This window comes from Eschscholzia californica, unplaced genomic scaffold (genome assembly GCF_041429995.1).
Source record: "Eschscholzia californica isolate CP2 unplaced genomic scaffold, dmEscCali1.0.p SCAF_1, whole genome shotgun sequence".
Lineage (NCBI taxonomy): Eukaryota > Viridiplantae > Streptophyta > Magnoliopsida > Ranunculales > Papaveraceae > Eschscholzia > Eschscholzia californica.
In genome coordinates, this window is record NW_028238198.1 from 38,818,753 (window position 1) to 38,961,943 (window position 143,191).

The 143,191-nt window shown below is 37.4% G+C and overlaps 10 protein-coding genes and 2 long non-coding RNA genes across 15 annotated transcripts; 6 read left to right on the forward strand and 6 right to left on the reverse strand.

Moving 5' to 3' along the window:
• The first annotated feature begins 814 nt into the window (after positions 1-814).
• On the forward strand, positions 815-11,946 carry LOC147566680 (protein INVOLVED IN DE NOVO 2-like). Its single transcript, XM_086655283.1, has 11 exons — positions 815-1,081; positions 1,805-2,728; positions 3,291-3,472; positions 3,660-3,749; positions 3,850-4,146; positions 4,239-4,448; positions 5,494-5,718; positions 9,036-9,731; positions 9,824-10,051; positions 10,160-10,394; positions 11,622-11,946. Exons 2-11 carry the CDS (start codon positions 1,816-1,818, stop codon positions 11,666-11,668), a joined length of 3,123 nt encoding a protein of 1,040 aa, XP_086511409.1. The 5' UTR covers positions 815-1,081; positions 1,805-1,815; the 3' UTR covers positions 11,669-11,946.
• A 2,866-nt stretch (positions 11,947-14,812) lies between these two features.
• Positions 14,813-17,345, forward strand: LOC147566681 (factor of DNA methylation 1-like). 2 transcript variants are annotated; one of them, XM_086668564.1, is made up of 7 exons: positions 14,813-14,929; positions 15,014-15,252; positions 15,357-15,425; positions 15,580-15,867; positions 15,948-16,161; positions 16,241-16,464; positions 17,066-17,345. In XM_086668564.1, the coding sequence occupies exons 2-6, from the start codon at positions 15,199-15,201 to the stop codon at positions 16,294-16,296; spliced, it is 681 nt and encodes a 226-aa protein (XP_086524690.1). In that variant the 5' UTR covers positions 14,813-14,929; positions 15,014-15,198; the 3' UTR covers positions 16,297-16,464; positions 17,066-17,345. The 2 variants fall into 2 exon arrangements, with proteins under 2 accessions (XP_086524690.1, XP_086524695.1); XM_086668569.1 differs by having other exon boundaries at positions 16,283-16,464.
• Positions 17,346-19,516: 2,171 nt separating this feature from the next.
• Positions 19,517-21,414, reverse strand: LOC147566682 (expansin-A6). The gene is made up of 3 exons (XM_086653189.1): positions 20,973-21,414; positions 20,491-20,809; positions 19,517-20,203 (listed from the first exon to the last, which is right to left on the reverse strand). The coding sequence occupies exons 1-3, from the start codon at positions 21,115-21,117 to the stop codon at positions 19,894-19,896; spliced, it is 774 nt and encodes a 257-aa protein (XP_086509315.1). The 5' UTR covers positions 21,118-21,414; the 3' UTR covers positions 19,517-19,893.
• A 5,357-nt stretch (positions 21,415-26,771) lies between these two features.
• On the reverse strand, positions 26,772-30,897 carry LOC147566683 (RHOMBOID-like protein 1). The gene is made up of 6 exons (XM_086653188.1): positions 30,238-30,897; positions 29,203-29,366; positions 28,327-28,490; positions 27,965-28,224; positions 27,478-27,604; positions 26,772-27,088 (listed from the first exon to the last, which is right to left on the reverse strand). Exons 1-6 carry the CDS (start codon positions 30,555-30,557, stop codon positions 26,966-26,968), a joined length of 1,158 nt encoding a protein of 385 aa, XP_086509314.1. The 5' UTR covers positions 30,558-30,897; the 3' UTR covers positions 26,772-26,965.
• A 15,590-nt stretch (positions 30,898-46,487) lies between these two features.
• On the reverse strand, positions 46,488-48,632 carry LOC147566684 (uncharacterized). Its single transcript, XR_015230528.1, has 3 exons — positions 48,563-48,632; positions 48,421-48,479; positions 46,488-47,579 (listed from the first exon to the last, which is right to left on the reverse strand). It is a non-coding gene; the product is annotated as an uncharacterized LOC147566684 (long non-coding RNA).
• A 4,457-nt stretch (positions 48,633-53,089) lies between these two features.
• On the forward strand, positions 53,090-58,799 carry LOC147566685 (uncharacterized). 2 transcript variants are annotated; one of them, XR_015237463.1, is made up of 4 exons: positions 53,090-53,175; positions 53,284-53,359; positions 54,368-54,454; positions 58,577-58,799. It is a non-coding gene; the product is annotated as an uncharacterized LOC147566685 (long non-coding RNA). The 2 variants fall into 2 exon arrangements; XR_015237464.1 differs by lacking the exon at positions 58,577-58,799 and adding an exon at positions 55,521-55,824.
• A 3,982-nt stretch (positions 58,800-62,781) lies between these two features.
• Positions 62,782-65,072, forward strand: LOC147566686 (xyloglucan galactosyltransferase MUR3-like). The gene has a single exon (XM_086653190.1). The coding sequence runs from the start codon at positions 63,243-63,245 to the stop codon at positions 64,917-64,919; it is 1,677 nt and encodes a 558-aa protein (XP_086509316.1). The 5' UTR covers positions 62,782-63,242; the 3' UTR covers positions 64,920-65,072.
• A 295-nt stretch (positions 65,073-65,367) lies between these two features.
• On the reverse strand, positions 65,368-68,181 carry LOC147566687 (uncharacterized). The gene is made up of 4 exons (XM_086653191.1): positions 67,484-68,181; positions 67,104-67,207; positions 65,777-65,906; positions 65,368-65,650 (listed from the first exon to the last, which is right to left on the reverse strand). Exons 1-4 carry the CDS (start codon positions 67,592-67,594, stop codon positions 65,612-65,614), a joined length of 384 nt encoding a protein of 127 aa, XP_086509317.1. The 5' UTR covers positions 67,595-68,181; the 3' UTR covers positions 65,368-65,611.
• Positions 68,182-78,186: 10,005 nt separating this feature from the next.
• Positions 78,187-83,295, forward strand: LOC147566688 (telomere repeat-binding protein 5-like). 2 transcript variants are annotated; one of them, XM_086653192.1, is made up of 10 exons: positions 78,187-78,703; positions 79,506-79,732; positions 79,824-80,586; positions 80,741-80,926; positions 81,022-81,093; positions 81,177-81,256; positions 81,380-81,621; positions 81,721-82,035; positions 82,167-82,230; positions 82,743-83,295. In XM_086653192.1, the coding sequence occupies exons 2-10, from the start codon at positions 79,652-79,654 to the stop codon at positions 82,905-82,907; spliced, it is 1,968 nt and encodes a 655-aa protein (XP_086509318.1). In that variant the 5' UTR covers positions 78,187-78,703; positions 79,506-79,651; the 3' UTR covers positions 82,908-83,295. The 2 variants fall into 2 exon arrangements, with proteins under 2 accessions (XP_086509318.1, XP_086509319.1); XM_086653193.1 differs by having other exon boundaries at positions 78,379-78,703; positions 81,022-81,084.
• On the reverse strand, positions 83,272-86,405 carry LOC147566689 (uncharacterized protein At5g02240-like). Its single transcript, XM_086653194.1, has 7 exons — positions 86,014-86,405; positions 84,816-85,087; positions 84,697-84,733; positions 84,512-84,609; positions 84,185-84,246; positions 83,657-83,780; positions 83,272-83,581 (listed from the first exon to the last, which is right to left on the reverse strand). Exons 1-7 carry the CDS (start codon positions 86,225-86,227, stop codon positions 83,462-83,464), a joined length of 927 nt encoding a protein of 308 aa, XP_086509320.1. The 5' UTR covers positions 86,228-86,405; the 3' UTR covers positions 83,272-83,461.
• Positions 86,406-87,191: 786 nt separating this feature from the next.
• On the forward strand, positions 87,192-90,203 carry LOC147566690 (FtsJ-like methyltransferase family protein). The gene is made up of 6 exons (XM_086653197.1): positions 87,192-87,378; positions 87,483-87,569; positions 87,680-87,742; positions 87,858-87,959; positions 89,570-89,825; positions 89,916-90,203. Exons 1-6 carry the CDS (start codon positions 87,301-87,303, stop codon positions 90,026-90,028), a joined length of 699 nt encoding a protein of 232 aa, XP_086509323.1. The 5' UTR covers positions 87,192-87,300; the 3' UTR covers positions 90,029-90,203.
• An 854-nt stretch (positions 90,204-91,057) lies between these two features.
• Positions 91,058-97,589, reverse strand: ARP5 (actin-related protein 5). The gene is made up of 12 exons (XM_086653195.1): positions 97,157-97,589; positions 96,999-97,069; positions 96,423-96,547; positions 95,686-95,730; positions 94,851-94,953; positions 94,466-94,575; positions 94,124-94,233; positions 93,835-93,925; positions 93,330-93,761; positions 92,850-92,977; positions 91,859-92,189; positions 91,058-91,741 (listed from the first exon to the last, which is right to left on the reverse strand). The coding sequence occupies exons 1-12, from the start codon at positions 97,255-97,257 to the stop codon at positions 91,235-91,237; spliced, it is 2,154 nt and encodes a 717-aa protein (XP_086509321.1). The 5' UTR covers positions 97,258-97,589; the 3' UTR covers positions 91,058-91,234.
• Between the last annotated feature and the right edge of the window lie 45,602 nt (positions 97,590-143,191).

Here is a 143,191-nt window from a genome sequence, read left to right on the forward strand (position 1 = left end):
TTCCAAAATAACATTCTATAGAACAAAAATCATTTACAAATAGGAGAAACTTTACAAGGAAAAAAAATGTCAAGGCAATCGTTTGGCCACATTATACATATAACTTTCGATTCATTCACGATTTAATGTCTTACTTTTACTTAAATTATTTCAATTTTAGTTTATTATTTTATTTTGAAAATTTGTTTAGCTCATACATTTTTTTGTAAAAAAGACAGTGCTTCTAAATTGTCAACCACGACCCTACCTAGCTATAGAAGACTGAAACCAAATTCTTCTTAGCTTTTCGAAGGATACGTGTTATTGGTCTATTTCTAAATACTAAACGTTACTAATACAAATATCTTAGATCAAACATTCTCATTATTGAAATATGCAAAGGAAAAGGAAAAATGTTAAATGCTTAAAAGTTTTTGTAAAGGCCAATGTCAAACCAATTATTATTTAAATTTTCGAAAGAGAAACACTCCAATCATAGCACTCAAGTAGACGAATCGAATATTTATTTGTCAAGAATAGAAACACAATCTAATATCAATGACAAACTATGACACTCTGTCTAAGATCCGCTAATATTTAACATAGATGATCAGATTTCATCAACTAGACAGAAATTTTGAGTAATCCGTCTAGGTACATTGAAATTCGTCGAGCCAGATGTTTTCTTATTTTATTTGGTCGAGTAACAATTCCTTAATGGTTTTCTAGAATAACAGTGGGACATTGATAAGACGCAAATTAGGGTAAAATAGTTGTTAAACTAGGGCAGAATAGAACTCAAATAGAATTGTAGGAGTATCCACTTTCTCTTGGCGGGAGGTTTCCTGGAAACACAAAAGACTCCTTTAAGACATGCAAAAAATAGATAAAAACGTGGCGATAGGAAGACCGTTGGATCTCAAGGATCTGTACGATCATAAGATCAACGGTATCAAGTACATAAGAATGAAATCATATATCACTTTTTCATGCTAGTCTTTCCATTACCTTCATTCTGTTACTATCTCTGCAAAAACCCTCCTCTCTCTTTGTTTCTCTCTCTAAAACCATTTCGATTTCTAGGGTTTTTCTTGCGATTGAAGTAAGTCATTTCTACACCGTTTCATCTTCTTCAAACTTCAAAATAAGAAATCTCAGATGTTCTTTTTACCATTTCTAGTTTGTATTTCTTAATCTACATGCAAATCTTCATCTCATGTTCTTAGTTTTTGACGTTAGATTGCATTTCTATGTCATTGATAATGTAGAACTTCGATTTCTTCTAATGGTGTTGTATTTGAGCATTTGAATTTGTTTTCCCCTGTTATTTTGAATATTTTTAACCCTGTTTGGTTGTTTATCAGAAGGATTTTTTAGTACCTGGAAGTGTTTATCTTTTAAGTAGTTCATAATGAAGGGTAGTAGCTTTTTAGGGTTTTAAACTAGGGTTTGTGTATTTGTATTGATAAATGATAATGAACAACTGTTAGTTCTCTTGTACATTCCTTCATTTAATAAAATCATTCTTCTCTTGTTCAAACAAAGAAAAAGGAAACAACAGATGTTAGTTTTTGAGTTTTGACACAACTTTAGACTTGATTCCATGGGCTGAAAAGAATGGATGTTTCCTTGCTAATTTTTTTTTCTGTAGATTTATTATTGAGTTTGATTCCTAGAAAAAAGGGTTGTTTAATTTCTGTGATGAACATAACATCATATATGTATAAATCAGAGGAAAATGTCGGTTTTCATTCGATCTATTTTACAATTGTATTCTGCTTTTTCAACTTCCTGTGTATTTGACATTCTCATTTTAATTTTGTAGGTTGTTGAAAAATGAATTACAGTTCAGAAGATGAATCAGATGTTAGTGAATCTGAGATAGAAGAGTATGGACAAAAATATTACCAACAACTAAAGAATGGAAAATACAAAGTGAAAATCTCCGAAACGAGCTTTAGATGCCCATTTTGCCAGGGTAAAAAGAAACAAGAATACCAGTACAAGGAGATTACACAACATGCTGCAGGGGTGGCAAAGGGTTCACAAAGTAGAAGTGCTAAGAACAAGGCTAATCACCGAGCTTTGGCGCTATATTTGGAGAGAGACCTGGCTCCCATTGTGATTTTGTCACAACCTCCAGCTGAGATTGAGCCTCCGAGTGACTGCAATCAGACAGAGAAGTTTGTATTTCCATGGATGGGAGTTGTAGTTAATCTTCCCAAGGAGTGGAAGGATGGAAAATATGTTGGGGAAAGTGGGTCCGAGTTAAGAGACCGATTGGCAAGGGAAGGGTTTAACCCTGTAAAGGACCTAAAGGTTCATCACCTTTGGAATGAACATGGCTATTCAGGGAGTGCTGTTGTGCTTTTCAACAAAGACTGGCCTGGATTCCATGATGCCATGTCTTTTGAGAAATCTCTTGAATTTGGTCGCTGTGGAAAACGGGATTGGTATGCTAAGGAGCACCGTTCTTCACGTATATATGGATGGGTAGCTCGGGAAGACGATTTCAACTCAAATGGAATCATAGGTGAACATTTGAGAAAAAATGGAGAGCTGAAAACAACAGCAGATGTTGTAGCCGAAGAAGAGAGGAAAACTAGCAAGCTAGTGAAGACCTTGGCTAATGAGATCGATATGAAGGAGAGAAACCTGAAAGAAATTGAATGTAAATACAATGAGACCTACTTATCTCTCGAAAACATGATGGACCAAAATGATAAGTTACATCAAAAATATAATGAAGGTAAGCATTTGGGCAAATTTTGAACTAAGATACTGCTTAGAGTCTAAGGTTAGTCAAATCATAAGAGTGACCTGCGGGCTCCTGTTGTAGGATCTTCTTATACTCCCTTCCCCCTCATTCAACTAAAAAAATATAATAAAAGCTAATACACTGTCTGAAATTCGTATGTTATCTTATAGCTTGTTGTTCTTGTAGACTAATAGGAATAATTGGTTTCACGTGTACGTGCCTGATAAGCAATCCTACTTGTAGTTTTCTTTGTCAAATCCACATGGAACGTATTTCTTCATCTCTTACAAACATGTCAGCTCGACTGAATACTAGATCCTTTACATAGTAACCGCTCCAAATAGAAGTCTTAGTAGGACGTGTTTCCAATCAAAATGAAATGTACCGAGTTGTCTCTTGTGTGATTTTTTGTTTTCATTTTTGTTCCCTGGACTTATAGCAACGCAAAACTTACTTCATGCTGGGTTGTAACGTGTAGTTTATCATTTTTCATTTTAGTTCCATTCTTTTGTAGCTACCAAAAATTAGTTGACACTTGCTTTGTATGTATCAGAGATAAGAAAAATGCAGCAAAGCGCCAAAGATCATTTCCAAAGGATATGTGATGAGCATGAGAAACTGAAGACAGAATTGGAGTGTCAAGGCAAAGAGTTAGAGCTGCGAGGGAAGGAGCTAGAGAAACGTGAGGCGCAAAATGAAAGTGAAAGAAACAAACTTAATGAGGAAAAAAGAAAGGTAAATCTCTAATGATTGTTTTAGGACGTATCAACGACTTGTTTACAAATATGTGCAACGTGCTCATTCTACAAATCTCATGACACTACTGTTATTGTGACAACAACCCTGCAGTTTCAAGATTCTGACAAAACATTGAATTTTACCGTCAAAATTGTTTGATAATATTCTCTTTTTGTATGTTCAGAATGCCATGAAAAATAGTTCCTTCCAAATGGCTACATTGGAACAAAAGAAGGCTGATAAAAGTGTGTTGAAGCTGGTTGAAGATCAAAAGGTATACTACTTAGCTGACAGTTAATCTTGATTGTTCATCTTAAGTATGTAATACAACACTTAAAGATTTTATGACCTACTTTTGATTGTTTGCTTCTCAGAGGCAAAAGGAGGACCTTCACAAGAGAATACTACAATTAGAAAAACAATTGGGTGCGAAACAAACCCTAGAGCTAGAAATAGAGCGGTTGAAAGGAAATCTGAATGTTCTGAAGCACATGGGAAGTGAATCAGGTGATGAAGATACGGTGTTTAAGAATAAGATAAAAGAAATGAGCCAAACTTTGGAAGAGAAGGAAGGAGAGCTCGAAAACCTTGAGGATTTGAATCAGGCACTTATAGTCAAGGAGCGTAAAACCAACGATGAAGTGCAGGATGCTCGTAAAGCATTAATCAACGTGAGTTTATTAATTCCTTGTTTTTATTTAATTTGATTATTTCACTATTTCTTGTGGTTGCCAGGTCACACTATTATTTCCTTGGGTTGTAGGGATTGAGAGAAATGGGCGCTCGTGCATCAATTGGAATTAAAAGAATGGGAGAGCTTGATACCAAGTCATTCCAAGTTGCATGTAGGAGGAAATATAATGCCGAGGATGCTGATGCGAAAGCTGCACAACTCTGCTCGTTATGGGACGGATATCTTAGGGATCCCGATTGGCATCCCTTTAAAATTGTCGAAGTTGGAAATTCTTATAAGGTTATTCTTCTATTCTCTGTGACTGTCGTATAAGTACTTTTTTTTTGTTGTTTAGTTGATAATAAAGCATATTTTGGTAAGAAAAGAAACTATCACTAGATGATGAGGTGTCATTCCTTGCTATGTGGAGGTAAAGGTTCAGTTAGAATGTTGGACTGATACCATTGACAAAAGTTACATAACTCGATAAAAACAGAGACCACTAAAATAGAGGATTGTTACACACTGGAATATGGCCCAATTAAATACTAGTGCTTTTATCTCGATTACAAGTTCTTTTCTCTCGATTACAAGTTCTTTTCTCCCGGACTCCCAATTAGAAAATAATCAAGACTTGTACAATATGTACTTCTACATGATCACACAAACTGCTCCTTGAGGCCTCACATGAAGATCATCATAGGGATTTCATGAATGTGTTATGTTAATTATTTAATTTATTACTCCATCATACACTCATTGTAACTTAATGGTACGATCAACATTTATTGAACTATTAACTTAGTAACGAAGGACAAGATTAATTCTTTTACAATAGGATGCTTTTAGCAAGGATGCCCTTCTTACAATGAAGAACATTCTTCAAATTTCAGACCCTAGATAGCATTGTAGAAAGTCAAGTGCTGTGAAACGAGATGTCTAAACCTTTCCTCATCATACAAAATCTCCCATCTTCATCTCTCAAATCTTTTCCAGAAAATCTGCAAAGTTTGATATGTCTTAGTAATTCTTTTCACGATTACCTGCTACGCATACTTTCTTTTGTTAATTACTGTTGTGTATAGAAGCGGATAAAGAGTTATATGTTTAATGATTTTATTGTAGAAACATTTAATCTCTCGACCTTGTTTTCCTTCACAAAATCTCATTGCCTAATTCTATGAGTCGATCTATCATTTGAAAAACGTAGGAACTTTACGGGCTATATCTTTGGATGATTTAAATATCTTGAATTCGATGTATTACGTAACTCATTTGCCTACTTTTTAAATTTTTTGTACTTGTAGAATGTTATTAATTACTTTATGGGAATTTGGTGACGCAGGAGATTATAGACGAAGAGGATGAGAAGCTAAAAGGTCTTAGAAGTGAATTAGGCGAGGATGTTTACAACTCCGTGACGAAGGCCCTGATGGAGATTAACGAATACAACCCAAGTGGAAGGTACATAATATCAGAACTATGGAACAACAAGGACGGAAGAAGGGCAACATTGAGGGACGGAGTCTCGTTTATACTCCAGAAATGGAAAACAAACAAGAGAAAGAGGAACTAAGGTTTGAATTAAGATATCTAATTAAGACTTTCTAGAGATATCATCCATGATACTGGAGTATTATTCTAGACTTAATACTTTTGGTATGCTAGCTACTTAAAACTTGAAGAAAATAGTCATGATAGATTGAAAGTAACTCTGTTAGAGAAGAAATAGGATATTTTGGCGAATATGATCTGGTAGTATAGAGTTCATGTGGAAGTCTAATCTCATGTTAGTATTCTGTTTAGTGGTTGTTAATGGTCTGCAAGTTTTGTTATATCTGAGAATTATTCAGGAACCTGAAGATGAAACCTAAGCATTTGTTTTGAACTTGAACAACGATATCTCAAATTGCAGATTACTGATTTGTCTCCATTAATTTCGAAAGCCTTGTATTGTCTTATTTGCTTCCGATCCTTCACAAATATATAGCTAAATCAAACTTATGAGATTTCATCTACTCTTTTTCCTTCAATATATCTTCTCTCTATCCTAGAATTTCAACGATCTTGGAATCGGAATGGTGAGTTGTTTATGAATCCACCTATACTGTATTTGCCAAACATTTGGTCTAAAAATATACTTTTTCGGTAGCTAAGTTCAGCTGAAAAACTTACTGTCAATTACACAATAAGTCAATAACTAGACATTATCTGCTTAGTTATACTTATAGTATAACTTAGAACTTTCTATGGCTCAACATGGTTCAAGGTTCTCATAATGTCATATATACCTGTGATGGTAGAGATTGTCGATTTTTTCAAGAATTTCAGAAGGGTGACTTATTTATGGGTCCACTTTGATTGATTGTGTGCGAAATAACTGGCACTAAATCATATCAAATTGTTTTTTTTTTTTTTGTTGAAAGCAAATACATAAACTTAAGCGTCTGTTACAATATCCAAAATAAAAACAAACATAAAGGTACACAAAGTACAACAACATAAATCATATCAAATTGTTCAATTGCAAATTCATATCACAAACTTATGGTCAATTTATTCGGAATAATAACTTGGAGACGTTGAGCACTAACAAATATAATTTGTCGAATGTAATTAGATAGGCAGTCAATACTATATTTAATCTTGAGTGCAAATTTTACAACACCTAAATTTTGTTGCTACTTGAATATCACATATCTACAATTTACCTAGTTCCAGTACTAATTACCGAGTTCCAAATCTAATTAAGACTGTCCCGATACTAAGTAAGACCGTTCTAATACTAGTTAACACGGTAATCTAGTTTTTGGATTGTATTTTGAGCTTGCTTGACTTTACTCAAGGGCATGTGTTATTTCTAGCTTAGAAAACGCTTAGAAAACACTATAATGGGCCGTACAACCAATGAAATTAAATTTTAAAAATAAAACGAACTTAATGGGAGAAGAGTGGGCCCAAGTGCTCACCCCAAATTTTCTCTTAGGGTATCGGCCTGTAGGCGCAACATCCTGTACGGCCCAAGAGGTGACCCCAAACACCCCCTTTCTTCTTCGTTCTTTTATCTCTCTTCAAAGATCTTGCAAGAAAAATTAGGAGATTTAACCTAGAAGCTTGATCCGAAGAAGAAGAAGGGGGATTTAACTGTTGGGGTCCCTCCTTATATAAAAAGGAATCCTATTTCTAGTAGAATACCTCCTTATTTATCATTATAAATAGGGAATGAAAGGGAAGAAATTATTCATACTTTGTCAGAAAGTATCCTCCCAGTTGGGAGCTCCCAGTTGGGAGCTCCCAGTTGGGAGAGTTACAAGAAAATCCTCCCAGATATATCTTCTCAGGTTAGAGAGAGATAAGAGAGACAACAACTTCCAGAACAAAGAGAAGTCAGAGAAAGAGAGATTCCTGAAGTGGTTCTTTCAAGAGAGATTGAAAGAGCAGAATATTGGTTTGAAGAAAAGAAGATTATTAATCTTGTGAAGCAATTTAGTTTGTGGTTATCTTCTTCAACCTTTAGTAATCTAGGATTTGTCCAAATCCTAAGGAGTAAGAGATTTTTATTTCTTTGTTTCTTTGTTCAGTTTATCCAGCATAATTTTGGTGAAGAGTTGTTATTCAAGAGTGTTTCTACACATCTTGAAGAATTGGTTAATCCTCTATTTGTTTAGGGAAGAATTGTTATCCAAGAGTGTTTCCACACATCTTTAACAATTCGTTTATCCTCTATTAGTTTAGGGAAGAATTGTTATCCAAGAGTGTTTCTACACATCTTGAACAATTAGTTTATCCACCATAGGTTTGGTGAAGAATTGTGTAACCCATTATTTAATTATAGTGGAAGATTTCTGGACTAGGTCCCGTGGTTTTTTACCTTCTAGTTTGGAGGGGTTTTTTGCCACGTTAAATAATCTTGGTGTCTCTACTTTTACTTTCGCATCGTTTATCTTCATATTCCTGAACAAGTTAATTAGGTTATTTTTCCTAACATTAACATCGTACAAGCGTTGTTTCGTTTCTTCTTATTTGTTTGTTGACCTACAAAGTTTGAAGAGAAGAAGAAGAAGAGAGATTTAACCTAGAGGGATTTAACTTAGAGAGTTTGATCCGAAATTGAAAAGGAATTTGACCTAGAGAGCTTGAAGCATCAAAGACCCTCGGACTGACCAGTCTAAGACCTCAAGCAAGGTCTCACATTGACCAGTCCGAAGCCAAAACACATTCTCAGAGTGAGTCTGTCCCAGACCTGTCGGACTGAACAATCTGACTCCTCTCGGACTAGCCCAATCTGATACTGAGCCACAAATTGGTCCGTTTGAGTGGGTGGGGGGGGGGGGGGGGGAACAGGGACACTTGTAGGTGTCGGAAATTGACTACGTCAAACCCTCTTCGAGGCCAATTCTATAATGCGCCTCTTCTTTCATTACAAGATGAAAATTGGCATATAAAATGGAGGGGTGGCTTTGGTCAAACTTATTTTCTTCTTCCCGACTTTTAGCTATGCTTAGTAATTTTACAGATGAACAAAAGCGTTTGGTACACATAGGCAAAGGAGTTGACGTGGACCTTTCTAGTAAAAAGACGAGATCCAGCCCAGCCAGACACATAGGCAAAGCAAACTTCAGAGCGTCAGCCACGTATACTCGTGCTCGATTGAACATACTCACCATTTTCCGCTTCTTCTCAACGGAAAGAAATATCAATGTCATCAATACCCGTCTGTTTTCAGTAGAGAGAGAAAGGAAGAGTAATAGAGTTCCACTACTATTTTCAGTGACGTACAACAGAGATTCCTTCCACTCAAATTAGGGTTTCCTTTCCATATCAAATCCCCCTCATCTCCTTTCTTTCTCTCTCACTCTCTCTAAACAAAAAAGAAAACCCTCATAGCTTCCTCTCCTGGTTCTTGTAATGGCTTATTCCCGGAAGAGATCTCGAAGTGAGATGGTGAGTAGTTCTTCTGCTAATGGTAATGATCAAGATATCATCTCTCTTATGAAAAGGTCTGAAGAGTTGGAGACAATGAGTGAAACATTCATTTCCAAACATCAAGAAGCTAGAAATGATCAAAACTTAACTCTGAAAAAACTAACTGAAACTTTGAGGAACAAGGTTGATGATTTGAACTACATCATGGAAGAGAAAGTTGTGGAACTTGAGGAACAGAAAAGTAAGAATCTGAAATTAGAGAAAAAGATGGATGATTTGAGGGTTGTTCTAAAAGAAAAAGAAGAAAGGGTTAATCAACTTGATGATTTCTATTCTGTTGATAGAAGAGAAATTCATAGTCTAAGACGAGCTCTCAAAGAGAAGGAAACAGAGTTGAAGGTACTTGGGCTTGAGATTTCTTTATCAAAGAAAGAAAATGATGAATTAAAAGGGAAATTGAAAGAGAAAGAAGATGAATTTGAGAAAAGGGTAAGTGAGTTTTCAGCTGCCATTAAAGAAATGGAAGAGTTGAAAGAAAAATTACTGAAAGAGAAAGAAACAGAAATTGAAGAAAATGAAATTCTTATCCAAACTTCTTTTCTTACTGAACGAAAGTACAAAGAAGAACTGGAGGATGCTCGTAGAGCAGTGATGGCTGTAAGTAAAATTTGTTCTTTTAAGCTTTATGAATTACTACTTGCTAATATATTAGAACTATATATATATTGATGATTTGGTTTCATGTTTAGGGATTGAGCGGAACAAGTAAAAGAAACAAATGTGTTGGTCTGAAAAGAATGGGAGATCTTGATCGAAAACCTTTTGCACAAGCTGTTCAAGTAAGTAACAGTAAGGGTAGTAGTAGTAGTGTTGGTAAGAGGAAGATGGTTTCAGAGCTTTATTCTTTCTGGGAGAACCAGATTGAAGATCAAAACTGGCATCCGTTTAAGGTCGTCAAGGTTGGGGATAGAAATCAGGTGATTCAGATACACTACTTGCTCCTATTTTAGAATAACTGATTGATTGAAATACGCGTTTAGAAACGATCTAGAGTGATTATTTGATCAAAAATTTTGGTAATGCAGGATGTAATAGATGAGGAGGATACCAAACTGAAGAATCTAAAGTTGGATCTCGGAGAGGAGGCGTACAAAGCAGTAACTACTGCACTGTTGGAGTTGAACCAGTATAATCCCAGTGGCAGACAACCGGTTGAAGAACTATGGAACTTCAAAGAAGGAAGGAGAGCCACTCTCAAAGAAGCCATTAGTGCTCTCTTTAACGGGTCAAAGGCAAATACCCGTACATTGGCTTGTTATGGTACGCTCTCCGAACCTTCTTGGCCGCGATTGGTCTAATGTTTTTATATCTTAGTAGTTAGTGGAGTATCTTAATATCGGGTATTTAGCTGGAAATTTAATCTAATTTGATATCGATCTAAGTTCTCTCTTAATATCGGGTATTTGGCTGCAATCGGTCTAAGTTCTCTCTTTAAAGAAAGAGAGAACTTAGACAAGTAAGAAAGAGAACTTTCTTTAAAGATCCCTCTCCATTGAATGAAAATTCAAAACATCTAAGAAAACAAGTAAAATGCACATGAATCACATTAAGTTTGCCAAGGGAATAAAAGAGTTCCGCTTTGGTCATCCTAATGAAGCAAAAAATAGATATGGTATATGTTTGGTTTATGGGTTCGAGTTGGCATCTATACAGAGTTACTATAAGTTAAGAAACCTGAGCAAGTTCACTGAAAATGATTTGTCATTTAGTAGGGTTCCTAGTACGTCTAATTATGCTCGAATTGTTTGATATGTTGCCTTTTTAGTTTCTGCTGAGTTTGTAGTGTTTGAGCTAGTAGTTTTTTTTATGCTTGTTCATCTCTGTAAGAATTTCTTATCAATATATATAGACTATAACTCATCATATCTTGAAAAGCAACTCATTCCATACTCCTCTTTCTACTTAAGTTTTAAAATTCAGATGGCAATTCCTTTTAAAAAGAAAAAAGAAACGCAATTATAATTTCTTAAGGTGTAGTTTGAGGAGATAAAGAAATTTAGGACGACTTGATGTGTTGATGCTTTAGTCTATAAGGTGAGCAGATCATAGTCAATTAACACTCAGTACTAGATCATTTCTGTATTTGTGAGACAGATGACTACAAGATCCTCTGGGTCATGGCGACAAGAATTATGTAACTTCATAATAGAAAAGAATAAGAGAATTTGAACTTTACAGAGACAATTTCGCCTTTGAGTTATGAGGAGGAAGAACAATGTCACATCTTTCTTTCCTAGTTGCATATTTCATTAGATCAGTGTGTTCTTCTTGTCCCCTTAACCCACCACCCAAATTGAAACCAATGAAATGGATTGTTTCTCCTTTTAGGTGATGACTGCTGAATGTGCATCTATTTCGCATATATTTGGAAATACGGCATGCCTAAACTTTTGTTTTTTGAGTTTCTACTCATGTATCGAAACTCACCTCTTTGTGATCTGATCTGTATGTTAATTTCGCAACTAATGAATCTTATTCTGGCCTTAGATGTTAATGCAGGGGAGATGGATCCAGCATCTTCCGAAACCGTGTAGAAGCTGAAGTTGTGCGGATCAAAGTGATAGAGAAGGCATATGAGATAGATACTTGGTGGGAGGAATACAGTACTATCCTGGATGAACTGATGAAATGAACAATATTAGCTAACTATAACTTAACTTTTGAATATAGAAACTACTAATCTAGTAAACCAGATATGTAAGGTTTAGATGTCTAGTTCCTGAAATTACATTCTATATGTATGTATGTGTGATGTACTAAGGTTGTAAGGAGAACAGCAAGAGTTGGTACCATCTCTCAGCTGACTTGGAAATTAAGTCTCAGTTTAGGTTTTATTGGTCCCTTGAAAGTCTTTTGCTTTGATTAAACAGAATCTGCCTGAGCCAAGAAGACAAGTAGTAGTAGTAGTTTCATTGGCTAAGCAGGGGAATTTGAGGAAAGAGGCGTCATTACCACAATGAAATCCACCCGTTAGTGAATTAGTAGTTGATTTCTTTTGGCTGGTCTAAGGATCCCTCCTTAGCACTCATGTCTAATCGGGGGATGTTCCTTTTTTATTGTCTAATGAGGGATGATCTTTTTTTATTTTTAATACATGTGTGAACCATAAACCCGAAAATAGACTTAAACACATTTCTTCAGTAAAATTTTCTTTATCCCCCCACATTGTTGTTTCTCCTTGGTGGAAATTCGAGGGTGCGGAAACTGATAGATTCTTTTGCCCTCCAAGTCGCATAATGCTTTTAAGGAAGAAATATAAAAATAATTCTTGGATTCCTAGTCTAAAAATCTATATCTAAACACACATGTAGTCCACCCTAATATTAATATAGGATTTTAAGCCAAAATAATAATTATAATGGATATTGAGTCCAAATTGACCCATTTCTATAGAAAAACAGGTCTCTATCATTTCTATTTAATCATAATACCCATTATAACCTTTTATATGAGAAAAAAAACCTACTTTTGAAAACTAATCTCCAAAGTTCTCTTTCTTTTTTTTCTCAGATTTTTTCGATTGATTTCAAACTTACTATCTGTTTCGCAATATACACGTTATTTAGTATCAATTACGTATATTTCTACAACAAAACACATTTAGTATAGTTAAAGCATGTCTAGATGTCAAAGTTTCAGTGTTTTTCTATTTATTGATTCTTGTTTTGTTTTATAAATAACTTGTTATTTATTGTTAAAGTTTCATACTTTATTTCATTTTTTTATATGTGTCATACATAACACATTATATATCAACAATGTTTCTTCTAAAAGAGAAAAAGACTAAAATCCTATTTTCTAAGAAAATTGGACCTTAATCTCTTTTTGAATTTTATTTTGGGTCTAAAACCCGTGGACCCACGGGAGATTAGAGAGAAAGAGATTAGAGAAAGAATATAGAGAAAGATAAAAAAACTGAAGGTCATCGGACAATTTGGCCGCCCGACGACCTTCATCGGAGAAGATGATGAGGTGGCGAGATACATGATGTGGAGGAGAGAGAAGAGAGGCGATGAGATGGAGGAGAGAGAGAGAAGGAGAGATGGGTTTACATGTATTCTAATTTGGTCACCTAGTTTCTTCTAAAGTAGTTATAACTTTTTGGAATCTGACCTAAATTTAAAAAGGAGCTAATTTTGAATTTAGAAATCATTTTTATAAGAAGGGTAAATATAGAGACAAAAAGATTAAGCATAAAATTTGGCTAACGGTGTTAAGAAAAAAGTATCATAATTGAATTTACGAAAAATAGGGAACTACAAAGGAAGCTGGTCACAAAGTAAGGAGTCAAATAGGAAATAACTCTTTTCTATTTCTAGCGAGATAGAGGGTAAAAGTGCAGGAAATTAAATGTTTAGCTGCCAAGTTGTGTGCAGCATCTCAACAAAAAAAAAAAAAAAGTTGTGTGCTGCTGTATTGCAACGACGGGGAGGAGGATAGAGGTAGCCGTAATGATTCCTACAAAAACTCACAAAGGAAGGTGAGGGGATAGATAGTACATTTCTAGACAATAATGCCCAAATTGAGTAGGCAACACATACTCATTCATTTTGGAATTTTCTTCTTTTTATTTCACCTCTTGATTACATTTTGAATTATTATTTCATTACTGGAAATGTTTTATTCCTAACCTTCACTTTTGATTTTTTTTCCACTCATTTTGGAAAAAAAAAACAAACACAAGTGAGTCATACAATTTCTCTGTAATCTATACCTCTCTTTTACTTTGATCTCTAATTCAAAACTCTAATTTTTCCAAATCGACATCTAATCTGCTTTTGTCTTCGGTTCTTTAAACGAAAATAATCAAACAACAGTTATTTTCATTTCATTCAAATACGTTAAAATTATAATGTTTGTCGAACTCCCGTAGAGCTACAACACAAATGTAAATTAGGTTCACCATTTTGTTTTATACTTGGGAAGCAAAAGATAGTACTGATTATTATTTTTATTTCCGACATTCTAAAATTAAAAGCAACATGTAAGTGATGATCTATTGTGTGTAATTGGTGTCAGAATTTAATTAGTTCGCAATTGTTTACCCTTTCAACAGAAAAAAAAAAAAAAAGAATCGTCCCATTACCTGCACCATTGTATGATACCCTAAAACGAGAAGACTCACATTTATGGTATTGGGTGTATGGGTGGTCCATATTTTCAGATAATTGTTATCAAGTAGTTGGACAATCAGACACTCCTCTCGGTCACCAAACCAGCCTACAGTCGGGTATTTTCATCGAGCCATTATAACTTGAGTTAAATGGGTTACTCGTCTGAGGTCTCTTGACAACTTCTGGAGCTCTTTGCTAACTAACCAAGCATACCCATTGTCTGGACAATGGACTCAACTCGGGTACTGGACTTCGGTCTTGGTCATTTTCCTACCCAAGATCAATTGGTTCATACCTATTTTTCCACCCAAAGAAAACGTTATTATTGCAATGGGGATCTTCCGAACCGTTTTGTCGTCACTGTTTAGAACCGTAGGAAGTAGAAGGGTCCGGACGTCCAGTGATAAATTGTGGCGATGGAATTCTATAAGCGCCCATCAAAATGATAGTAAGCCCCCCTTTACAGGCAAATTACGAAGAATAATATTGGGCGCCTTTAGAACCTCCCATCAAAATTATCACGGTGACGCTAGATCAACCCTTCCACTTCCTCTTCCACTTTCATTTTCTTCCTACCCACCATTTTCAAAAAAACCCTCGCCTTTCATCAACTTTAGAATCCTCTCTCTCTCTCTCTCTCTCTCTAGAATGGCGTCTACCCAACAAACAGGCAGCAAAGAGGTAGGTAGTGAGTTCTTTTGTAAAATTTGTTTTCAGAAAACATTTGTATCCTCACAAATTATTACTACTTGTGTTTGGGTGCAGACGATTATGGGCGAAAAAGAAGATAAGAAGAAGCTTCGTTTATTGGAGAAGCAAGAAAATCTGTTATCTTTTATTTTCAAGGGAACAGAAACCTTAAAAAATTTCAACTCTATGGGAGAAACGACTATGAATGAAGTTCACCGAGCTATTACTCAACTCAATAAAACATCAGTATATCAGATGACATGAAGCAAATTCTTCTACCAAAACCTTCTTCTGATGGCGCCTGGGGTCATAATGTAATAATAATAAAACCCTTTTTTTCCCTCTTTTCCATCTTTTGTTAAAAAATTTGTTTTCTACCTGCTAGCTAACACTTTCTGCATGTTGATTATTGATGAAGATTCTCGGTTCCTCTTCCACCATTAATGAAACAACAACTTCTGATAGACATTATGAGAAGGAGTTGAAGGTAAATTGTCATCTTTACCTATTAATCTGAACAATTTTCAAACTTACCATAGTCCCACATTGGGGAAGGCTGATCCTTTAGAATAGGTTTTGAATTGAATGACCAGTAATTTAATAATTAGTTAATTACATCTCTATTTCTGAATGACTTTCAGGCGGAAATACAAGTTCTAAGAGAAAGAGTGAATCAATTAGAAAAAGAAGTTGATGATAAGAAATCAATTGAACATGAACTGGAGAAGTTGAAACAGACTTTGGAAAAGAAAAGTGGTGAAAACGGTGACGACAACTCTGAACTGAGTAAAAAGATAGATGAATTGAACAAAACTCTTGAACAAGAGATGGAAGAGCAAGAAAGACTAGAGGACTTGAGCCAGACTCTGATTATCAAGGAAATCAAGATGAACAATGAGTTTCAAGAAGCTCGTAAAGAACTAATCCGTGTAAGAAATATTACTAGTATTTTAGTTTTAACCCATGGATCTGCAATCAGAGTCATAAAAAAGCTTCCTTTTTTTTGCAGGGATTAGGAGACGAGTGTGGGCGCTCGAAACTAATTGGGGTGAAGAGAATGGGAGAGATTGACCCGAGACCATTCAGAAATGCAATTAAAAAGAGGAGTAAATCTTCAGATGAAGAGACTCGATCGGTACAACTTTGCTGTGTATGGGAAGATATCTTGAAAGACCCCCCTAGGGCACCCGTTCAAAATTGTCGAGATCGAAGGAAAAATGGTGGTATAACTCTTCTATTTCTATCTCTAATTGAGTAAATGTGTTATTATTATTATTGGCATGTGATAAGGAATGAGTGCAGCAAATTATAAACGAGGAAGACGAAATGCTGAAATCTCTAAAGGCGGATATAGGTGAGGAGGTGTACAAGGCTGTGACAACAGCAGCGATGGAAATTAACGAGTACAATCCAAGTGGGAGAGAGCCCGTACAAGAAATGTGGAACTTTAAGGAGGGTAGAAGAGCTACTCTCAAGGAAGGAATTAGTTTTGTCTTAAAGAAGTTGAGGGCCAGAAAAAAATCAAGGTGATTTGCTATACCAGCATGTTGGCTTCTTTATATATGATCGAACCATCTTAGTTTTCTGTTCCTATGTACTTTAACCTCATCGAACGACCACAGAGATGACTTTCGTGGACTGAAACTCATACTATCCAGACAGTAGCGGATTTCAAAGTCCTATTTCTATCAAATGTTCAAAATAGAAATGACTAGTTTTAGCAAACATAATAAGAGAATCGCGAAGTTTGTAAAGCTAGTTTGAGGTAAGAAACTTCATAATGAGTTGATTTCGAGATGTTGTAATCTTACAAGGCGAGAAGAACATCATGAAAAATTAACTTCTAGATCTCCATATTAGGGGGGACGGAGGACTACAAGATTCTCCGTGTATAGATCACAAGGAAGATCTTCACTTAATAGGAAAAAAAAATAGAATGTTGATCTCAGGAAAGTTTAGCTTTCGTCTAGATTGTTGAGTTGTGTCCTGCGTGTGTCTCCATGCTTAAATTTTGTCCCTTTAAAAAGTCGGCTCCTTATGATCTGATTTGTATGTTTATTTCACGTCTAATGAATCTTATTATAGCTTGTTACTCATCTTATCCAACTTCTTTACATGTGAATGCAGGAGAAGTAGAGTCAGAAGCTGAAGCCCTTCGAAGGTTCCGATTCACTCCGGAGAAGATGGAGATGATAAAGAAATACGAACAAATAGTTTCTGGAACTAACTATACCTTCACTTTTGTGTATAGATAAGCAAATTTAGTAATCAGATAGACTTGGTTTAGCTCTCCAGTTGTTTGTATATATATTGGTAAGTTTGTATGAACATCTCTCAGCAGATGTCTATAATTCAGGTTCTATTTGAGCTTTAAATAGTTTACATAAGGTCTTTTGTCATGATCAAATAGTATTTTAATTTTGTTTTTCTCTGATCACTGACTAACTAAGACAGATTTGATATTAACACTAACTAGTTATTGCTCTGAAAACAAAACAATGTTTGGGTTGGGGCTTAACTGGTAAGTTGATTATTTGCATTGGATTATAAGTAGTAATGTTGATACCAGGAGATAAGAGAAAGAGTAAATGAGTTAATAAAGGAAGTCTGAATGTCTGATAGCAAGAGAGCAATTGAACTTGAATTGGAGCAATTTAAAAAGATTTTGGTGACAGAGACAACGGTGAGCTGAAGAAATAGGTCAATGAATTGAAAATATCACAGAGAAGAGGATAAAGGAACATATGAACTGGTACAACAGCTGAAGCCATACTCTAGGGTTTAGAAAAGTAGAGTCTCATGGTATCAGGGTTGGGGAAAGTGGAGTCTCGGCTTCGCAGTTAACAACTGTGCCATCACCATTAATGATGGTGCTAAAACCAAGCCTTGGAACGGCCCAATGTTAGATAACAATCCCTTCAGCTTGACTTTTCCGGCGTTGTGTCCCATGGCGTTGTGGCCCATGGCTCGTCTTAGAAATAGCATTTGTGGCAAGTATGGTGGAAAATAGTGGTGGAGCTCGCAGCTGGAAATTGGGCGTTGTGGCCCATGGCTCGTCTTAGAAATAGCATTTGTGGCAAGTATGGTGGAAAATAGTGGTGGAGCTCGCAGCTGGAAATTGGGCGTTGTGGCCCATGGCTCGTCTTAGAAATAGCATTTGTGGCAAGTATGGTGGAAAATAGTGGTGGAGCTCGCAGCTGGAAATTGAGCTTATTTTCTCCGCTATTAATTCTCATTGAATTCCTTCCTAAAATTGGCGAACCCGACTTTTTCTATGTGGTACTCAGTGTTGTTAAGGGGATATAAACAAGGGGTTTGCAGTTAGCTCGTCGTAGGATTTACTACAAGCAAATGACGAATCTACCAAAACATGGAGCATAAAAGAACTTTGGAAAAGTTTATCCCGACCAAAGTTTCTTTGTATAATAATTGGCATGGGATAATGGGTATTGTTAACAGGAAAATTATATTTGAAAATGATGAGATGTTAAAATCTCTCAAGGAGGAGGAGGAATGGGGTAAAGATGTGCATGTATCTGGCTTTTGCCACAGCAGCTATTGAAATGAACAAGTACAACCCAACAAAATGAAATTGAACCTGCAAAAGCTATTAACTACATTTTTTGCCAGAAATAGAGCTAAATCATAGCTTTTGAAAATGTTAATCCTTAAAGAGTTTCATGAACAACATTCCACTTGTTATCATTGACCCTCTTTGGCAATTCCAACCTTTGCCCCAGAGTTTGTAATAGAGTGTGTCCTGAAAATGAAACTCCACTAATATTTCATCGGGTATTATCTCTTATATGGCTTCAGACTATTACAAATTTAAGGTTTGACCTTTTTACTTAGAGTGGTACCATAACTCATATTCCCCTTGCCAACTGATGTTACCTACACTTTTGCAAATGATTTGTTCATCAATTGGTCTTTAAGAGAATCTGATTCAAAATTATACATCTATACACTATATTATGTATGTCTAGATAGATTGTGTAAAGAAGACGCAAGGAAGAAATTAATGGAGCTTTCAGGGCCTCTGGATGAGAATATATCAGAGGTTATAGTAGGAAAGATACCAGATAAGATTAGCCGATAAGGCATATATTAAAGAAACAAAGTATTACATATTATACTCCATTATCCATCAATGTCTCATAAACCAATGAAATAATGATCTTCTCTTGGATGTCTCTATGCTTTGACAAGGATAAAAAATTTTCCAACACTATCACCTCATCAATACCCAAGTCTTATTCAAGAATCTTATCATCATTTTTGAATTTCCATATTTGATTTCTCAAGTTACATAGCTTAATACAATTACAACACATACGAGTTAAAATTACCTATAGTACTCGATCCCACGATATGAAAATACTAGCACATACAATATTTAGGCTATTGGTCGTAATGTCATAGAATTATGATGGAAATTTCCAAAAACCCTTGGTTTGAGACTTTGAGTGGTAAGAGATTTAATCTTTTCACTTCCACAGATCAAAAGTCCAAAACACAACACACATACCAACCATTAAAAAAGAAGAATGATTATGGGGCCAAATTGAAGTACTTGAATAAGAAAATTAGACATTTCATTAACTAAACGTAATAATATAGTCAAACAAAATACACACATTAATCACAAATTCAATACTAGACTCAAAGAGTATTAAAAGTAAAGAAAAACAAACAATATATAGGGTTACTGCGGGTTGCATTTTCATTTTCTGCAACCACCTCAGCTTTTTACCTCAGCCACTACAACTTTTACTGCTAGTATATATAGTCAACCTTCTCAAAACCCACACATCACTAACCACACTTTTACTTTACTCTCTCTCTCTCTCTAAGTTTGCTTTTACTATTATCAGTCCTCCCCTCCCTCAATAGAAAAAAGTGGGCAGCATCTAAAAGGGCGCCTAATAATAAAACCGGGAAAATGTTTTTGAAAATTAAACCCTAAAATTTTTGCCGGTAAAAGTTTGACCAAATTGCCAATTAGCTGGTACAACATTCCAGGTGGTAGAGGAACGATGATCACTAGCTGTAACCCTAAAAGAGAGTGACTGACCCACCAAAACAGCATTTGATTGCCAATTTTGACCCCAATTTCTACTCATTGTCATCCATCCTGTCCTTGACCCTTTTACCATTACCCGTACGATGTCTCCTGCTCCTGCCACGTTTGATATCAGTACCAGATTGAAGTATCTGAAACCGTTGATTGTGAATCTTATCCCTCCTCTCTTCCTACATGGCACCCTGATATCATATCCCAACAAAAAAATAATCCATCAGCAAATAAATAAACCGTTTTTTTGTTATTTTATCCTAGAAATCCCGTTATTTAACTGAAAATAACGTTTTTTTCCCACCAAGTTGTAAATGACGAAAATGCCCTCAGGGAGAAGGAAAAAGTACTTTTTGGTAATGTGAAAGAAGTTCAAGAGACAGTTGAAGATCTGACGACCATTAAGTGAGAAGATAAAGTTGTGACGACCGGAATCTGACCCACAAGTGACAAAAAGAGTATAGGGTGAGGGTCAAACCTGCGGTAAGTAACCGGAACAATTCCGGCGCGGTACTCAGCGATTTTAAGGAACATGGGCATGGCGAGATCGAAATGAGGACGAGGAGGGTTGCACCAGCCACCATTATCGGAAGCTTGAGCGAAGTTAGGTGGGCAAAAGTTGGTGGCCGTAATGAAAATGGAAGGGCTGCCGGAATGACACCATCTGGGGTCGTCGGTGCATTTTAACTCGAAACAGGCGCCACAACTTAGTCCATTGTTGAACAAAGCTGTGCTAAGAGCAGCTGTGTTGACGCCATAGCCTTGGCTGTAGAGATTTCCATACCCACAAGCTCCTCCTGTACAGAGAGAAACAGAGTATATGAGAAAATGCAAAACATCAAGTTATATAGAGAGAATAATTTAGGGTTTTATGTATAAATCTGATGCAAGTTCTGGGTACACTGAAGAATTGGACGAAAAGAAGAGAGAGAGAGTTGAAAATAGGGTTAGGTGACATACCCATAGTACCAGAAGCGTCGCTACCACCATAGAAGGTAGCATGAGCACTTTGCCAACCACCGCCGGTGTAAATGCCTGGAATTCGTGCATCAACGAGAGAAAGTAGAGAGAGAATAGAAATCACAACCACGGGAACAATACCCATTTTTGTCTCCTCTGTTTCTCTCACTAGAAAGAAGGAAGGGAGTGGGGAAAGTGGGAAACAGAGACTGAGGGCAGAGTGTGAAAGATGGGAAGATGGGGGACTTTAGGATTGTTTGTGGAGTATATATTGAGCCCATAAGGGGCATTTACGGAATAATGATACCGTAATTAGCGCTAGTTTGCTTCCCTCCACTTAATTGAAGTTTTTTTCCTTCAAATTAAAGTATTAAATAAATCATTTTGTTTGTAAAAAAAAAGTTGAACAAGTTACAATTGTCCCAAAATCCACAAAATGCTCATGTGTTATTAGAGAATAGGATATTGCTATATAAACTTAACAAATATTCTAAGTTTCTAAGTCCTATCCACAAAATGAGTTTATATTTTTGATATATTTGAATTTCTTAAGACCAACTAAAGAGTTCTTCATTCAAGAATAGGATGCACAGTAAAACAAAAAAGTATAAAATAAAAATGCAGACAATAAAGAGTCAAAATATATGTTATTCTATTTCGTCTCACTACGAAGTTCTGTTTTGTTACTGTCGATTATCATTTGTTCTTAGCAAAGAAGAGTATCACAACTTGTGAAATCATTTTGGTTGACTTATACTTTCATATTTTTTAATTGCAAAAATATCGTAATAAATCCTAGTGCTTTCAAGAAAATATTGGTCGTATTAGGAAAAGCATGAGATTTGGAAAGGGGAAAGTGGAAATTTTCATTCCAAATCAAGTCACAAATGAATGAATAAACTCGAGGGTAAAATGAAGAAAGAGTGCCCCTTGTAAATGAGTTGGGTGTGAGTAAACGTACAAGCAACACGTCGCTCCGCAAATCAAGCCGTACGTGGGACCCTCCCTTGAGCCCCACAAATCCCCTACCGATCCCAACTAACTTCATTTTATATTGAAAAGCAAGACTTCCTTTTGTACACCCACCTTAACAATAGGGTGTGTGGACACCCACGTCCGTACTGGACATTGGATGCTATATCAACGGTAACCGTGTCAATTCTAGAACTACTCGGAACCAAATTTAACTAGGTCCACTTTTGTTTTTGTTCCGGTTCCAAGATTAATATAGAAACTTTATTTATAGTATTCTCTCTAGTTGGGCCACTTTCTAGTGGTTCCAATTGGCAAAAAGTTATCATAAGATTACGGCAAGTTAAAGTAATGTAGTAGTAGAACACAATTCAAAGTCCTAGAGATATAAGTATGATTCTAAACCCACTCTCAATCAAAGTAATAAAATCTAGTCAAATGGGTACAAATTCTTTTTTAATCACACTCCGGATAACACGGTGGAACTAGTGGCGTTTAAATTTGAAGTTTATATGCTGTAATATTTTAACAGGTAAAATGTATACTTTAAGTTTGTCTTGAAAGGACTGTACTTACCTTTAGATTATGCTCGTACTTTTTATTTAAAGTCAAAAGTAAACATATGGGACAATTGTTCATTTTTTTATTCTTACAAGGTCTTAGATCATTAGAAAAATTGAAGTTCTAACTTGAAATTAGTTTTAATATATATATATATATATATATATATATATATATATATATATATATATATATATATATATATATAAGTTTGGGTGAAGTAAGGGAATGGAGAAGCAATGGCAGAGACTAGTGTTTGGGCAAATTGAATTGGGACACAATGTAGATCACATATTCACATGGGAATGGAGAAGCAAATGGGAATAGTATGTGGTGTGAAAAGGAAGGGCAGTAACTAGGGATTAGGGTTTCATGTGGACAAATCCTGTGGAGAGGGGACAAGCCCACAATGCTATGGCTAATCGCCAGACCCCACTATTGTCGATTGAGGACTTCCTCCAAAATTTCTCATGGCATTTTATATCTACCTATTTCTCTCTTATTTAGCTTGAAAATAGTTCTGTTGATAGTGAGTTGAATACCAGTTTCGAGGTGAAGAAAGGACGTGATGGACAATAACAAGCAATTTTAGGACATCTTATAAAGTCCATGAAAAATAAAGATTTAGTCATAGTCAATTAAAATGGACTTAAGAGACAACTTTTTTTTGTCAAAAAATTTACACGATAGCTTTTTGCCCCTAATCTTCATCTTTATCTTTCCTCCGCCATCCCAATTTCTGATCATCACTATCAATTTCAACTACCGACCACCTATCACACACACATATACCATCAAAACTTCCGATCAACACAACCATTTCCGACTACCGATCACACACACACACACACACACACACACACACACACTGTGTCTTTCACTTTTTCTCACCGTCTATCCCGTTCCAACGATGAGAAGTGTTCCCTTTGTCGAAACCCATTTTGTCTAAGACGAAGGGGACCTCAGAGGATTTCGGGAATCCTCCTCGAAGGTTTTCAGACTTCGTGGTCGACTGGCCACGCGACGTACACTATACATCTTGTGGTTGGCTAGCCACGACGACTAATTTTGGGAAGAGAACGAGAAAAGATATTGATCTAAATTTCTTCTAATCCTCACTTGGAAGAAACCTAAGGGATCCTAATGGGGTTATGGGCACATATAGAAGGTTACCGTGGACATGTAAAAAAAAAAGTTTATCGAGATTTACATATCCACCTAGAATATTGTTGTTTGAACTTAATCAGGATTCAGGACTATAAATTTTCTTTCGGGTTGTGGTTCTTTTTTGGATTAGATGGTCCTAAATATTGTTTAGGGTCACTTTTTAGATCCACAACTTAAAAATATTGGCCGACGCTTTAGGAAAACAAAAAACAATTTAGAGGAAAAGATTTCAAAGAAGAGTTGGTAGTTTTGCCAAATTTTTTGCGAAAACAAATTTCTTCTTTCCTCCCACCTCCGACCAACAATTTTGGCCACCACCTCCATTTTTCTCCTTTCTCTCTAGGATCACTCTTTATCTCTCAGATCTCTCGCCTCTTTCCTAATTCTTTCTCATTCTTTCTCTGACTGAAATCGCATGAGTTTCAGTAAACTGAAACCGCATGAGTTCAGTAAACTGAAACTATATGGTTTCAGTTGGTTGAAATCCTAGAGATTCAGTCTGAGAGAGACGGAATAGATCCAAGAGAAAGAGATAGAGAGACCCTTGAGAAAAAGGATGTCGAGGGTGGTTGACGAAGGAGGTCGGGGGGGCCGACGAATGAGGTCGGAGGTGGCTGGGGAAGAGGAGAGAGGGATCTAAAAACATAATAATATTAAAGGTCGTCGGCAATGACAGTTTGCCACCGATTCTTAGCAGCGTTAACGAAATGTTGGTGGGGGATTTGAGGAAAACAAAAAGTTTTATTCAAAAATTTTCACTAAAAAAGTTCTACCTGAAAAGTTTTCTTGTTTTCTCAAAACGGTACCCGAAATATATAGTATGTAAAAATTTAGGATTATTTCCAAATGGCCCATAGTTTATGATCAGCTCCCCGCCTAGCCTTCTAGTTTATCGAAAAGATGCAGATGACCCCTCTTTTTTGCCGTTACTGTCACAGAGTCGTTAAAGTCGGATTTTGCATTACAAAGTTATTCTTCTTTTAATTCTTTCACATGGACTCTCTCTCCCTCTCTCTAAAAACTCTCTCTTATCTTCTCTTTTTCTTTTTACCACAAACACTAGTTCATCTTCTCCAAATGTTTTTTTCTCTAAAAAGTCATCTCTTCCCCAATTGTTTCTCTTTCTAAAAATTCTCAATCTCTCTTTCAGATGTTGAACCAGACAACATTTCTTAAAAGAGATGAAGAAAGAGAGTTGATAGAAAGAATTAAAAGAAGGGTGACTTCAGATTAGAAAATCTGACTTTAGAGATCCTGTGACGACAACAAAAATCATCTTGATTTTCGGTAAACTAGGAGGCCATTAGAAAAATGACCCTAAAGTTTATAGTATGTACGTAGTAACACTCAAACTTTGAATTATTAGAACCGTTAAAAAGAATTTGGGGACCATTTTAAAACAAACAAAATAAATGTTTCAAACCTTTTGATTGCACTCCAAATGACTAGTTTTTAGTTTTACTCAACCTCATTATCCCCTCCCCTATGAAAAAAGTGGAGGTTGTAGTTTATGAAGCAAGCAATCGTGGAATCAATTCATTTTGTCCAAACCTTGCTCCCATGCATCAATACCTATCAACTCTCTCTCTCTCTTCGTTTGGTCCACACAGTTTTCACCTTTTCTTTTTCTGGAAGGTGCTTTATTCATCATTCCCTCTATCATCTCTCTGAATGCTCTTTCTCTTTCTCTCTCTAACTACTGGTCCAGATATTCAAGACAGTTGAAGCACAACAACCAACTTAACTGCTTTTCATTACCTACAAGAAAAGAGGTAAACTAATCTACCTATAAGATCAAAAAGCACTTTTTTAGGGGTTGAGCCTCCTTGTGAGAGCCTACCCATTTAACAAACAAAAATGATTTTAGTATGTAAATTGCCCAAAACTAAAATGCCTTCCATGCTGAAAAAATTGCAATTGACTAATAGATAGTCCAACTTTTTATTTACACATTCACCAAATTTGTTGAGATCACTTTCTTTTTAAAGCATTAATACGAGTGCAATTCACTAGATGAAACATCAATTTTCGTTCATTTCTTTTTGAAATACAGAAATACACGAGTATAATATATCATACATCGAATGATTTGGATACATTATAAAGACGGAATAAGACCACAACTGTCATAAAACTTTCTTGATGACATTCATAAACCCTGTAAACTATAGAAAACCCCTAAACGCTATTGTAGAATAATCTACTTTGATTTATACTTCAACAACACAAATCAATAAAGGATAAATATCTAACTCCACCAAAGATCAATCTTGTAAGTGGATATCACTAAAGCAAAACTCCATGTGAGATCATCATAATTAATTAGCTACAAGGAGAGGGGGATATGCTCTACTGAGGATTCTCAATTCAAAATTAATATTTTGAATTTGTATAATTAAATCAAACAACCCATCTTGTTCTATTTTTACGCTCATAACGTAATTAAACAAACTTAAACTTCAATTACAAGTATGTCTTCACATACTCCACTGTTTTCCACTTTTAGTATTTTTGTTCTATATACGATCTCTTCTTCAAAATCGAACCATTTCCGTTTATTTAGGGATTTTGTAATCTAAACTTAAAAAAAATCCCTTAAAATGGGGATCAAGAAGAAATAGAGAAAAGCAATGCCTAGGACTGGGTGTTACTACTTTGGATCCCCATAAGAACATGTCTGGGGACTATGGAGATTACTTTATACCAAATCTGATTATGTCCCCAAAAAAGTGTAGCCTGCTCCCTCACTTTTGTTGCAATGAGAAGTAATCAGGGACATGGAGCATTCGTATATAATCCCTAAACAACAAGAGGATTGGTCCAATTCTCTCTGTAAGACTAAAATGGGGTCACCTTGCCCCCAAACTACACCACCAGTTTTGGTATTTTCAGACTCATTTTACATAGCTTTATAAAAAATGATTTTCAAAGTGAGGATGACCTATTCGCCCACACAAGTAGCGCCAAGTTCACACTCTCTCGAGTAGAACGTTTTGCTCTTGAGTTCTGAACCAACATCGACTACAAAGATGAAGCTTTGGTTTCGATATTCTAGTTCTGTGAGTCACAAATACAAAATCAACAAATTAAAGAGAAAGCGGAGAAAGAATCAAATTATTATACAGCAGCTATATAGTAAAGTACTCCCAACAGGTTCTGATTATAAAGAATCATTCGTGTAATATACCTAAACAAGTAGTTATCCTGCTATAGAAAGAAAGAAGAAGCCACCCTCTTTCTCGAATAAGCCACTCACAGCTTCTTTATAACTTCTGCGGTACAGAGTACTTACATCAACTACAGAGCCTGGTGCATAGTTCCTTGATCCGGGAATCAGACGCATTTGAGATTTGATATGTGCTATTCTTCCCGGTGTTTTGGCACGTCAAAGTAAGTTGACTATCTGTCTGAGACGACTGCATGCAACATTACAAGATTCAGTCATACATCATCATTCATCTTTTGAGAACACAATAACTGACAACTGCTATAGGAAGTTGATATCCTCCTTCCCAAAAGCAGTCAGACTGTCTGATCTCTCGCATTTTCACGACAGACTCAAAAAACAGGTAAAGGGGCTAGAATATATCGACAATAATCACTCACCCAGACCAGTCTTTTAGACAGAAAACGTAATCGCTAATATTTTCCGGGGTTATATAACCCTTTTCATACAACAATATAGTACCAAAAAGAAGGCCAACGTTTGTCCCATTGACATCAATAGGTCCTCTATGTACATCCTAGCATGTCAAGGGAGAAAATGAGTCCATAAGATTTAAATAGAGGGGTCTAGCATAATTACCATGCAGTAAACAGGCTCATTCTTGCAGCTCCATTTGGAGGTCGGGACACAGCTCAAATAATGGCACCAGGAACAGTGGTCGTTCGCGTTGTACCCTCGAAACAGCATAACCAGGCCAACAATGAACCTGATTGGGTGAATGAATCAGCATATTATTTATCATACACAACTCCTAAGTTAGTTTTATATCATATAGGAGGAAATCACTATTAAGCAGAAATGCAGTTGAAGGCTCAGTATCCTCGAGATAACTCCAAAAAGTCTCTAATTTTCCTCTTCTACCCACAAGCATCAGCTAATATTAAGCAAAAATTGTAAGTCTGAAGAGAATTTATTGTGTAGAATAGAGCAACTAGGTTAGATGTATGCAATAAAGAGTCCTGAAGGATGAAAATGGTGGTGGGTGTGGTAGGCTGGTGGAAATTTCTAATGATTTAAAACAGTCCACTAAGAAGTATCAAAAAGAAAACCCACTCCAAGAACTTACCCAGTTATTAGTAGGATTAAAGCAGTAACCCACAACACATATTGGTATGTCTTATGTTTAGGTTTAACTGAACTTGAAGCATATCCATGAGAAGATCTTCTTTGGCTAACCCATCCAAACTGAGGTCGCATAAGAAAAACAAATCCAAGAAGAAACCCAGAAAGAAACCCTCCGATATGTGCAAAGTTGTCAACATGTGGAAGAATACCCACTGCTAAATTGATTGCTATAATGAGCACAAGAGTCAGCAGTGCTGCAAACTAAACATATAACTCAGAACTATCAAAAAATTGGACACCAAAAAGTAATTTGGTAAAGAAAAAGGAATGTTTCCACTTTCACCAATCGATTGATGCTAATACCTTATTTGCGTAAATTGTCCAATTTGTAATGAGTTCAGAAAGCATGCCCCCTAACAATCCAAAGAGTGCACCAGAAGCACCGACAGAAATACTAGATTGGATGAAAAGTGCAGATAACAAACTCCCTCCTAATCCAGAGATGATGTACAGAAAACCAATTCGCACTATACGAGAGACAAAAGAAGATACAAATAAGACGTTATAAAACATGAAATTTTTTTAATCAAGATGCAACAAATCATCCAACAACATCAAGTATCTGAGAAACATAATCCACAAAGCTCATAACGTTAGATGTCTATGCAAGCTAGAAAAGCATTATTCCTGGGATATACAGCAGGCAGATTACATTCTAGCAGTTAACAATCACTTCACTATGCATTTAACATAGAGGATTCCAAAGAACTATTGAAGGAGTGAACTACTGTCAGTAAAGATATAAACCGTTGACTTAAAAGTGGTTATCACCTTCAATAGATCTATTCCTGTTTCAAAGGATTTAGGTTCAAGAATTGATTTTTCGTGAAAATTCGATGTTAAGCATCATATACAGTTCAGTCTAACTTGCTTAAAGGAATGACTTCTCGATGTATATTTGTATGATTCCATTGTATATAATAAATACTGTATAAAATACCAATTCCCAGAGTACCGGCTGGATACAATCTTTTATAGCAAATGTTAATATATAATGGTTTATATTTCACAAAAATTTAAATTTAAGAAACGATTTATACAACTTGGAACTTGATATTTCACACATTGCACTATCAGGCTATCAGCCGATGCCAAATAGTTGTGCTGTGTACGAAAATAAGTACATATACACGTTCTTGTTAATTATTTACTGAAGGCAGCAAAAGTTTAGGTACTCACCAAATCCAAATTCTTGCTCAAGACGAATTCCGATGAACAAGAGACTCAACATATTGGCAAGTATATGTAAAACCCCAGCATGTAACCAAATGCAAGTGATGAGACGCCATCCTTGACGTCCATGAACCACTTTATTCACTTCCAGAGCTCCCATTTTCTCTAGTCTGAAGGTAAAAAAAACTTAATACTAATTATACAAATTTCCTTCTCCGGCTATAACTTACTCAGGCGCCTAAACAAAGTACACAGTTTCAAATCACTCTCAAGTTAAAGGTTAAACCTGCATATTAAAATTCCAACATCCCGGCATTAAAAGACACTTTCAAATTTTACTAGGTGTTTGATCGGTCCGGAAAGTTGAGACCTAATAACTCTAGACTTTGTCAAAGTCAGAATTCCAGGAAATAAAAAAGGTTATCTCTAAAACCAAACTGTAACAGACATTTGTGAATGTAAACCAAGGAAAACATAATTTTCGAAAAATACAAATTGGAAAACTACGGCATAATATTCGACAGACGACAAAATATCATTTCTAGTCTACCATACAGAAAGGCAAAAGACAATTCCTAGCTAGATTAACAACCTCTTGAATGGTACTAGGCACTACCTAATTATATATGTCGAAGGAGCAGAAGTAAGAACTAGGTTACTCTCACAAGAGATTTCAGAGCTTCCTAAATTCAACATCTACATATGCCTTTCTAGTCCTCTCCATTTCTCCCTTTTTCTCTAAACAAGACCTAATTGTCTTCTCCCCAAACAGAGAAGAATTGTCTTCTACAAGACACATCAATGGCATCACTATTAACTAAAAAGCTCGAAATCGTTCATTTCAACATAGATAAACTACTTACCTAATACTGAATGAACTAATTAATGAATTTGACATAAAGTATAACCATGACAGTCACAAATTTTGATCGGTTTACAATTTTGTGGTTCATCAACAAGTACTTTATCTTCTCAGTATGGTTGATTTCTCAAACATATGCCCTAATTTCACTAAAAATAGAAAAAGAAGAAGGAACTTACGTAGTAGAGGTAGGTCCAAGAAGAGGATTCTCCTTGAATGGCTGAAAAGAAAACCTTCCAAGAAATCTAGCGATACAAGAATCCGAATTCTTAGGGCAATTGTTAATCGACATGGTAATTAAGAAAAGAACAATGTTTACAATAACAAAAGTAGGAATCAACCAAGGAAACCATTTACGAAAACGTTTAACTTGTTGAATCATCTGAGGATTTGGTGATGGCGTTTCAGTTCCTCCAACTGGATGAATCATATTATCACCATGTCTAGGTTGAACTGAATTAACCTTATTCTCAATATCAGATGGAGGATCTTTCGACATTTCAATACAGAAAAATTTCCAATAATCGAAACAGAATCAGTGAAATCAGAGCTAGGTTTAGTTCTAGAGGAAGAGAGAGAGAGAGGGAGATTAGGTTATAAAGAGGATTTGAAGATTAGGTGAATTTTGAGTTGAGAGAGAAAATGAAGGAAGATAGAGTAGAGAGAAGAAGAAGTTGGGGATTTTTCCTTTGGTCGTAAGCTAGAGTTGTTTACCAACTACTTTCTCTCTCTCTTTCTTATTTGGTTTTGGGTTCGAAATTCTTTCCTTTTCTCATCGATTTTCCATTAGAAAATGATTAATTTAAGTTTTTAATGAACTATTAATTATTTTGATTACCATTTCTAAGTTTGACGGGTTGTGTGTATAACGACATGGAAGGTGGCTCCACATGTGGGATTATATGATATTTTGTGTTACCGACAGTTTTAATTTGACTTAACTTTTATGATCATCAGCAGACACGGATAAATGAAATTAATCTGTTTCCATTGATTTATCAATTAATCCAACAGTCAGAAACCATCTAATCCGCAAAAGAAACCGCCTATTGGAACTTCCTTTTTCCCCCACCAGATATCAAGTTTTCTTTAGGGTTCTCCTCCTCACATTCATGTAGAAGATGTCGATTTACGTTTCACTTACGTTGTGTTTGATAGCAACTTGGGAAAAAGAAAAAAAAATAGAGAAAAATTAACTCCGTGAAACATTTACTCCACAAGCATTTCAATATTTTTCTATGTTTGGTTTTACTAAGGGGGAAACTTTTTTTTTTTTTTTTTTTTCCAATTTTTCTACTTTTCGTTGTTTGGTTCACTGCAGATTTTCTTTTTTTTTTAGAATTTTAACATTTTCATTCAACGTATAAGCGCATGCATGACAATGGTATAGTCTTGCTTGTGCCAATATGAATAATAAGTATGGAGCGATGGAAGGCGATGGTGGGGGATCCTCCCCCCACTCAAATACACCACCAGATGGTGATGGAAACTATGATGATCTTTTCTCTTTTGATAGCTCAGATTCACAAACCAGCAAATTGGTGAAGCCATCTCCAAACTGGGCTTCGTTATTCAGATCACCAACAGCAAAGATGGTGAAAAAACCTTACATATACACGGAACCAACAGTGATCGAGGGAGAGAAAACTATGGACGCTAATCTCGAAGATTTTCAAGATGAACAGAAGAAATGTGAATCATATCTGGTAGGTGCATCTGTGGGGGGGGGAGAAAGCTTCCTACACCGTGGTTTATAATGCCCTAGTTCGAGCTTGGCAACCAAAAGGCGACCTCAAGATTACAACTTATGGAAAGACAACTTGAATTATTGAACTCTCATTAGAAGAGGACAGAACAAAAGTTCTTCAACTCCCACCCCTTTTCATTCGTAATAAGCTCTTCTTCATTCGTCCATGGCGGTTGTTTATCGAGGAAGATATTGATAATCTAGAATCAATTCCTATATGGGTTATCGTACACAATATTCCACTGATTTTCTGGAATATCAAAGGTATTTCTCTTATTTCTTCATTCTTGGGGAGATTGCTTTCTATGGACAGATATACTGAGTCACAATTGCGTTTAAATTATGCTAGAGTTTGTATAGAGATCAACAAAACACAAGAATTAGTGGAATCAATTCCTGTTAGAGTCAATGGTTCAAGGGTAATTCAAATTGGAGTTGAATATTTGTGGAGGCCCCCAAAATGTACTAAGTGTAGTGCATTTGGTCATCTAGTAAGCTGTTGCACCACAACTGCTTGTGAAAATGCCCAAGAGAAACAACAAGAGAATGGGACTAACAGCAACAATGGGATTTATACTCTTCAAAGAGGAGAGATAAATGTGAATGATAAACAAGTGAGTATGACCAGTAATACACAAAGAGATGATCCTACAACTACACACGAGCAGAATCAGAGGAACCCACAATATGGAGAAGTGGCAATATTGCGAAGAGAAGAAACAACAGAGGACTTAAAAAGCAATAGTGCTAAAATGCCAGAGCAGTTGCGAGCGAAATCAAGTCAACAAACACAGGTGGTAGCATACCATGATAACCAACAAGTAACTGAGGAGAGATGGGCTTTAGTAACACACAGAGAGGGGAGGAGTTTGGCGAAACCAGCTACATCAAAGAAAACACCTGAAAGTAGGAAGGCTGAACAAGGTATAGTAAATTCAGCAAAGTGCCAATGTGTACAAACACAAGAGAAGGGCAAGGAATAAGAAATAACACCAAATTTAGCAGGCACTTACAAGGAGAAACCAAACGTAAAACGAGGATGTTACATGTTAAAGGATGGAGACTATGAACGATTGTGATTCGGGAGAAGAGTACCAACCAGAAAAAGTGAGCAATGGGGAGTTAATTATGACACCTTGGGTGCAAGGATCAGCTCGGAAAGGAAGTAGAAAGGATCCAAAGGTCCTAGGTGTTCGGTCCACCGAGAAACTTAATGGGCGAAAACCACCCCGAACTATTAATGGTTAGTGTCGGATGCTGGAATACCCGTGGTTTGAATGACGACATGAAGACAATGGAAGTACGTGATCCGATTCGTATCCAAAAACTAAGTTTATGTGGGCTCGTTGAAACAAAAGTACAAGATAGAAACAGAGTTAAGGTACAACGAAATATAAATCCGTTCTGGTCCTATATGGACAACTCAATGGGGGAAAATGAAGGACGTATATGGCTGAACTGGGATCCTAATGTTTTTACTATTCACCAAGTCCTTTGTTCTAGGCAGTTGATGGCCGTGCGAGTGACTTGAAACACGAAAGTCTTCATGGTAGGGGTCGTTTATGGTCATACATATGCAGCTGGCAGATCTTTATTATGGAATGATATGGTCGAACTAGTTGAGAGAGAACCTCTTCCTTGGTTATTCATGGGTGATTTCAACTCCATTCTTTCTGCAGATGATAAAGTGGGAGGAGACGAAGTTAGACCTTGCAACTATATAGATTTCTACAGGTGTACACAGGCAGGGCATCTCATTGATTGTCCATATAATGGGTACCGTTATACATGGACAAATTCCCGAGAAGGCACTCAAAATATTTTGTCTAAACTTGATAGAGTCCTAATAAATATCGAGCTCCTCGATTTGTTTCCAGGTGTCAATCTTCGTTCTTACCACCAAGTTGTTCGGATCACTCTCCTATGGTGGTAATTTTGGAAGCAGTAAAACAGTTAGGGAAGCGTCCTTTCAAATTTTTTAACTACTGGCTTGAAGAACCACGATTCATTGACTTGGTTAGTGAGGCCTGGATGATAGAAGTACAGGGTAACCCGATGTATCAGTTGGTGAAGAAGCTCAAAACTGTAAAAAATCGTATTATCCAATGGAGAGGATCGCGATACACAAATATGCCAAAACAGGTTCAAGTTGCTAGAGATTATATGATTGAATGTCAAAATAAGTTGTTTGCAGATCCTATGAATGTGGCTTTAAGAAGAGAGGAGAGAGCTGCTGTTCAATCTTACACTTCAAAGGCAGCAGCTGAAACCTATATGAAGAAGCAACAATCACGAATCAAGTGGTTGACCCTTGATGACCAGAACACACGATTCTTCCACAACACTGTCAAGAAACGACGATGCAGGAACAATATTACAATGATTCGAGAGGAGGATGGTACATAAACTGCGGTTCCAGAGATAATCCCATCAAAGTTTGTTGAATACTATACAAATCTGCTAGGAACTGAGACGCCATACTAGAAAGAAGATGTTATTTTGATGGAATTTGACTTTCCCCATACGCTAAATTCAGATTCAGCACCACTATTGGATATGCAGGTCACACGAGAGGAGATATCCGAGGCATTATCGGCCATAGGGCCAGAGAAAGCACCGGGTACGAGATGGGTTTCCATCTTCGTTCTTCAGAACATATTGGCGGTTAGTTGGTGACGTTTCACAAGGGCAGTTCAACGCTTCTTTCGTTTCGGCAGGTTACTTAAAGAGGTAAACTCTACTTTGATATCTTTAATTCCGAAAATACCTGACCCGTCTGCTCTAGGTGATTTCAGGCCAATTTCTTGCTGCAACGTGTTATATAAATTCATCACAAAGATCTTGGCTAACAGATTAAAGCGATTCGCTTCAGGCCTAATCAGTGAGAACCAATCAGCTTTTATTTCAGGCAGGTTAATACAGGACAATATTATGCTTGCTTATGAACTAGTTCGAGATTATGGTAAAGCTAGTGGTCTTGATAGATGTACTGTTAAAATAGATCTCCGGAAGGCGTATGACACTGTAAGGTGGTATGCGTTGTTCCAAATCCTGAAGAAGTTTGGTCTGCCAACTCGATTTATTGGCTGGATACGTGAATGTGTGTCAACTCCTCGGTATTCTATTATGGTGAATGGTGGTGCACACGGGTACTTTGCAGGGAAAAAGGGACTGAGACAGGGCCACCCTCTCTCCCCATATCTATTTGTCATGGTCATGGAAGTATTTTCTTCCCTTATACAACGGGAACAACAGCTAGGTAATTTTAAATTGCACCCACGGTGTAAGGACCTGATAGTTACTCATTTATGTTTTGCGGACGACCTCATGGTTTTTATGAGAGGCGATATAAGCTCAACCCAAGCCCTCAAAACGGCGGTTACTAAACTATTCAAAGCAACGGGGTTGGAGGTGAATGTTGCAAAAAGTTCTATTTTTTGTGCAATAATGACTACTGGACAGATTGAAGACATCAAAGTGGCACTTGGTTTTCAAAATGGTTCACTTCCTATCAGGTATCTCGGACTTCCGCTATTAGCTTCACGGTTATCCTATAATGATTGCATACCTTTGATCAATCAGATACAGAAACGAGTCCACTCGTGGAAGGTCCGTTATCTATCTTATGCAGGTCGGCTTTTACTTATTAGTACGGTTCTGAACAGCATGTTAGTATTCTGGTCGTCGATTTTTGTGCTCCCTAAACGCGTATTTAAAGAGATTAACCAGATCTTCAATAGATTCCTTTGGAAAGGGCTTGAGGAGGGAAGCAATAGACCAGCTGTGAAATGGTTGGAGGTGTGTCTTCCTAAAAATGAGGGGGTCTGGGACTGAGGGACATTGAAACTATGAACTTGGCTATGAATCTCAGACACATTTGGGACCTTATTACTGGGAAAAATACCTTATGGGTCAAATGGGTGAAAAAATACCTGATCAGAGGTCTTAATATTTGGACCATGGACATCCCTACAAGGTGTTCGTGGTGTTGGAGACGCATTCTCAATAGCAGGCCAGCAGCGAAGACAATGGTGCAATATCTTATACATGATGGTAGTCAAACTTATTTCTGGAGGGATGTGTGGCATCCGTCAGGATCATTAGCTGATGGGTTTCACTCTATTCGTCAATTTCGACCTCGTTTGAGAGAAGATGCTTTAGTTTCGGATTTCTTAATACATGGCAGGTGGGTATTCACTGACCATGTTCGCCTAGTTCTTGACGAGGTAGTAGCAGATTTTAGCGCAGGTAGAGATTGAAGGGTTGGAAGCGGATAAAGTGGTTTGGAAAATTTCAAATTCTGGAGAATACACGATCAAAGACACTTACAACTTTATCAGGAGGAAAGGCGTACAAAGTCCATGGACTAATCTGGTCTGGGGACATGAAACAACACCAAAACATTCTTTCATTTCATGGATTGCCATGAAACGAGGGCTGAAAACGAAGAAAAAGTTGCTATCATAGGGGTTGAACATAGATGGGTTATGTCCTTTATGTCGTTTAGATGTGGAATCCGACGAGCATTTATTATTTCAATGTAACTACTCAATCTCTATATGGAATGACTTGATACAAATGTTGGGCATCAACCACAATCATACAGGAAGATGGGAGGAAGAAGTTAATTGGTGTGTCCATAATTTCCAAGGAATTCATTACTTGCTAGAATGAGTTGTCTAATCTTTACAGGATACATTTACCACATCTAGGCAGAGCGGAATAATAGGGTGTTTCGAGGAGTTAGCAAACAGACGAGTCAGATCTTATAAGCAGTGACCAGCGATGTAAAAATCAAAGTGGCTTCTTGGAAAAAACCTCTGAAATTTACTGATGAGGCCCAACAGATCCTTACACGTTGGAACCTTGACATACCACTATCGATAAAGGCACCAACGACTTGTAGATGGAAAGGCCCAATAGGTGATGAGGTGATTATAAATACCGACGGGGCTTTTACTACGGTGCAATTCTAAGGAATAACGAAGGGGATCCGACATTGGCGGCAGCAGCTTCAATGGAAAGACATTCGGTGATAATGCACGAATTGCAAGGGGTGCGGTTGGGACTCAAACTGGCAATCTAACAACAAAAGAAAAAAAAATAAAGATTGCGACCGACTCTGCACTCACGGTACAGTTACTTATGAACCCACAGGAAGAACCACCTTGGGCACTCACGAGGATAGTTAGAGAAATTCATAATATGTGGCCATTGCTAGAGGTGTGCTCAATAGTACACGTGTTCTGAGAGACGAATCAGGCGGCGGATTTCCTTTCAAAACTGAGACGTAGTACAGGGTTTATCGAGATACTACCAGAGATTTTTCCCGACAATCTAAGGAAGATAGTAAGAGAGGGGAAACAAGGTGTAATTAGAGTGAGGTATACTTAGAGAGTAACATTGTTTTTATTAGCATAGTCAGTTAGTATTGCCACGCATTGTTAGTTTGGCTTCATTATTTTTTCTTTCTGAACATCTAGCTTCATTCTTTGTATAGGGTCGGGGCCCATAACCTCGTTGACTATTTCAAATAAAAAATGAATAATAAGTATCAAAATTGTTTCTTCCACTCACTTGAAGCAACAATTGAAGGTAAACCTTCGGCTTTGGAGTCATTGAGACAACAAGTACCATAGTTGGTTTCTGTTGAGGAAATTGTGTTCTTTGTATCTTGAATCTTTTCGCCAAGTTATGTTTTTAGGAATTTCCTCTGGTTATTACACCATGATCTTAATATTTCTCATATACTTCCCTATCTTTGATTTTTTTTTTTTTTACGACAAATTGAAGCAGCCATGGACTCAATTTGGAGAGAAAATACAATGAAATGGGAGATGAAGAACGTGGACAACGGAAGAAAGAAAAAAACATGTGGAAAGGGAAAGAGAAATAAAAGAGAGAGTGTGTGAGTCTGTTGGTGGTATAGATAAAAACCGTGAGGAGATAGAGATCCTTGAACCTCCATGACTGACTTGAGAAAGAAATCCTTGAACCTCCTTGCTTCCCTGACTTTGATGATCTTATGATATATTGTTTTAAAAACCAGTAACCCATTATGGTGATCAAAAGAGACAGAGAGAAGCTTTTGTTTCTATATAAATGAATTAGCTGCCTTGAAGAGTTATTATTTATGAGTTATGGTGGAAATTATATATGATCCAGAAGCTAGTAGCTAGATGAATGTAGATGAAGAACATAGTTGGTGGACGCAGAAAGAGAGGGAGTGAAAGGGAGATCTAGAGAGTTGGAGATAGGGCTAGAGAGACAAATCAGGTTTTAAACTTTAGTATAGAAATTTTTTCCCCAATAAAAGTTGGGTCACCATATTCCCTACTTTTGAAGAAAATAGGGTAAAACTAGGTCACGTGATGTTTTAGTTTTCCTTCCTTAAATGTTCAACCAGACAAAAGAAAAATTAGATTTTGGAAAAAAAAATTTCTCTTTTCTCTAAGGAAAATGCCTATCAAACACAACCTTAGTTTGTCCATTTAATTTCAATTTTCTGGGTAGATCGAGTAGGAGGAAAAATTTGGGGTCATCAAATCTACAAAGAAGTCTAATTCAAATCTGGAAGCGAATCTCAAATCTAAGATTATTAAGAAAGAGAAGATCAGTAGTCGTTTTATTTAGTTACAACGATTGTGTGATTTGGTGGTTTTCTTTAAGTACTTTCTTTGAAGACTTTGAACAATTTGTAAACCAAACTATTTAATTTAAGGTGTTCTTTTTGGTGATGCTGAAATGGTGTTTAACATCCCCTTATCTACATCCGCCTCCTATTATTTCATTATGTTGATCTTTGTTGGTTTTTCTACAACTTCTAGTTCAGATTTTGCTACAACAATGAGGAAGAAAAAAAAGAAAGATCATTAAAAAGAAGATTAACCAATATCTCTTAAATCAAGAGGACAATTTATTAAATCAAGAGGACAACATCTTATTCAATCAACAACCTCTGCCTGATTCATCGTTCCTACATATATTTAAGTATAATAAAGTTTCAAACCTTTAGTGTCTTCTCATTTGTGAACTTTAGGATCTTTTCATTTTGTGACCTTTAGAGTTTTTTTTAATTATTGTAATGTTGTACTCCTTTAGCTTCATGTTGTATCTTACTTTTATAAATCTCATGTTGTATTTTACGTTTGTAAGCTTCATGTTGTACTCAAATGAGTCAAAAGTCTCAAAACAATGTAATCTATTGGATTGAATTCCTACATACGAATGAAAATTCTGGTTTAACTAAAAAAAACATCTAACCCAATCAATTGTAAACATCTTTTTTTGTGGAATGGAATTGGGGAGCTGCCAAAGACACTCAGTTCTTTTTTGCAATTAATAGACGACTCTATCTGCTGAAGGCTATTTTTCAAAAAATTTATTAGTATTGGGTCTTAACTTTAAAAATTAGATGTCTTACAAAAGTCTGTATACTTCATTAGAGATTTTTTTTTTACTGCAAATCAGTTAGGAAGAACTTTTGTTGATTATTTTGTAAATTTAGAAAACAAGAATAAAAAAGAACACTTAAGATCTAGGTGCTTATAACGTGTAGGGTCAATGTTCATTGGCCCTAGTTCAAACTAATAAGATACCTACTTATAGCATAAAGGTCAGACGCTTTTAGCAGGACCAAAAAGTCTATGTTAAACCTTTTTTTAGGTGGGGGTTTTGGGGCGTAAAGAAAAATATCCGGAGCATAAAGACTTCGTCAATCAAGATCGACTTAGTGAGTATTTTTTATCAACCAAAAAATTACTTTATTGAACTTTGTATCTAATCTTCATCTTTTCTCTCTTCTTTTCTCTCTCTCTCTCTCTCCATATATATATATATATATATATATATATATCTCCCACTCTCTCTCTCTCTCTCTCTCTATATATATATATATATATATATATATATATCTCCCACTGTCTCACATTATCTCTATCGCATTCTCTCTCTATCTCTCTTTCGCTCATTGTTTATCTCTCTGTCGTTCTCTCTCTAGATCTATCTTTATATATTTCGTTGTAGATCTTTCTTATCTCTTTCGCTGTAGACATATCTCTCTGTAGATTTATTTTTTTTCCTTTTCTTACTCTCACTTTTTCTTGAGGTCTTTGTAGATCTCCTTGTAGAGATCGCAGTAAAACCCTCCTCGAAGTCTGGTTTGGCGAAGGGAACACTTCCCTTTGCCGGAATTGTGCCTGTGTGTGTGAGAGAGAGAAGGGGATAAAGAGAGAAAAACCATGAAAGATCGAGAAAGAGATACTGAGAGTGATATTGAGAGATAGAAGAATTGAGGGAAAGTAAGCGAACAAGAGAGAAACAATAAGAGAACCTGAGAGAGATAGTGGGAGAGAGAGTAACAAGAGAGAGGGAGGAAGAGAGAAGATGATTATGAGGTAATTTTCAATCAAGTAAGTTTTTTGGACTAAATGATAAATAAACCCTCTAAGTCAATGTTGATTGACTAAGTCTTGATATCTCGAATTTTTTTTGTCTCAAAATCGCGATCTTTTTTTATTAGGTGTAGACCAGCACCTAACCTTTTTTTCAATATGAAAATTTTGAAAATTTTGGACTATAGTTTTGTTGTCCAGGATTTATTCTCTATTCCTATAGCATGATATAAGTGTTTGAGGTCCTAAATTTTCTTAATACTTTTTTTTTTTGTTAAATAATTTTTTTTTCTTAATATTTAGAAGGCTCATATTCTACTATGTGTTACCCTTCTGTGTATACATATGGTGCCATATATTGTGATGATAACTTCAAATACAATATTATTATAGTGTAATGCATTCTTTTTAAATGAAAAATTGAACTTTATCTTTTATACTGTATTTCATTAGACAGGAAAAAAACTCAAATGTTGATTTATTGTTATAAAAGAAAAATGTTGATGTATTAATTACCCTTTTAGTGCTTACCACTTGTTTATTTGTTTTCACCACTTGTTTAATTGTTTTGCAGTTTTTGGTCAGTCAGGTTGGCTTGTTGGTTGGTTAACCACTTCATCAAACATTCTTTTGGAATTAGAGTTGGTGTATATGGGAAGATTTGGTTATCTGTTTGTTGGTTAACCAACATTTCTCCTCCAATTGCTTTATTCTCTTTACAGTTTAAGATTACTTATATGATCTATCCTGTATAATGAAACTATTTCATCAAAAAAAAATCCTATATAATGAAACTAGCCTCCTCTACTTCAAACATTAGTCAGGTCCATGGAGAATCTATTATATAAAGCAGTAGGAAAAAAGCTGACCGGGACAAACATCCTTTTTCAATAAGGGATATTGTTTAAAAACCCTTCCCAAGTTTTACGATATGGTCCTTATAATAAAGCAGAAGGGAAAAAACTGACCGGGACAAACATCTTTTTTCAATAAGGGATATTGTTTAAAGACCCTTCTCAAACTTTACAATATGGTTCTTCTTTAATTATGGCCAAGAAAATCTATGGACGACCCAGATTAATGTAAACCCAACTGGCTAGATTAACTTTATGGATATGGAAATGAATGGACAGTCCAGATTAATCTAAAATGGTAGGAAAGTATACCCAATTGATTTCTTTCCCATTCCATCTTCTCCCAGATCGACTTTCTTCGGCCATCAACAACTTCAACAATCCTTCTCCAAAATTTCCAACTTTGCATTAAAAATCAACCACGATCGTCATCGGCAATCTCTGCGCCATAAAAACCCCATCCATTAAGTTCACCGTTATACTTTAGATCTATAAATCTCATTTCATATTGAGTTCCTCAATATGAACTTCAATGTTGAAGTTTACGTCCGTTGATGAGTTCTTGCTTACCTGTTTCTATTATTGTAGGCTCAACCAAAATAAATTTCAGCGTAACAAGGATGGTCATAGACGAAAAGTCAAGTTCGACCTACAATGATATTGATGGATGTAAGAAGCAGATTAAAATGATACGTACATTAACTTAGAAACTTTTAGACCCTAAGGGCTTTAGCGTAAGGAAAAGTTAAACATATGAAGCAGTAGTTAATCGTTAGTCGATAATGATGTGCTTTCATATAGATGGTGGTAGTTCGATATAGGTTTTGGAGCTGCTCTTTGTTGTTTGCTTTCTCAGGTTGTTCAGTTGTTTATGCTTCATCTAGAGAAATTTTTTAAGCTTGGAAATGATCCTCCTAAAAGGTTCCCTTAGAACTCTTCTTCAAAATATTTTCTTTCTAAACCATATGGTGCATAGATACTTGTTGTATACAGTATTGAAATGTTCTCACACACAACTTGGAGTGTGGAGGCACTTGGGAAAGTGGCATGTAGTGCTGTCATAGACATGTTGGTTCCGACATTCTCGGTGTTTTTTTTCTTATTAAATACATGGTCCAAAGAGGGAGGTAGAATAATTTGACCTTAAGACCTCACATTTGGCCAAGTCTAACCATATCCACGTAGTCGCGGGGTTCCGGTTCTTATTCCTGAAAGAGTACATCCGTCTCTTGAAGAGTCTCAACTTCATTTTGATATTTTTATCACAATCTGATACATGTCTTTGATCTCATTTTAGGTCTGACGCTTTGGATCAAGCACATTAATGCCTAGAGGAAAAGATTAAAAGGTTGAATTCGGATTGCCTTATTTGAAGCAATACTCGTGTGTTTAAGATCCCCACGGTAACAACGAATTGTGAAAGAGATGTCAACTTTGAGCTCTTAGCTCGCCTTTACCCAAATTTCATTGGTAAGTTATCTTCTTTCGCTAATAATATCAATGAAAATATCTAATACAACTTCTTTGCAATTTATTTATATCTGTTTGCTTGATTTGGCGGAGCATAAGCAGACATAAGAAGTGTGTACGAAAGCAAGAATATATGTGATTAGGGCACCAAGAAAGACAGTCAGAAGAAAATAAATTCTATAATGCAGTAAACAAACATTAGAAAATACCCCTCCTCTCTCTAAACGGATTTGTGTTTCAAAAACACATGTAGTTTGAAGTCTACAGTTTATAGGTTGTTGATAAAATCGTATGTCAGTTGATCATTTGTTCTCTTATTTTATATTATTTTACCGAAGTGTTTATCATTTTTCACATTTTACACTTTTCTTAATGTTAAAAGGATTTGTCTTCACACTTTGTTAGTTTTAAAACTTTAAAAGCAAATTTAAAGTAGAAGAAATGACACTAAACAAGTTTCTGCAATTTATTTATGGTAATGTAAAATTAAATTGATTCTATACTATCTCGCCATCTTCTGTTTAACGGACGAACTCATTGATTTTTCTATTTCATGATGTGCACGTGTATTTTAAAGATTTTTGAGATTTAAAGGCATAAAATGCAGTAAGATCTGGGTGTGGCGTAACCACAGGTTATACCTAGTTAATTTAAAATACAAATAAGACTCTTTAAGAGCAAGTCCAATATAGGGGCTTAGATTCCTAATTTTAAGAATTTCTGAAGTTTGGGAGTCCTTGAATTTTTTTAATGTCAGGCTCCCAGCAGTGACATCAAAATCCAAATTATGTACGTGTGTGATGTGATTTCGATATAAATTTTTAACTATAAATTATTAGTTCCAAATATAAAACTTAAATTCAATATTATTCTAGAGAGAGAGTTTGAAAAAGATAAATATAAAAACAACAAAAAAAAGATGGGAGTGTTGTAAGTCAATCCCACATTAGTGGTGAGATGGAGTGTGATGCTCCTCTTAAGAGGTTAAGCATCCTTTCCTAGTGGGGCCTTTTAAAACCGTGAGGCCCAAGTGTGGCAAAGCGGACAATATCACTAGCAGCCCAGAAGGCTGGACAACACCATCCTATAACACGTTATCAGCAGGATTCGCTCTACTATGATGTGGTCTTGGGAGGGTGTGTTGTAAGTCAATCCCACATTGGTGGTGAGATGGAGTGTCGTTCTCCTCTTAAGAGGTTAAGCACCCTTCCCTAGTGAGGCTTTTTAAAACCGTGAGGCCCAGGTGTGCTAAAGCGGACAATATCACTAGCAGCCCAGAAGGCTGGTCCGCACCATCTTACTACAGGGAGCAAAAGTAAAAAAAAAAAAATTTAAGATAACAAGATATAAAATCAATTCTTAACCAAGTATGGTTAGAAGAACCTCTCTTTGCATAACCGTTTTTTCCAGAGAAAGAAAACCGAAAAGATCATCGATTTTCTCCGAGGAAGGGATGTCCTTTCGTGGAATCTCTATTACCATCCTACTACTAGTGTATTGTTTTCGTTTCTTACCCTAATTTAACATCTATTACCATCCCAATAGAGTTTTTGGAATATAACAGAGTGACATAACTGTAGAAATGAGGAGAAAATGTTGGTATGGGAAGAAGATCAGATTCACCAATATCGACAAATCATCATCAGGCTAACCATTATCAATTGTCATTGAGGGAGGAGGAAGTTGGTAAGGGTGGTGGTTTCCAACTAATCTAGTTTTTCTTCTGTTTTGCCTGGTTGTAGGAGGCTAAGGATTTCTTCTTCGCTTTTCTCTGGAATCCGATACGTTTATCGACATCAAGTGATATTTTGGGACCGACAGCTTGATAGTTCTTCATGAAAAGTGTGGAATCATGATTCGTCCATTGATGTAGATCGACGATTTCTTGTTTAAACACCTATGGAAAATATAACGAATAGGCATCTAACTATCAATCCATAGTCCACGATCCAACCGTTTGCAAGTGCAAGAAAAAAAGTTCGTGAATGTTTTTACAAAATTCAGTCTGACAGACTCGTACGCTTTCTATTTCTCTACTTGGTTCATCATTTCTACTTATATTTTAGTTTAATAAAATTTATGACCTTTAGGGTCTTGTCATTTAGTTTTGTCATGTTGTACTCCTTTCCCTTCATGTTGTATTTTACGTTTGTAAGTTCTATTGTAATTTACTTATGTAAATCTCATGTTGTACTCAAAGGAGTCAAAAATCTTAAACGATGTAATGTTCTGGATTGATTTCCTACATATGAATGAAAATTCTGGTTTAACTAAAAAAAATCAATTTTTAAGAAAAGTAAGCGGGGTGAATCCCTTTATTAGGGAATCCATCCCATTTGCCAAATGGGGTCGGGAGTCCTTCGATCCGCGTTCCCAAATGAGAGCCAAAGACAGTGGGGATCCCAACCCCACTGTGAGCACAACCCCCTAGACTCCCCATTCGGAGTACGTTGGGGCTGAGCTCCCAAATATGAATTTGGATGCCCATTCCACCTAACATTGGACTTGCTCTAAGTAATTTGAAAATAACCAAAAGGTGTTCATGTCATTTAATACTACACGTAAACTAACTATTTCCAATAATTTCTCCTTCAATTCTCTCGTCATAACAAATTATTTTTCTCCAATTCTCTCATATTATAGAGTAATTAAGTCACTCTTCATACTAATTTTCCTTAATTTTAGTAATTGAGTTGGGACTCTGATTCGGTCTAAATTCTCATACCCCTATTTTTTTTCTCACTCATCCTATTTTCTTTCTTTCAATAAATATATAGATACATGTTTTTTCTCTTTTAGTCTCCACTTCTTTCTCTATCTCTACTATCTTCTTCATTCGCATTTTAGGTGTCAAGAAAGCAGTGAATCAATTTTAATGTTAATGAGAATTGATTTTTCTCCAATTCTCTCATATTATAGAGTAATTAAGTCACTCTTCATACTAATTTTCCTTAATTTTAGTAATTGAGTTGGGACTCTGATTCGGTCTAAATTCTCATCCCCCTATTTTTTTCTCACTCATCCTATTTTCTTTCTTTCAATAAATATATAGATACATGTTTTTTCTCTTTTAGTCTCCACTTCTTTCTCTATCTCTACTATCTTCTTCATTCGCATTTTAGGTGTCAAGAAAGCAGTGAATCAATTTTAATGTTAATGAGAATTGATTTTGTAGTTGTTTTAGAAAGAACTCTCTTAAATGTGGTCACAAATCCTAATTCAGCCTTTTGAAGTGCCAAACTCAGACAATTAGGGTTTTGGTTAAACAACTAAATCCTGCTAAATCTAATCAGATCAAAGAGTAATACATCTGCTAAATATAATTGTTATGTTGATGGCAGTACTTGTTGTTATGGGCATGTTTCTGTGACGCCCCGTGTCCCATAATAGACACGACCACGCCCCAGCAACCTACTAAAGAGCCGAAAATCCGGCAGCATCTCCTCTGTAAATCGAACCAGTCGCACTTGTAGAACCTGTCATGCAAACCATACATTCGCATACACAAACGCAACGGAAGCTAAAATGAAACTAAAATTAAAATAACAGACTCTGGTTCAAAACTGAACCACCAGAACTCACTTAACTCATCCTGCACAAATCCATACATCCTTATACAACTTATATGATACATATATATGTTATATGGTTCTTCGTGAAATAAAATATAACTTGAAGCTAAAGTAAACCAAAGTGAAAAGAGATAACACCTAAGTGGCACCCCGCCACAACCACTGCAATCCATCTGCTAACCCTGCCACTGCAGATGATTCTAACTAAGAACTGGTAGGGGGTCAGTAACTCACCGACACGAGTTAAACTGGTAGAGGAGTCCCAAAACAAAACTGCGATAAACTTTTTCTCGAGTAAAACATGCACACATATAAATATATATCAATCCTAATATTAGCATACAATAACAGACTTAACTGCCCACCCTTGGTATGCCTCTCAATTAACAGGAAGTTACCCAGAGAATTCTATAGTACTTTGGCTAGTACCGTCCCATACCGGCACTAACCAAGGTACTCAAATTCTCTCGAGAAAGTGGCTTACCCCTAGGTAGGTAAGCCCCTCTCCCACTAGGCGACTCCACAGTCATTGAAAAGCTAACCTCGTGATAAATATACACACCTAGCTTAACTAGATACGTTTTAGCTTCACCGAAGTCGAATAGTCAGGTCGTCCCTCCAGTATTCGTGTTGGGACGAAAAGCATATTCTCATCGGTACCCTAGCATGCAACTATTTCTTCTGGTTTTGGAAAAGCATTTATTGTGTCAACAACCGAAATAATACTCTTTTCTTGTGAAAACATCCTTCACCCACAATCTCAGCAGATTCGGAACTCCCCCAATTACGTCCTCGACTGAGATAGGCTTTTTAAAACATTACTTATCTTATCACACACAGAAGTGGCACAACCAAGAGTCATATCATAACGTGCAGAGGGATCCCAATCACCAAACCAGTCGGGCGGTCAGAGGTGTACAGCCTCTGAGCCTCGAGAGTAAGAACAAACAGGCTTACAATCCAATCGAGCGGTCAAGGGTAGCAAATCCCTGAGCCCCGAGAGTCCAACCTAAACGAGAATCCTGGCCAGAGAGTGGAGCACTACAACTGCCAAGACCCTCATGACTCGTCTCAGTCCACTTCACCAATCACATACAACATACGAAATCTTTATGTTTTCAAAACATCGATTATCACAAAGCAGTTCAAAACTATCACTTTGAAAGTCATTTACGAATAAAACTCATCAAAACAACTCATCGATAACCCCAATAAACAATACAAGCTTCATCGTAAAACAATTACCGAAATAGGCATAATCTACATTGTAAACCTCATTGAAATCAACGGTATAAATCATGCATATATGATCACCTACCATCTACACATAATGATGCATGCATATCTCCACTTCTAGCGTGAATCTAGACAATAATATAAAAGAAAACAAGAGGCATCCCCTACCTAGCGATTCAAAACTCCGTCCTCATCCGCTTTGCTTCGAGCATCTCGCCCCCAACTCATTTCGGCTTTCCTTCCGACACCCTAGACAAAGATAAACCTTAGATTCTTCGAGAAGAATCTTAACATAACACAAATAACTCCGAAAGAACCATAAGAAAAAGAAATACAAATAAGACTTGACTCGCATTAACGTCGGAAGACCCCGAGTGACTATTCTGCCTTAGATTGATTCCCATCACAATTATAACCCAATTCGATCTTACCGTACATCGTTGGAAAGCTAATTCAATTTCTAACATTTCTTTACTTAAGGTCTCGGCCGAATTCCAAGTGTATAACCTCGAAACGAACAAAATAGACGCAGCAGTGCATCAGTCTTCCCCGAATGCTCGTTGTTCACTCTAACGGCCATAATTCCCTCATCCGAACTCGAAACGACTATTTCCATACCATTCTGGAATCGTCACAAGACGAGATAAAATATTTAAGAAGACTCAAGCAGCATTTCAAACATCTATGACTAGCTACAACAACAAAACAGTGAACAGCTCTCGAGTTTGCTAAACTGCGTGCTTCTCGCCAAAATAGTCGTAACTCTCTCGTCCGAACTCGGAACAACTTGTACCATACCATTCTGGAAATCTAAGATCCTAAGCTATGACTCTCGTGTTTGTGGAAAGTCCATTTGGATACTCTACAAGACCCAAATTGTCACATAACAGACTGTACTGTACAGTCTTTTGTTTCAGCTCAATCCAATAGAATTTGCAACTTCTCTCAACCTTACCTTCTACCATGACCTTCTCTATACTTAGGAATTGAACACCATAATATGCACTCAGAAAAATTCCCAAATTTACAGATCATAAAACCCTAGAATCTAAGAACAAGATAATTAACTCATCAAAACTATAATTCTTACCTTAACTTGGATGTTATTGATTTGTTTCTTCATATCTTCATCAATTTCTCCCAAACTTCCTACAAATTAGAAAGAGAAACCCTATTACATCTCCATTTACAGAAATATTGAATTCTAGAGAGAGAAGTCATGAGTTTCTTACCAAAAGTCCATAAAACCTAGTTCAATGCACATCTTGAAACTTGAATTCAACAAAAGCAAGGTTATCCCTAGGGGTGGCAATTTGGTCCGAACCGGCGGTTTTTTTCTCAAACCCGCCCCTAATGGAACGGGTTTTACCGACCCGTTTATTAAACGGTTCGGGTTTGGTATGAAGTTAAAACAAATAATCGGGTTCGGGGCGGGTTTGGTATTAGATAGTAAACTCCGCCCCGAACCGATTAGTACGATATATATTAAATATATGTTTTATTTAAGGTTATGTTTCTAAACCTTTAATTTTAATATTATCAATTAACTATGTTATGTTTTATATTATTTAAGTAGTTGTAGTGTTTATGATTGATAAACTCAAAGTCTTATAAAATTTTGTTAACGATTGTTATGTTACTTCAAACTAAAATAACTTTTGTAAAACAAAACACAAAATATTTTGTTTGAACTCGACCCGACCCGACACATGTTATATTAAACGGGGCGGGGCGGGGCGGTAATGGTTTAGCAATTTTAACTTTGGGCGGTTATGGTAATTGAATATCCGCCCCGATTAATTATTGGGACGGTAATGGTAAAACCCGTTTGCTAATGGGACGGAGTTGGGAAGGGGATGAACCGTCCCAAACCCGCCCCGTTGACATCCCTAGTTATCCCTATGAAATTCCACCCGAAATCCTTTGTTCTTCGACTGATTCATCTCCAAATAGGAACCCCAACTTGAAAACGAGGAGCAGCTCATACCAATCTGATTTTGTCCCTTAAACAACCAAATTTATACTTAAGTCCCTCGACTTGTCCAGATTGCAAGACACCCCCAAACTTCCACGGTTTGCAGATTAAGCCCTTATTTTGACCCGACCCAATTGTCAAATAGTCCTTCATCACACCTCATAAATTTTAGCGGAGAAAAGTTGTTCGGGAAACTGCATTACCAAATGTAGTGGTACTCTCAATCCGGATACATTTGGCTTTCCCATCTCTATATACGTTTAAGACTAAATCGGTACATCTACACAAGTATGAATAAAAAGTCGAGTTGTTATATTCTACATTTTTAAATCTTGATAATGTAGGGTTATATCCTTCAGATAAAACAATAAATTAAACCGTAAAATTAATGCACAAACCTCGATAGCTCGGTCAAGAAATAGGGCTGCAAAAAAATGTACAAACCTAGATCTTTTCTTTTTTGAAAAGGTAAATTTGGAGCATGGTTTCACTAATGGAGAAATATCCATGTTACCTTTGAGACGAAATGAATTCCGTCTTAATATTTTTTTCTTATCAACATGTTGATGATCCATATATCATAATATGAACTATGATGATTTTTTTTCTAGAGGTGTTAGCTTCTCTTACGACATGCACTGAACAATGCTTCGATGGTGGTGGATTGGCCGTACCTAGATTCACATTTTCAACAATATGGGAATAGTTTTTCATATTTTAACTATGTATGAAGTTGTTATATTTCCAAGAAAATGGGTGATAATGTGTAACACCCATGTCCCAGTTTCCACGCCGACTGCCACGAAAACCAAGATATAGGGCATTTTGCCACGGAATCATAACATAATAAATATGAAATCCAACTAAATAACAACCAATATATCATGAAGCTTGTAAGAAATCATAAATGTAACTACAGAATAATGAATTAAATCATAATATCTGAAATATCTGTTTACATCAATTGGTAAACGAGACTGAAAGGAAATACTACGAATCTCAGGAAAGAAATCCAAACACAAGTAATTCTTTAACATCTAAGTTGTTGTCCAGGTGTATCATATTTTATTTATATAACCTAATAGTCTAGGTTGTTGTGTGGGTGTATTTATAGTCCATGAATATAACTCTAATGATCCAAGGTTACTGTATTGTCGTTGGAAATAGTTTATAGTCATAGTAGATGTCTATTGTATTACTAGTTGGGTCTAAGTTGATGATAACCTAGCAGACATTGGCAGTTTAAACTTTAATATTATAGTTCTCCAACTATTCGAAACTAGGTCTGAAATTGAAAATGGCTATGAAAACTCTAAAAAAGAAGAAACCTACCTGAGTTGCAGCATAAAGAAGAAGAAAACAAATCCTTTAGAAAATCCCTTGAATGCCTTTTCTTCTTTCCCACTTTTTCTCTCTGGATTTCTCTCGCACTAACTCACGTGATGAGACATGAAAATGCCCCATCTGAATCTCTTAACTCGGATCAATGAGTCCAATTCGAACAGTTACTCTGATGAATTACTTGTTTCTCTTGCCCATGTGTCTTTTACGGAATTGAGTACGGAAAACGGATAAAAACGACATAAAAGGGGCATTTTTGTCATTTGGAGGTTATGGTAATCTTGTCATGTAGTCAATATTGATACTCTGATGAAAAGTAGAGTCTTAGACCAACCCAACGACGAAAACGGGAGTCCAATCGGAGTTCGGATGGAAGAATTATAGCTAGTCAAGTGCGGGTCCTAATCTGTTGACCAAAGGTCAACCTGGATCCCTCTAAAGACAGGTGGCGCAAGAGATGGAATCAGATCCAATGGTGCTGATAAGTCTCGGGATACTCTCGGGCGTAAAGGGTGTGTTCCGGGCTCTTTTCAGACGCACTAGACAGATCAACCGTTGTAGCTATTCCCGAACACATGGATCCATCTTAAGTTGTGTTGCAAATTTCTTCATTTAGCCAGAGATGTACCTTAACAACTTCACTTAACAAAGATTGAAAAGGCCAGATTCTTTCCTCCACTTTCCCTCAATACCATTCTTTGTGAGAGAGAAAGAACCGAGAGAGATGGCCAAAGAGAGAAAGAAAGGAAGTTTGTAGACCGAGAAGGAAAGAGATTTTTTTAAGAAATAGAAAGAGATGAAGATAAAATCCGAGAGAGAAGAAGGTTGGATATTAGAGAGAGAAAGTCTCGGCTGGAGGAAGATAATGGGATTTTGGAGGATATTTGGAGAAGGAGATTGGGTTCGATTCTATTCTTCTATATAGAGGACAGAAAACACAATAGAGGATTATCTCGATCTTGGGAGGAGCCTCTCGAGCTCACCAAACCAGGAAGATCAGAGAGAGAGAGAGAGACAGAGAACATTTTTTTTATCATCATCTTCTTCTTCTTCTTTTGGTTTTTCTTGTATTTTTAGTGAGAGAAAGGGAGAACAGAGAGAGAGAGAAAGTAGGAAACAGAGAGTTAGAGAGAGAAACAGAGAGAGATTCAAAGAGAAATGTATTCATGATCATAAAATTTGTTTTTTGATTGATTTCATCAATATAGTTTCCTTCGTTTCAGTTACATTAGATATAGAGATAGAAAGGAAGAGTTATATTAGAGAGAGAAAGATTACAGAAAGTTAGAGAGAGAATTCAAGTGGAGAAGACAAGAAAATCCGTGGGAAAATTATTTTCCCACAGAGAAATCGTTTGCCGCAAAAAGAAAAGAAGGGACGAAATTGCTAGGGTTAAGGGGACTTAATAGTTTGCTTTGTTTACACCCCATATATAAGTGGGGTGAATGTTACATAATGTTACTTATTAGTTTGTCGTAACATCATTTTGGTGATGATGTAACATTCAAGACTAAACTTATTTATAAGAGCAACTTAACTATTAGTTTTTCGTAAGTTTATTTGGCTTAAGTAACAAAAATTATAGTTGGATCTTATTTATTGTTTAAATTTTTGTAACTCAATCAATTATTGTCAACTTGATATCTCAAGAAAAGCTCTTAAATTGATACTTTATATTGAGGTTACAATTTGACATTCTCATTTGATATAATCTTATTTTAGTTATGTTTTGAACTCACTTATTTTGGGTTAAAATAGACAGTTAAAATACATGTGAGAGTCTTAAAAATAAAATATCGTATTCATCACAAAATTGCTTCTAGATTACAGTTCGCAAGCACATGTACGTTGTAAGTAGAATTTTTTTTGTTGTCATTTTAGGCTAGTGCAACCTAATTTAAAATCTCTGCTCCGCCCCTGGAAATATTTGGCATAGGCCAACCAAGTGCGTTGGTGTAACATCCAGAGTTTCGAGTCGGAGAATCAGACGAGTTGGAGCGTCCAATAGAGCTAGTGGTTTGTTTTGGGATTTGGTTTTGAATACTTATTTCGATTGATTCAGAAGATTCATCAAATAAATATCGAGAAATCAAAAATTTTGACTGGTCAGACGTATAGATAGGACGTGGTTTGGCTATCGTTATGTATTCGGTGATTTTCTTCATTATCGAATTAATAGGGGCCATATAGTTTCTTCATGGTTTGATTTGGATGAAGAAGAAAAGAAAAGGTTAGATGAGGGTTCATTTTGAGTTTAGAGAAAGTCAGAACAGGGGTTAAATCAATAGTTGTTGCAGAATATAGGATGTTTTCTGTAACCAGGAAAGATTTAGGGGCTGTTTAGCAAGTTGATGGAAGTTGAGGGACTAAATTGTAATTTCGAGTGGATAAGAGAAAAATCAAAAATCAGATTTTTCTTCTTTCTCTCACGGAACCGACTGCAACTAGGGCTTAAGCTTTGGTGAAAGGGAACGATCAAATTGAAGAGTTTTATTGAATCTCATAGAGAAATTTGGTTTCAATCAAGAAGTAAGTATTATACTTAAGGTTTTTGTCTAGGTTTTTTATGGAAATTTAATTTTCTCTCTCTATGATGTTAATTTGAGTTTTAATGGAGGTTTTCTTTATGATTTGAAGAACTTAGCAAATTGAGGAGGAATTGGAAGAGATTAATCAAGAGGAAACTTTCTAAATCGATTTTAATGGAATCAAGGTAAGAAATTTGGATCTCTATGGTTTTTTAATGAATCTTTGAGGGTTTTACTTACCTTTATGTGTGATGCTATGGTGTTAGTTAACTTAAAGAGTTATGAACTTATGTATGAAGAATCAAAGTGGATGATTAGGTTTAGACTTGATGAAAAACAGTGAATTGAGAACGAAACTGCTACTGTTTTTTAGTGTTTAGACAGTCGTAGAGGCTTCAGAAGAATTTCAAGTCTTCATAGATATTATAGCTCGTCTCGTCACGATTCCAGAAACATATTCTAATGATTATTTAGAGTTCGGATGACGACGATATGATTGTTAGAGTATGCAGCGTATGGGCAGCAAAACTGATGCACTGCTGCGTATCTTTTACACTTTTCAGTTATGTTTAGTCGTAATTAGGAAAAGCCACCTGAGTATGAAACGCTAGGAATGAGGTTAACTTTCTGAAAACTTAAGAATCGGTTGAATCAGATTAAAGACTACGGAGTATTGTTTGTTTAAGTGCACAGTGCGCAATTAAGACTATTTTATGTGTTTATGTTATTTTGGATATGGTTCGTTCGGATTTTGGCAACGAGAACCAACAGAACATGTTAAGGGCATAAATATCCTTCAAGCAAGGTATGATTCAATTTAATTAGGTATGACAACGGAAGTTAGAGAAGGATCTAAATTATTCGTATAGTCGATTTCTTTACGACGAACAACTTCGGAATAGTTTGGTCTATAATGGGTACCTATTATATGTCGGACTCACTGTTATATTGAAGGTGTGACTACGATATTCAGGTTTTCAGAGTCAACATAATACAGTGACCTCGGAATTACATAATAGACTTTATGGAATTATCTAGTGGTTTAGGACGCAAGCTAAGTAGTGAATCTTATATCGTTCATGGGTTCTTCAGAGTTCATTCTCATGCATCTTGATGTCTTCTAAGTTTACAAGACCTCCTCTTACAGTTTTCTGTCTGTCAGTCACACCATCTTGTTTCTTTTGCACTTTCAGTTGGAGGGGAGTACTACATAAAAGATAAACTCGAAAAGGGCGAGTCTCAGAAGCACGACGGCGAACCAAAAGTGTATCACATCTGAGGTAGAATCCTATGAATCTTACTTGGAGCACGGGTATTCCCCGTTTCACCATTATATATATATATATATATAACTGAATATATATATATATATATATATAAATAATAACTGAATATCTATATATATATAGACATGAATATATATATATTCAGTTATTATTTTCTTTTTATCTTTATCAAAATTAAATTATGATATGATATGGTATGACATGAATGTATGTGGTGTGCTCTATGTTATGGATGTTTATCTTTCAAAACAAATTGGTTTTTCTGAAAAATAATCACATGGTCGCGGAATCGCTTGAGTTGTGTGATCGTTTTGTGTGAATTGTAAACACGTGGTGGCGGAATCGCTTGAGCTGCGTGTATAACATAGAGGCGGAATCACTTGATCTGTGTTACGTGTATTGATTGTTTGACGCTGGACATTGGTTGGTCCCCTTGTTTATATTTCTGTTATGAATTAGCCATGAATTCATGTTAAGGGTTACACTCGGTGCGTGTGACCAGTCGTTTGGTAACGACCATTCTTGTTTACCCGGAATGGGGTCCGAGAAAGATTGGGAGTTGGGGTATTCCGACCCTTGGAGTGATTAGGGGACTGACCAGTGCCATGTTTGTTTATTTATTCTGTTAAGCCACTGGTGTATGTGGTTTGAATTCTGTAATGACTTGTGGTTAATACTTACAATGTTTTCACCGAACTGAAAGAGGGTGTTTACCCAAGTTTTCTTAATAAGAAAATACTTAATCCCTGAAAGTGGAAACTTGTAAAAGCTTGACTTTAAATAGGGTTTACCCTACTTTGAGACACAAGAACGCTCTTCTCATTCGGTTGATGGGACTTGTTAGGAAGGCTCTGTTCTTGTAGCTTTCGGAGGCACTCAGATCATTTAATATTATTATAAGTTCATGCATATGTTTGGGTATTCTTCGAATGGTTAATGAATTACCTTGCGAGGGAGCTTCTGATGGGTCATGAAAATGTCCCATCTAAGTCGTTTAATTTAGCCAAGTTAGTCGGTTTCGAGTCTTTATTATAATAAAATGGTTGGTTTTCTTGATTAGGTGTCTTTTGCGGAGTTAGATGTGAAAAACGGTTAAAAACGAGGAACAGATGCATGAAGGGTATTTTGGTCATTTGGAGTCAAGGACAATCTGGTAATTTGGCCAAGGTCAGTGCGTGGTTGAAAAGTAGAGGTCGAGACGAGTCCGTAGGAGAAAACGGAAGTCAAATCGGAGTCCGGACGAAGGAATAAATCAAAGTCAAAGTTTAGTCAAATGTTTGACTAGGTGGGGGACTTTCGGTGGACATTCGGGCACGCGGTATGGGGGAAGACACGTGGCGCGCTCTAAGGACCGGTATATCTAATTCCCGTGTTTCCGCTTAACATTGAAATGGCCCCTATAGGCCTAATCTGGTGTAACGCGCTGCAAGTTAGTACGGTGCTCCCAGTCCTACCTTTTCATCGTGTCCGTTACCCTCCGCGTCCTCAACATCCAACGGCTCCTGTGCATCTGCACTTTTAGGTTTGATCCAATGTTTCCGTCGCATCTTGCTCCAGTAGTCCCGCTCCCACGTTATAATCTGGACCGTACCCTTCCGCGTTTTTTAGATCGGACGGTTGCTGTGCGTCTCCACTTCCGTGTTACCCGAAGTAGCATAGCTAGCGTGCTCCCAAACGCGTGTCCACGCCGCGACCGTCCAGATCCCGCGTTATCCTGATCCGACGGATGCTGCTGTATGTCACGTAGTTCGTCCACATCCGCGAAGCATCCTAGCCGCGTGACCCAGCTCCTAACGACCAGATTGCTTACCCTCTGTCCAATTGACAAGTGTCCTTTCCCCTCATTTGACCAGGTCCTTACATCTTAATTAACGGCCAGATTTCTCTCCTCTTTCATTAGCCGACACATGGCAGCCTCTCCCTTTCCCATTAGCTCCACCAAAAACCCTAGCCGACTTCATTATTAAAAACAAATGAAAAATCCCCATTTTGTCCTTAATAAACCCTAACTCTATTTAATGGCCCTTCCTCCCTCATTAGCACTTAGACTTGCAAACCCTCTCAATATACCTCTTCTATCTCCCTCTCTTCTCTAATCCCTCTTCTCTATATTTCACTTCTCTACTCAACTTATCCCTCTTCTTACCTAAAACGTCCTCTTACCTAATCTTTCTTCTCTACTACTAAATCCATTCTTTTTCCATCTTCTTCTCTACCATTACTTTTCTTCCATTAATAGTCTTCTTCTTCTTCCTTCCATATTCTTCTATCATCTTTACCCTCTTCATCTCTTCTTTCCAACTTTCTAGATCTAATTTCTTCTTTCTCTTTCTTTTTCTTATTTGGGTGGCATTAAAATAGCTATTACTTGGATTTCTTGGAGTAACATTCTTGAGCATAAATGGAGCAAATCTTGGACAAATTGGAGATACATGGGGATATGGAATTTGAACATTCTTGGTGATTTCTTTCCATTAATTTCTTAGTATTTTCATTTATTTCACAATGTCAATGAATGGTATTCTAGATTCCATGTATAGTTAATTTAGCAATCTAAGGTTGTGAATGAAACCCATATTTGGGCTTATTTTGAGATATGTTATAAATCAATGAATCCTTGTATTGAGCTTCAATGCCTATTGATTGTCATTTCATGTTGATTCTATAACCTTATTGTCATTCATGTATTATAATTAGATATTTCATGCTTTTATTGAATTATTAGATGAGATATGCCTTTTAGATCTTGAATGATAGTGTAGGAAATTAGTCTTATATGATAGTCAATCATACATTCTTGATTTTAAATCGTGTTATTAAAGAATATATTCCGAAATCTAAATAGTTTATTATGTTAGATTTTGAGTTATACATGAGAAAAGGGATTTGTTAATTAATGCATGTTTTAAGTAGTCCATTTATGTGCCATTTTGGATCTTTATAATACTTGTTCTTGATTAATTAAATCCTTTGATGTGCTTTAATGTCTATTAGTTGTTTATCTATATGGATTGGATTCTCTTTCTATTACTCATGCCTCATAATTAGATATTTCATACTTTCGTTAAGTTGTTAGATGGAGTATGCTTTTTAGATGATGGATAATAGTTAAGCGATCCGAACCATCTATAAGGAAGACAATTAGAATTAGTGATTATAAAATTGTTTGATCTAGAACATCATCCGGAATCCAAATAGTTCATTATATTGGATCCCGAGTAAATACAAAAGAGATTTAAGTAATTAAGTGATTGTTTTATAAAGTGAAATTATGTGGTGGATTTTATAACCTTAGATATCTTCTCCCTCTCACTTAGATAGTTTAGATAGTTTTATTTGTTTTCTTATTTCTTGCAAATCAATCATCAATTTTATGAAGTGGTGTGTGTGTGTGTGTGTTAGTCTAAGTTAGATATTGACATTTTGATTATTGGGCTAAACTCGCCGTTAATATCTGAAGTTACCTACCTATCCCTTGGGACGATACTCGATCTTATTATAAATACTATAACTTGACCCCGTATACTTGCGGGAATAGACCTTATTTTAGGCCCATCAGCTTCAGATCTGGCCGGAGGTAGGACGCGCCTCAAGACGAGATAATTGTATCGCCGTGGGTGTATGGCTTTACTAAGCGACGATACTCTTATAGTCGTCTGGGTAAGTCATGACATATTCTAAGGGTATCATTGTTTGGGTGGGATTTGCTATTCGATGCGTATTGAGATCACAAGCTAGCCCGATGAGCGATGATGGCGAAGGGAGAGTTACAGAAGCTCTTACCGGGGTATCACGTGGATCCATGTGTACACTACAGTAGTCAAACGTTCGACAAGGCGATGCTTTCCTACGCACTAACAAAGGCCGAATGATTCTTCCTAGCCGAATAGTAGGTGACCCCGACTGAGGGCGTATTCAGTCGTGATCTTGGTAAGCTAGAAGAATTATCTTGCTATATTGCTTTGCTTCGTGTGCATAATGATATTTCTGTGTATATACATATCGCCTATAACTATTGATATATGAAACTGTTGATGTGTGTGGTGCGGCTAGGATGTCTAGGTATCCTACTGAGCTGACCTTCGGGTTATCTCATTCCTATCTGTTTTTGTTCAGTTGCAGGTATTGGTGACGCGGAGTGACATAGTTTACTTCGTTGGCTCACATTATGTAAGCTCGATATAATTTCTATTATATTTTCAACATAATCACAACGTTAATATTATATATGTATCATCTACAATAGTTAGGTTCGTTCTCTCACTCGTTTGTGATTGTACACATGTAAATAATATGCACATTATCACTTTTTATTTGATGCGATTGATATTTAGAAGTTTGTGAGATATGTGGTAATGTTTGACAAGTTTTTCATGTTTGATGTGTTCAATTTATAGAGGAGACTCTGTCCAAATCCAGTCTCTTCTGTGAAATATTCGTATACATGAATTCAAGTTATTTTTATCTTTATGAAAACTAATTTGGGTTACACGTTTTCCGAACATATTTTCAAAAGGTTTACACTTAATCTGATTTTCCGTTGCGTTTGTTCTTAATTTGTAAATCGTGATGAGAGTTTTGGCTTGGGTTTATATTTGAAACTGGTTTGAGTGAGAACTAGACCGAGTTTCTTTTATAAACTGCCGGACAAACCGTGATTCGGAACACGGGGCGTCACAGTTGGAGGTTTTGTATAAAACTAATTAGTTTCTCTTAGTAAAAATCTTCTGCGGATCTTTCATTTCCGTTAACTCTCTTAAGGAAATCTATTTGAGCAACTTTTAAGGCCTAAAAATTAGGTTAATAACACAATAAGTTCAATATTCAACACAAAACCAACAAAACCTAAAATTTTAAATAAGATTCACTGAATAAATCATTTTGACACTGTTATCTCACTGTATTAAACAATACGTCCATAACCATACGTTTTTTACTGTTTAATTATGAAATTTAATTTGTATTACATAAAAAAAATATGGTCTTACACATAGCTATACTTTAATGCAAGGATGGAACCAAGATTAAAGATTAAGGGGCCAATATAATACGAAATGAGTTGTTTTTGTTTATCAATTTATTTACATTTTATATTTATACTCCACTTGTAAGAAATGATCTTTACATGTAATGTGGAATAAGAGTAGTACCATCCTTAAAAAACTATGATTTTGATCAATTTCATTTTATTTTTAACACTTGAAAACGTCTTTTAAATAGAGGTTTTTGAGACAAAACTTTTGCCAAAAGAGTCTCAATTTGTTTAGTATCCGATCCATTTGAATGAATGGTCTGTTTCTCAAACTAAAAGAATAAAATAAAAATATCTAACAATATATATGAGGTTTTCAATAAAAAAAATTGCTAATATTTTTTAAATTTACAACAGAAAAATCCATGCTAAACCAACTATCTATAAAATTTATATGTTTTTTGGTTGGATTAAATCTGTCACTTGGGTTGAAAGCCAACTATGTTACCGGAAAGCAAAGCACGCTTTACCTTTTCACTTAAGTAGAAAATTACATAATTGCACCAGGTTGGTGAAGCCTAAAAAAGTTTGATAAATCTTTTTGGTCGCGGTTTTGGGGCATAAAAAATTTCTGGGGAATATAGACTTTGTCAATCAAGATTGACTTAAGATGCATATTTATTAATTGGCCCAAAAATTTACTAAGTTACCTTTTGCCCCGTAATCTTCATCTTCTTCTCCATTTCTCTCAACTCCACATATTTCTGCCACCATTCTCATCTTCATCTTTCTCCTCATCTCTTTCACTTCTTTTCTCTCTTGGGTGCAGCGGGGTAGTAGATCAAAACCCTAATTCAAGAAACCCAAATACCCAATAATAATACCAAAAATCAATTTTATGCAAAAAAAAGAAAAACCCCAAAAATCAAACCCTTAAAAAAAGTTGAATGTTCTTTCTTTTTTTGTTGAACCAAGTAAAGAAGATAAATCAAAAGTAAACAAATACTTTACATTACCATTAACAAAGGGTCCAACGGGATTTACCATATCAGCAACATAGATGTATGGGTGGAGGGTTTTTTTTTTTACTATTATGAATGGGTAAATTACTAGATTGGACACTTATATTCTCAGTTCCAGGGCTATTGAGATAAGATGCCTGAAGTGTTGATAAATTAATGCACATGGGGGTATTATTACCAGAGACTTATTACAATTTTTTTTTTTTTTTTTACATATTGTAAAGAAGATTCAGGAATTAGGGTTTCAAATTGAGATTTCGAAGCAACATTCATAATTTCATACACCTTCAAATCCAATTAGTTTGAAATTCACGTAATGGTGTGGTATCATAATTGGGTAAAACTGATTGACAAAGATTTGGTGTGAAGAAGAAGATTAAGATGAAGATGGGATGAGGGGAAGATGAAGACTAGGAGGCAATAATCAACTCGATAAATTTGTGGACCAAAAAATAAATATTTCTCGTAAGTCAATCTTGATTAACTAAATCTATATTCCCCGGAGACTTTTCTTTATTCCGCAAAGCCACGACTTTTTTTTTTTAACCAAAGTCATAATTTTTTGGGTGCTTCTAAAGGCACCGGGCCAAAAGGCTGTTAGCATCCAAAATTTTTGTTGACTCGGATCAAAGGCCTTTGACCCGAGCTCTCTATAAGCACCGATTTTTAATGTGGGTGACGTTCACCTTCATTTGCTTCTTCCATCTTCTTCTTCCAAAACAAAAGTAACCCTAGTTCATCAACGTTGTCATTATCATCGTCTTCTTCTTATTCATATGAAGATCTCGAATCATGAATCCTCAAGAAATCTGACCTTAAAAGGCATCACAATCATACCTACACAGAAAAACCCAAAATGAAGAACACTAAGAGTGACAGAAATTTGCAGAGAGAAAAGTATAGAAAGCTTTACGAAAATCAAAATCTCAACCTAATCAAAAATTAATAAAACTAAAATTCACTGTGCAAGAGTGACAACTTACAGAAATCAAAATCTCAGTTTTTTTTCCTAAAATCAAAGCATAAGGTATACCCATTATCATGTTTCACTGAAACCACCAATTATTACTCAAAGGGTAGACCTGCAAATTAGAGATAAACTATCCCTGTGAAAACCCCAAGTATGAATCACTCATGAATCCTCAAGAAATCTGACCTTCAACCTAAACCCACAAAAAATAACGAAAATGAATAACAACCAACAGGATAGAAAATGAAAAAGAGGCATCAGAATCTTTGATACTAAAATGGGGAAGAGGATCAATACCCACACAGGAAAACCCAAAATGAAGAACACCCAGAGTGACAGAAATTTGCAGAGAGAAAAAGTATAGAGAGAGAGACTTACAATGGGAGTATCTTTAATACTAAGATGGGGAAGAGGATCAATAGTGCTAACATGTAAAGGAGCAAGATGAGCACCCATGACACCAAGAAGAAGCCTCAGATCGGGCCTCTTGCTATCTATTTAACTATCTAACCCTAGAATCAATTAATAACCAAATCTTGAGAAACCAAAAAAAAAACGAGACATTCTTTTTTCTTCTTCTCAGATAGAAGTTAAACAGAAATAAGAAATGGTAATGACAAATTTCTTCATGGATGACGAATTTGAAGAATAAACCAAGGTGGGAGACAAGAAATATTTTATTTGAGTATGTGAAGAGAAACGGATTAGCCAATCCGTGAGTATGTGAAGAGTAACGGATTGGCTAATCCGTGACTTAATATAAATGGGCGGACTGGTCTCTTAGGGCATCATTGTGTTGTCCGAAATTTTGGTTGGATTGTGAGAAATGGATGTAGGGGTTAGGGTTAACTTTACTTGACCGGTGCCTACATAGTCGAACGGTGCTAACAGAGAAAGAAGCGGTTGGACTTGGTGCTAATAGAGATGGATGCTAACAGCCTTTTGGCACGGTGCCTTTAGAAGCACCCTAATTTTTTAGGGAGTTTTGGCCAAATTCATGTTATTAATATTATTCCAAACTTTGCCTATTATTACCTATAATATTTTGGTAACTTCCACTTAATAGAAAAAGATCCAGGTGTTTTTAGTTTATTATGATAATTTTGTAAACCTAAAAAATCATTTTTCACAAGTTAATTATGGAAAAAACATCATCCCATATTTAACTACAATAATGATTTTCAACAAAAAAAAAAAAAAAAAAAAAAAAAAAACTACAATAATGATACTTCACCCGACACATCATAGCGTCATTTTGATCGTAATATGTGGACGAATTAGGGGCGGAGATAGAAAAATACTCTCATTACTTTAACGATCTACAAACGTTCAAGATATTCAAAGATGTTTGAAGATATTTACACATCCAAAAGATTAAATTTCATGTATTTAAAAATATTTTTTGTAATCGGAATAACCAATGTAACGAATCAAGCAACTATTGTGAATAAATTTATTACTTAGTTTCTCCGTGAATGTAGATCATGATTAGCTTACTAAATACCGTCTCCTTCACGACGCCAAAAGTTTGAACCAGTCGTCTCTTTCTCTCTCTTTATTTCCTTTCCTTTATTAATTCTCTCTCTCTCTCTCTTCATTTAAATGTCAAAGAAAGGCACCGACACCTTGAGGGTTTCGGTCGCAAGAACTTCCCGACTGTTTCTAATAATCTGTATACCCTTTCCTTTTTCATCTCATTTGACGACAAATGTTACTTTTTTAGTTCTTCTTTTCCTTTAATGAAGAAGAAGAAGAATAACTTAATAAATTCGATTTGAACCCACTACTACTGAACTACTCTAGTTCTTTACTGTTTCAATGAAGTCATCCATGAATCTTTCTTCAAGAAATCGTCAAGAGCATCAGAACAAGATGGATAAACAACAATCATCAACTGGAATCTGTCGTAATATCTACTGGTTGGTAATTTTTGCTTCTTTTGGTTTATGGTTCTTTCTTTTTTGTTTCAATTCTTCCATTTATATTAGTGGTAAAGACAAGATTCATTCATTCATGACTGATTATGTTTACCCAGTTATGTCTTCTTCTTCTTCTTCTCAATCAAATCCAGTACTAAATGAAACCCAAACTCATTCTTCTACTACTAATCCAATCAAACCCATTATTGATTGGGTTGACCCAGAAGAGAATTCACAACAAGAACCTCTAAATGTTGAAATTGAAGATGACCCATGTTCTAATAAGTACATTTATGTTCATAATTTACCTCCTAGATTCAATCATGACTTGATCAAACAATGTAAAACCCTCTACTTATGGTCTGATTTGTGTCCATTTATGATGAACTCTGGTCTTGGTCCTATAATGGAGAATTCTGATGGGGTTTTCTCAGATAAAGGATGGTTTGCCACAAACCAGTTCACATTGGAAGTCATTTTTCATAATAGGATGAAAAGCTACAAGTGTTTAACAAATAATTCTTCATTAGCTTCTGCAATCTTTGTTCCTTTTTATTCGGGTCTCGATATTTTTCGTTATCTTTGGGGGTTTAACTCAACAATGAAAGATTTAGTTTCTCTTGATCTTATGAAATGGCTAAAGGATAGACCTGAATGGGAGGTATTAGATGGAAGAGATCATTTCTTAATTGCAGGAAGGATTACTTGGGACTATAGAAGGGTAACAGATGATGATTCTGATTGGGGTAATAAACTAATGGTTTTGCCCGAAGCAAGAAACATGTCGGTTTTAACAATAGAAGCAAGTCCTTGGCATCGAAACGATTTCGCAATACCTTACCCGACTTACTTTCATCCTTCGTCGGATAATGAAGTTTATGAATGGCAGAACCGGATGAGGAGACATAAGAAGCGGTACTTATTCTCATTTGCAGGGGCACCAAGACCAAACATTACAGGATCCATTCGGAACGATATTATCAATCAATGTGTGGAATCTAATAAGACTTGTGAGTTCTTAGATTGCAGGAAAGGTACTTGTGAACTGCCGAGTAAAGTAATGAAATTGTTTCAGGATTCGTTCTTCTGTTTACAGCCACCGGGAGATTCAAGTACTCGAAGATCAGCTTTTGATTCGATATTGGCTGGGTGTATACCAGTTTTTTTCCATCCGGGGTCTGCTTATACTCAATATATGTGGCATTTACCGAAAGATTATAAGAAATATTCTGTTTTTATATCGGAGTATGATGTGAGAAAGGGGAATGTAAGTATAGAATCGGTTCTGAAACAGATACCAGAGGAGAAGGTACGAGCAATGAGAGAAGAAGTTATAAAATTGATTCCGAAGATGGTATATGCAGATCCAAGGTCGAAACTGGAGAACACTGAAGATGCGTTCGATATAGCTGTTAATGGAGTACTTGAAAGAGTGAAGAAAGTGAGGAAGGATATGAGTGAAGGGCGAAATCCTGACGAGCCTCCTTACTTAGAAGACAATACATGGAAGTATACTTTGTTTGGGACAGAAAAGAAACATGAATGGGATATTTTCTTCGATACTAGGAGGAATTAATGATCCGAGGAAACACAACTAGTTGCAGTTATTGTAGTGCTTCAAAATGATAGTAGGTAGCATAAGAGTTGTATAATTTAAATTTAGATCATATTTGATAGTGATCTTCTGTTTCTACATGATTTATGAAATGAAATAACTTATTATTCGAAATGCTTCTAATAACTTGTTGTCAGAAAATCGATATTTACCAATCTTCCCACTTTTGGGGAGTGAATTATCTTCCACTTGTTTTTAAGAAGGAACAAAGAAACCCTAAAATTGAAGAAAGGGATGCTTGGTTTTGATCCGAGCTAAACATAGAGCTGCCTTTTATGATAACCAATTCAATTAATCACAGTAATCACTGAAGATTGAAGCTGGAATCGGACTGTCATCGACCTGTTCTTTAATTGAAATAACCAAGAACCTGTTAGCAGATGAAAGTTTCCTCATATCAAGAAAGAGATGAGATAGGGGTGTTAATTCAATCCCCTTTTTATCTAAACATTTTGCAGTTTTCATATTGCACAATCAATGACACAATGGAGAGAGAATGAAGAAAAAACTCTACCCCTTAACCAATTTTCTACATTGTGTCAGGGCATAAAGCAACATGGAGCAAATCTTATCATTCTAGCGTTGCTCAATAGAAGAAATTAAAGAAAATCTAAGTCTGAAAAATGGATGCCGACCCAGCTGAAACTAGCCCTTCAGAAATGCGTCAAGCTGTATACAACAATCCATGCGAGCTGCAAAAATGAAGAAAAATAAGCATTTACTAGAATTACAAGAAAGGTAGCATCAAACACGGGTTCTAATTGTCGTTTGATTGAAAAAATAAGAGAAAAGCAAAAAAGGAAAAGCATGATCTGTACCAGAAACAGAGTAATGGAAGCAAATAGACCCTCTTGTAGAAGAGTACCATGACCCCCAAAATCTTCTTCGTCGACCTTTAGTATTAGAGCGTAATACCCATAAACAATCCCAGAGGAAATCAGAAGGAACCTGAAAACAAAATTCATGAGTCAGATACTCTAAGTTATCTCTTATGTAATGCTTTGAATATTGAGAAGTCTTACGTGGAGTTGGATCTTTTTTACTATTATGTTCAGTTTTCAGAACTTGAACTCGACACAAGGTAAAAGACATTGCGCATAAAGCGGTAGTTGCTCCAAGACTAGTTTTATATTAAATGTCAACAAGAGGAACTCTACGTGTCTGTCTCATTCATCAAACGCATCACAGTATATTGATATGGTTGTAGACCAGCCATAGCTCTTCAAGAACTAGATAGAAGCAAAATGAACTGAGTAGAAGCAAAGGTTATGCACAAGAACTAAATTTTCTACATGGATTATCAGAGACAATTAAAATTTTCTGAAAAAAAAAAGAGGTCATAAAGAAATAGGCAACGAGTGATCAGCATCAAGACTCCAAATAGATAATCCTAGGAAGCTACATTAAATTTGCATAGCAAATTCGTTCTCTTTAGACTGTTTGTATACCAATACAGCTTCACTCATCTACTAAGAGATTTTTTTTGTAGATCACTCAAAGCAGCCTTTTCCTACTACTACTAGAAGAAAGCCCGGTTTTCGTCACCTTTATTTGAGTTGATGAGGTGATCTGATCTCGCCTCTAGGTAGGTCGAGGAGAAGCAAATAGAGCCAGCATTATGTATAAAGTACATAATACTTGAATAGTTGAATGTAGATTTCTGAGGGTGAATCTCCAACCAGAAGACGGAAAGTCATACTTTCATAATAAAAAACGTGTCAGAAAGTATCACTTACTAACGATTACGCCAATTGATTGAATACAATAATGCAGATCAACCGGCATAAAAATATCTTTAGACAATCAAAAGTTGGAATAGGCTAATAAGTAATAACTATTCTATATGACATGGGAACGTTCTTACACTCTGCCAATCGGATTCCTCTTGCATCTATATTTCCTTAACGAACGAACGGGGATTCAATTCCTAGAAAAATCAATGGGCGTGAACATAGCTTTGAGCAACAAATATAAAAGATTCCTAAGCAACCTCAACGTGGTTTGACTCCGAGAAAATTCAACACCCAAAACTCTAAATATGTTCATTCTATTTCAGATTGTTATCTATCTGATATACTACTAATGAACCGATAATCATTAGGAATTGATGCAAATAAGATAAGAGTGTTTGTTATATTCACTTACACAAGGATCCATATAGCACCAACAAATGGAACAGCTCCCCAAAGCAAACCACAAGTGAGACCTACTACTTGCCTAATCCAATGCAAAACATCTCCCAGTTGATCCTGCAGTTAAACAAATAGATCATCACTCAATAATTTGGTTGCTTCTACTTGAACTAAACAAAACTAGCCAATTTAGTCGCCCTTTAGTTAGTTTGACTAATAAAGTTGGTAATAACCAAATTTTATACTATGAGTTATGCCCTAATAATCTAATTCTAAGTTCTCTCTATTCGAAAACAATTTCCTTGTGCTATAATAATATGAATGCTCTGAACTAATTCTAAGATCCTCAAATTTTCAGATCGAAACTTGTAAAAGAGAAAGAAAGAATAATACCTTATCCCAAGAAGCTTCGGGATCCAACAATTTAGAAAAATTGAATGGTGAGATATGACCATTCTGTTGATGATGAAGAAGATTCGACTTAATTGATTTGCCTTCTTTCATATTTGAGATTTGATTAAACCTCTGCCCAAGGCTAAAACAAGATTGGGAAGAAGTGGGATCGGAGTGAGATCAAAATTTAGTTGATCCGTTAAGAGGAAGAATTAGGGTTTAGATGTGTGTGAGAAAGGAATATGAGAGAGAGTGTGAGGGAGAATGGAATGGGATTCAAGATCGAAGTCGTCTTTTGTTGTTTAATAAGAAAAAGAGTAGTTGATGGATGCTTGGATGGGTAGATGAGATCTGAAAAAGGCAATTTTGAAAGACAATTAGATTACGATACCCTCCCCAGTTTCTACACGGTTCGGACTATGAAATCCAGCCATCCAATGAAGGAAAATGCTTAAACCAACCATCCCCTTATAAGATATTAAGATGGGTTTTTTTTTTTGATGAAATCCTTATAAGATGGGTTAGAATCTAAGTCAATTTTAGATTGTTTCGACTTGTCAAACTTAGAAATGAGACATACCTTTATGTTAGTCTCGTAAAGCTCATAAATTTAGAGCTAAAAATTACTTATATCCGATTTCAAATGAATAAGATTGTTTGAAATTTGAACGCAAAAACGTTTGAATTTAACCGAATTTAAGAACTAAACAGTAAACTTAGGGATCGTTCCGCAAAGAAGAAAATGCCAAATTCTCATATTTCACATTTTTCTCACCCAATAAGATCTGATGACAGTTGGTGTTCTCTGGTCGGTTGTGCTTCGAGCAATCTTCTCGAAGGTCTCGACCGTGTCCATCTAACTGCCTGAGGTTGACCCTTTTTGGGTAAAACTCGATATAGAGCAGATTTTTTGGTTCGACGATCATCTGCCCTTCTTCCTTTGGTAGTTTTCGACATAATTAAAGTGGGGCGTTTTAGCTGTATTTTTGCTCTAAATATGACTATCCACATCACATGCGACATGGATTGTCACAAAAACGTCACATACCTTCATGAAACGTCGCATTTCTTCACCCCGAACCATCATTGGCGAGTGTCTAATGCAAACAGCCATGACCCTAATGCATGTTTATTCCTTTCTATTAATTAAACTCTATTTCAATTCCGAATTCCATTATGTTTTTTTCCAGTGCTTCAAGAATTCATAAAAGAACAAAATAGAGGTCATAGAGAAAATAAAATGAATGATTTTCAAGCATCAAGTCAAATTCCGTTAGAATTAAGACAAAGGTTAGTCTATTTTCGAGTCCAACTGCTTTCTAATATTTTTTTTTTTGATGAAATATATTAGAATAAAACAACAAGCTATTTTTACATGAGATCCTTAATTTAAAGAAGAAATAAAAGATGGTATTACATTCCATATTTTTTCCTGAATATTATTTCTACCCCGTTTAGCTAGTGCGTCGGCTTTGGAGTTGCATTCCCTGGGAGCATAAGTGAAGATTATATCTGTGAACTGATTCTTGAAGAGACTTTGAGATGATTTGTCTAGACTGCCAATGTAAACCGTCGCTTTGACCATTAATGTACTTGATGATATTTTGATTGTCGTTTTCGATGTGAACATGTTGTATTCGTAGTTGGATGGCCCATAAAATGTTGTAGTGTATAGCTAGACTTTCACATTCTTCAACATTTTTTCCCCTGAATGTGATTCCTGCCGCTATGATAAAATTTGCCGCTTCATCATGGATAATACATCATATTCCTGCTGGTTCTGTAAGTTGCGTAAAGGATGCGTCTACATTGATTTTAAGATATGGTGTCGATGGAGGTCTCCATTGTTGTTGACGTGGTTCATCCCTGCATTTGTTAGTTATTATGGAACCAATTTTGAGTGGCTTGGTTGACGTGTTGTTGATGCGATTGATCATCTGCAAAGGAGTTTGTTTTTTAGCGGTAAAGCAATTTTCGCACCTAGGTTTCCATATAAACCATAGGATTTTGGCATATAAATTAGTAATCTCCTCATCCAAATTTTTCCATTGCTGAATCCATTGTCTCACCGTAATTAATTGTTCTGATCTAACATGAAAATGAAACCATATCGCTCTGGCGTAGTTGCAGTGTAACATCACATGGTCTAAAGTTTCGTTATCATTACAGTTTATACAAGTATAGATGTTACCGATATACCTCCCAATTTTGTCCTTTACTGGTAGGCTATTCGTACAACATTTCCAAAGAAATAGTTTTATACGTGGTATGGTATTCAGATTCCATATGAAAAACCAGTCGTTAGAGTCATGCATAGGTCCATTGCTACGTGTTCTTAAATGAGATCACATTCTAATATCTTTTCTCTCTCAAATCTATGATTCATTTATGAATGTCCAATGCATATCACTAGAGTTTTTTTTTCTTCTCTAGATATTTTCACTCCTCGAAATGTACAAACGTCCCTAAAAATGTAAAGAACATTTCGGAATGTAATGATTGTACCATATTTTCTTTTCTTTTTCTCAATCTGTGTAAACTTTTCATATCTCAAAGCTCTGAGACAATTACGAATGTACAAACAACTATGAAGTTGTAAAGACATTTAAGAATGTAATGTACACATTTTTTTTTGTTTAATCTGTGAATTTTTTTCTTCTTTAAATCTATGAGAGTTTTACGAATATAAAAAATGTAAGTAACGTTTAGGAATGTATTGTATTTACGGATGCACATGACAGATCTATGAGCCAACTTGAATTCAAATAATACACAGGACACGCCAATAATGTGTAAGACATTTACGAATGTCCCGCGCATTATAATTTATAAACGTTTTAAGATTTAGAGAGAGAAACGAGAAAGAGGTAACGAGAAAGAGGTAAGGAGATCTATCCGTTTTGATGATTTTTGCACCCCATAAATATCTAAACAAATTTTCTTTTTTCTTTTTCTTTTGTTAAAGAAAATATCTAAACAAATTGGCAACAAAAAAAATCCCATTGTAATTGCAAATAATTCACTCTAATTGCAATATCAAAACAAATATGACAATTAGATTTGGAATTTCAAGAGAAAAAAAAAACAAATGAAGAAAACTTAATGGAATCTTGTTGTTGATGATTGGTTCAACCTTTAGTTTTACGACCAAAATAAACAAATCTAGCCATAAAATTCAGAATCAAAGTACACGCGAAAAACCAGAAAAAGAACACGTTGTTGATGACTTGTTTATCTTCTTGATTCAGTTAGTTTAGATACAGTGACGGCTCCAAGTCTACAAAATAGATGAAGCTTTGTTTCTTAACCCAGATCGGAAATTTCTTCAAAACACATTGATCTCTGTTCAAGAAAAATATTTCCTCCAAGACATTCATCTCTTTCAAGAAAGAAATCTGTTCATCAGTCAAGCAAAAAAAAATATTTGTATTTTTCTTTTAGCTTTTCAATCTAATATGTGTAGCATAAAATTGTAAACTTTAGTTGCTTCACACCAGTGATATGTTACGGTAAAATCTCCGTTTGCCTTGGATCCATTTGGAGGCACGCAGGAGTATGGGCGGAACAAGAAATTTAAGCTAGTCAGGGCAGACTTAAATAAGACATATCAAAGAAAAAAAAATTTAAGCAGAAAAGTTATATAAAGGACTAATTTAGAAGTTGGTTAATATTTTGGGGTCATTTTTGTGAGTTTGGTCATATTATAAGGGCAAAGTAGAATTAGTTCTAGTGTAACTTTAAAAACGGCCCCAAAAAGTTATAGAGACATCTTTTCCATCACAAAACTTTGCCTGATGGAGGCGCCTTTCGTATATACATTGGGCGCGTTTAACACTTCCCAAAGAAGATAAAGAGCAAAAAAATTCAGGATGCAAGGGGGATGGAACCCCAGACCTCTAGTGCGCAAGGCACAGTTTGAGATGAAAATCTACAAATCTCAGCGTGGGCGGGGACCTAGTCTGGTCTACACATGGGTCCGCCCCCGCGTAGGAACTAAACATGCAGAAAGCAAGCTTATATGAGTAGGTTCATATGTTTTCCCCGGTTCTCTAGTATTATGTGTTTGGCCATGTTTTAACCATATCAGCTTTATGATGTGGCATTTGGGGTTGTGGTCAACTAGTTGAGCATCTACTCCAAAATGTAAACGTTTATTAAGTGAAAGTAGAAATCTTTGATTTACTAATTGTGTTACTAACTATACGAATAATGGTATGTATAACAGTTTTTATGGTATTGAAAGTGTTTGAGGGTATATGAGTGTTTATAAAACAGTTTTATATAGTTACAAACAAAACACACCAATATCTGTGCGAAGTTTCTTAAAGCGAAATATTATCAAGATAGGGAACTAAAACAATCTCGCACAAACAACTGTTCGGGCATTTGGAAAACATTAACAAAGCATGTGCCAAACATCGAATCGCACACCAGATGGGAAGTGGGAAACGGAACAAGGATAAACATATGGGAGCATCAGTGGATACCAGGATACAAAAAACTTGGGCAACCAACACAAGAAACAACAATACAATGGGTACACCAACTAATAGACGAACAAAACCAATGGAACACTACTCAATTAGCTCAGCTGTTCACCACAGATATAATCAACTGCATCCTAATTATCCCAATAACAGGAGGGCAAGACATACCTCACTGGGAAGGAACAACAACAGGGAAATACAGTGTATCTTCTATGTACAATAACATTTGCCAAAACAGATCAATGGAGAACATAAATGAAACAATATGGAAGAGCATTTGGAATTGAAAAACTCATCCAAGAGTCCAGTTGTTTACGTGGAAGCTAGCACATGATATAATTCCTTTCAGAACAGTGATAGGAAAATACATGAATATCCAAGAAATCCAATGCCCACTATGCAATATCGATCAGGAAAGCAGAACTCACATGATATTTCATTGTCAGGTAATTCACAGGATCATGTTTGCTCTACCCTATACAATCAGGTATGAGACACTACCAACTACATCATTCGCAGAATGGTATCATGAAATACAGACTCAATCAGCAAAATCAAGTCAGCGAAACCCTAGTTTCATGGATATAATCTTCATAACATTATGGTTTATATGGAAGGTACGATGCGAAATAGTGTTCCAAAGGCAGAAACTGAACATTACATCTCTCATACAAAGAATCTTGGCGTTCATTCAAATTATCCAAACCCAGAGCACGCCAAATATGAGCAAACAACAGGTTAAAGACCAATGGAAACCACCACCTGCAAACTATATTAAGATAAACTTCGATGTCTCATTTACAAACGTTATGAAGCAAGCAGCTATAGGATACACAACATATAACTCTTCAGGAGATTGCCTCGTCAGAAACGCTCAAGTAATGAGAATAAGAACAGTGGACGAAGGAGAAGCTAGAGCAGCGCTCGCTGGAATCCAATGGGCAAGGGAGAGAAACCTCACCAAAGTCATTCTAGAAGGAGACTCAAAGAAAATTATAGAAGCTCTGAAAGGAAGAAACTCAGAACACCATTGGACAGCGAAGGTTCCAATAGACCAATTGATGAACAGTCGAAAATATTTTCACGAGTTGCATTTTAACCTCATAGGAAGAAATGCAAACAATAGAACGGATAGGTTAGTTAAATTAGCTAGGAAAACTGGTCAATCTATCCATGTGGATGAGATACATCCTGATAATCATCAAGTTGTAATGAACATTAATGTTATTTAATAGATTGATGATTACCTCAAAAAAAAAAAATATATATGATGCATAATTGTTTATTATGCGCTTCTGAAAGCACCCCCATGGTTGGTTTGACTTGGGTCAAATAACATTGACCCGGGCACTCTATAGGCAACTAGACCTATAAGAGAAAACTATGTTTATTTTTAGAGTTAATTCCTATATGGCCCCCTACTTTGTGACCAGCTTCCTTTATGGCCCCCAAATTTGTGTAAATTCAAATATGACCCCCTATTTTCATGGAAATGTCATAACTACCCTTCCCATTAATATATTTTCAAAATGAAATTAAAAACAAAAACCTAAATTCCACCTCACTTCCCTCTCCACCACTCACCTCTCTCCACGTCACCTCTCTCCAACTCACCTCTCTCCAACTCACCTCTCTCTCTCTCTCCAAGTCAGCACTCTTAAAAAAAAAAAAAAAAAATTTTTTTTCACTCACCTCTCTCTCTCCAATCAGCACTCTCATGAAGGTCGCCGGCCGGAAATTTTTCCGGCCGGCGACCTTCATACTTAAAAAAAAAAAAAAAAAAAAATTTCACTCATCTCTCTCTCTCTCTAAAAATTCCGGCGAAGGGGGTTTCCCTTCGCCGGAATCTGGTATGTTCTTCAACAGACCAGAATAGGTCTGTTGAAGAACAGACCAGATCGGCCTGTTCTTCAACAGACCAGTTCGGTCTGTTCTGTTGAAGAATAGACCAGATTCCGGCGAAGGGAAACCCCCTTTGCCGGAATTTTTAGAGAGAGAGAGATGAGTGAAAAAAAAACAATTTTTTTTTTTTTTAAGTATGAAGGTCGCCGGCCGGCGACCTTCATGAGAGTGCTGATTGGAGAGAGAGAGAGAGAGGTGAGTGAAAAAAAAAATTTTTTTTTTTTAAGAGTGTTGACTTGGAGAGAGAGGTGAGTTGGAGAGAGGTGACGTGGAGAGAGATGAGTGGTGGAGAGGGAAGTGAGGTGGAATTTAGGTTTTTGTTTTTAATTTCATTTTGAAAATATATTAATGGGAAGGGTAGTTATGACATTTCCATGAAAATAGGGGGCCATATTTGAATTTACAGAAATTTGGGAGCCATAAAGGAAGCTGGTCACAAAGTAGGGGGCCATATAGGAATTAACTCTTATTTTTATTTTTCTTGTATCCTATTGTTACTGAACCCTTAGAAAGAATGATAAACGTGAATAAAGAGTTATTTTTTCTTCTGTCTTGCTCTTACCGAAATTTTATGAAGAATCAACAACACGAATAAGGAGCTATTTTTTCTTGTGTCTTGTTCTTACACGAATTAGAAGGGTTATGCCCGCCTGATGCATTTAACAGCACCCATATTTATAATATTTGGTAAATGTGGGGGTAGGGGTGGGACTAGTTGAACTTTTTGTCATAACCTTATCCCCCTCCCTTCAAGTGGTCCCATTCTCATGCATCGTATATTATAGGAGTACTAGTTTTCAGCCAACCAATCAGATCGATTTAATTCATATTGTGACGGCACAAAATGCACAAACCTTGCTCTTTCTCTCTCTATCTCTTGATCATAGGTCCACCTTTAGTGGCAAAAGTCGTGTTCATCACGTGTCTCTGTTGTCTAAATATACTGCTAACGACTTAAGCCCGCCATCAAATGGGGTCGAGCTCAAGTTTGATCTTGTGCTTTGAGGTTGGATAAAATTTATCTATTCCTTACCCACTAGCTACTTAGATATTTTTTTTGTTGAAATAAAACTTGCCTCCAAACAATATGGATGATGAATGAGATTGAATTTTGGACTATATAAAGAGGGAACCACTGGTGTCCAGTTGATTCCTTTTATTTCTCAGTTATACTAGAACATTTTATCCACATTGTTATCTACAAAAATTGTATCGTCCAAGGCTTCAACTATCAACGGTACTTTTTTGAGATTCTTTCTAACCACATTGTCTTTATCGTTCCCATCAAATGATGAAAAAGTAATCAAACCCATTCGAAAAAAGAATTATATAAATGGAAATAACAAAAATTTATAATTAGAAGAAAAAAAAATGAACTAGAGTTTCCATGGTGGTGAATAGTTAACGTAGGTCGTCATCCTATTTAAGATGAAGAACGCTACATAATTGAAGGGGTCCCATCTATATTCTTGAAGAAAATGACTTTAAAATTCATTTTATATTCGTTTTGATTTTTTGTTATTTCTTTTCTTGGAAGTGTTGAACTAAGAGTTTGGTCGTTCGGATTTTGAGATATTTAGTACAGTAGTATATTCCAATGTTCCATTATTTGGCTTAAGAATCTTGAAATAACCAGACCTTCCTGGCTTCATCCAATTATTTGGCCTAATAAACATCTTTTTAGGTGTGAGATAGCAATCTACTGTTGGGTCCATTTTGGCCACACCATAAACAAGGGATTATTTTTTTTGAAACGGTCCGGCATTATTAAGTTTATCTCAAGATCTACAACTCATTGATTTTACGTCTAAAGATAATCGAATTTGAGACTTCTGGATTACAGAATGGGTGTTCCACCAGTCTCTACATTAAGTAGAAGTGAACTGTATTATTAGATTTTTGCCACATCATAAACACATGATTATGGAGTTGAATAACCACGCTAAACTTGTAAGTGGATGTTGAATTTTGCAAAACCCACCCAAACCAATAAATTATATAATTAATTCTGAGATATTTCCCAACCAACAAATAACCTTATCTTCTTATAGATCATTTGACGTTTTTAGGTGGTTTTATGTGAGACCCAGTAGTTGGTGTGCATATTCACGTGAGTTATGATCGTTTTATGTTTTAATTAAGAAACAAACAGTTTTATGTTTTAATTAAGAAACAAACAGTTTTATTATGTCTCAAGTTTATGTCATAATCAACCTCAAATATATTGTAGTAAACAATTAGACAGTTCATTAACTTTTAATAATAAAAGAAAGATTCAGATGGCTTATTTTTCCCCCTTCATTTGGATTATACATAAAAAAGTAAAAAAAAAAATTAGTTCCATATTCCAATTTACTTTTGGGTTATTTCTTAAAAGGCCCCCTACTTTATTAAAAACACCTAGAAGGCCTTTATTTTTTCGTTAAAGGTTTGTTACTCTCTCTCCTCCATCTCATCACCTCTCTCTGCCACGTCATCTATCACGCCACATCACCATCTTCTCCGATTAAGGTTCACCAGATCTGTCGAACATACCTTGAAGGTCTGCATACTTTCAAGGTATGTTCGACAGATCTGGTGAACCAAACCTTCGACGAAGGAAAATTCCTCCGCCGGAGTGTTTAGGGAGAGAGAGAGAGAGGAATTTTTTTTTTTTTTTTTATTTTTTTATGTTTGAAGGTCTCCGACCGACAACCTATACCGGAGAAGAGAGATAGGTGAGGTGGAGAGAAAAAAACAATTATTATTGTTGTTATTATCATTTTTTATGTATGAAGATCGCCGTAATTTTTGGTCGGTCGGCGACCTTATCGGAGAAGATTATGATGTGGCGTGATAGATGTAGTGGCAGAGAGAGGTGATGAGATGGAGGAGAGAGAGTAATAGACTTTAACGGTAACTGGAAAAAGGGGGTCTTTTGGGTATTTTTGATAAAGTAGGGGACTACAGGGAAAGTTGGTCACAAAGTAGGGGGTTTTTCAGGAAATAACGCTTTACTTTTCTGGAGTCATTTTTCTTTTACTCATGGAGATTCTTGATTCAATTTATTTATGATTTCCATAATTACTCTTGTGTAAGAAGTGGTGATGATATTGGTGATAGTGGTGGTGCCTTGAAAGTATAGTTATGGGAGTTTGGTGGTGGTGGATGTATGATGGTGGCGGTGGTGGTGGTGGTGGTGGAGATATGATGGTGGCAGTGGTGGTGGAGGAGGAATGGAGATGGTGGTGGTGGAGGTATTGGGATGGTGGTGGTGGAAGTATGATGATGGTGGTTGTATGGTGGTGGTGATGGAGGTATGATGGTGGTGGAAGTACGGTGGTTGTGGTGGTGGAAGTACGGTGGTAGTGGTGTTTAAGGTACGGTAGTGGTGGTGATTGAGATACGATGGTGGTGGTGCTGGTGGATCAGGTATGTGAGTGGTAATGATGGAGGTATGGTGGTGGTAGATCAGGTATGTGGGTGATAGTAATGGAGGTATAGTGGTGTTTAAGATACGGTAGTGGTGGTGATTGAGATACGGTGGTGGTGGTGGTGGTGGTGGATCAGGTATGTGAATGGTAGTGATGGAGGTATGGTGATTGTGATATTGTGGTGGTGGTATAGTGGTGGGTTGGTGGCGGTGGTGGATAAGGTATGGGGGTGTAGTGATGGAGGTATGGTGGCGGCGGTAAAGCTATGACGGTGGTATAGTAGTGGTGGATAAGGCATGTGGATGTTAGTGATGAAGGTATGGTGGTGGTGGAGGCGCAAAAGTGGTGGTAGTTGAGGTGTGGTGGTGGTAGTAGTGATGGAGGTATGGTGGCGGTGGAGGTACAAATGTGGTGGTTAAGGTGTTGGGGTGGTTGAGGTATGGGTGGTTGTGAAGGTGCAATGGTTGTTGTTGTTGTGATGGTGGTGGTGGAGGGGTTACAATATCATGGTGGAAGTTTAGTTGTGGTGGTGGAGCGGAGATAGACAAAGAAAAAAAAATTATTTCATCATGTAAAATTGATGCGAACAAGAAGTACTTCACTTTTTTTTTTTTTTTTTTTGTTGAGAAAGAAGTACTTTACTTCAAAGCTAAAAATCTAATGTTTAAAACAAAGTCAAGTTTTAATTGGTGACGGTAATTTTTTCGTTGCCACACTAATTTTTTCACATTTCTACTTAACTACATAAATTCCAGTCTTTGGTGTAGTGGTTGGACACTCTTTTTAAGCCTATAAAGTCGTGAGATTGAGTCTCGGTGGAAGTATTTTACCATCAAGGTTTATGCCATGTAATTTAAAATATAAATAAAGTTAATAATGTATTTTACCATCAAGGTTTATGCGTATCACATCTTAATGATTTGTCAATGTCTTGCGTATCACATCTTAATAATTTGTCAATGTCTTGTGTATCACATCTTAATGATTTATCAATGCCTTGTAACGACTAACATAATAGATCATAGTCGAATTCCAGAAAAAAAAAAAAAAAAAAACATAAATTCCTACGTGGCAACAATCGGGGGCGGGTAAATGGGTGAGGCACAAGGGAGGAACCGGTCGAAGTGGTTCCGTAACCGGTTGTTGAAGGAAGGAAGAAATGGGATGGGATTTTACCAGTTGGTCCTCGTATCGGAAAAATGCACTTATAAAACAACTGGAGGGGTTTTCAAGAGGTTTTTCACAATTTCACAAAGAGAAAAAGAAAGAATGTTTTCTTCAGATGAAATTCAAGATTTGCATGAAGATGATTTCTGTCTGAAATTCCATTCAATTCCCCAATCCTAAATTTCATTCTTTTCCGGTTCAAATTTCTCATCCGACCGTAAATCTTAATAACATTCGACCGGGAATCATTTGTGAGTATATCGGAATCCCCTCCGTCTTTTAGGCATAATTTGTTTTTTGTAGATTTTAAGAGGGTTTTACTTTGAAAATTTTCACAATCTGATTTGGATTCGCCATAATTTTACTTTTTTTTTTTTTTTGCTCCGATGGATTTCGAAATTCTTGATTTGGATTTTGTTCTTGATCATCAAAAATGAATTATTAGTTCTGATAATTTTGGGTTAAGATCTGATCATTTTGTAACCAAAACTCACCTTAATTGTTTGAATTAGTGTTCATCGATCTCCTTATAAGGGTTTAGGTAGATGATATTTAATGAACGGGATTCTTTAGAGGCAATTCTTTGTTATTTTGTCAATTTTTGAGATCCTAATAGATCTAGTACTCCCCTTTCTTGGAATTCCTGATACATGTTTCTTTTGATCGGATTTCCAGTCGTATCCTGGCTGATGCAATTTACCTTTTCCCCTGAAAATGGAAGTTCTAATTAAATCCCCTTTAATATCTTAATATAGTAAATAGTTGATATATTATCATGAATTCACCATTTTTCTTCACATCTATATATATATATATATATATATATATATATCTAATTATGTTATTCTGGAAAGTCTTCTATAAGGGTATCTTTACTAGTTTTAAGATTCTCAGAGGGGCCACTACTTATAGTTGGGATAATCCCACATTGGTTGTGGAGGAAACGCCTTACCTATTGAGATAGCTTTTGGGGTGAGAGGCCAAAGACCTCCCAAACTTATTCTCAATCTTTCTCTTTCTCACCTGAATTATTCCGATGTTGTTAACTGACAGGATTTTGTTAGTCGAACTCAACAACTGTATAATAGTTGGAAGGTGCACCGGGAGATTGGGACGTTTTTTCGATTTGTAGGAAGTAAATGGATTTGAGGAAGCAAGTTAATGCTTGTTGAGTAATTTGGTTATGTGTTCATGAGATTATGGTGTTGCTGAAGAGGTTGGATTATGGATTCAATGGTTATCAGGTCCCTGCTGTACCCAGAGGTTCAAGATCAGCTAGGGTAAATATTTTGCCACTTTTTCCTTAGTATAACAACTTTCTCTGTTTCGATGAAGCATGTCTTACTCCTGATTCATTGGTAATGGTTATAGGGGAGGAGGGGCTCATTTAGAAAGAGAGAGGAGGACAAGCAGATGTGTGCATTTGAATTGCTTGCTACTGTAGCTGGAAAGTTATTACAAGAGAAAGAAAGCTCTTCTGGCTCTAGTGACACACCTTTCGGAAAGTCGACGGATGCCATTAACAAAGACAACATTAAACAGGAACTGCAACATGTAGAGACTGTTGTAGTCCCTGAACTTGGTTTGCAAGTGCACAACCAAAGCTGCCATTCGAAGGACTTGTCACATGCTCGAAATGATGTTGGTGTAGGACTATTGTCCGATGTAGATAACGTGAATGAAGTCCGAACATGTCTAGAGGGTGATTCTACTGGTTATGGGAAATCATGTGGAGTCAAGGCAGTGGATAGGATAGGGAGACAAATAGAAGCTAAACCAGAAAAGATAGATAATCTGATAAATGGGTCATGCTATTCAGAGGATCCGATGGGATTAGATACTACTAAACCACCTATACTTGTTAGTTCAGATACTACTTTTGATGTGCATAAGTGCAGAGATAACAGCATTTCTCGTGTGTCTTTTTCCGCGTTTCCACATGATGATAAAGTTACTAAAGTAGGTTTTAAAGATGATGACGAAAACTCTTCTGGGTGCACTGATCCTAGCACCATACATATGAAGACAGTTAGGCCGCCCCAGCATATTGGGGATAGAAGAATCAAGAAGCTTTTGACTTCGAAATATTGGAAAGCAGCACCAAAACTGCACGATTGGGAGCGTTCTAGAACAGGTATGCTGCATTATGGTGCCATTATTATGTTAGCACATGTTTGAATGAGATGGTATTAGATTATTTGCTTTTCTCGTAAGTATTGCACAATTATGGTTCCATTACAAAATGATCTCAAAATTGGGAGAGAGCTTAAATCAGTCACTTTTTGTAGATATGAAGCTGAATTTTCACAAGAGGAAAACTTTCTACACTCGCCAACGGTCTCACAGGAACTCTTCTTTCAAAAGAAGGAAGTTATATGGACGAAGCTTCTTACTGACATCTGAAGGTGGGATAAATAGTAAGGGTGTCTGTAAATCACCCAATAAGGGAGTCACTGGAGATAATGCCAATGCAGGTGCAGCAGTCTCTAAGAGTCTTAGTTTTGCAGGCTTACTGTTTTCTTTTCTGTTGCGATTTTATTTGCTAAATGTTCCTACCCTTTCCATTCAGGTAGCCGAGCATCTTCTTCAGTTCCTGGTAAAAAATCATCCTTCACGTCCAGTGGTTCTAATGGTAGGGAAGGTACTGGGAACGGCATTCTGCTTTGTGTGTACTTGATTTTAGTCTGACATCGGGGCTCTTATACATTTTATCTCCTTACTCAGTGAAGCTTAGTATAAAGTCCTTCAGAGTGCCAGAACTTGTCGTGGAGATTCCTGAAACCGCTACTGTTGGTTCACTTAAGGTATGTATTGTTATTTTTCTTTGTTTTCCATATAGTATATCTTAGAGAGACCATGTTTCTAGAGAGATTACTGATTACTGGTATTTTTGTGGTTCCCTAATATATTTTCAATTTGTTCGGCAGAGGACAGTAATGGAAGCTGTCACTGCTATTCTAGGAGGAGGACTACGTGTGGGCATGGTCCTTAAGGGAACTAAGGTTCGCGATGACAGTAAAACTTTAGCGCAGACAGGGATCTCACATGACAATAAGCTGGATAGTTTGGGTTTTACACTTGAACCAAAACCTGCACATGCTTCACCAACTAAACTCTCCAAAGATCCTTCTCTTTTGGTTCCCTGTGGCATATCTCAGCTATCAACTAGGTAACAGAAATAGGAGCTTAAATTTAGATTAGAACTCTATTCACTGATGGGATAATAAGACTATCCTTGTATGTGGTTATTAATCAGTTATTATTTCAGGTGCCTAACCTCTCCTAATTCAAACTGTGGGATGTCCGGGACCTCCATGTATCCTCCAATGAACAATTTGGGCAACTTTGTTGGAAGCGATCCTGATTTGGAGCTCTCCCCTATAGACACATCAGCAACTAAAACAACAAAAGATTCCAGAGCACTGGTTTCCATCCCTTCAATGACAACGGATGCACTCACCATGGTTCCGTTGCAAATGAAATCTAGACTATCAGATATGGTTCAGCGTCGAACCAGGAGACCCTTCTCTGTCTCAGAAGTTGAAGCACTGGTGAGAGCAGTTGAGAAGCTTGGAACTGGAAGGTGTGTGGTCATTACCAGTTTACCCCCACCTCTGAGCACAATCCATTTTTTCTGTCATCTTACTGGTTTTCGTTAGGAGGAGAAACTGCATATCGGCGTATAGAAGTTCTAACTCACTTTTAATTTCTCAGGTGGCGTGAGGTCAAACTATGTGCATTCGACAATGCAAAACATCGAACTTATGTGGACTTGAAGGTAGTTTATATTTTTCCGCTTATGTTTTTAATTTCCGGAGCTCTGTTTCTTTGGGTTTGTTCAGTCGTTGAGTTCGCTTTGGATCTTACGAGGATACTTCTACTGCAATTATATTGCCGCAGTTTTACCTCTAGGCTCCTTGGGTTCAGTCCTTTTACTGCACATTTTGTTCTCAGATTTTATGAGAGCTAAGATAGAGAGAGATTTTTCTTTTGAAACTTCTAAGATAGATAGATAGAGAGAGATAGAGCTCACTGACTTTCTAGGCCCTTCTTGCGAAGAGAGTTCAGTAAGATTATTGTTGTTTAGGAATCTAAACCTTTTTAAAATTGCAGAATAACTGCTTCTTGGTCCTACCCTTTCCCCTTTCTTTTGTTTGATCAAGTAATCTTCAGTTTTTCTTCCCTTGTAAACTTGTAATTTTGAAACTACATATGGCATCAAAGTAGCAGTGCAAGATTATCCGTGAATCTTTGAGCTTGATTACCCCGTGTCCTTCAATGGTTGTGCAGGATAAATGGAAAACATTGGTTCACACAGCACGTATATCCCCTCAGCAAAGGAGGGGAGAGCCTGTTCCACAGGAGCTCTTGAACCGGGTTCTTTCAGCCCACGGCTACTGGTCTAAACAGCAAGCAAAGCAACAGGTTAAGAACGAGGCATGTCTTCTTCTCTGAGACTTGCCCATCGATGATAGAAGAAGGTCCAGAGGAAAGAACTCTAATTTTCGTTATGTACAAATGTGAAGAATATGTATATTATTCTGACAACTTACCATGATTCTTGGCTTGGTTTTCCTTCTCTTCTTGAGACTGAGAAAGAGAAAATGGGTGCTTTTGTAAATGAAGACTGAATAAAAACATGCTAACGGGGTTGTTAGTATTGCCCGGAAAATCTGAAGCCTTTGATTTGTTCTAATTTTAGTCTTGATTATGGATCCGTGTAATTTGGTGAATCTATGTTCAAGATGAACTCTGTAATGTGTTCTTTTTACTGGCATATCTTGAAACTTTGTACTTGTCAAGTAATAAAAGAACATCATCAAATAAAACACTTTAGCTTTTATTCGGCGAGCATCATGGCCCCAATATCTGCAGCAACTTGGGGGAAAATTGGATATAGAAAGGGGAAAACACACATCAAAATGTACCCTGGTGGGAGAAGATATATGTTTTTTGTTTCTCTTATCTAATGTTTCGACAAAAACACAAACTTAAGAATCAGGGACATCTCAGAATCGGGTAATGATTTCGGAGAAGAGAGACTTGAAATCCTTAGTTGGTTCACCAGTTCCCTCAGGTTTTGAAGCTAAATCCAATGCTTTAAACTTGGCTTCTTCAAATTGCAATGCCTGTTCCAAACCCGAAACATTAACATATGAACAACTTGGAAACCCTTACATGTCTTGCATTAACAATATATTTACCTGAATGCAAACTTCTGCGACGTCAGCTCTAGCAATGGTTCTTATTTCAGTCTCGAGAAGTTCATCATCTTTCCCCACAACAAGTTCTCGTACGCCCCCTTCCTTATCTTGTAAACCTCCAGCTCTGTTTTAGTAAGAACGATATGCATCAAATTGTAATGGAATCGAACCTAAAGTTGCACTTAATTGTCAGCAATCCTTTAGTATGACGCTCCTAATTGCCTACCGTCTAGTTTGCATTTATAGGCTATGGTGTATGGTTACAAGAATTAAGTTGAAGTTGTTCAAGAGAGTGGGGAATCTGTTTTAAAGTGGTGGCAGAGGTGTTTCTCACAAATAGTACATGACAATGCTAGATCTTAGTCAGACAACATGGTACATATTACCTATACCGATCTACGAAAAAGGCGAAAGCTCTGATCAAACAAGTGCATTATCATCATTTGAGGAAAAATCATACATGTAATGAAGGCTGTGCACCAAACTAGGAAGCTCATGGAATTGAAGAAGTGAAAGAGAGGGGTTTACCTTATAATTGTGTATGGTATACCAGAGTCGGCTAAGTATTGCTCCGCCTTTCTCTTCCAAACCTACATTTGCCCTGAATCTCATCAGATGCCATCTAATATTAAATATGTTTTAAAGGAAACTGAACATGGTAATTCATTCTGCAAGCTGCATTCAGAAGAAAAAGAGAGAACGGAAGCTTAGAAGCTCCTGACTGTTTCGAGACATTTGACAACGAAACTGAGCTCTTGTCCCCAGAAGGCGAAAGCTTAGTATAATAAGAGTAGCTATTCTTTTCAAACTTCACATGAGGAACATATTTTTCAGCAGATGAAATAAATTACCCACCAATATGTTTCCGTTCCCGATGCTATTCAAGGGGTGGTTAAGGTTGGTTCCACCCATCGACCCGACCAAAACGATCTGCTTCACTCCTGCTTCTTTAGCTGTTCAGAGGGATCAAATCATTAGACAGTAAACACAGCCTTTGTTAATCATGACATAAAATCGAATGGGAATGAAAGAGTCATTACCAGCATCTATTTGATTCTTTTGCCCAATCCAGTCAACCTAATAAGCCAACAGTACTTGTGTCAGAAACACAAACAAATAGAATTTTTCATATGCAAGTAGAAAGTAGGATATCAAGAACCTGCTCAGGATAAGCTCCTTCCTCGAAATAGAACTCTGGTCTTCCACCTTTAGTAGGATCAAATCCGGGTTTCATCTTTGGCACAGCACTTGTGAGAATAATGAGAGCATCGACCCCTTGGATGGCTGGGATAATACTCCCAGCGTCCCTTATATCCCCAACAAAAACATCATCAGCTCCCCCAATTTTCTCTTTGCTTTCTTCTGTTCTTACCAAACCTCTTGCAACATACTGATCCGTTCTCTCCTTCAATTTCTTATATACAATTTGGCCTTCGAAATCATTCCATTATATATCCAATTGAAAAGAAACGTAAGTATCCATTTGTTTATCAATTTGGGAAACTAAAGGTTAAACCAAATAAAAGCACTAAAAATCAACACACAAACTAATGTAGAGGAATTGACCGAAAAATTCATGGAAGAAATCAATGCCGACAAAAATAAAAACAAAGGACTGAAACTGCCAAAATGAAGCTACAAGAGTGTCGGAATTGGACGAAATTTTGGAGGTTAGTACAAAATAACGTTCCGCACAATCGTTGTGGCTAATGCCACTGTCCACCCACTTTGGGGTCAAATTCCATCCTTTACGCCTTCAAAACGAATCCAATAGTTGTTAAATCCATTCATTTTATCAATAAAATTTTACTATTTCTTTACTCTTTTTGAATTTTTTTTTTTGAGTTTTTAAGTTTTGGACATAGGTTAAAGTTTTTTCTGAGTTTGCGGCTGCCACCATTATCACGACATATCATGAAACCAAAACGATTGAAAACAAGTGAGTAAAATAGCAATAATTTCATCACAAATTCTCCCACCCATTGTCATTTCTTTTTAGTAGTAATTGTTACTATTTGATTGTTGGCTACTGTGGTTTCAAATTTCAACCCTTGTTGTGAGTAAATCCTCTCTTAGTTCATTTTCTCTTTCTTCTTTTTTCCAGAAAATAAGATCAAAAGGGTACTAAGGCAAAGGGCACACTTTTTTGTTTGACAAACAACAAAAATGAATTCTACCCAATTCTTATAGACTCATAATTTCAATTTTTTCACCAAACTTCATCAAAACAATTGCTTTTTAATCCCCAATTCTTCTTATTATTTCCTTACTAGAGAGAGAGAGAGAGAGAGAGAGAGAGAGAGAGAGAGAGAGAGAGAGAGAGAGAGAGAGAGAGAGAATAGGTAGTAGGTACCAACCAGTTCTACCAGCAGCGCCAGTAACAACAACAGTAGTGAGGGCCATTGCAACTAGTCCAAATCTTTTCTTTCTTCTTCCGGGAAATGGTGAAGAGCGAGAAACAAGTTTGGTACTATAATCTGATGGAATAAGAGAGAAATTACTGCATTTATTATTATGAGTGAATAAGGAAGAAGCTGAAGAGAACAGAGGAACACGTGTCACTGTCATCATCGTAGATTAAAAGTTTAGAAGAGTAGAAATAGTTTGTAATTCATCCGCGTCGTTAGGACACTCGAAGCAGAGACTAGAGAGAGAAAGAAAGAGCGAGAAACTCCGAGTGTTAAGGAGATGGAAGTTCTGGACTATTACCTTATCTTCTATCCTTTCAAAATCTTAGGTATATCCTTTTAATATAAGCAAATCTGATTGAATCCAACGGTTAAGAATGATTAATCCTGACCCAATAATCTATTTGATTGAGAAAGTGAATAGAGAAAAGCGGGAAGGAGTACTGCCCTTAAAGACCGCCAAACTGCCACACTTGTGCTACGACTCCAATGGCGGACCTTCTGTTATCCCTCTCTAGGCACTCCGAGTCTAGCATTCTGAGGTCCATGGATTGGGGCAGTCCGAAGGTCCGAGGACTGGGTCTATTCTGTGAGTGCGAAAGAGAGGAGGCCCGCGTTAGGTATCCCACCTCGGGAGTACATTTGCAAGAATGAAACTCAAAGGACCCCAGTGGGGCATGTGGTTTAATTGGATGCAAAGTGAATAACTTTACCCGGGTTTGACATGTAATGAGTCCTCTTGAAGGGATGCCTTCGAATAGGCTGATGTAGTGTGCATGATTGTCGTCAGCTCGTGCTATAAGGCGTTGGGCTAAGAGTAAAATGGATTGTCCACCAGTCTTTGGTCCATGAAGTCGTGGGATCGAATCTCGGTGGAAGCAGTTTACCATCAAGAATTATCCTATGTAATTTAGACTATAAATAATGTAATAATTTGTCGGACTTTAAGCCTCTTTGTTTTTGGGCTTTAGGCTTCTTTGTTTTTGGGCTTTAGGTCTCTTTCATTCTTGATTTAAATAAACCGGTTATCGTGCTTACTGTATCTTCATGATGTATCATTGCCTTGTAACGACTAACGTAGACCATAGTCGAATTCTCAAAAAAAAAAAAAAAAATAGTAAAATGGATTGGCGCCTATAGACAGAGTTTTGCGGGTTAATTGAGCGAAAAAGAAAAGGGAGGGAAACTAACCTGAAATGCGATTTCCAGGTTATTAGAGAGAGAGAGAGAGAGGAGATGAGCGGCGCCGGTTCACCGGACTTCTTCTACAGGGAGGCTCAACGCCTTGGGTACCTCGCTCGATCCGCCTTCAAGGTTTTTTTTTTTTAATTTTCTTTCTTCATTTATGTTTTCTTTTATTATGACAGAAATTAATTTTGCTAAGAGCAAGATGGTTTAATGATTTCATGTGAGAGCAGCTACTTCAGATGCAGAAACAGTACAAGTTGATAAAACCAGGTGGTTCTGTTCTAGACCTTGGTTGTGCTCCTGGTGCTTGGCTTCAGGTTTTGCCCACCCTTCTTCAAATATTTCATTTTCTTTGATTCTGGTTTGCCCTAGAAATAGTAGTTTAAGTGGGTTTTGATGGGATTCTAATTTTAAAATTGAACCCTAGGTAGCTTGTCAGAGCTTGGGTCCTCTTAAAAGTGGTGGGATGGTTCTGGGTGTTGATTTGAAGGTGTGTTGTAAACTTGTACTCTCATCAAATTCTGCAACAAACAAGAAAATAAAGGGTATTTTGTGATCATTTAGAGACTTGATTTTCTATAAATGTGGTGTTTTTTGCAGAGCAGAAAGTGAAGGTTCCCTCAGCTCATTGTGATGCTAGAGTAATCACCATTTGTGCTGATGTCATGACTATCGAAAGAAACAAGCTCAGGGAGCTCTCCCCTCAGGTACTTCAATCATATCAACTTATTGAACTCAAATATGCATAAGAAGATTTTGTTGATTTAGATATCGAGATCTTAAGGTGTTTGATAATCAAAGGAACCTTTGATGACTGCGTTACCTGATCTTAGTTTCACAGACTTGAAAGTTTCTTTGGTCTAAAGACGATTCTGTTAATCTGTTACCGTAATGTGTAGTTTATGTTGGGACCTCGCCACAACCCACCCTTGTATAACAGTTAGAAATAAAGGTCGATTGCTGATTTTCTAAGTTTTGATTCACTGATTTCTATTAAACTAAAATCCCTTTTATGACAAAAACGAAACAAGAAAAGATTAGGAGTGCATTTCTGTTTAGTTTTTACTATCCATTGCAATATAAGATTTTTTTTTTTTTCATAAACCATTGCAAAAAGGGATACCAAGAGCTTGTCTATAGTGAGGGGATGATTGACATTGAGGTGAAGGTAGGTTATAGGCCCCCTTGCTTTTAAAATTAGCCCGCCCTAGGATCCCTATCGTTTCTGTATGAATATCTTGTTAACGTTCCTCAGATGGTAAGATATTTTAAGCCAGTTAAATGGGCCACGAGTCCAAGTTGCTGTAAAGAAATTTCTTTTGCTGATTTTTAATGATTGTCAATGTGAAAACTTGAAATCACGGGCTTGCCTAGTTGTTTGTATGATTGATTATCCCATAAGAAATTTTCATAATCAAATTGCGGAATAGATGAAAACATTTAAGTTTTGTCCACCGAAAGTACACAAAAATTAATCAAATGATCTAAGTAAAATTAAATGTTCTATTATATCAATTTTAAATTTCATCTAAGTTTCATTTATTGTCTGAATGATTCTGCATTTTTCTATCAATACTGCCAATCCTACATTTTGGTGAAAACCAATTCCAGTTATACGTCAAAGGCCATTTGGCTTCAGAGTACGAATCTGTAGCCTCATTTTCTTTTAAGAAGAAAGAGGTGGAGCTGTTACTATTTTACTCTCAAGACATAATTATGTGAGAGTGGATGCGGGTATGAGTTTTAAATTATCTGCAAATACAGTTTCATCTATCAAACTCATAAGTTCTTTAATGTTGTGGATCGCCTCTTTGTCGACGCATGATATGGATACTCGTTAATGTCAACTATATATTATAGAGTACTAGTATTAGTATAACTTTGGGAATTTGTTATTTTAGATTCTCATTAAAAGTATATTTTGTTTAGTGTGAATAGCTGAATATGAATCTTTGAGAATGCTAAAATAATTGCTTATTGCACTCTGAAATTACCATAGAAAAATCGAAACTCCGAACGGAATTGTAATGAAAATTACCATGAAAAATCCAAATTACTGGTGAATGTTGCTGAAAATTGATCTAAGATTTTAGCCCCTCGTTCTATATCCTTGATCCACCACTCTGTTTCATGCTGAACCTTAATGTTTTAGACTTCAGTTTCAAGAAAGCTGTACACCATACTCCACTTAACGTATGGTTCCTTGAGGAAAACTGTTTTGAGGAATTAGTATTATGTTTACTCAGTTGCAATCTTTGAGTTCAAAACTGAGAAAAAAGAGATTTAATTTTTTTTTCTGGATGTTCTGAACTTGCAGGGAAAAGGGTTCTCGGTAGTACTCTCGGATATGTGTCCTTCGGTTTCAGGAATTACAACTAAAGATGCAGCTTTATCAGTTGAATTAGGAACACAGGCACTTGAGCTGGCCGTAGGTGGTAGCCTGGTCGGTGAAGACGAAAATGATAGTGGAGAAGCAGCATCAGATGGTTTGAGTAGTGAAGTTGGTGAGAGTGGTGTTCTGCAACCAGGGGGCAACCTTGTCGTTAAGCTTCTTGAGAGTGAAGATGTGAAAGGTGCGGTCAATCATTCCACGATAAAAAAATTCAACCCTATTTTTCTTTCTTTTTGCACCCTCTAATGTTGGTTTGGTTGTATGGTTGCAGAACTCAGTGACTTTTGCAAGCCGCGTTTCAAAAAGGCATCGTGGTTAAGGCCCAAAGCAACAAGATCTTCATCAAGAGAGATTTATCTTGTTTGTCAAGAATTTGGGGGTTAAGAGTTTAGTGTTAGATGCTTAGTTGATGAACCTTTCCTTCAGTAAGAAAATCTATTAAATTGTAGGAAATGTGTTACATACAAAATTGTTGCAGGTAGGTTTAAATCTCCTATTTCAAATCTTGGGATGTTTATTTTTGGGGTGAATAATTCATTATATTCTTAGCTGTCGAATAGACCGATCCCTAATTTGATTACCTTGTGAGTTAGGATATCGGCTTTGGGCACGAGTTGATATATCTGTCCATAGATTTGGCGTTTCCAAGAAATATACTGAAAAAATAAAAGAATTGTAGGTTGTGCAGTCTAACCTGTTAGGTATCAGCTTCGAGAATCAAAATCTTTTTACCAAGCTACCACACCAACACCGAACAAGAAAATTTTGCATTCCGAGGCTTCCAGGCATCACAGGAAGACTCAAATCTGTGATCGTGTATAAGCGGGAGAAGCACTTTATTCCAGACTAAAGCGCTACTTAAGTTTGACTGCTTTCCTTGGCAAACATTTACATGCTATAGATAATTTGGTGATTTTTGCACTTCTCCTACATCTTTTACTTTTTTTTTTTTTTTTTTTTTTTGTTGAACTATCCTACATCTTTTACTAGATAAACAAACTCTACCTTGATTCCATAATTCACAGTCGAATTTTTTCGAGTCCACAATTTTTTGCATCCAATCACCAGTTAAGCCCAGCTAAAGGGAGCAGAGAAACTAGGCCCAACAAATGATATAGCAATTCTATTAAGGCAATCCAGCTGAGCAGAAAAACTAGGCCCAACAAATGATATAGCAATTCTATTAAGGCAATCCAGCTGAGCAGAAAAACTAGGCCCAACAAATGATATAGCAATTCTATTAAGGCAATCCAGCCGAGCAGAGAAACTAGGCCCAACAAACGATATTGGGTATGTTCTCTTAGAATCAAATAAAACTTCGCCGAAGATTGGAAGATATTGACACCTTTAAGAGCTACAAAGTGACCAAGTTCGGAAGAGATCGAAGCATTGTAACATTTTGCAGATGTCAGAGATCAAAAAGTCAAGATGATTACGTTTCAGAAAATTAAATAAGTGGCATGGTGATTTTCTAAATAACAGACAGCAATACAGCATATCACAATAAATGACCTGTTGAGTCCTGAATCTTGCATGCCAACAAGTCTCCCACGTTAACTACTGTTCTTTGAAGTAAACTGGGTACAAGATTTACAAACTATACCTCAGGTGATACTTCCGAAGCCAATCTTCGCCCTTTTCGTAATAATCCTCCTTACTGAAGGTTTGGATAGAGAATTGTGGAGTAGCAGCATAACCAGCAGCCCCTCTCCATGCATCCAGAATTGGATCAGATGCCCTCACCACTCTTATAGGCGACCCGAAGGGTCTTATCATTCGGATTCCTACTTCCAAACGCTCAGCTAGACCAGGAAAGAGAGAGCTCCCACCAGTCATGAGAATCGAACTTGTCATTTTCTCCTCCAGGCCATTGCCTTTCATGGGCAATCTCCGTAGCGACACTCCAACCATCTCATCAAGCCCTGCCTGGTCTACTCCAACCATGCTCGGCTGAAATAGAATTTCAGGGCAGCGAATCCTTTCAACCCCAATTATGATCTGAAAGTCTTCCTTTGTCGTGGGACGGAATTTGGGGAGCTCAGAGGCAGCTGGAAGAGGGACAGTGTCCACTTTTGGAACAAATAATGGGTCTATGTCCTGTTATTGCATGAAGTGGGAGGTAATGAACAACAAGTATTAACAGTGAAAAGCATGGATTTTCATAACAGAAAGAAACTACTCTGCAGATAACTATGTTTAAGATGAAGAAATGACCTGAAGCCGGGAACTTATTCGAGCCAACTCAGCCTCATCCTCATCTGGTCCCTCATCATCATCATCATTATCTTTGCTCATCAGTTTGTAAAGTTGCCAATCTTCTTCCTTTGCTCCGAAAGCATCCTCTCCCTTTCCTCGATCAAATGCTGCAGTTGTCAAAAGGCGCATTCTTTCCTTTTGAGCAGCATTCAGTCTCTCACCGCGGCCAACCCCACCTGACGAGTTCTGTTGATTCCCATTTGTTTTCAGACGCTTTCGCTGCTCAACTTTTTCAGTGAGATCTCTATGTCTAACATATAACTGTTCTAAGTAAAGCTCTGGGTTCTCTCTGCATAAGATTAGGGAACACCCATCAATAAATGAGCAACTCTAAAAGTTTCAGTGAGTGCAAGGCGTCCCCTAAATAACAATTAACCGCACGGCAGAAACATGATCTTACTGGTAACCTTCTTTCTATGCATACACATGCAAAAATTCAGTAGACTTTTTTCTCTACATGACTAGCTACCAAGTCTCTCGAACTGGTCATATCAGCATTTGGGTATACAAAATTCTGGGTTACTGAAACGCTATCTATGAAGTGCCCGTGGTGAAACATATGTCCAGTTAATATCGGAGTTGTTATTCTGGTTACAAGTGAACTTCATTTTAATTGTTAATCCATATTAGTTATTAGAAGTTCGTAGCTTAAGACTGAACCTTATAAATGTTGTACTATCGGATACAACGTTTTCCTCCTACTGGTTCTGTTTCCTATTATACAGGATATCCAGTCTAGGAAACGTAGAACATAACTGCATATTTAACCACCAAACGAACATGATTGAAGCAGCGCCACTAGGAGCCTAGGCTGCCTAAACAAGGGATTCCTATACAAGTATCAGTTTCAATTGATGGTTGTGTTACAAAACTCGAATCCTGCAGATCAGGTAGTTCCTTTGTTTCAAAGACAAACAATAAGTCCAAAACCAAAAGTGCAAAAACATACAGGCGTTTTTCCTCATCTTGTTGATTTCTCCTTTCTCTCTCTACTTCCTCCTCAAATCGTTTCTGTTTTGCTCGCTGCCGGCCCTCAGATGTAGTTTTCAGAAACAACTGCCTCCTCTTCTCCTTTAGCTGCAAAATAAACCAAAAGCAACAAATAAATGATAATATAGCAAAACACTACCAAAATTTGAAAGCTATAACATTAACAATTGCAGACTACATTAATGTGACTTCGCAAAAGAAAATGGCCAAAATGGAAACAGCTACGAATGAGAGCATATGGAGTTTTAAGTATTCCGTCAAATGGTGTACATATGGTAAGAGAGGAAATGTAATCAACTCTTAGATAATTCATCCACCTCGTGTACACAAAATTCACTCCTAGAGATAGTCAAGAATAAAAACAAAAGTAAGCAGTTTCTAATGGTGGTCATATATTAAAATTGACTATGGCATTTAAAAAAAAAGCAAGGTACACAACCTGGTCTGGCGCCAGCATATTGTCAGGAACATCAATAAGCGGATACTTCTCGGTAGTTGAAGGTTCCGGTTTTTCCTCTATATCTACTTGCTCGCCCTTTGCCTTTCGTAAAGACTGGTTTACCTTTACAATGGCAGATTCGATTTCCTGCTTGGAGATATAACCGGTCTCAGAAAGGAAAGATGGAATTTCACTCTCATCCACGTTTTCTAGCTGCTGAATTAAAAATCCGAGACCTTGCAGTTCATTTTCAAGCTCCATTATCTTCGAAGACTTCTTTGCAGCAGCCATTTCACGGAGCCGCTGACCTTGTTTTTCCTTTATTGCTGCCTTTCTTGCAATTTCTTCTTCTGAAGGTGGTATTTCAATCGGAGGAGGAATCCATGGGAGCTGCCAACTTATGCTCTTGTCTTCAGCTTCTTTATCCCCCTTCTGTCATAAATTATGTTCTGAACTGGTCAGTCTTTCAAATGAGAAGAAATATATAAACCTACAAGCCTGTTACCTGAAAAGATCTAACTTCAGAAGCATAATCCAGAGCAACATAACAGTGCTCCATCTTCAGTTCTTCGGCCTTCTCCCATGTAATACTAGACCTAGGTACCCGTTAAAATAAAAATGCACATTACATAGCAGGTTGGAGAAAATATCTAAAAAGCAGCAAGCTTGCTTACATTACATGTCAAAGAGGTAATCATTGTTGCAATGAAAGAAGCTGTTTCAAGTAGTTTGCCTATAGCAACTTGTTTTGCATGACATTGACACTGCCCACAGGATTGAAATGAGATACTTACATGTGATGGGGATATTTTAGTGAAAGAAGCTGCTTCAGGTAGTCGGTTACATGGTACCCACCAACATTAGTTCTGCAGCAGGATTCAAAAACAGGCTCCCCACCAACAAACTGGAAGTCCATTTGTTATGGACATAAAACAGGATTAGATGAGCACCGGCTCTCTTGCCAGTTCCAAGCAAGTGACTATAGTATACTTTTTGCAGCAAAAGAATATGCAGTATACTTATTTATATTCTATTGAAACGTAATATGGTTTACGTAACCTATCGATAGCACTCAATAAGAAATAAATGCATCAGTAAATCAAGATCAAAAAACTGAAATAAATGGTAAAACTTACTGGGATAACATGACTTGTACTTAATCCAGCAGATATGGCAAGACCATCGTTATCACAGATCCCAAGTTGTTGATTATGTTTGTAGCTAAATGCAGCATCAACTCCAAAAGCTAGGAAATAGATGCAAGAAGAAGACTTATAAGATAAATATCCAAGAATGAACTATTCTTACAGAAAATAAAAAGAAACGTCGTAGGTTCAGGTCCCTCGCAATGTAGAATGACAGCTACGAACTCAATAGAATTCACCCATAGAATGCCAGTGAAGAAACCATCGACTTAAATGATCAGAGATTCAGAAAACAAGGATGTGAGCTCCTTCACATACTGACTCAACAAAATATAGTTATTTAGTGTGTGCGTGTGACATAAGTAGAAGCTCTTACCAATTGATGGTATTCCATAAGTCTCAAAAAGAAGTTCTGCCATCTTACTGCGCGACTGAACAGGATTACATGCACATTCTGTTATCAGGATAGGATGATCAACCTGTTCTGACCCCAAATTAAAATTGAAATGGGCATTAGTATAGCGAGCAGTACAGAGCAGATGTGCACATATCTTAATGCTTATTTATCATATATACTAAGTGATTTTAACTGTAAAAAGGAAAACATATAGCTCAATAGGTTCACATGATTATACTTCTCTTGAAGTTCTATAAGCTTTATTTTTCAAATCTAATCATAATTCCTAAGGTACTGGGACACAAGCCAGTGCTCATCATGCATCTGGTTAATAAAATAAAGTAGTAAAATGACTGAAGCACCATCAGGATCTTCACTTAGATTCGCAAAACGGATGCTTGCTTTGTATGAAGCGACATTAGGTTCTCCACTTAGATAGGCAATATAATGGATGTTTGCTTCGTGAGTCCACAAACATATTTTATTTTTATCTTTTCTCTCCTGCAGCACCTAACTAGTAGTTCTTAAAATAATTTATGGGTGCAAGCATGATATCCTACTTTTATCAGCATGTCTTTGGAAAATGGTTCTTCAAAGTTTGTTCATTTCGTGCAACCCCAATGTCAATTAAACACAACGACAACGCAGAATAGCATTTCCAAACAAAAAGATACATATTTGTTCTTTACTGATCATGGACGAATTTAATATCAAAAATTGTTTTGCCTGCCAATGTGAATGTGCCATCTTTTTTTATTCAGAGCAAAGCATCAAATAGCATTTCTATGAAATTACTTATAAGAAGAAAATCTACCTGGTAACCATCAGCACCCAGTCTTTCAAAACCAAAGTCAAGAATCTACAATGGCATAAACCACTTTGTTAGAGGACATTTTGATCAAGATTTGGTTTCAATTCATTGTTGCTATCAGTGCCTACTGCCTGGAGAAATAAAGTAATATTTATCATCTTGAAAGAAGCACTGTTCATGAACATCATGCAACAAAATGAGCACATAAACTAACTAATAAGTTTTTATGTGCATAATTAATAAGCTCTGCATCCAAAAAAGAAAATGATTACTGATACATACTAATAAGTTATTTCCACATGAAACCATGCTACCACTGTTTCTACACAACTTCTCCGAAACAATAAGCCTTCCTACTTTACAATTATGTATGTGCAAACTCATCATTTACGATATGATATTCTATCCACTGTTCATCAAATTGTAATGAGTTACTTATGGGGAAAGCAGTGTAGAAAACAGAAGCTTTTAAAATTTCTGCATAAAATTGACATAGTATAATACTCAAAATTAGCTAATAATGAAAAGAAAATGGTCTGAAGAAGAAGAGAGTGTTCCAGCATTGGATAAAGTTATCTAGTAGTGTACTGAGACTAACCCCAAATATAGAGAAAATAAACTTTTTTAAATGAACTAAATAGAGTTTTCCGTTTTCGAGGGAAGGCAAAAAAAAAAGGCCAAAAAGCCAAAAGTTAAACATGCAATGTACTGAATAGAGATATCTAAGTATAGTGGCTTACATATTCCATTATCTCAAATTGATACACCACATTGCTATCGAAGGCCGAGCGAAGTGATGAGCGTGTACAGTCGAAGTATTTCATCAGAGAGGGATCATGATCACCAACTATAGTCACAGTTTCACCTGCTCAAAAGAACAGAATTCAGATGCATAGAATACCAACCATCCCAAAGTTTCAAATTTTATTCATAAACAGAAAACCACTTGTATAAGGAAAAGGCTGATATAATCATCAGGATGGAATACATATTTCAAAAATCTCGATTTTCGACAAAACCAACTAGAAGCATGGCATAAGGTTACATGAAAATTGTTTCAGTACAAAATGTATATTAATTGTTAAACAATAGGCTATTCCTCTTCAGCAAACAATGGGTAGACATCTCAACCTAAAACCCTAGCTACACATAACAAGCTTAAAAACCAAGTTATTTTGGCATTTCTGAGAGTGAAGCGAATGTTCAAACAAGAAACTAGTCCTGGGTAGTGGGTATTTCGATGATTAAAATTGTTTGACAGAAAACAGCCGTGATTATAGAGAAAAGAGGAAATTTGGAAAAGGATGAAGTTTTACCAGTTGCTTTGTGGCGAGGCCTTTGAACGACGTTGCGGAAGCTGAGACGAGGATCGGACTCTCCGGCCCATCTGTGGAGTAAGAAGAATCAAAAGGAAAGAGTGAGAGAGTGAGAATGAATCAAGAGAGAGAGAGAGAGAGAGAGAGATTAGGGTTACCCCATACGGAAGGTGGATCCGCCATTGTCAATAACAATAGGGCAACTTGAAGAGAACAAATTGTAATCAGACTGCCTTGACGGGCGTGTAATATAGGGCATTTCTCTACCTCTTCTCTTCGCTTTTTCTCTCTCTAGAGTGAAACCGGAAAGAGAGAGAGAGAGAGAGAAGAAGGTCTTGGAAAGCTGTTTCAGTTGTCCAAAGAGTGATTTTTCTCTAAACACAAGTTTTTGCTGCCAAAATTCGAACGAACTAAATCCCAAAGAAGAGTGTCAACTGAACAAAATCGGAGAAGAATGAAGTCCGATTCGGCCCAGAAAACCTCTATTTAAGCCCAACAACCCCGTAGATTGGGTTTAGGTACAGTCTACAGATCCCATGGTCCATGAGGAAAAATTTCAAAGGCGCCAACTGGTTAAAAGGGTCGGTCACTTTTTTTTTTTTGATAGTTGTTAGGGTGATTTTATAGGACCCCCGTGGTTTCATTGACTTAGCTTGGTTAAAGGACCCCCCTCCTTGAATGTGTGAAACCAACCCCCTTTAAAGGTGTATTTCACATACGTTAGGAATTTAGTTGTGAAAATTATAAATCTTCCTAAAACCCAAATTCCTAGACAATATTCCTCTCTTATATTCTTCTTCCCTCTTCTTCCACCGGAATTGTCAACATCACCGGCGACCATTATCAACGGGGAAAGTTCATCGCAGTTGTGCAACAATCTCACATTGTTGTTGCACTCATATCTGAAGCTACGAAGAATACTCATTGTTGAATACCACCATGGATGAACCGAGTTCCAAAAATTTTGGAGAAATATTAAAGGATCCTAAATCATCAATTTCTAGACAAGATTCAGTCTCCCAAGAGGTATATGAACATATCCTGACACATTTTTTCATGTTATATGATTTATTCGTTGGTTGTATGAAAAAATTTTGGGCGTTAAACACGAAGGGTTTTTTCGGTCTGGTCCCACCGATAGGTATTCTATCATTTCAGTTCGAGGTAGCCGAAATCTAAACTTCACAACCATACAATGTTACTGTACAACATTACGTCGGGACGACACCGTTAGGTGTGACCAATCTACGGTGGCCTCAGGCCGTAAAAGTAGCATATATCGGTTCTAAGCCGTCGTTTTGACAAAAAATCTCTTTTTTCCTTTAGGACTTTGCTGTTGTGGCTACTTCTCAACTTCCATCTCAAATTACTATAGACACTTAGAATTTTGGAGGTCCCTAATACACAAGAAAGGTGGCATGATGCAGCTGAAAGAAACGAAGCATCATCGGAATTTGGATGTCTTAAAATTGGAGATCGTGAATGTGGAGAAGAAGAACCCAACCTTGAAGTTCCAGATAAGAAAGAAGAAAATCAAGGAGAAAATAGACCATATGAAGGTTTTGTCAGCATTGATGTTAGTGGGTGTTTTCGAACTGAACAAGTGTTTGAAACGAGATACGAGTTAGTTATGTGGGCAAAAGAAATTGGTAGAAAAAACAAGATGGTTGTTATGATTGGTAAGTCGGCCGCACGGAAATCTCTGTGTTCTGTTCTTAATTGTTCTTTACTGTTCCCACTGCTTGTCTTGGATTACTCGTATTGTTCACATTAACCCCGATTGGGCATAACAAACTAGTATCAGAGCTGAGGTTTTGAGGTTTCTGTGATGGCGAAATACGAGGTAGAGAAGTTCGATGGAAGTAACGATTTTAATCTTTGGAAGATTAAGATGCGAGTAGTATTAGTTCAACCGGGTCTGCTGAAGACGTTGAATGGGAAGGTTGCACTCGCTGAATCACTTTCAGGAGCAGAGAAGGAAGATCTCACGGAGAGAGCTCATGGTCAGATTCCACTCTGTTTGAGCAATGAGGTCTTGCGGGAAGTAGCGACGGAAACTACAGCCGATGGGCTATGGAGTAAGTTGGAGACAAGGTACATGACGAAATCTCTAACTAATCGTTTGTATCTAAAGAAGAAATTATTTAGTTTACAAATGTTAGAAGGGGAATCGTTGAAAGACCATATGGATGAACTCAACCGAGTATTCTTAGATTTGGCAAACATAGATGTCAAATTCGAAGAAGAAGATAAGGCAGTATTATTGCTTGCATCCCTGCCACCATCATATGAGAGCTTTGTTTATTCTTTTATGTCTGGAAAAACAACTACAACCTTTGAGGATGTTAAAGCAGCATTGAACTCGAAGGAGTTGAGACGGAGGTCAATGGAAGAAAGCAGTTCAGGTGATGGTTTGGTGGTAAGAGGAAGGTCGCAGCATGTGGTCGATGGGAAGGGCCGTTCTCGGTCTAAATCGAAACCTAAGAAGTACGTACAGATGCTTTAACTGTAAGAAAGAGGGACACTTCAAAAGGAACTGTCCTGAGCTTAGGAAGAAGCCAGCAGAGGCAGCAATCATCGAAGAAGATGATGGTAGTGTCTTGGCTGTCATTGAAGAATGTGATGAAGCTATGGTTCTGGCGATCAATGTCTGCTTCGCAGAAGATAGGTGGATTTTGGATACTGGTTGTATATTCTATGTATGTCTTCATAAGGAATGGTTTTCCACTTACACAGTCATGAATGGCGGTAAGGTGTTAATGGGAAACGACGCTCCTTGTAAGGTGGTTGGAATTGGTACTATTCACATCAAGATGCACGATGGTGTTGTGAGGACTATAACAGACACCAGACATGTTCCAGATTTGAAGATGAATCTAATCTCTTTGTGAACTCTGGATGATAATGGTTGAAACTATGTTGGTGAAGGTGATGTTCTTCGGATTTCTAAGGGGAGTCTTACAGTTATGAAGGGGTTGAAAAAGAAGGGTCTATATGTCCTACAGGGTAACACAGTTACCGGATCTGTAGGGGTGTCATCATCAGACAAGGAAATTGAGACTACCAAGCTATGGCATATGTGGCTAGGGCATATGAGTGAAAGGGGGATGGCTATACTGAGCAAGCAGGGTTTACTCTGTGGGCAGAAGGTTGGAAAACTGGAATTCTGTGAACATTGCATCTTCGGGAAGCAGTGTCGGGTAAAGTTTAGTACAACGGTTCACAATTCCAAAGGAACTCTGGATTACATCCATTCAGATCTTTGAGGTCCCTCTCGGGTCAGCTCACATAGTGGGGGTGGATACATGTTAACCTTGATAGATGATTTTTCCAGGAAAGTATGGGTCTACATACTGAAACGCAAAGATGAGGCATTCGTCAAGTTCAAGCAGCGGAAGACCTTGATCGAGAAGCAGACTAGAAAATCAATCAAACGCTTGAGGACTGACAATGGCATGGAATTTTGCAGAAACGAGTTTAATAGATTCTGTGTAGACGAAGGGATAATGAGACACCATAAGGTCAGAAAGACCCCACAACAGAATGGGGTGGCGGAACGTATGAACAGAACTCTATTGGAACGAGCTCGTTGTATGCTTTCGAATGCAGGGCTGCCGGAGGTGTTCTGGGCTGAAGCAGTGAACACGGTAGTGTATCTGGTAAATATTTCACCCTGTACATCTATAGAGTATAAAACTCCTAATGAGGTGTGGTCTGGTTATCCTGGAAATTATGATAACTTGAGGATCTTTGGTTGTTCGGCTTATGCACATGTTTAGGAAGGTAAACTTGATCCGAGGGCTAAGAAATGTGTATTTCTTGGGTATGAGCCTGGAGTTAAGGGTTATCGGATGTGGAATCTGGATGGAAAATCGAAGAAGTTTCTCATAAGTAGAGATGTTACTTTTGATGAGTTAGCCATGGTAACTCAGAAGGTAACGCCTATAGATGCTCGAGAGGGTGTTGGTAAACAGGTGGAGTAGGAAGATCATGGAGAGCAGGTAGAGTTTGAGATAGACACTCTGGTAGAGGTTCGGCCTCAGGTAGATGAGCAAGCTGAGGAAGATGAACCAGAGCTGGTTCATTACAGTGTTGCGAGGAATAGGGGAAGAAGAAACCTCCGGGCACCGGAAAGGTATGGAATGACAGATATGGTTGCATTTGCACTTAGTGTGGGAGAAAGCATAGATGGAGGTGAGCCATGCACCTATGAAGAAGCTATGAGGAGCGATAATTCACGACAGTGCTCTCTTGCCATGAATGAAGAGATTGAGTCTCTTCGGAAGAACCAGGTCTGGAAATTAGCCGAGCTGCCTAAGAGTCAGAAGATTGTTGGTAGCAAATGGGTTTTCAAGAAGAAGGAAGGAATCCCAGGGGTGGAAGATGCACGTTACAAAGCACGGTTAGTAGCTAAGGGGTTTACACAGCGAGAAGGGATAGACTTTAATGAAGTATTTTCTCCTGTTGTTAAACATAGCTCTATTAGAGTGATACTTGCTATGGTTGCTTTGTATGATATGAAATTGAAGCAGCTTGATGTTAAGACTGCGTTCTTACATAAAGAGCTGGAGGAACAAATCTATATGCGTCAGCCAGAGGAGTTTGAGATTCTCAGGAAAGAAGACCATGTCTGTTTGGTGAAAAAGTTTTTGTATGGACTGAAACAGTCTCCTAGGCAGTGGTATAAGCGTTTTGACACGTTTATGGTTAAAAACGGCTATGACAGAAGTAGGTATGATAGTTGTGTGTACCACAGGAAACTATCGGATGGTTCTTATGTGTATCTACTCCTGTATGTGGATGACATGCTGATAGCTTGCAAGGATATGTCGGAAATCCACATGTTAAAGGATCAGTTAAAGGGTGAGTTTGAGATGAAAGACTTGGGTGCCTCAAGGAAGATATTTGGTATGGAGATACGGAGAGACAGATCTGCTGGGAAGCTGTTCTTGCCTCAGAAAACGTACATCGAGAAGGTATTGGAACGTTTTTGGTATGACTGGAGCAAAACCTGTCAGTACTCCATTGGCAGCACACTTCAAGCTTTCGGGGGAACTGTCACCAACAACTGATGACGAGACGGAGTACATGTCTCGGGTGCCTTATGCAAAGGCAATAGGTGATGCACCCGAAAAGGTTGCACACCCAAGCGGAGGTATCAAGTAGTAACCGGTAAAACCGGAGTCGATCCAAGGATAGGAAGGTAGTTTGGGTGTCGAAGGGTCTTATCCTCCGGTCTAGATATCAAATGCTAAGTTAGACTAAAAAAGAAGGAAAACAAAGATAAATGGGGGGTTTTGATTGTGAGAATAACAAAAAGAATAAAGAAAGTAAACTAACTAAACAATAAAAGTAAACGGGCGAGAGAGATTTGAGAGAAGTATCGGAGAAACAAGAGTCGGAAGACGGTAAGACACGGAAGACAAATAAGTGAGAGAGGTGTCGAACCGGGAATCTGATATGATAAACCTACGACTATGTGTATTCCGATTTAATATTCTAAAGTATAATCGATGTTCGACTCCTAAAGTAGATGTCTCTAAGTACTACGTATATCCGGAGATCATACTTAGTCAAACAAACGTCATAATCGGTTAATCCCGAGTCAACGAAAGTGTTGTCTAGTAGCCTAACTATGTGAAGTGCATGACAAGACACATGAAATTATGAATTAGACTACGATCGATATCGAATACTTCGTTTCGTCTATTAACTATGCGAAGTGCTTGACAAGACACATGAAAATACGATCAAAACGATAATCGAAATAAATGAACATCAATTTATAATCAAAACATCAAATCATATTAAACATAATCACGAATTCATCACATTTCATCTCATATAATCGACACACTAAAGTTAGCAAAACATGATGATTGAATAAGAAATGGAAAGTAAATGATGAGAGAATTCCCCTTTTTCGATGTGGTTCGAGGCTAAAATTGTCGGAAAATATGAGTTTTTAGTTGCAGCCGATCTCCCCTTAGCAATTTTTTGTGTTCCCCATAGCGACCACCATCATCTTCTCCATTTATCACAAACCTCCGTTAAAGCTAAACCCTATCTTTCTCTCTCTAGCAATTTCTAACCCAAAATCAAATCAAACCACATGAGAAGCTAGCCAAGGACATAGGGAGTAAAAGCCCTAAGGTTTCCGGCCAAGAAAATGGCCGGAACACCATGAAACTCCGGCCAAATAAAGACATGAAATCCAGCCAAAAGACATGAAATCCGGCCAAAATACTTAGATCCGGGCCAAAGGAGCTAAGATGCGGTTGTCCTTAGGTGTCCCGGGCAAGATGGTATGCAGCCCGAGCTCGGAACTCTGCCCGAGCTGCTGTTGCAGAAGCTCCCCGATGCTGTTCCGGACGTGTATGTACGTCCCGTGCTGTTGCGCGTGAGGTCCGAGCTGTCCCATGCGTCCCAACCACATCCCGTGCCGGATCTGTTCGTTCCGAGCAAAATCGCGGCTGCTCCCTTGCTGTCCCACGCGTGCTGCTGCCGGAGCTGCTGTCCGAGACTCTTGTTGTGCCGGCCAAGTTGGCCGGCATTCCTTCTCTCTTTCCCTCTTGCTCTCTCAAACTTTCAAACCTTAGAAACCTTTCTCTTGGTGAAGAACACTCCTCTTCTCTCTCATCCCTTCTTGGTTTCTTGGTTGTTCAATGATGAAGATGATGAATAGTAGCCTAAACTACTAAAACCCTAGAGTCCCTTGACCTAGTCAATTCATTTAGACTTTGTTGACTCTAATCCAGAAAGAGAGGGTTGATGCACCCCGAAAAGGTTGCACACCCAAGCGGAGGTATCAAGTAGTAATCTGGCAAAGCCGGGATCGATCCAAGGATAGGTTGGTAGTCCGGGTATCGGGAGAGTCTAGCCCACGGTCTACGAGTCACTCACTATCTTAGACTAAAAGGAAAAGGAACAAAGACAAATGGGGGTTTTGATATGATGAATAAGGAATAAGAGAAGAAAACAAGTAAAGACTAGATAATCTAATGTAAATAGGCGAGAGAGGTTCGAGAGAAGTGTCGGAGGAACAAGAGTCGGGAAACGGTAAGACTCAATTCGGGCAACAAATAAGCGAGAGAGGTGTCGAAGTCCGGGAATCCATAATGATAAATCTACGACTATGTGTAGTCCGATCTAATGTTTCAAAGTATAATCGATGTTCGACTCCTAAGGTGATGTCTATAAGCACTACGTATATCTGGAGATCATACTTAGTCAAAACAAACATCATAATCAGTTAATCCCGAGTCAACGAAAGTGTTGTCTAGTCGCCTAACTATGTGAAGTGCATGACAAGACACATGAAAATATGACTTAGACTACGATCGATATCGAATACTTCGTTTCGTCCATTAACTATGCGAAGTGCTTGACAAGACACATGAAAATACGATCAAAACGATAATCGAATTAAATGAACATCAATTCATAATCAAAACATCAAATCATATTAAACATAATCACGAATTCATCACATTTCATCTCATATAATCGATACACTAAAGTTAGCTAAACATGGTGATTGAATAAGAAATGGAAAGAAAATGATGAGAGAATCCCCCTTTTTCGATGTGGTTCGAGGCTAAGATCGTCGGAAAATATGAGTTTTTAGTTGCAGCCGATCTCCCCTTATCAATTTTCTGGGTTCCCCATAGCGACCACCATCATCTTCTCCATTTAGAACACAACCTCCATTAAAGCTAACCCTAGCTTTCTCTCTCTAGAAATTTCTAACCCCAAATCAAATCAAACCACATGGGTAGCTAGCCAACAACATGGGGAATAAAAGCCCTAAGGTTTCCGGCCAAGGAAGTGGCCGGAACACCATGAAAATTCCGGCCAAAGATTGATGAAATCCGGCCAAAACATGGAATCAGGCAAAACCAACTTAGATCCGGGCCAAAGGGTGCTGCATCCGCGTCCCGAGCTTGCTCCCGTGTGGCAGCCGCGTCCCGGAGTTGCTGGCCCGAGCTGCAGATGCGTCCCGGAGTTGGAACGTGCTGTCCCGAGCAGATCTTCCCGTGGAAGCTGCTGTGCAAGTTGAAAAACCAGCAGCTGTTGCTCCTGTGCGTGCTGGGTTGCTGCTGTTCCGTGCGGTCTGGTCCGTGCTGCATATCCCGTGCTCCGGTAGCTGCTCGAGCAGTAGCCCGAGCTGCTGCTCAGCCGGCCTAGTGTGCTGGCCGGCCTATGCTTGGCCGGCCCTCCTCCTTCTTCCTTCTCTCTTTCTAGCTCTCAACCCTTTAGGCTCTCTAACTCAAAGAATAAAAACCCTAGCCTCTTGCCTCTTTTCTCTCTCTCCCTCCTTTCCAAGGTTGAAGATGATTGAATAGTAAACTCCCAACTTGTGTTTTCTACTCAATCCCTAGGGTCCCTTCACTTAGTCAAACCCATAAGGCTATTTTGACTTGGACCATAAAGAAGGGTGCCCATAGAATCTCTTCATCTTTATTTCTTCTTCTTTTTCTTTGTGGGCTTTTGGCTTGTCTTTGGGCTTGACTTGACTTCAAATTAGAAACAAAGGAGAGTGCCTTCAAATAAAGACCTTGGCTTCTTTCTTTCATATCTTTTCTGTCCGAACTCGGAATTGATTTCCGTTTTCACCGTCGGACTCGTCATTGCCTCCACTTGTAATTTGATTTGCTTGAAGTCATTTTCTCTCTTTTTCGGCACATGAAATGATAGTGAAAATTCGTTCCCTTTATTCCGATTTTCATGTCTAACTCCAAAATAGGTACCTAACATGAAAAACACATAAAATATTATTGATAACACTCGAAAAGGAATAATTAGGCTCTCCAAATGTGACATTTTAGTGTCACATCAAGGGTGCTCATATAATTCTTCCTTGTCATTCTTCTTTGGGCTTGTGTGGGCTTTGGGTTTGGTTTAGAAACCAAGAGAGTGCCTTCATCTTGTCTCTACATTTAGAACCAAAGGGGGTGCCTTCAAGAAAAGACTTTAGCTTCTATCTTTCACATCTTCCTCGTCCGAACTCCGAATTGTATTCCGTTTTCACCGTCGGACTCGTCATTAACTCCTCTTGTCATTTGATTTGCTTGAAGTCTTTTTCTCTCGTTTTCGCCACATGAAATGATAGTGACAATTCGTTCCCTTTATTCCGATTTACATGTTTAACTCTGAAATAGGTACTTAACATGAAAAACACATAAAATATTATTTATAGTAATCAAAACGAACTAACTAGGCTTAGTTAGGCTCTCCAAATGTGACATTTTTGTGTCACATCAGTAGGTAGCATTATGTATGTTATAGTGTGCGCAAGGCCTGATATTTCACATGTTGTTAGTGTAGTAAGCAGATACATGGGCAGACCTGGGAGAGGTCATTGGCAGGCTGTGAAATGGTTACTGCGGTATCTGGGAGGAACTGCGGGGCTTGGTTTGGTTTACGACAGAAGGGCTGACACTTCTGGTTTGGTAGTTGGATTTGTAGATTCGGCTTTTTTGGGGGATCTTGATAAAAAGAGATCGGTGACGGGCTATAAGTTCACACTCTGCGGGAGTGCCATTAGTTGGAGAGCAGTGCTGTAGTCGGTGGTAGCGTTGTCCACAACGGAAGCAGAGTACATGGCAGCAACAGAGGCGGTGAAGGAGGCAATATGGCTGAGTGGTTTAGTTTGGGATTTGGGCCTGAAGCAGGAGGCGACAGAGGTCTACTGCGACAACAAGAGTGCTATTTGATGATGCATAAAATGTCCAGACGTTGACCAACGTCTGAAGAGTCAAAGATCAGACCAGAAGTCTCTCGGAACAGCTCGGCTTAAGGCAGCAGGACAGCTAGAACACCTGATGGTCCACCAGACATTCTCATAACCGGGAGGTCGGTCAGAAGAAACCAGCTCTCTGCACAAAATGCCCTTGGCATGGATAGATCAGTCCTGTGATCTCTAAAGGAATAAGGGGGGTCTCTACAGGTTCGACCCATATCTTACGCCCTGAACTGGGGAGATATCAGCGCTACGCAACCTAAAGACTTAATCCCAGACTTTCCAGAAAGATCTCAGTCGGTTACACATCTTGAAGTGTTTAAGTCCGGTTGGACTCCACGTATCTAAAAGAGAAAACTTCTCCTTTAGAGTCTATCACTCCGGCAAGATGTGAACGAAGTATCCTTGAACTTAAGAACTTTCACTTATCAAAGATCCGGGATAGACTCGAAGAGCAACCCTAGATAGGCAAAAAAGGTATCTTCTATTACGATTTGGCGGCCACCGCCTCACCACCGCCACTAAGGACAGTCGGCCTAACATCGCCTATAAAAGGCCCCCCACATCGTCCTTCTCAAGACACGATATCTTCTCCCAAAAAGATCACCAAAAACTCAGAGTTCTCATAACTCGCCCCCCAAAAGGATCAATCAATATTCATTCTTTTACTGCAAAGAGCAACCTGACTGTCTTGAGCGTCGGAGCGATTTTCGAACCCTTTGCAGGTTTTCCCCCCTTTGGGAACAGACGAACGGGAGCAAACAATCAGGAGCTGGAGCTAGGAGTCAGGGTCTGGAGTAAGAAGTAGGGAGCAGAGAAGCGGAGCAGAGCAGAGAAGCAGAGCTGAACAGAGGAATCTCACCTCTCTAAACAGAACATTCTATCATAACGGAGGTTGTCATGCATCAACTCCCTTTTTCATGCTGATTTAACCGGGAGCCAATTTTCGACATCAGCATTTGGCGCTAGAGGAAGGGGATCTCTCTAGCAAATCACCACATTCGGTAACTTGAATCCTACTCAATACTTTTTCAAAACTAACTACTTCCCTGAGCTCTTCAGGCAAACATGTCCTCAGACGAGCACACTCCATGTGGGACATCCCATGGATCCCGGAGCGCAGATGATCTCGCGGCAGAACTTGAACAACTCAAGACTGTATACCTCTGAAGGGACGAGGATGCAAAACGATTGGAGGAAAGCCTCCGCAAGGCTGAGATAGCCAGGAGGGCCGCAACACCTAATGAGAGGAAGGAAGTACTCAAGACGTTCACGAGAAGGCTCTTCTTGCCTGGAGACACGTATGCACCTGAGGCCCTAACTCTGCAACCAGGCGACCAGATGCGTCTAGAGAGTATCTTGAGAGAACAAGGTGTGCAAAATCTAGACGAACCTTATACCCCTAGGAATGCTGGGATAGGCGAGGGGTGTGTGGACGACCCCACCCTATGCGAGTTGCTCATACACCAAGTAGCGGAACTAACAAGAGAAAAAGAGAAAGACAAACTCTGGGGAAGGACTGTAATTCGGCAGCCACCACTCTGCTGGGAAATACTGGAATCTGAAAAACCGGCCAACTTCAAGTGTCCCACGCTGGAGTACTATCACGGCGTGGAAGATCCAGGGGTATTCATTAACAACTATGCTGCGAGGATGAATCTATGCACGACCAACCGAAATATATAGTGTGTGGTATTCGCCACCATCCTAAAAGGGCCAGCTCAGGCATGGTACCAAGCGCTAGCCCCGGGGTCAATAAAGTCTTTTGACCAGCTCGCCCAAGCTTTTTACGAGGCTTTCCGAGGAAGCACAAGTATCAAGAGAGGGACCGAAGAGCTGTTCAATGTAGTACAAGGAAAAAAGCGAAATGCTGACGAGCTAGTGGCAGAGATTTCGCAACCTTAGGGTTCAAGTTCCCGACCTAGAATCAAACGTTGCTTTTGTTGCCCTACAGAGAGGCCTCAGACAAGATGACATAATCAAAGATATCTCGGGGAGAAAGCCAGGCACCCTCCCAGATCTGATAGAAAGGTTGCAACAATTTATCAGAACAGAGGAGAATTATCTGCGGATGAAAGAGGTGGCCAATATTCCTTACGAAAGTGAGCACCCCCAAAAAAGAGAAAGGGAAGAAGTCAGGTTGCCCCGGAAACAAGAGCGAGGCAGGAGGCCCAGGGCTGACTTTGCAACATACACCCCCCTAATGAAAGGAAGGGAGGAAATCTTGCAGATACTGATAGCAAAATGAAAGGCTGAACTACCCAAACCTAATGACGACCGAGGAGAGTTCGGATCCAGAGATATGACTGCGTGGTGTGCCTTTCATAGAGGCTACGACCACAAGACCGACGACTGTCAGCACCTCAAGAATTTAACTGAGGAGATGGTAAGAAAAGGAAAACTGGATAAATACATCCATCAAGAACAATGACCCTACGAATATCGAAATAAAAAGTCGGTAAAAAAAACAGGAATCGGATCGGGATCCGAAGTCAACAGGCAAGGCCCCATTTCTAGAAAAGCAAACAAGGGTCTAGAGGGCCCACCGGAGTAATGGGGAATATCAATACCATAGCAGGAGGACCTACCCTCGGAGGAACAACCAAAGGCGAATAGCGCAGGTACGCCAACGAAGCAAAAAACCTGCCGGTCTTCCTAATCAAGCCTGCCGTGGAAACTCCACCCATTGTCTTTACAGACAACGATTTGGTCGGGGTAATAACTCCACACCCAGATCCGCTAGTGATAACAACCGTAGTTGCCAATTGGAAGATAGGACGTATTCTAGCCGATACAGGAAGCTCCACGGAGGTCATGAGTCGAACATGCTTCTAGAAACTCGGGGTAAGCGAACGCAATCTCAAATCTTATAAATCTTGTTTGACAGGATTCAGAGACAATCAGGTCGAAACAGACGGAATAGCAACCCTGCCAGTGCTGATCGACGAAGGAGAATCAACAAAGGCGATAATGCTAAACTTTGCGATCGTCGATAAGATGTATGCATATAACATCATACTGGGCAGAAACTTCCTGAGGAAGTCAGGAGCAATAGTTTCCATGAACCATCTTATGATGAAGTTCCCAATTCCGGGTACGAATCTCATCGGAACGGTCAGGGGAGACCAGAAAATAGCCCGGGAATGTTATCTCGTCTCCGCCCAGGGATGCGAACAAGAAGAAGTGAATCCAATCATCGTTAGAGGAAACAAAGTGTTCTACGATGACCCGACGACAGATATGAAAACTAAGGTCATCACTACCCCTACTATCTTTCCTTTTTGAATATAGCAATTAGGCAAAAGAAGTAGCATTACTAGCTACATATTTTACCTTATAAAATAAAAATATTTTTTAGCACAAAATGCTATAAAAAAGAGGAGTCCTAATTAAACTCATCTCGCTCTGAATCGAGCAGGTAGCCCTGACAGCGAAGGCCACGACCAGGAGACCTAAAGGCAGCCTTGGTTGGTGAGAGCAGCGAGCGACCAAGGGCCCTAATTTAAACAACCCTGCTAAACGAAAGCCACGATCAGAGATAGGATAGCCTTCGTGTAGGGAATTAAACCCTTATACTAGTGTTTATAGCGGATAACGACATCTAATGTCTAACACTAGTATCCCCAAGATCATCATGCAAAACTAGTAATTAAACTAATGGAGATAGTAGATTACCTTAATCGCTTTTCCCTCGAACTAGTTGAATTGATTAAAGAAGACCAAGAGCTTCAAACGTAGCTCCTCTACTTGGGACACCGAATAGTGTATTTAATCTCCCTCCTTGAAAGCTCGCTAGCACTCCAATGGTGGTTTGATAATAAGAAGACCTTCTTCTTGCTTGACTAGAAGATAGCTTGGGAATTAGCTCACTTTCTCCTCTCTACTTGATGTGGTAGAGTAAGAAAGCTTAGAGAGAAATTCCACACCTTATTCTCTGCCCTAAGAGTGTTTATATAGAACCCTAATAAGAATCCACCTCCTTTTAGGTTTTCCTAAAACACCCTTTAGAATAAGATTTAGAGAAATAGTCGAAAATAGCAACTAGTTGATATTTTCTCAATTCCCTAAGGAGATGTCGTCCAAACCCAGCCAAAATTGGTATATTTAATTTTCATAACATAAGGAAACGTCCCTCCAAAAATCAGCCCAATCCGAGCCCTAAAAGTGCCCGAATCGGCCTAGGCCCAAAACCCTTATTTCGGGTCTTTTTGCTATCTTTTGCCCAACTTCTATTTAGGCCCGTGAGATATGTTTATGGGACATTCCCAATGTAATATCACACTCCCACTAGTCATATCATCCGATTAAATACCCATTCTTATGTGTAACCCGATGTAGGATCCGATCGAAGTTAGCCGCGAATTACTTCGTAATTCGACGATCGTAGTTGGTTTCTAGCTAAACGCTACGACCCCTAAATCAATCGGACTTGATGATCTTCTTCATCAATTGTCCTAGCCGACATATTGCTCGCATTGCCATCTTGGTCGAAGGACATCTCCTTCAACTCCTTCAGACTCCCACTTAGACTTAGAACAAGTGCAATGCCTCGATTCCCGTGTCAATTTAGTATCCCATCTGATACGTCACGTCATTCAGACTTTCTTGATATCCGAGTACAACTGTGAAATACAAACGATTAACTCCTAATCCGTTTGAGCGTGGCCACGCATTTTCAGTTGCTACTCATCAAATGGCCTTGAGACACTTTGTACCTAATGTGATTAGGTTGACACAATCCATTCTTGCGCTCCCACTTAACTTCATGTCTATCCTGTCCTTCCCAGTATCCGTCTTTATAACCTCCTTTTACGGCGTGGTGTTTGACGGAACCAAAGTCGGACATTCCTTTCATATGATGAGTGGAGCACTCATGTTTTGAGGAATCTCTCCAATTGTCTTTATGAGAAGTATTGACGTTCATCACGAGTGATGTACTTCTCATTTGAGGGTTATCCAGTGTATAAACCTTTTACACACCCACGTAGTCGAATAGAATATACTATTCCTATAGCCCATGAAACTGCGCTATCCCATCGACTCCCGTGCTAGTCTTCGTGAGTCATTGTTGTCCATGCAATGACCTGGACCAGGGATTTGATAATAAATATTCCAAGTTCACTTAATAGGGTTTCATTCATCAGATCACGTATCTGACAAACCTATTCGGAATGTTTTATCATCAATGGACTGTCGTTTAAACACTAAACCAAATTAGATGACTGGTGAAATAACTCTATTATTTCTGATAACGAGAGTTGTAAATCTGAGCCTCTTCCGTAAAACTCTTTTACCCACTCAGTTTTACTTGTCGAGGTTTAAAATTATACCTCATGCCTTAGACTCGTGTATGACTCTCATACTTTGTCTTAGGTGACAGTTTAGTTTGACTACGGATGTAATCTGTTTAAACTTTGCTAATTATCAATTAATTTGAAGACCGTTATCTTCAACCTTGATAATTTCTAGTAACTTTTACTAGAGTTAAGGCTTTTAATTCTTTATGTAGTATTTGCAACAGTTCCCGGCTTAAAACACTTTTAGCCTACTTTCCTTCCATGTCTGGAAGTTTGCTACGATGACATGTTCAACTTTTGTACTACTTCATCCTTTAGCCTTCTAGGATGTTTCTAAGTAGTGTTTCGATTTTCAAATCCGAATTTGGATATTCAAATGCTAATCATATCCAATATGATTGACTTTATATATTCGAACATAAATCTCTCTCTCATGCTTGTTTGCTACATCGGTGTCTTTTCAAACTCCGATTTAGCAACGCTCTTAGTCATGAGTTTTGGGTCGAAATTCTTTTAGACTTTCCGAGTCTTAGATTTTCTGTTTCGGATCTCAAGCATCTCAGCGTACTGAGTCTCTCCAATCCTATCATCCTTTTGATCTATGCTTATAGATCTTCAGATGCCCAAAATGGCATTTCATCCTTGTGTTTGGTCCTTTTATTGAGTCAGTGTGTTCACTGTTACACAACATCTTATGTCGTACTCAATCTTTTGTATGTACTCGGCATAAGGACCCGGAAGGTTTGTTTCTCCCACTTACCTTCTTGAAACTCGTGATTCAAGATTTTCTTCATTCCTCAGGAATCAAACTTCTTTGATTGTCTTTTTGAATCGAAGATTCTAACTCTTGCGTGCTTTTAAGCCGTCGATAGATTTCTGAATCATGCCTATGGACATAACTTCATTGGAAGAATCTTATTCTTCTTGTCTAGTTTCGGGAAACATGAATGTTTCCATCCTTCTCAGTATTCTATTTTGGAAAACCAATTTAGGTCTTCTGTTGACTTAAATTATCAAGCTTCATGTCTTGACGAGATATGGATTCCACGATGATTTTGGCTTCTAGCCAAAATCTATAGTCAGTTTCCGTTTCTCTAGCCAAAATCTAGACTCAGTTTCCGTTTCTGCGCAGGTCTTTTATCTCTTCAGAAATAACCTTTATTTTCTGAGTCTTTAAGATTTTATTTTGACCTTTCAGGGCTTTTGAACAACAATTTAGAATTTTCTCAACTACTTTGAGATATTCCTTTAGAGACACTTTCACTCGCTTTGAGAGTTCTCCTGCGAATGACATTCGCTTTTGTGCGGTGGGTTTACAAGATCATATCTTTAACCTTTCCTTTTCCGAGGAGCCTCAGTTTGTTGCTCTTGTTCGAATTTAATCGTCTTGTACAAGTTTCATGATTGTTCTTCATGACCCTCCATGATTTTTCTCATGATCGAATTAAATCGATTTGTACTTTTCTCCCACTTATTCTTGTAATAATTAGTATTTTTCTCCCAGACTACTAGGTGTGCTAATTACTAGAAGAATACTATCATGAGCAACAAACACTTTGTTCTCTTGATTGGTTGTGGAAGAAGCCCAAATTTCTTCTAAAAGAAATTGCGTCAGATATTAGCTAGTTTTGTAACGTTTTTACAAGTTTTAGCTTTAGACGGAATAGGTTAAGTGTGAAAACAATTGTGTCTAGACTATATCCCAAAATATTCGGAAGACTGGCTTAAACCCATCTTTGATCGAACAATGTTCGATTACTCCCACTGAATCCACCATCCCACAGATGTGTTCCATGGAGCGAGTTGGGAATCGGCTTCTCAACTCCTTTGATGGTTATCAAATGTTTGACTCAAGTTTTTACCACTCCAATCTAATCGGATGACTTAAACTCTCTTGTCAAAATGATTCTTTACTTCGGTTTGTACTTTGTTTGAACCTTTCAAACATTCTGACTTATACTTTATGATTAGTACGTTTCCATACTTCATGAAGTTATCAGCGTACATATTGGAGTAGCTCTCGTTAGCTTCTGCAAGTAAACTTATAGGTCTGCATAACACTGTATGAGTCCTAATAGATTACTAGTCTCTATGCCTTTTGAAAAGGGTGACTTTGTCAATTTAGTCCTTAAGACCTAATTGACAATGCTGAAGTTTAATGAGTTTGAATCTCTTGATTTTAGCCATTATCAATGTTAACCTTCAGTTAATTTTACCACTGGTTTAAAACATCAGACGTTTCTAGAAGAACAAAATAATCACTATTAAGTTCTAAGCTAGATCAGTTTCTAAAAGAAGACTTTGATCCCTTTCAGCATCCTTAGCATTATTGCTTCTGCTCCCTCTTGGATCTTTACTTCTTTTAGTCAAGTATGTGATTTCCTTGAGCTTTACCGAGCCGTACATCCGGTATAAAATACCTGATGAAGAAATTTTACGATACTTGTTTTTTAACTTTGTTAACAAGGATGTTGGAATCGGAATTCGTAATTCCATTCCTTATGTCCTCCAAGTGCTAAGGGTAGTTTCTTCTTGAATGGTCTAGCCATTGTTTGGAAACATTCACAGTAATGAGAAATACTCTTGATCATGTACTCGGTAACTGTTTGCCTTTTCTTCGATCAAATGTTTGTCGCACTTGACTGACCCGTTGCCCTTATGAATCTTAAGAGCTCTTTCTTAGATTTTTGTACCAAATCTCAAGAACCTTTCTTAGATTGGATATTCCCGTATGTTCTGCTCAGTTTGTTCGTAACAACCTGAGTGACTCATCTAAGCTTTTATCTATCTTTGTTCAATCGATATTGAATTGGGTGATAGATGTATTCTTTTGTATTCCGTTAGGATGACTTTCAGATTGCCTTGGAGGTCTCGTACCTCTCCATTTATGACTTCTGTGGGAAATTCTTCCTCAGTTTGTCTTAATGGTTATGCTAGCATCCAATACTCTTCCAAAGAGAATGTTATAAGATTGCTTGCAAATGGCTTTTGATCTTCTTCGGTATGAGTCAACATTGGGATTGGGTATTCTACTAAGCTTTCCTTTTGAATTTGAGAACTATTCTCGGATTCATTCTTCCATTCTAGGAAGTGGATCAACACCTCCCTTAGGTGTGGTTTAAAGTTGAAATTGTTTCCTGTGTCATCTTAATTCTACATAAAGAAATGGCAAAGTTTTAAAACTCGTTATCGTTTTTGAAAAACATTAGTTTTCCCACATTATTCAATAAAAATCGTCCCCGATTGAATAAGTGATTCTAAGATCTCAGTTCTTCGGAGTAAAGCGGACGAAGGCCCTACCCTTTGACTCCGTCGTTCCGGGTGAGTAAACTACTTCACTGATCATACCTTATGACTCTTGGTTGATAGATTTCATTAATGAATGACTAATCTATCCTTTTGCCTCGAGTATCCAAGACTCTCTTGCTGATCTCGTTGAGTAGAACCATTTAGACGTGTAGGCCTCTTCTATAGACCTACCCGCATTGTCCCAAGGTAGAGGAGGTACTCTGCGAAGGCCGACCCACCTTCCTCGAACAAGGGCGCAACGAGTGTCTTAATCTGGATAGGCGATTACTCAAGATTACGTTTTGGGGACTTTTACGCTAGTCTGGCGTTTGTTATAGTGAACTATTTAGCCTAACTAACATCCACGACATAAAGCGTAAATAAGTAAGTAAATGCGCGCGAGAAAGTAAATCAAGCAAACATGGATCCTAGTATGGCCCCTAACCTAGAAGATCTAATCTCCTTTGGTTTTCTTCTTGTTTCGCCTTTTGGTTCGTCTTAGATCGCCATCTTTGAACCTCTATTGATTTCTCCCACTCGCCTTTGGATTTCATCCTCGAGTTTCTTCAATAAACTCACATGTCACATTACGGTCCTTAAGTCTAAATTCGAAGAATTTAACTAATGGTGCGTTCCGGTTTTATCTTTTATGATTTCTAAAATCATCTTTAAGAAAAAACTCCGTTTTGGGTTCTGAAAGCCCGGGTCAATTTCGGAAAAATATTGGTTCGATTCTTAATGATTTCATAAATCAATTTAAAGAGAAATCCGTTTTGGCCTTCTGGATGGGCCGGATTGATTTTGGAATTATTTGGTTGGAATCGGAAGAAATGTTGGCAAAAACTCCCACTCGAATGATGGTCCCTTTTAGCGGTCCGAAAAGCCTCGAAAAAGCCCGGGACAAGTCCTAGACAAGTCCCGGCCCAAGCCCACAAAAGGGCTCGGACAAGGTCCGGACATAGCACGGCCCTGTTGGGTTTTACACCCTTCTACTAGTGTTTATAGCGGAAATAAGACATCTAATGTCTACACTAGTATTCCCAGGATCACATGCAAAACTAGTAATTAAACTAATGGAGATAGTAGATTACCTTAATCGCTTTTCCCTCGAACTAGTTGAATTGATTAAAGAAGACCAAGAGCTTCAAGTGTAGCTCCTCTACTTGGGACACAAGCAATCAATTTGATCTCCCACCTTGTTGTATAGCTAGCACACCAATGGTGGTTGGAAAGAAGAACACCTTCTTCTTTGACTAGATAGATAGTAATGGGAATTAGCTCACTTTCTCCTCTCTACTTGATGTGGTAGAGTAAGAGAGCTTAGAGAGAAATTCCACACCTTATTCTCTGCCCTAAGAGTGTTTATATAGAACCCTAATAAGAATCCACCTCCTTTTAGGTTTCCCAAAACACCCTTTAGAACAAGATTTAGGGAAATAGTCGAAAATAGCAACTATTGGTATTTTCTCAATTCCCTAAGGAGATGACGTCCAAACCCAGCCAAAACTGGCAGATTTAATGTTCATATCATAAGGAAACGTCCCTCCAAAAATCAGCCCAATCCGAGCCCTAGAAGTGCCCGAATCGGCTAAGGCCCAAAAACCCTGTTTTTGGCCTTTTTGCACTATCTTTGCCTAATTCCTTTTTAGGCCTATGAGATATGTTTATGGGACATTCCCATTGTTATATCTCACTCCCACTAGTCATATCCTAGATCAACTTGACACTCTTATGTGTACCCGTTGTAGGATCCGATCGAAGTTAGCCGCGAATTACTTCGTAATTCGACGATCGTAGTTGGTCTCTAGCTACAACTCTACGATCCCTAAATCAATCGGACTTGATGATCTTCCACATCAATTATCCTATCCGACAAATTGTTCGCATTGTCACCTTGGTCGAAGGACATCTCCTTCAACTCCTTCAGACTCCCACTTGGACTTAGAACAAGTGCAATGCCTTGATTCCCGTGTCAATTTAGTATCCCATCTGATACGTCACGTCATTCAGACTTTCTTGATATCCGAGTACAACTGTAAAAGACAAACGATTAACTTTTAATCCGTTTGAGCGCGGCCACGCATTTTCAGTTGCTACTCATCAAGTGGCCTTGAGACACTTTGTACCTAATGTGATTAGGATGACACAATCCATTCTTGCGCTCCCACTTAACTTCATGTCTATCCTGTCCTTCCCAGTATCCGTCTTTATAACCTCCTTTTACGGCGCGGCGTTTAACGGAACTAAAGTCGGGCATTCCTTACATAAGATGAGTGGAGCACTCATGTTTTGAGGAATCTCTCCAATTGTGTTTATGAGAAGTATTGACGTTCATCACGAGTGATGTACTTCTCATTTGAGGGTTATCCAGTGTATAAACCTTTTACACACCCACGTAGTCGAATAGAATATACTATTCCTATAGCCCATGAAACTGCGCTATCCCATCGACTCCCGTGCTAGTCTTCGTGAGTCATTGTTGTCCATGCAATGACCTGGACCAGGGTTTTTGATAATAAATATTCCAAGTTTTACTAGAGTTGTAAATCTGAGCCTCTTCCGTAAAACTCCTTTTACCCACTCAGTTTTACTCGTCGAGGTTTATTCCAAATTTACCTCATGCCTTAGACTGTGTATGAGTCTCATACTATGTCTTAGGTGACAGTTTAGTTTGACTACGTATGTAGTCCGTTTTAAACTTTGCTAATTATCAATTAATTTGAAGATTGCTTTCTTCAACCTTGATAATTTCTAATAACTTTTACTAGAGTTAAGGCTATTAATTCTTTGTGTAGTATTTGGAACAGTTTCTGGATTAAACACTTTTAGCCTACTTTCCTTCCATGTCTGAAAGTTTGCTACGATGACATGTTCAACTTTTGTACTACTTCATCCTTTAGCCTTCTAGGATGTACTAAGTAGTGTTTCGGTTTTCCAATCCGAATACGGATGTTTAAATGCTAATCATGTCCAACATGATTGACATGAATGTCTCTCTCATGCTTGCTTGCTCATCGGTGTCTTTAGACTCCGAGTCTCGCAACGCTCTCTGTCATGAGTTTTTGGGTCGAAATTCTTTTAGACTTTTCCTGTGTCTTAGATTTTCGGTTTCGGATCTCAAGCGTCTCAGCGTACTGAGTCTTTCTAATCCTATCATCTTTCTTGATCTACGCTTGTAGACCTTTAGATGCCCAAAAATGGCATTTTATCCTTTTGTGTGTGGTCCTTTATTGAGTCAGTTCGTTACCGTTATACAACATCTTATGTCGTACTCAATCTTTTGTATGTACTCTGCATACGGACCCGGAAGGTTTGTTTACTCCCACTTACCTTCTTGAAATTTCGTGATTCAAGATTTTCTTCATTCCTCAAGAATCAAACTTCTTTGATTGCCTTTTTTAATCGAAGATTCTAACTCTTGCGTGCTTTTAATCCGTCGATAGATTTCTGAAGCATGACTATGGACATAACTTGATTGGAAGAATCTTATTCTTCTTGTCTAGTTTCGGGAAACATGAATGTTTCCATCCTTCTCAGTTTTCTACTTGGAAAACCAATTTAGGTCTTCTGTTGACTTAAATTATCAAGCTTCATGTCTTGACGAGATATGGATTCCACGATGATTTTGGCTTCTAGCCAAAATCTAGAGTCAGTTTCCGTTTCTGCGCAGGTCTTTTATCTCTTCAGAAATAACCTTTATTTTCTGAGTCTTTAAGATTTTATTTTGACCTTTCAGGGCTTTTGAACAACAATTTGGAATTTTCTCAACTACTTTGAGATATTCCTTTAGAGACACTTTCACTCGCTTTGAGATATCTCCTGCGAATGACATTCGCTTTTGTGCGGTGGGTTTACAAGATCATATCTTTAACCTTTCCTTTTCGTTGAACCGCGGTTTTACTGTCTTTCAACAGTTTTGTTGCTCTTGGTCGAACTTGATCGTCCTGTACAAGTTTCATGATTGTTCTTCATGACTCTACATGATTTTTCTCATGATTGAATTAATTCGACTTGTACTTTTCTCCCACTTATTCTTGTAATAATTAGTGCTTTTCTCCCAGACTACTAGGTGGGCTAATTACTAGAAGAATACTATCATGAGCAACAAACACTTTGTTCTCTTGATTGGTTGTGGAAGAAGCCCAAATTTCTTTCAAAAGAAATTGCGTCAGATGTTAGCTAGTTTTGCAACGCTTTTTACAAATTTTAGCTTTAGACGGAATTTTGGTAGGTGTGAAAACAATCGTTTCTAGAATATGCCCAAAAATATTTAGAAGACTGGCTTAAACCCATCTTTGATCGAATTATGCATAGCAATGTTCGATTACTCCCACTGAATCCACCATCCCTCAGATGTGTTCCATGGAGTGAGTTGGGAAATGGTTTCTCAACTCCTTTGATGGTTATCAAGTATTTGACTCAAGTTTTTACCACTCCAATCTAATCGGATGACTTAAACTCTCTTGTCAAAATGATTCTTTTACTTCGGTTTGTACTTTGTTTGAACCTTTCAAACATTCCGACTTATACTTTATGATTTGTACGTTTCCATACTTCATGAAGTTGTCAGAGTACGTATTTGAACTTTCTCTCGTTAGCTTCTACAAGTAAACTTATAGGTCTGCATAACACTGTATGAGTCCTAATAGATTACTAGTCTCTATGCCTTTTGAAAAGGGTGACTTTGTCAATTTAGTCCTTAAGACCTAATTGACAATGCTGAAGTTTAATGAGTTTGAATCTCTTGATTATCAATGTTAACCTTCAGTTAATTTTACCACTGGTTTAAAACATCATATGTATCTAGAAGAACAAAATAATCACTATTAAGTTCTAAGCTAGATCAGTGTCTAAAAGAAGACTTTGATCCCTTTCAGCATTCCTAGCATTACTGCTTCTGCTCCCTCTTGGATCTTTACTTCTTTTAGTCAAGTATGTAATTCCCTTAAGCTCCCACTGAGCCGCTCATCTGGTCTTAAATACCTGATGAAGGAATTTTACGATACTTGTTTTTAACTTTGTTAACAAGGATACGGAACCGGAATTCATAATTCCATTCCTTTTTGTCATCCAGGTGCTAAAGGTAGTTTCCTTTTAAAAGGTCTAGCCATTGTTTAGAAACATTCACAGTAACGAGAAATACTTTTGATCATGTACTCGACAACTGCTTTTCTTTGATCAAATGTTTGTCTCACTTGACTGATCCTTTTGCCCTTTTGAATCTCAAGAGCTCTTTCTTAGATTCTTTGTACCAAATCTCAAGAACCTTTCTTAGATTAGATATTCCCGTATGTTCTGCTCAGTTTGTTCATAACAATCTGAGTGACTCATTTAAGGTCTTATCTATCTTTGTTCAATCGATATTGAATTTGGGTGATAGATGTATTCTGTTGTCTTTCCTTAGGATGACTTTCAGATTGCCTTGGAGGTCTCGTACCTCCCCATTTATGACTTCTGTAGGAATTTCTTCCTCAGTTTGTCTTAATGGTCGTGCTAGCATCCATTACTCTTTCAAGGAGAATGTTATACGATTGCTTGCAAAAGGCTTTTGACCTTCTCTTGTATGAGTCAACATTGGGATTAGGTATTCTAGTGACCTTCCTTTTGAATCTGAGAACTATTCTCGGATTCAATCTTCCATTCTAGGAAGTGGATCAACACCTCCCTTAGGTGTGATTCAATGTTGGAACCGTTTCTACGTGTCATCTTAAAAACTACATAAAGAAATGACAAAGTTTTAAAACTCGTTATCGTTTTTGAAAAACATTAGTTTTCCCACATTATTTAATAAATTCGTCCCCGATTGAATAAGTGATTCCAAGACCCCAGTTCTTCGGAGTGAAGCGGACTATGGCCCTGCCCTCCACTTCCGTCGTCCTAGGTGAGTGAACTACTTCACTGATCATACCCTTATGACTCTTGGTTGATAGATAGTCATTGATGAATGACTAATCTATCCTTTTGCCTCGAGTATCCAAGACTCTCTTGCTGATCTCGTTGAGTAGAACCATTTAGACGTGTAGGCCTCTTCTATAGACCTACCCGCATTGTCCCAGGGTAGAGGAGGTACTCTGCTTTGGCCGACCCACCTTCCTCGAACAAGGGCGCAACGAGTGTCTTAATCTGGATAGGCGATTACTCAAGATTACTTTTGGGGACTTTTACGCTAGTCTGGCGTTTATAGTGAACTATTTAGCCTAACTAACATCCACGACATAAAGCGTAAATAAGTAAGTAAATGCGCGCGAGAAAGTAAATCAAGCAGACATGGATCCTAGTATGGCCCCTAACCTAGATGATCTAATCTCCTTTGGTCTTTGTCTTGTTTCGCCTTTAGGTTCGTCTAAGACCGCCATCTTTGAACCTCCATTGATTTCTTCCACTCGCCTTTGGATCCCATCCTCAAGCTTCTTCAATGGACTCACAGACCCTAAACTCTAATTACAAGACTCACGATTCGCAGATCGTATAAACTTGAAATTAAAATTAATTACAAAGCATGCACCCATCCGTGCTTAAAACAAGAATAAGATATAAATCTATGGCCATACTAGTTTCCTGCATTCACATCACATGCAATCATATAATATATCAAGTCTAAGAATTATATATGCATGATTATCTTGGGAGATACTTTTGTTGACATCACATGTCACATTACGGACCTTAAGTCTAAATTCGAAGAATTCAACTAATGGTGCGTTCCGATTTTATCTTTTATGATTTCTAAAATCATCTTTAAGAAAAAACTCCGTTTTGGGTTCTGAAAACCCGGGTCAATTTCGGAAAAAATATTAGTTCGATTCTTAATGATTTCATAAATCAATTTAAAGAGAAATCCGCTTTGGCCTTCTGGATGGCCCGGATTGATTTTGGAATTATTTGGTTGGAATTGGAAGAAAGTTTGGCAAAAACTCCCACTACGAATGATGGTCCCTTTTCGTGGTCCAAAAAGCCTCGAAAAAGCCCGGGACAAGTCCTAGACAAGCCCCAGCCCAAGCCCACAAAAGGGCTCGGACAAGGTCCGGACATAGCACGGCCCATAGGGCCGGCATGTCCTGGCCGAGGCCTATCAAGGCCTGGTCTCGTCCTGGCCGGAGCCAGGACGCTAGTCCATGCACCGGACGCGTCCTAGACGCGTCTGGTGCTGGACCGGACCAGCACTAGGTGTCTCGGACTAGTCCGAGACACCCAGAACCTCCCAGACGTGTCTCCAAGATGCGTCTGGTCGAGTGCTCTGGACGCGTCCTAGACGCGTCCTAGACGCGACCTGGACGCGTCTCCAAGACGCGACCTGGACGCGTCTCCAAGACGCGACCCAACAGCTGCTCTGGACGCGTCTCCAAGACGCGTCCAGAAGCTTCTGTTGCAGCTGCTGGTCGCGTCCTAGACGCGTCTCAGCAGCTGCTTTGGACGCGTCCAGAGGACGCATCCAGGAGCTTCTGGCCGGCCAGGAAGCTTCCTGGCCGGACACTAGGGTTTCTCCAAAAAACCCTAGTTTCCATTTTTTTTTCCTTATGCAACTCTAAGTTGCTATTTTCCAATTTTAAAGCTTTTCTAAAATTTTGAAATTCTTTTTAGAACACTTCTAAAAATTTTCAAAACTTTTAGAAACTTTTAAAATTTTCCAAATTTGTTTTGGTAGTTTCCTAAACTCAAAATAACTCCTTTTAGAACACTTCTAAAATTCCAAATTTTTTGTTTTTCAAAAGTTTCCAAAACTTAAAAACAACTCTTAATCAAACCAATTTTGGATCAAAATCTAGGTTTTTGAAACTTTTTCAAAGAACAATTTTGAAAAATCTTTGAATCCAATTCAAAATTAATCAAATTTTATGTTTAAAACCTTTTTAAACATAACTATCAACTTAATCAAGCATGGATTAGTTTGAAATTCAATCAAATTGAGTCTTTTAAAACACTTTTAATCATCAAATTGATTCTCAATTTGAAATTCATTGAATCCCATTCAATAATATCAAATTGTGAGTTTAAATAATTTTAAAACACTTTTAAAATACTTTTATAAACTCAATTTATCAAACTATCAATCATATCTAATATGAACTAGTTCGATTCTTAGCAAAAACTAGTTCATTGCAAGAGGCTCTGACGCCACTGTTGGGTTTTACACCCTTCTACTAGTGTTTATAGCGGAAATAAGACATCTAATGTCTACACTAGTATTCCCAGGATCACATGCAAAACTAGTAATTAAACTAATGGAGATAGTAGATTACCTTAATCGCTTTTCCCTCGAACTAGTTGAATTGATTAAAGAAGACCAAGAGCTTCAAGTGTAGCTCCTCTACTTGGGACACGAGCAATCAATTTGATCTCCCACCTTGTTGTATAGCTAGCACACCAATGGTGGTTGGAAAGAAGAACACCTTCTTCTTTGACTAGATAGATAGTAATGGGAATTAGCTCACTTTCTCCTCTCTACTTGATGTGGTAGAGTAAGAAAGCTTAGAGAGAAATTCCACACCTTATTCTCTGCTCTAAGAGTGTTTATATAGAACCCTAATAAGAATCCACCTCCTTTTAGGTTTCCCAAAACACCCTTTAGAATAAGATTTAGGGAAATAGTCGAAAATAGCAACTATTGGTATTTTCTCAATTTCCGAAGGAGATGACGTCCAAACTCAGCCAAAATTGGCAGATTTAATGTTCATGACATAAGGAAACGTCCCCCCAAAAATCAGTCCAATCCGAGCCCTAGAAGTGCCCGAATCGGCTAAGGCCCAAAAACCCTGTTTTTGGCCTTTTTGCACTATCTTTGCCTAATTCCTTTTTAGGCCTATGAGATATGTTTATGGGACATTCCTATTGTTATATCTCACTCCCACTAGTCATATCCTAGATCAACTTGACACTCTTATGTGTAACCCGTTGTAGGATCCGATCGAAGTTAGCCGCGAATTACTTCGTAATTCGACGATCGTAGTTGGTCTCTAGCTACAACTCTACGATCCCTAAATCAATCGGACTTGATGATCTTCCACATCAATTATCCTATCCGAAAAATTGTTCGCATTGTCACCTTGGTCGAAGGACATCTCCTTCAACTCCTTCAGGCCCATAGGGCCGGCATGTCCTGGTCGAGGCCTATCAAGGCCTGGTCTCGTTCTGGCCGGAGCCAGGACGCTAGTCCATGTACCAGACGCGTCCTAGACGTGTCTGGTGCTGGACCGGACCAGCACTAGGTGTCTCGGACTAGTCCGAGACACAGGGCCGTGCAGTGGGGGGTGCGGGCCGTGCGCCCGCACAGGGCCCCCCACCACAAAGGGCCATTTTCAAGTTTTTACCCATCTATTAACCCTATTAAACCGGGAAAGTTATTGGATTAGCATGAGTTGTGAAGTAGCTCAGCTGGTGCACCGTTCATCTCTTGGGCTAGAGGTCTTGGGTTCGAGTGCTACCGGTAGCACTTTCTCTTAATTTTTTTGGAAGAGGTCACATTGAAACGTTAATGGACAACAAAACTATTCTCTAACTATCACAAAGCCAATAAGGACAACAAAACTATTCTCTAACTATCACAAATCTCCTTTCTCTCAGTCTCTCTTGCGACATGATATTTCTACGCAATTTGTTCTTTGACACATAACTTTCTTTTTAATCCTTATTTTTTTTCTCCTCTCTAAAATTTCTCATTCTTTCTATCATATGAATCTCTATCCAAACTCTCATTATCATTCATAACTAAACTATAATTTAATGTGTGAGATGAAAAAGTTAGCCACAACTTGACATACACAAAAGCAACCGAATGCGTAAAAAAATTTAGATTTTACGTTTGCTTATACAAGGGGGGCCAACTAAAAAATTTGGCACCGGGCCCCCGGATTCTCAGGCACGGCCCTGCCGAGACACCCAGAACCTCCCAGACGCATCTCCAAGACACGTCTGGTTGAGAGCTCTGGACGCGTCCAGGAAGCTCCCTTGCAGCTGCTGATCGCGTCCTAGACGCGACCTGGACGCGTCTCCAAGACGCGTCCCAATAGCTGCTCTAGACGCGTCCAAAAGACGCGTCCAGAAGCTTCTGGTTGCAGCTGCTCTGGACGCGTCCAGAAGACGCGTCCAGGAGCTTCCGGTCCAGCCAGGAAGCTTCCTGGCCGGACACTAGGGTTTTTCAAAACCCTAGTTTCCAAAAAAAATTTTTTTCTTATGCAACTCTAAGTTGCTATTTTCCAATTTTAAGGCTTTTCTAAAATTTTGAAATTCCTTTTAGAACACTTCTAAAATTCTTTTTAAAACTTTTAGAAACTTTTTAAAATTTTCCAAATTTGTTTTGGGAGTTTCCTAAACTCAAAACAACTCTTTTTAGAACACTTCTAAAATTCCAAATTTTTGTTTTTCAAAAGTTTCCAAAACTTAAAAACAACTCTTAATCAAACCAATTTTGGATCAAAATCTAGGTTTTCGAAACTCTTTCAAGAACAAATTTTGAAATCTATTTAAAAAATTCTTGAATCCCATTCAAAATCAATCAAATTCTTATGTTTTTAAAAAAAACTTTTTAAACATAACTATCAACTTAATCAAGCATGGATTAGACCAAAATTCAATCAAATTGAGTTTTTAAAACACTTTCAATCATCAATTTGATTCTCAATTTGAAAATTTATTGAATCCCATCAAATTATGAGTTTAAAATACTTTTAAAACACCTTTTAAAATACTTTTATAAATTCAATTTTCAAACTATCAAGCATATCATATATGAATTAGTTCGATTCTTAGCAAAAACTAGTTAATTGCAAGAGGCTCTGACGCCACTGAAGGGAATTAAACCCTTATACTAGTGTTTATAGCGGATAATGACATCTAATGTCTAACACTAGTATCCCCAAGATCATCATGCAAAACTAGTAATTAAACTAATGGAGATAGTAGATTACCTTAATCGCTTTTCCCTCGAACTAGTTGAATTGATTAAAGAAGACCAAGAGCTTCAAACGTAGCTCCTCTACTTGGGACACCGAATAGTGTATTTAATCTCCCTCCTTGAAAGCTCGCTAGCACTCCAATGGTGGTTTGATAATAAGAAGACCTTCTTCTTGCTTGACTAGAAGATAGCTTGGGAATTAGCTCACTTTCTCCTCTCTACTTGATGTGGTAGAGTAAGAAAGCTTAGAGAGAAATTCCACACCTTATTCTCTGCCCTAAGAGTGTTTATATAGAACCCTAATAAGAATCCTCCTCCTTTTAGGTTTTCCTAAAACACCCTTTAGAATAAGATTTAGGGAAATAGTCGAAAATAGCAACTAGTTGATATTTTCTCAATTTCCTAAGGAGATGACGTCCAAACCCATCCAAAATTGGCAGATTTAATGTTCATAACATAAGGAAACGTCCCTCCAAAAATCAGCCCAATCCGAGCCCTAAAAGTGCCCGAATCGGGGCCCAAAACCCTTATTTCGGGCCTTTTTGCTATCTTTTGCCCAACTTCTATTTAGGCCTGTGAGATATGTTTATGGGACATTCCCAATGTTATATCACACTCCCACTAGTCATATCATCCGATTAAATACCCATTCTTATGTGTAACCTGATGTAGGATCCGATCGAAGTTAGCCGCGAATTACTTCGTAATTCGACGATCGTAGTTGGTTTCTAGCTAAACGCTACGACCCCTAAATCAATCGGACTTGATGATCTTCTTCATCAATTGTCCTAGCCGACATATTGCTCGCATTGCCATCTTGGTCGAAGGACATCTCCTTCAACTCCTTCACTTCGTAGCTACGGCGACAACCGAGGGCCCTAAGGAGCAGTCCTAGTTAAACTGAACTTTGCTCGAGTAAAAACCGACCCCTCACCAAGGTCCCAAGGAGAAGTCCTAGTTACACTGATCGACTCAAGCCGGCAAAGGAGGTAGCTCTGGTAGCCACGACTGCGACCCGAGGCCTCACAAGGAGGAGTCCTAGTTAAACTCAACCTTTTACTCGGGTGAAACGTGGTCCCTGTGGATCCCCAAGGATAAGTCCTAGTTAAACTACCACCCCGATGAAGGTGACTGGGGGTATAAGGAGAAGTCCTTGCGAAACTATTCATGCTTAAATGAGGAAGACAACCCTGGTAGCTAAGGCCACGGCCAGGGGCACGGGAGGAGTCCCGATGAAAACTAGTCGTGCCCGCACCGACGTAACCAACTCTGTTAGCCCAAGCTACGACCAGAGATCTAAGGAGAAATCCTAGTTAAACTACCCAAGCTCAAGCTGGCGAAACCAGCTCTGGTAGCGAAAGTCACGACCAGAGGCCTAAGGAGGAGTCCTAGTTAAACTAGCCGAGCTCAAGCTGGAGAAACCAGCTCTGGTAGCGGAAGCCACGACCAGAGGTTTAAGGAGAAGTCCTAGTTAAACTAGTCGAGCTCAAGCTGGCGAAACCAGCTCTGGCAGCGAAAGCCACGACCAGAGGTTTAAGGAGAAGTCCTAGTTAAACTAGTTGCGCTCGAGCCAACGAAACCAACTCTGGTAGCAAAAGCCACAACCAGAGATCTAAGGAGAAGTCCTAGCGAAACTAGCCTAGCTCAAGCTGGCAAAACCAGCTCTGGTAGCGAAAGCCACGACCAGAAGTTTAAGGAGAAGTCCTAGTTAAACTAGTTGCGCTCGAGCCAACGAAACCAGCTCTGGTAGCAAAAGCCACAACCAGAGGTCTAAGGAGGAGTCCTGGTGAAACTAGCCAAGCTCAAGCTGGCGAAACCAGTTCTGGTAGCGAAAGCCACGACCAGAGGTTTAAGGAGAAGTCCTAGTTAAACTAGTTGCGCTCGAACCAACGAAACCAGCTCTGGTAGCAAAAGCCACAACCAGAGGTCTAAGGAGGAGTCCTGGTGAAACTAGTCCCGCAATGATAGCTCTGGAATAGACAACCGGGGGCAGAGCTGGTTTAGTAGTCAGTACAACGCAAATGTCCAGATACTTCGTAGTGACAACGAAGGTGAGTATATGGATCATGAACTTCAAACTTATTTGGTTTCTCATGGTATTGTTCATCAAACTACTTGTCCAAATACCCATCAACAAAATGAGGTCACTGAAAGAAAGAATCGTCACTTGTTAGAAGTTATCAGAGCTATGTTGATCGAGGCACATATGCCATTATCTTATTGGAGAGAAGCACTTCTTGCTGCAACCTATTTAATTAATAGAGTACCCTCTAGTACTATTGAGTTTAAGACTCCGTTTCAAGCTCTATCGGATGTTACAACGTCTCCGACAGTTTCAAATTTACCTCCCTGTGTCTTTGGGTGTGTAGTATTTGTTCATCTTCATGAGCACCAACGTACAAAATTAACTCCAAGGGCATTAAGATGTGTATTTGTAAGGTAGGCTGCAAATCAGAAAGGGTACAGATGTTATAATCCTCCAAGTAAACGAATGTTTGTTACATCGAATGTTATCTTTCATGAAGATTCTAAGTATTTTTCACCTGAATCTGAACTTCAGGGGGAGAAAACTAAGCACGAAGTTATGACTCTTGATTATGAAGAAACTGGATAATCATGTAGAAGAGAACAACATTGGATCTAATATTGAAGTAAATTTGATTCCTGAAGAAATAATTAGAGCTAAAATTGAAATTCCAGAATTGCCAACACTTGAATCAGTAATGGAATAAAGTGTTAATGAAACTGATGAACAAATTGTGGATTCACCTCCAATTGAAGTCGTTGAACCAAGGGTTAGTAATACACCAAACCAATCAGTTGTCGAGGATGTTCCTGAAGCACCTAGAAAATATCACCGTCACGTCAAACCAGAGGTATTCCTAAACCGACATATGAACTTAAGCTGTCTAGTAGAGTCAAATATCCTATGAGTCAGTATGTGTCAGATCATCGGTTGTCAGAATCAAATAAGTCATTTGTAAATTAATTATATACTGTATATATTCCTAACAATGTGCAGGAAGCCTTATCTGATTCAAAATGGAAAGCAACTATGAATGAGGAGATGTAATCTTTACAAAAGAATGACACTTGGGAGCTAGTTAATCGTCCAACCAATAAAAATCCAGTGGGATGTCGGTGGATTTATTCAGTGAAGTATAAAGCAGATTGTACAATTGAATGTTACAAAACGAGACTAGTGGCAAAAGGTTACACTCAAACTTATGGAGTCAATTACACAGAGACATTTGCTCCAGTTGCAAAAATCAACACTGTTCGCGTCTTGCTATCGTTAGCAGCAAATTTAGATTGGCCACTACAACAATTTGATCTAAAGAATGTTTTTTCGCATGGGGAACTATTAAAAGAAGTCTATACAGACTTCCACCGGGATGCAAGATACCAGAAATACATAACCAGAAGGTATGTAGATCGAAAAAGTCATTTTATAGATTAAAACAATCACCAAGAGCGTGATTTGGAAGTTTTACAAAGGCTATGAAGGAATTCGATTATCGCCAAAGCAATTCTGACCATACCTTATTTATAAAAAGGCAGAAAGGAAAACTCACAGCACTTATTGTATATGTTGATGACATGGTGGTTACTGGGGATGATCTTGAAGAACGAAAGGCTTTACAGAATTACTTATCTAAAGAGTTTGAGATGAAAGACCTTGGTCCGTTGAAATACTTTCTTGGAATTGAAGTATCTCGATCTAGTAATGGAATTTTCCTATCCCAAAGAAAGTATACTGTAGATTTGTTACACGAGGTGGGTATGTCAGCGTTTGAGCCGATTGATACACCTGTTAAAGAAAGATTAAAATTGTCAGTGTAGTTTAATCAGATACCGGTTGATAAAAGAAGATATCAACAACTGGTTGGAAGGTTGATGTACTTGGCGCACACGAGGCCAGATCTTGCATATGCGTTAAGTATTGTTAGTCAATTTATGCACAGTCCCGGTGAAAAACACATGAATGTTGTTTTACGCATTTTGAGATATTTGAAGGCGGCTCTTGCAAAAGGTATTTTGTTTACTAAAAATTCGAGTTGTCGAACTATTGATGTATATACTAATGCAGATTGGGTCGGGGAAGTAAATGGTAGGCGATCAACTGCAGGATATTTTATCTTTGTTGGTGGAAATCTTGTTACGTGGAGAAGTAAAAAAACAGAACGTTGTTGTACGTTCAAGTGCGGAGTCTGAATTTAGAGGAATGGTTGATGGCATATGTGAAGTGTTATGGTTAAGACTCCTGTTGAATGATTTAGAATATCCTTCTGAAAGACTAATTAAATTATATTGTGATAATAAATTCAATTATATTGTGACAATAAAGCAGCATATGATATTGCTCACAATCCAATCCAGCACGACCGCACAAAGCATGTTGAGGTGGATCGATGTTTTATTAAGGGTGTGTTTGATATCTCCTATTTCCATAAAAATATAAGAATTTCCATGGAAATAAGTATTTTCACCGTTTGATACGAAGTGTAATTCCATGGCTTTAATTCCCCAAGGAATCTATTTCCACGAAATAGTCCACTTTTAATTCCTTGCTCCACCCTAGGAATTAGTTTCCATGAAAAATCAAAAATCAAAATAAAAATATTTTAATATATTTGGATACTTGAAACTTAATCTTTATCTCTATATATGTTACAAATGACATTTTTACCCATAAAATTTAGCAAAATAAACTTTTACTTATACATTGGGCAAATGACATTTTTGTCCTTCTTACCAAATGGCATGTTTACCAAGTTGTCAAATTGACATTTTGACTTTATATAGCTAAAATTACATTTTTACCCTTTTATAATATCAAATTGACATTTTACTCTTATGTTGTCAAAATGACATTTTACCCTTCATATAATTTGACAACATAAGGGTAAAAACGTAATTTGTCAAAATGACATTTTGGCTTGATATAACCAAATTTACATTTTTACCCTTTTATAATATCAAATTGACATTTTATCGTTATGTTGTCAAAATGACAATTTACCCTATATATAATTTGACAACATAAGGATAAAAACGTAATTTGGACAACATAAGGATAAAGATTTAATTTTGGCAACATAAGGGTAAAAATGTGATTTTGACTACATAAATAGTAAATAAAAATTTGGAAGACAAGATTGTAGAGTTACCAAAGATCCGATCTGAAAATCAATTGGTTGATGTTCTTACCAAAACAGTTTCAAGTCGAATATTTTCGAAAATGGTAGACAAGTTGGGCATGTGTGATATCTATGCATCAACTTGAGGGAGAGTGTTGAAATATCTTTCTATATGATATAATAGATATTAGGAAATATCAAATATTAGAAACTAGATTGAAATTAGGAACTAGTAAGTATATTAGTATAAACTATTAGAAACTAATAAAATAGAGTCTTATATTCTTTTTTTGTAAATCATTAAGGAATAAAACAATTTCTTTGATCAATTTCAACTCTAGCTTGTCACTGACTTGCACGAAAGATCATATACATTCCACAATACCACGAGGCATAGTTATTTTGTGAGAAGTAGTCTTGTTGGAGTCTCGGACTGATGGACAATAGAGCAAGAGACGGAGGCGTCGTCGGTGAAGTAACATCATCAGATAATTGATCACTCGTAATTTCCATGAAATAAAAGTCAAATGGGATATGAGATAGAAAAAATTCAAGGAAACTCTATTACCAAATGAAATTGTAAATCACAGAGAGAAAGAAAGATACACATACAATAATTCACAATAGTGCTCAAGTTATCTGTATAGTTTAAGTAGGTGGTATACGAAAAGTGTGAAATTTTACCTTATTCATTCATTGCTAGATAGTGTTGTTTGAAGGTAGCAATGATAAATAAAATAGTCATGGGTTGCCGATGCAGCATCATCAGGATTCTCATTAAATATTAATGGATATATATATACAAATTAATATACCATCACCCCCCTTGCAACCCATAAAGTTAGGTTTATGTGAATCATGATGATACTGCATCTGCAAACAATGGCTGATGTCTTCTTGAGTTCTTCATTCATGACCAGAGAGAGAGACACACATCAATAACAACAAGTAGTTTGTATTAGTGACAGAAAGCAGGAGGAGCAATAGAATGAGTAATATTCTGTTCAAATGAAGGATAGAACTTGAGGTGATCAATAAATTAATAAGATGATGATGACTGGAAAAGCTTGATTTATAGACACTTGTTGACTGGTGGCGTGGCAGAGGCCAGAGAGAGAGAGAGAGAGAGGTGGTGTAGTACTGGGCAACAAAACAATAGTTATCCATCATCAAGATCCCTCTCAATTCCAAAATCTACAAAAACACCTTAAAATCTCTACTGCCAACACATGTTGACCCCATATATATCCCAAGTATGTTACACCTTAAAGACTCATTTGAATAAGTCAAAGGGTGAAAACATGATTTTTAAAGGCATTTTAGCGTCAACCATTGGTAGCCCAAGTGGTTCCAAGGTGTTGACATAAATTCCAGAAATTCCTGGAGGTCTCAGGTTCAAGGTGGAATCTTTGGTCGTTTGATTTGGTATTATTAGGGTGTAAATAATGTAGTTGGGCTTTAGGTCATTGTCTTGTTGGGCTATAGGCCCGGTCTTGTTTCAGTTTGAGTGGGCAATTATTGAGCGTATCACATCTTTGATGTATCAATGCCAAATGCGACGACATACGTAGATCGTAGTCGTCTTCCAAAAAAAAAGGCATTTTAGCTATTTTATGCCAAAACTATATAGTGAAAAAAAATATAAACAAGACCGCGCTTTTATCTGATCTTTCTCTAATGGGAAATACTAAGTCCACAAACCATTTTGATTTATTCATGTTAAAATAACGGTCTAATATCGGAGTCAAACTTTGAACTATCTTATCTTTCAGTGATAGTAACCCAAATTAAGTCAGTATCTTTTGTACATGTGAAATCCCGTTCTTAGGGGCGTGCTCTTTTTCAACTACTTCCCGAATTAAAAAAATCATAACAAATCTATGATAGGGATTCTTTTTTTTGAAGTGTTTGCTTTCTCTAGTATTTCTTCCCCACAAGATATCTTTTACTAATTAAACATGATTAGAAACTCCAAGTTTACGTACATAAACCAATATTTTACTAGTTAAAGAAGAATTAGAGGTCCTTATCAATACCCTCATTCATCCAAATTATGCCATTTCTCACCTACTTTAAGCCGGATGATCCGTTCTGCAATACTTTTGGCCTACTTAGTGCACGATTTTTAGTTTTTTGCGTTTATCTTTACTGTTTTTAATTAGCTTTCAACAAAGGGGATGGGTAAAGGTACATGTAGATAGAGCATTAGGCCTAATCAATAAAGATTAAAACATAATCAAACACATAATCTAAGAGATTTCATGTCAAAGGTAAAATCTACCTTTTAACATGTGTTTATACTGATCCCACGTAGTTTCTACGCCTCTATTGTTTTATTGGTGTCTGTAACAAATAAAGTCTAAGCAGTTAATGATACTGTCCTCACTTTTGACACCTCGATCCGCATTCAACAGATTCGTTATGCTTTTACTGAAGGCTCCACGAACCCCACTTAAAAGGGTTCGATACCAAGTTCAAACAAACACATATAACCCAAACTCTGGATGTTCTCTCCATAGGAGATATCCCAATAATGACAAGATTAAAATTGAATCATAAATAGAAATGCATGCCTAAAAAACAGGAGCCACAACTTTAAACTATCCATGAAGGGGAATGTGATCATGACCCAATGAGGTGAATTATCATTAATGTCATTCAAATTGGGAAATTTTAATGCCCACACCATTTCTTTTTATACGCAGACCCATCTCCCTGGACTTGGGACAACAAAAACTCTTGATGTGCGTGCATTTAAAAATATTCTCATTCAAGTTTCTCTAACGGGCCTGAAATCACAAGATTTTATTCTATTTGCATCTTGATCAGAGTATATACAATAAGGTCCAGCAATTAGTGGGCACAAAGTTTAACCGAAAATCTGTACCCTCGCTCCGAATTCCGGTCATCTCCTAACTCCAACTAAACAAGTCCCAAAACCTGCCAAGTTTACGACATAGTCATCGATAATGGCGGAAGATGACTTAATTTGAGATCACAGTTTAGGTGCCAAAGTTTATAGATGCAATCAAGAGAACGCAAAAAATTATTAAATGGAAATGGGTCGGAATGTACATAGAAAAGTTGATGAGAAACCGACTTACCATTTAACAAATTTAAAACTAATTCGAAAAATGTGGAATCTCAAAATTTAATATAAAATGTTTCATTTTTCTAGTATATAAAATACACCCGATGTTTTATTAATGTGACAGATTACAAAAAGGTTATAATGTATATTATAATGTATTAATGTGAAAAGGCATATTTTTTAGATTAATTATTTAAAAACTAGATTTGGTTTCCCTTAATTGCTTCTTTTTGTGAAGGGGTCTTCCTTAGTTTGACCTTGTCGAAGAGCATTTTTTTGACCACCTTCGATAAAATAATGAAGGTAGTTTGACCTCTGTCTTTTTATTCATTTATATTTCAGTAATTAATTAATAGCATGTTCCTTTGTAAGCTCTGAAACAAAGACCATAATAACAACCACTATTTTATTTTCTCAAAGTAAAGAAAAAAATGTAAGGTAAATCACATGGAAGCATGTTCTATAAAACCTCCATTTTCTATACAAGATTCTCAATCAAGACTAAGTGGTAAAGTTAAAAAAAAAACAAAAATTCAACACAAAAACAAAAAAGACTAAGTGGTAAATATTTTTCCAAAGAAAAATATACTGCCACAAAATATATACGAAAGTTATTTTGATCAAAGACAACATCTATGTCATGGAAATTATTCACTTCCTCAAGAAAATGAAAAGGAGCCACTGGTTATTTGGTCTCAAGCTTGATATGTCATAAGCTTTTGATAGAATTGAATGGAAATACCTAACAGACATTATGATTAAGCTAGGCTACACAGAACATTGGATTAAGATGATCTCCAATTACATTTCCACTTCTTCCATGGCGGTTCTCATCAATGGGCGTCCGGGTCAAATTTTTTACCCTACTAGAGGAATCAGACAGGGTGACCCGCTATCTCCTTTCCTCTTCACTATAGCCATGGAAGGTCTGAATAGGCTTATTCTCGATAATCAAGATCAAGGTCATTTTCAACGTTTTCCTACCAACAACCAAGATCTCACAATTTCTCATTTTCTCTTCGCGGATGACTGCATTATTTTTGGTCGGAACTCCCTCGACAATATCAATACGCTGAAAGATATTCTCAAGACTTTTTGTGAAGCGTCCGGGCAAATTATTAACTACAACAAATCCAACATCTTCTACTCCAAGAATTCTCACCCCAAATTCAAGCGAATAATTATGAGATCTCTAAAAGTGAATTACGCCACCACCTCGGAGAAATACCTCGGAGCTCAGCTTTTTATTGGAGCCCAAAAAACGAAAGTTTTTAAAGATATAGTTCAGCAGATTAAATCTAAACTCGAGAAATGGAATAACTCTTTCGTTTCTCAAGCAGGGTGCGCTGTGGTCATCTCGGCAGTTGCAGCGGCCGTACCTCGATACCAAATGCAATGTTTCGCCATCCCTAAAGGCATAAGCAAAAGCATTAAGACCATACAGAGGTCTTTCTGGTGGGGTAAGTCTAAAGGTATTTGAACTAAATCTTTGGATACTATCTGCACCCCCAAGAAGATGGGAGGATTAGGTATACATCAACTGGAGCTTGACAACACCGCTATGTTAAGCAAACTAGCGTGGAGAGTCAAAACTGAACCAAATGCGATATGGGTTAAGTTTCTCAAAGCCAAATATTACCCCACATGGAAAATTCGGGCCCGGCTAAAGCCTCTCATTCCTGGAATTGGAAAACTATCAGAAAACACCTTAGTGCTATCACTGATTTAACAACTTGGGAGGTTCATAATGGAGAAGACACAGACATATGGAAAGATAACTGGATCCCTGAGATTCATAACCCTACACATAATGGTAACAACTCCAATTACACCAAGGTCTCTCAACTAATTGACAATAACAATTGGAATGAAGATAAGCTCACATCTACATTCGATGAAGCCATCGTCAACTTAATCAAATCTATTCCTCTCCCCAACAATGGAAAAGATCAAAGAAAATGGACGCTTACAAAATCGGGTAATTTCACGATAAAATCTATGTACAACTACCTCAACAACAGCATGAATACCCCTCTCCCCAACAACTATGATTGGAACTTCATCTGGCATATCCCCACAGTTCCCCGGATCCAACTCTTCCTTTGGAAAATATGTACCAAAGCGCTTCCTGTTAGACAAAAAATAAGAAAATACATCGATAACAATGTTAACTGTCCGAATTGTCATGAGATTGAAACTATAGAGCTTGCCTTATTGTATTGTCCTTTAGCTAGAAACATTTGGTTCCATTTTAATATCAATGCAGGAAACATAACCTCAGTCACGGAGTGGATCTTCTCCTGGCAGTTTACGCCTGAACAACACAAAACATCGAACAACATTCATTTTGCAACGATCTTATGGATTATCTGGAAAACGCGATGTGACCATTGCTTCCAACATGAAATAAACAAACTAGAAACGGTTATAAACATGATCCTTACTTTTCCTGAATCGCATAATAAAATTAAAAAAATCAATCAAAAACAACAAAATAAATGGCAACCTCCAAATCAAAACTTCCTTAAAATAAATGTCGATGCATCTTATACAAACAACCAGTCGGTTGCTGGACTAAGTCTTATAGTCCACAACTCAGAATCGAAGTTTATAGCAGCTCACACATCTACATCTAGATGTAGATCTAGTGAAGAAAGCGAAACGGTAGCTATCCTTAATGGCCTCTTATGGGCTGAATCTCAAAATTTTCAGAATATCATTATCGAAAGTGGCAATACAAATGTGATAAAAAACATCTCAGACAAAGCTCATGAAATATAGTGGCAATCTAAAATACATATGCAGAAAATAAATGAAATGAAACACAGGTTTGAAATAGTTCTTTTCCAATACACCAACAGGAAACTCAACACTCAAGCCGACAAGTTAGCCAAAATGGGCAAGAAAAAAGAATATTTCCAAGACCTGACAGAATGTTCCTTACTTTCTTGTTAAAATGTACTATAATAAGTTTTTAATCCCTTGTAGTGACTCTTAATTTTATATATATACTCAATTCAACAAAACAAAAAAAGACAATCTATGCTGATCGGATTCAATTAGTAACAATTTGAAGCTACTTAAAAAACTACTATTAGAGAATAAAAATTACGTAGTATAATGTATAATTTTTTTTTGTTGAACTAGTATAATGTATAATTTGGTGAGAGAAAATGGTTCCAAAATCTATTCTGGACCTCAAGTAGATAGTCCAACCAAGTAGTTATATCTTGAGTCTAATAAATAATAAATTTGACAAAATAAATGTAATCTACTAAGGGATTTTTTTTTTACATTCTGATTGTAATCTCTATCTTAATTAACCAATGTTTTTCTCAACAACAACGACAAAAAAAACGAATTTTTAGCATTAGTTACTCAAAATGGTGGTGACGCCCACAAATTAAATTAAACACCGAAAGAGAACACTTAAACAAATTTTGAGGTAATATTTCATTTTTGGTTTTTTCAGTTTCTATACCACTAAATATGTTATCTAGTTCAACAAAAAAAAAAACTAACTATGTTATCTCAAAAGTATACTTTATATCAATGTGACGACAAACTAACTATTCAAGAAATAAAATCTAAAAAAACTGCTATTATCATTTTATAAGTTGAGGAATTCATTATTTTTCAGCAAAGTCATCGAAGTTGTTTCTAGTAAAGATGAGAAATTACATATGTCCGGTATAACTCCCATTAATTCTTCTTCCTATGTAGATCTTTTTTTTGTACTTTGTGAACCTCAAGTTCTTTTATAGGTATTGGCGAGTAGTTTTATCTGACAATCTTCATCAAAATTTTTTTGTTTTCAACCATCATGTTCGTGATCTTTACAAGTTTATTTTTATTTTTGGTAAAAAGAGAATTTGATTCACATCATGAGTATGTAGTATAGGGGGCGGAAAATTGGTCATGACATATTCATTCTTCAATGAAATTTAAAGTTTTTCGTGTGCATATTTCACGAAATTTTTTTTAAACAGAGTGCCGATCAAAAACTCTGAAATAGAGACCAATTTTTTTTACCAAACAACCATTGATTTTAAACGCATTACTACTTGTGTAACTAATATATGGAGAATTAGACTATTAGTTATATAATGTTGATTACATTTTTCTTTTGCATGAATTATTCAATTGGTTAGATAAATGTGTTAAACCTTATTCTAATGATTAATCAGTTTGTTTCAGAAAACAGTTGAGCTCAATTGTCTTCTTAAATACTAATTAAAAAGATCTCCTTTCTCCAGCATGTACACATACAACATAACACCAAAATAATAATTGATTAATAAAATATTAATCTTACTCAAGCTGTTAAATAGTCTTAATTAATAAAATTAATCTTTGGTAATGATTATAACTTTCCTCCTATGGGAGCGAACGCTTACCAATCTATTCACATATAGGAAAGACATCTTCTTATAAAGGCGCCTTGAATTTACTGAAGGCACCTCCGCACACAACACAAGAAAAAGGTGTGAAATTTAGAGAATCAAAATGTGGTCACTCGTTATCTAAATCTTGACACATGAGGAAAAATGCCTTTGGTCAGGTTGACTGGGAACATCATCCATTGCTGGTGCCGACATCCACGTGTGAGACAATACCATAACCTAGAATCATTAGATATAAGTTATAACCCACAATATGTGTATGGGGTGATATCATACATTAGAACCGTTGGATGGTCCCCCTTTCATGATGATGACTACTCATGGACCATATCAATGTGTCTATGAAAGATAGGCTCCCTTTGCTACGAGAAAGACAAAAAAAAAAAAAAAATTGTATTCATTCCAAATATAAATGAAGAGGTAGTAGAGAGAGGACCTCCCTCTATCCATGGACATTAGATAGGTAGCACCCTCACCATTACTACTTGAATTTGGCCCACATACTAACAATTCATGCTATTTAAAGCATGCTAGATCGTAGACTAACACTGATTTATACGTGTTAGTTCGGTGTATCTATTTAATATGATATCATACATTCATACTATATCTAATATAATCGTATAGCTTACACTTGAACACATGGTCAAATTTGATAGCAACTATTGAAGACGAGAAACAAACAAATAGTGAACTACATTTCATCAAAAAAAAAACAAATAGTGAACTAATAAAGAAAAGATGAGTAAAAATCTAGGACCACCCTAAAGAAACAAGGTAGTACTTAGAATTTATGAGTCATTGAATCCCTAAAAAGATATGCATAGCTATCACCTTCCTAGTAGTTCAACAAAAAAAGATCACCTTCCTAGTGTGTACAGTCACATTGGAGTAAGCTTGAAGTCAAACTCTGGTCATACCTCCTAATTTTGACAACTATCCACACGACGTGACAAAAATATCAAATGTCCTCAGAATTTGACAATGATCTACGTTAGTCGTTACAAAGTATTGATACATCATGAAGATGTAATAAGTACGATAACTGCCTAATTTTAAATTATGAATGAGAAAAATCTAAAGGCCAACAACAAAAAGGCCTAAAGCCCGACAAATTATTACATTATTTATAACCTAAATTACATAGGATAAATCTTGATGACAAACTGTTTCTACCGAGACTCGATCCCTCTCAAATGTCCTTATATGGCTTGCTTTATTAGAAAGTTTTATCGGTTAAATCTTTTCGAGGCTAAGGATAGCCAACTTCCAATATAGTCCCCTAAATAACAGTTGGGAAAATTTGTGACGGTATACAGCTTCTCTTTAATTTTTAATTGGCGAAACAAAAGAGAGACAATGTTACAAATATGAAACCATTTTTTTTAATTGTCAGCGTGCCTCGAACCTTTGATCGCTAAGGTGGAAGACTAAACCTCTTACCACTCCAACCAAGAGTTGTTGGCAGATAAAACCATTTCTTCATCTTCATCCTCCATCTCTTCATTCTCATTTTTTCATCTCCATCATTTCACCTTCATCTTCACATCTTTTTGTACTTCCCTCCTTTTTTTCCTTGTTTTTTTAACAATAAAACTAGAATTTAGTTCTGGAGAACAAACTCCAAACTATATTCGTCTGATTGAGGGTCTCCTTTTGTCAAATCAGATTTAGAAAAGCAAATCCAAGCTAGATTGACGATAACCTTAAACATTCAGATCCAATTATGTTTTTGGTTGCGTTACTTGATTGAAAAAAAATTGACAAAAGAATAAAGGTATTAAAATTATTTGTCATCACAAAATCTTATAAAAATGTGATTTATGGGGTTATATTGGATATTGGGCATCTTTAAGAGGCCCTTTTGATAAACTGGTCATCTTTAGGGTGCCCAAATAAATTAACACATCTTTTATTAACCAATACAATGTCCTAAAACATATAGTCCTATTTGTTTAGCTTTACAGACTACAAATTATACGACTGCAAACAAAAACTTAATTCGATTTATTTCATTAGGTTGAAACGAAACAATCAGCATAGTCATATGTTCACATATACGTATATATAACAAAATTAGTTTTTTTTTCTCCAACGGATGTTTTGACAAAAAAAAACGAATATAAAATGAAGACCAAATTGAAATAAAACAAATTATCTATATATATATATATATTCCCATTGTGGTGGGCAAACACATAACGGCCTAAGAGAAGTACAATACTAGAACACACATGTAAAACACCATCATTTACCTCATGGAGCCGATTCAACTAGTGTGTATTCTCTAAATAAGAATATCATCTTAACCTCACCCCCTTCCCCTCCATACTTGTTTGTTTCAATTGTAGAAATCCTAACCTCATCTTCTAAGGATCTACACAAAATTGTCAACCTTGTCGGGCTCCCTAATTGTATTTGTATGGGTTCACATCTAACGACCAAACCTCTTTCCTTAACCATTATTCGACACATACATTGAGTGTTTTTTTTGTGGTGAAAGTAGCACCCTCCTTAATAGAAACCCACCAATATATAAATAAGAGAAAAATCATTAAAATTCAAAGAAAGCAGACAAAAATATTCAAACAGAATTCTAGACGAGAAAAAGAATCTAAATAACAATAAATTACAATCTTAAGGATTACTAAATGAGATAATAAAATAATTTATCATGAATTGGGGTCGGACGATGTATTCCAAGAATTTATCCGTGTGGTTTTTACCTCGTATATGGTTTAACCGAAAATATAATATTTTACTAGGATGTAATTTAAGATGTTTATAATATGGAGATAATAGAAGAGTGGGCAAAGTGACCTCCATTACCCAAGCAAGTAAAAGTGAAAAGTCCCACTTTTACCTATATTTTGAGGTGAGAAGAGGAAGCAGCTTTAAACAACAAGGGTAAGTAAAATAGAGAGATGTAGTAGAGACGGTACAAAAGCTGACCCGGTTTATGCTCGGTCGGTGCGGTTCGTGTCACACTGTCTACTCTATCAGGTGTCAGTTAAAAAATCAAGATCCATTAACAGAAACAAAAAAACTAGGGCTAGTGGTGGATTCATTGGCCAGCACTCTCTCTCTCTCTCTTTCTAGACTTTAAACTCTTTCTTTTTCTCCTCCCAATTCCATTCTGTCGTTTAAGTGTACACCCAACACCGAACGAACCTCTCGGAGTTTGAGTCCAAATATCATCATCAACGCGTTTCTTTTCTTCCGAGAGTTAATAACATCTTGACGTTTGCCTCCGTAACAAGCCGTTCGTTCCGTGTTCTTCTTTCATTATTTTTTCTTTAATTTCGGACGACTTGGGACAATGAGAAGTTAACCATAGAAAATATATTAAAATGCTAAAAAAAAATAATATTGGTTATTCATCTAAATATTCTAGAAATACAATTTAGGAATTTGGGCAAAAGTCCTTCAACTGTAGAAATGGGAAGGAGATCTTTTCTCTATAAAAAAAAAAAAAAAAAAACACTGATACAATGTGACAATAACAGTCGAACTACTACTGGATTTGCATTTCTATTGGATCGAACTTGGGACCTCCGCATTGCGGAATAGATGCATTAACCAACTGGGCTACTAGTTGTTGGTGTTTTTGACGTTTTCTTTTTTTTGAGAAATCGAATACGATCTACGTTAGTCGTTACTCTTTCCCTTACAAGATTGATACAACGAGACGGTGTGATAAGCACAATAACTGCCGAAATATTACTGAGCCTAAAATCGACGAATTAAATGGCTTATAGTCTGACGAATTAAATGGCCTAAAGCCTACGTAAACTACTTTATCTATATCCAAGTTCAATATTTCCTGAACTTGCTCTTCCATGGGATCGAAGCTGGGACCTAAAAGCACCCGTCTAAAACCCTAATTGCGGGCGGGGCTATTAGCAGGCGACCCCAAACCATCTCTCTCTCAAATTAATCATCCTTGAATATCTATCTACTGAGCAATTCTCATGGCTAGAGTGAAACAAGAAGTAAAACTTAGTATGTGCAAAAAAGATGTGAATCACCATGTTCTTGGGTGAAATTTCCAATTATGGGTTGTTTCCGTCATCACCAGTTTGATATTATCTGTGTTGACCAAAAACTACACCTGGGCCCTCGACGATAAAATGTCCATCGAGACGTCAAGCCCAACCCGGCTCGCTTGTCCTTGTTTGGGCCCAGCCCAGAAGTCTCTTAATGGGCACTCGTCAACTAGACCCTAAAACTCGTGTCAAGGCCCAATCACGTGCAAAGAGTTTCCACGTGCACAAAGCTCCACACGCCCGAATCTCCACACGTCTGGCGCTCGACACGTCTATATCTCCACGTACCACGTG

Coding starts and splice junctions, on each gene's coding strand:
- LOC147566682 (XM_086653189.1), bottom strand. CDS start 21,117: ATGGGTATTGTTCCCGTGGTTGTGATTTCTATTCTCTCTCTACTTTCT. Junction 20,810..20,972: donor CGACGCTTCTGGTACTATGG/GTATGTCACCTA, acceptor CTCTCTGTACAG/GAGGAGCTTGTGGGTATGGA. Junction 20,204..20,490: donor GTTCCGGTTACTTACCGCAG/GTTTGACCCTCA, acceptor ATATGATATCAG/GGTGCCATGTAGGAAGAGAG.
- ARP5 (XM_086653195.1), bottom strand. CDS start 97,257: ATGCCCTATATTACACGCCCGTCAAGGCAGTCTGATTACAATTTGTTC. Junction 97,070..97,156: donor GGATCCACCTTCCGTATGGG/GTAACCCTAATC, acceptor CTTACTCCACAG/ATGGGCCGGAGAGTCCGATC. Junction 91,742..91,858: donor GAATAAGTTCCCGGCTTCAG/GTCATTTCTTCA, acceptor ATGCAATAACAG/GACATAGACCCATTATTTGT.
- LOC147566688 (XM_086653192.1), top strand. CDS start 79,652: ATGGTGTTGCTGAAGAGGTTGGATTATGGATTCAATGGTTATCAGGTC. Junction 80,587..80,740: donor TTGGGAGCGTTCTAGAACAG/GTATGCTGCATT, acceptor CACTTTTTGTAG/ATATGAAGCTGAATTTTCAC. Junction 81,257..81,379: donor CTACTGTTGGTTCACTTAAG/GTATGTATTGTT, acceptor TTTGTTCGGCAG/AGGACAGTAATGGAAGCTGT.
- LOC147566689 (XM_086653194.1), bottom strand. CDS start 86,227: ATGATGACAGTGACACGTGTTCCTCTGTTCTCTTCAGCTTCTTCCTTA. Junction 83,781..84,184: donor ATACCATACACAATTATAAG/GTAAACCCCTCT, acceptor TTACTAAAACAG/AGCTGGAGGTTTACAAGATA. Junction 83,582..83,656: donor TCGCAGAAGTTTGCATTCAG/GTAAATATATTG, acceptor GGTTTGGAACAG/GCATTGCAATTTGAAGAAGC.
- LOC147566680 (XM_086655283.1), top strand. CDS start 1,816: ATGAATTACAGTTCAGAAGATGAATCAGATGTTAGTGAATCTGAGATA. Junction 3,750..3,849: donor AGCTGGTTGAAGATCAAAAG/GTATACTACTTA, acceptor TTTGCTTCTCAG/AGGCAAAAGGAGGACCTTCA. Junction 4,147..4,238: donor CTCGTAAAGCATTAATCAAC/GTGAGTTTATTA, acceptor CTTGGGTTGTAG/GGATTGAGAGAAATGGGCGC.
- LOC147566686 (XM_086653190.1), top strand. CDS start 63,243: ATGAAGTCATCCATGAATCTTTCTTCAAGAAATCGTCAAGAGCATCAG.
- LOC147566681 (XM_086668564.1), top strand. CDS start 15,199: ATGAAGCAAATTCTTCTACCAAAACCTTCTTCTGATGGCGCCTGGGGT. Junction 15,426..15,579: donor ATTATGAGAAGGAGTTGAAG/GTAAATTGTCAT, acceptor AATGACTTTCAG/GCGGAAATACAAGTTCTAAG. Junction 16,162..16,240: donor AGATCGAAGGAAAAATGGTG/GTATAACTCTTC, acceptor GAATGAGTGCAG/CAAATTATAAACGAGGAAGA.
- LOC147566687 (XM_086653191.1), bottom strand. CDS start 67,594: ATGAAAGAAGGCAAATCAATTAAGTCGAATCTTCTTCATCATCAACAG. Junction 67,208..67,483: donor CCGAAGCTTCTTGGGATAAG/GTATTATTCTTT, acceptor GTTTAACTGCAG/GATCAACTGGGAGATGTTTT. Junction 65,651..65,776: donor CTTCCATTACTCTGTTTCTG/GTACAGATCATG, acceptor TCATTTTTGCAG/CTCGCATGGATTGTTGTATA.
- LOC147566683 (XM_086653188.1), bottom strand. CDS start 30,557: ATGTCGAAAGATCCTCCATCTGATATTGAGAATAAGGTTAATTCAGTT. Junction 28,225..28,326: donor GGACAATTTACGCAAATAAG/GTATTAGCATCA, acceptor TTATATGTTTAG/TTTGCAGCACTGCTGACTCT. Junction 27,605..27,964: donor TTAATCCTACTAATAACTGG/GTAAGTTCTTGG, acceptor TCACCCAATCAG/GTTCATTGTTGGCCTGGTTA.
- LOC147566690 (XM_086653197.1), top strand. CDS start 87,301: ATGAGCGGCGCCGGTTCACCGGACTTCTTCTACAGGGAGGCTCAACGC. Junction 87,379..87,482: donor TCGCTCGATCCGCCTTCAAG/GTTTTTTTTTTT, acceptor ATGTGAGAGCAG/CTACTTCAGATGCAGAAACA. Junction 89,826..89,915: donor TGAGAGTGAAGATGTGAAAG/GTGCGGTCAATC, acceptor GTATGGTTGCAG/AACTCAGTGACTTTTGCAAG.